The sequence below is a fragment of the Pavona decussata genome, unplaced genomic scaffold (genome assembly GCF_977016875.1).
Source record: "Pavona decussata unplaced genomic scaffold, jaPavDecu1.1 SCAFFOLD_175, whole genome shotgun sequence".
Classification (NCBI taxonomy): Eukaryota; Metazoa; Cnidaria; class Anthozoa; order Scleractinia; family Agariciidae; genus Pavona; species Pavona decussata.
The window spans coordinates 3,661,287-3,800,000 of NW_028145586.1; the positions used below are offsets into that span (position 1 = coordinate 3,661,287).

General features: G+C 37.6%; 7 protein-coding genes, 1 long non-coding RNA gene and 2 pseudogenes across 9 annotated transcripts; 5 read left to right on the forward strand and 5 right to left on the reverse strand.

The window, feature by feature from the left end:
* Positions 1–323: 323 nt before the first annotated feature.
* LOC146463726 (putative skeletal organic matrix protein 5) lies at positions 324–2,953 on the forward strand. Its single transcript, XM_085084279.1, has 3 exons — positions 324–756; positions 1,578–1,707; positions 2,192–2,953. The coding sequence occupies exons 1-3, from the start codon at positions 692–694 to the stop codon at positions 2,711–2,713; spliced, it is 717 nt and encodes a 238-aa protein (XP_084940405.1). The 5' UTR covers positions 324–691; the 3' UTR covers positions 2,714–2,953.
* Positions 2,954–12,549: 9,596 nt separating this feature from the next.
* LOC146463727 (putative skeletal organic matrix protein 5) lies at positions 12,550–14,156 on the forward strand. Its single transcript, XM_085084263.1, has 2 exons — positions 12,550–12,679; positions 13,412–14,156. The coding sequence occupies exons 1-2, from the start codon at positions 12,572–12,574 to the stop codon at positions 13,934–13,936; spliced, it is 633 nt and encodes a 210-aa protein (XP_084940389.1). The 5' UTR covers positions 12,550–12,571; the 3' UTR covers positions 13,937–14,156.
* A 12,469-nt stretch (positions 14,157–26,625) lies between these two features.
* Positions 26,626–99,891, reverse strand: LOC146463728 (uncharacterized). Its single transcript, XR_014856876.1, has 3 exons — positions 99,837–99,891; positions 27,440–27,488; positions 26,626–26,697 (listed from the first exon to the last, which is right to left on the reverse strand). It is a non-coding gene; the product is annotated as an uncharacterized LOC146463728 (long non-coding RNA).
* Positions 34,068–38,587, forward strand: LOC146463729 (uncharacterized). The gene is made up of 5 exons (XM_085084262.1): positions 34,068–34,762; positions 35,162–35,186; positions 36,401–36,446; positions 37,258–37,387; positions 37,898–38,587. Exons 1-5 carry the CDS (start codon positions 34,427–34,429, stop codon positions 38,417–38,419), a joined length of 1,059 nt encoding a protein of 352 aa, XP_084940388.1. The 5' UTR covers positions 34,068–34,426; the 3' UTR covers positions 38,420–38,587.
* On the forward strand, positions 44,479–49,474 carry LOC146463730 (uncharacterized). Its single transcript, XM_085084288.1, has 4 exons — positions 44,479–44,812; positions 47,214–47,241; positions 47,978–48,036; positions 48,662–49,474. The coding sequence occupies exons 1-4, from the start codon at positions 44,510–44,512 to the stop codon at positions 49,184–49,186; spliced, it is 915 nt and encodes a 304-aa protein (XP_084940414.1). The 5' UTR covers positions 44,479–44,509; the 3' UTR covers positions 49,187–49,474.
* Positions 49,978–70,958, reverse strand: LOC146463731 (uncharacterized; annotated as a pseudogene). The gene is made up of 11 exons (XR_014856872.1): positions 70,561–70,958; positions 70,012–70,096; positions 69,396–69,445; positions 68,738–68,892; positions 65,246–65,457; positions 63,773–64,010; positions 61,800–61,894; positions 60,368–60,490; positions 58,759–59,110; positions 52,027–52,147; positions 49,978–50,249 (listed from the first exon to the last, which is right to left on the reverse strand). The product of XR_014856872.1 is annotated as an uncharacterized LOC146463731 (transcript).
* LOC146463732 (uncharacterized) lies at positions 76,059–79,908 on the forward strand (annotated as a pseudogene).
* Positions 86,434–91,689, reverse strand: LOC146463733 (uncharacterized). Its single transcript, XM_085084369.1, has 5 exons — positions 91,387–91,689; positions 89,834–89,882; positions 88,936–88,981; positions 87,876–88,005; positions 86,434–86,952 (listed from the first exon to the last, which is right to left on the reverse strand). The coding sequence occupies exons 1-5, from the start codon at positions 91,687–91,689 to the stop codon at positions 86,434–86,436; spliced, it is 1,047 nt and encodes a 348-aa protein (XP_084940495.1).
* LOC146463734 (putative skeletal organic matrix protein 5) lies at positions 95,150–98,441 on the reverse strand. The gene is made up of 5 exons (XM_085084370.1): positions 98,415–98,441; positions 98,287–98,335; positions 97,356–97,401; positions 96,324–96,453; positions 95,150–95,668 (listed from the first exon to the last, which is right to left on the reverse strand). The coding sequence occupies exons 1-5, from the start codon at positions 98,439–98,441 to the stop codon at positions 95,150–95,152; spliced, it is 771 nt and encodes a 256-aa protein (XP_084940496.1).
* Positions 99,892–133,520: 33,629 nt separating the features above from the next.
* LOC146463735 (uncharacterized) lies at positions 133,521–137,158 on the reverse strand. The gene is made up of 5 exons (XM_085084371.1): positions 136,811–137,158; positions 136,386–136,410; positions 135,757–135,811; positions 135,084–135,213; positions 133,521–134,510 (listed from the first exon to the last, which is right to left on the reverse strand). The coding sequence occupies exons 1-5, from the start codon at positions 137,144–137,146 to the stop codon at positions 133,989–133,991; spliced, it is 1,068 nt and encodes a 355-aa protein (XP_084940497.1). The 5' UTR covers positions 137,147–137,158; the 3' UTR covers positions 133,521–133,988.
* Positions 137,159–138,714: the final 1,556 nt, after the last annotated feature.

The following is a 138,714-nucleotide window of genomic DNA, read 5'->3' on the forward strand; positions in this document are numbered from 1 at the left end:
AAATAAACATCAGATCATAATCATCACCATCATCATCATCATCATCATTATTATTATTATGATTATTATTTGTTGTTGTGAAAACGTACAGGAAGTGAGTGTCTGATACTAGTATTATTTGCAGGAAGAGCTATCCTGTTTTATGGGTTGAGTATCCAATTGCAGAACACCTGCTGCGAGCGGAAGCTAAGGTTGATATCCTTAGTAATTAACAATTAGATTATGAGCTCGATATTTCTATCGTGTGATAGCGCCCGAATCAGTTATCACGCATAGAAATCGACAGCGAATAATCTAATTGTTGTAGTATAAATTTACTAGTCGTTCAAAACTTAACAAGTAAATTATGCAAATCCTGCTCACAGACATTTCGAAAACGTGAAGAAGCGGGCTGAATTTTGTTGACAACCGCTTCTCACTAACTATCACAGAATAGATAGCGGGTAGCGTAGCCAATTAGAGAACGGCATTCGTAATAGAACGCCAGTAGATTTATACTAATACTGAATAGAACAGAGACCTTCGCATTTACTTAATCTTTCACCCAAAGTTCAAACATATGTTTCATATATTCATATTCACTTAGTAATACTGCTTTTTGTGAGTTTCTTTAGATATATTTATATATATTGGCCCGGTTTACGAGTCTCTGACTTAAGATATTCAAGCTAGGCTTGGATTTAATCATTGAATGTGTGATGTCTTCACAGGTGACGATTCTTTTGCATCGTGCAGAGATATTTATCGGAAGAATAAGTAAGTGACATGGCTTTTTATAGACCTCTGTTCGTAGACGTTTGAAGGGCAGTGGTCTTATGTATAGTTGTCGTCAGTTGTGATTTGCCATATTTTGATGTGAAACGTGAAATGGCTGTTGTCCTCGTAAAGCGCGGTGATCAGGGTAATTAACGATTAGCCGCGTAATGTTCCATTAATATTACCGGAGAAGCGAAAACTGATGTTTGCAAATTGTCACGAAAGAGGATGATCTCAAAATCTGCGTGAACTGTCTACGTTTCCATGACACGTGACCTCTCCCTGCCCCCCCCCCCCCCCCCCTCCCCAAACCGGCTTCCACACTAACACCATCACCTTTTTCAAGTGTAAAGCATAAATATTAAAAATTTTCTCGAAAAAGTCAGCTCTGAGGCAGGCAAATACTCTTGTCAAATGGTAAAAATTTCTGCCATAATTTGCTTACTACAATGGATGTAATGTTTACCATGAACGCCGATCGATAACCTCCTTGCTGAGCTTTCTCATTCTTATTTCTGCTTCTTTCGTATATTTTTGTCCATTTGTTATCTTTCAAAACGGACACGAAATAATGATAAGTAGAAAACAAAAATTACAAAGAGAAACCTCTGCTAGGAGACTAAGCAAGAATGAATTTTTGATCATTTCTTTATAGAAGAGTAATCAAACGTTAAAGAAATTAAAATAAGATAAATTTAAATAAAAGAAAACTAATGCAATGTTTAATAACTTATTCGTAGTTATCTTTATTCTCAATCAACCTTCGATTCAGATTTAAGAGGTAAATCTGTAGCTAACTTTCATTTCAATCTTCGATTCAGATCTCGAGAGAATAAAGCTTACATGCTGCAAACTGACATTGGAAGAATCCCTGTTTACTGTCACATGACCGGAATTGATGAATGCGGAGATGGAGGATGGACGCTGGTCATGAAAATTGATGGTCACAAGGTATACTCAACAACAGGTTGTGGTTTTCACGAATCCAGCCTTGGTCCGCAACTGTAAATCATGCAATTGATTGGTTCCAGGAGTGGAAAAAAGTTAAAATTGTACTCACCCCTAGATCGGCCCGTATTGGAAAATAACTGTGCTCTCTATTTTGAGGGCCGCCCAAGGCCGCACTCAAGACCTCAAGGTCCCAATATAGACCTCCCGGCCGGTGGATAACATTTATTTTTTGTACGTAAAAGGAACAACAACAATAAAACCACTGCGGATTATAAGGAACATGTACCATTGTACCACTGCCCTTTACTCCTACAGTGACCAATGCTTTAATTAACCCCAACTCAACACTTTCAAAAGAACTCCTTAACAAACTTAAACTGACGTTCAATTTAGCGCGAATGCTGCAACAGGTGACGGGATTTAGAAAATTAATGAGGTCTACGAGAACTTCTTTTAAGCGGTGAGTTCGTGTTTTCTTTTGTAGTCAACGTTTCACTACGATTCCAAACTCTGGAGCAACAAAACCGAGTTCAATCGTCCTGGAGGTGAGACGGGGTTTGACAACCAGGAAACCAAGTTACCGACTTACTGGAATATGAACTTCTCCAAGATCTGTCTCGGCATGAGAATCGGGAATCAACCTGTCAAGTTCCTGGTCATCAACAAGAATGGCACTTCACTGTACTCTCTGATCGCTGATGACCGCTATCGTCCAACCTATCTGGGTCGAGACAAGTGGAAGGCATTGATTGGCTCCGAAGGATCTTTGCAGTACAACTGTAACAAAGAAGGGTTCAACGCAGTTGGCAACAGCTACGATCATTCGAAAGCTCGAATCGGTATTATTGGAAACAACGAAAATGGCTGCCATTCCTGCGACTCGAGAATTGGTTTTGGTACCGGAGGACTCTATGGTGACACCAACACGTGTGGTAATGAGGCTAAACACGGAGGCGATAACGGAGAGAAGCACATTAAAACCATGGGATACATATTAGTGAAATAATAAGGAAACGATGAAGGTTCCTCCTAAAAAACTGAGGAGAGAAAAATAAACATTAATGTAGCAACTGTTGTAGTTAAATTTAGACTGAACAGGAAAAGGACTTTTGTTTGTTTGTTGTAGTATAAACATGGCATAAAAATAAAATGCAGAGATATGAATATACACTGTTTATGTTAAATTCGTGCTGTAAGTTTGTGCTCAGCCTGAAAGGAAGAGCCAACTCCAAGGAGAGAACCACCCCCCCCCCCCCCCCCTCTACCCCACGATATCGCCATTGACATCGCGTTGACGATGCTCACTTTCAGCTTTGCTATCAGCCTTTATTCAGGCTCGAATTTATCTGCTTGACTATGTTGTTCAAAACATCAAAACATCTCAACCCATTTATTTTTAAAGTTTTACTGACTGATCTTCATTATCAGAAATTTAGTTATCCCATCTAGAGAACAAAAGGTAAATGTTAAATACAGAACTAATTCCACGCGAGCTTTGCTTATATCCTTCCCATAAAAATAACATGCAGAGATAAGAATATGCACTAGTTTTGTTTATTAAATGTTCCTGCAAGTAACCGTGGACGACAATTCTTTTGTAAATTGTAAAAGTTATGTTAAATGTTTACAGTAAGTTTGTGCTCATCCAGAAAAGGAGAACAAACTCCAAGGCAAGCAACAACTCGGGATATACCCATTGAAAGCGCGGTGACAATGATGACTTTCAGCTTTGCCAAATATGTACCAGTGCTGTGCTCTACCAACTGAGCTATCAAGCCAACTGGTAGCCGGTCATTGTGTGAGTTCGTAACAATATACACTTGGATGGTGAATAAATCGCAAACGATTATCTCAACGGTTACTGCCAGGTCATAAGTTCAGCTTAAGTTTGAACTCCGTCTGTAGATCAAATAACGTACATACAAATCAGGTCTGACTATCCTGCAAGGAGGATTAACCAGCAATGAGGATTACTAATCCTGATTTCTTTAAATTTAACAAATTTAAAGTCGATTCAATTTCGACAAAAAGCATTAAATTTTCCCATAAAATGCCCTGCTCTGATCTCGCCTTTAGCCAATCAGAGCACGCTTTATACCGGCCACTAGCCTTAGCCATATAATAATAATAAATATTGCACGAATTCAGTCGAAGTGACGCCGTATACTGCCGAGTTTAATTTAATTTCATACCACGAAACGACTTGGAAAGAAGTAGAAGTTTTAAAACGACTAGTTCTTTGCACAAGGATTCTAAAACGAATTGAAAAGACTCCCTCCGTTCCCTGTGTAAATAACTACTGAAATAAATAATAATAAAAAATTATATGTGAAGCCACTGAAGAGCTTTTTGTGCAGTTTATTTTATCGGTTTGCAGTGGAATCGACATTTGCAGACCAGATCCTGGTTAGTAAATCATTTTATTTGGCTGGCACCAGTTGTCTAAAGAGCGGATAAACTTATCCAACGGATAAGTCGCTTCTCAGTGGATAAAATTATTAGTTGGAGCGTATCTTAACAGCTGGATAATAATTTACCCACTGGATGAAGGTTACTTATTTTTTTTTGAAAATTTTATCATGGCTTGCTTTGTGTAAATTTTTGTTTCTTTTGTCCTGGGAACGAGTGACGTCACGAGCCACAAGTCCCCTGTAGTTCAGTGGTAGAGCATCCTAACTAGTAATCGGAAGGTCTTTAATAGGTTCGACTCTCGTTGCGAGAACTCAATATGCCTGTGCCGATCACTGACTGACAAAATACATCCACCAGAACTTTTCAAAAGGCGCTAACAATGTTTGTTTATTAAAACTGCCGCAGCCGGCAGACACAAATTGAGAGGGCATGAATATTTTAAACTCAAGTCGTTGTTTGGTTCCTTCATCCCATTATTTTTGTCTTTAATTTTGCTGTGTGTTATTTAAAAGGTTAAAAAACGTTTTATGGCTGTTATTAATGTGCACAGAATAATAAACTTGGAACTTTTTCATTAGAAAATATTAAAGTTCATAATCACCAGCAAAATGATACTGTAATAAAGGTTTGTCAATCAGTACTAGCCTTCCGAGTCATGTCTTGCATATCCAGTGGTAATTTTTGCTAAATTTAAGAACATCTGTCACAGACACATAAGATCATACAAAGAAAAGAAGTTCGATGGGTAAGTAGAATCCTTGAACTCTTTTTTTCTTTATTGCTTCTTTTTCAGTCAAAACTTTGCAACTTCTCTTTCTCTAATGTAATTTATGCATGCCAGTGAAACACTTCCCGGCACAGTGGCCTAAAAAGAAGCAGTATTCGCGAGACAATTTTTGTTTGTGTGATAAACATCAAAATATCATGGGCTTTTTCTATCAAGTCTGGCCTGTTGCTTCAGTGTGGTTTGGATAATTACCGGAGTAGGTTAGGCGCAAAAATTCAGTTACGTTTTGAGCAAAGTTGTCAGTTTGTCAGTGACTGTGAAAACCTTTGACTTCCAAAGCAACTGTTACCCGCAACCTGTTCCTTCTTCTTAAGGTGGAAGAACGTTTGCGGTCGTCTGTTGACAAGTACAAGGTGAAGTTTGTACGCGACTATAGAGATTTGCCTTCATGCTAAGGATGTAACTAAACTAGGAAATAAAACGTTGCAGAAACATTGCTACAAATTTAAATATTAAACTTCCTGTTTAACCGCACGAGAAACAGAAGTTGCGCAGGCAACTCTGGCGTCTTGAAAGCAATGAATCATCTTTGAATCAAGTAAGAATATCATCGCGTCAAGGACAAAGATTTTGCTTCTGCGACATTCACTTTCTAGTGCTGCAACTTAAAAAAAAGCATTGTGTCGGCTAGAGCCTGAAAATGGCAAGCACAAACGTTAGAAATAGCCAAGTGAGTTCGATCTTTCCGCCATTTGCAACACTTGCGATTTGCCGTTTGCGATTTCACTTTATGAAGAATTTTCTTTTTTTAAGCTTACCGTAAACTAGCCTAAGTAGAAAATTTAAGGGAATACACAACAAACCCAAAAACGGAAGATGAACGTGCTACTGTTCGCCTTTAAAGTAAAACTTCCGCTAATCTCTTAAAAACGGTTTTGGCAGGTGTTCTGGTGACGCTCACACACGCCTCAATTTTTATTCGCTAAATAAACGAGTTTCCCACATCATAAAGCTGGTAAAGTCGCACAAGAGCCTAAGTGGCCCATACGGCCGGAGCTTAGCCCGGTTTCTGTAGCATGAAGCAACTAGGAGTATTGCTACTCCCCCCTGGATGGGATGCTAGTCCATCGCAGGGTTACCCCCAGCAGTATGTCGCCGGTACCCATTTATACACCTGGGTGAAGAGAGACAATGTGGAGCAAAGTTTCTTGTCTAAGGAAACAACACAGCAATGAAGAGACCAACCTGGCCTCGAACCAACGACCCTCAGATCCTCCGAAAGTCCGACGCGCTAACCACTACACCACCGCGCCTCCACTATCATAAAGCTGACTAGCTTAAAATTTTTTTCCTTTAACCTAAATATTGAAGCAGTTCAAGTTATGAACCATTGGAAAACTAGTGAAAAGAAAAATACAGGAAAAAAAAAAAAAAAAAAAAAAAAAAAAAAAAAAAAGAACGTGCATAATTAATAATTTTTAATTAATAAGCTTATCAGTGTAAAAAGTTTAACAGTCTGATATACATTGGCGCTACTCAGTAATTAGTCGAAGGACAAAACAAACAATATTTTAAAGAATAGATTTGTCCTCGATCTATATACTCATTTACTGATCTGGTTACAGCTCTCCATCTGCTGCGTGCGCTACCGGCACTGTCACTGTCTAGTAAATTTATAAACCTCAGAGAAAATGGATACACTAACCAAAAAACAGACTTCAAATATATCTTTGAGTAATAAATGAAAAAAAGAACTGTGATAATTCATAGCAATCAGTACTGAAATAAACTAAACAACGATCTTTGAAAAATTCACAAAAACAAGCGAATGAATGTTTTGCGTAAGCTTTGTTTAGATGAAAATGAAATCACACTTTTCGCTTTTAACGTTCTTTGAAAAGACTTTCAGTGAAAATTACTCACACATCTTAATCTTTGCCGCTATATCCTACTGTTTTAAGTATTTTTGTTTGTTCTCTGTCAAGATTGTCAGAAATAAATGCTAAAATTAGAAATATATGCGAGAAAAACTTGTCAGTAGTTTATGCCAACGATACAACGTTGGGAGACGTTCGTTTGACTGGCTATCATAGCTCAGAATCAAATTTTTTTAAATGAAGCAAAATGGGATGAGATTAGGAAATAAAACTCCAAGGGAAATAACGAACATGGACCGAAAAATGAGCTTAAAAGATTGCTCTGAAGTTTAACAAGTTGCAGTGTCAACACTACAAGAAAAAAAAATATCTTGCAAAACAGCAAAGTTTTGTCAACAAAATCACATGAATATACTCGCCTCTTTGGAGAATAGCAAGTCCTTTTACTCGATTGCTGATTTTTTCGTTCGTTTGCACCGTTATGTTTCACTTCAAGAGGAAAAATCCAACGTTTCATCGCGCCATATCAGAGTAAAATAATTTCTCTTCAAGATTCGGCCGCTGTTTATGAAGTGCCACCTCCAAAAGCTGCTAAAAGAGTCGATTTGTTTCTTCCGCCGCAAGTCACATTGCTCTTTCTCCCGCTGTTTGACGTCAAAATTGGACGTGATCAGAAAATAAAACTCCAAGGGAAATAATCAACATGGACCGAAAATATGAGCTCAAAATACTGCTCTGAAGCTAGCAGTATTTAGCTTAAGCTTAAGTTAAACGGCGTGTCAAAACTGGAAGAAAACAATATCTTGCAAAACAGCAAACTAGCAAAGTCTTGTCAAAAAAGTTGCATGAATATACTCGCCTCTTCTAAGAAAAACCAGTCCTTTTATTCCATGTCTGATTTTTCCGTTCGTTTTACAACGCTAAGTGAGCGAAACCTTTCACTTTCAGACGAAAAATCCGACGTTTCGTCTCGCCGGATCGGAGTAAAATGATTTCATTTCAAGATTCTGATGATGTGCCAGTCGATTTGGTTCTCCCGCCGCTAGTTGCCTTGCTCTTTCTTTTACTGTTGGTCACATACATTGACTTTGTACCTTGTGGTCTTCAAAATCATTTTTTGTTTTGTTTTTTTTCAAACGCAGTTGTCGATGCAACTTTCCGCCAAACAAACGCAGCCGGCAGCGCAGTTGGCCATGCATTTTCCCGCCGAAAAACAACTCGGGTTGCAGCACATACGCCCATCTATGTAAGCCAATGTGAAATGAGACACTCAAACCCTGTGCTGCAACACGGGTTTTTTTCGGTATCTATTCCTGTTCTTTCTCTCTTTGTTCGTCACTCATGTTTCGCCTGTTTGCTAGCGCTCTCAGTAGCTCTCTTTCACGTCGAACTTCGCTTCTTCGTCGCCTGTTTTCTCGATCTCTTTCTATCTCCCTTTCTTTGCTTTCCATGTTTGTAGACTTATTCATCAATTTACTTTGCGTTTTGTCGTAAACGTTGTCTTCAAAATTTTTTTTTTCTCAAACGCAGTTGGCGATGCAATTTCCAAACAAACGCGGCCGGCAGCGCAGTTGGCCATGCATTTTTCCGGCGAAAACAACCTGGTTTGCACCACAGGGCTTAAGTGTCTATTTTACATTGGCTCACATAGAGGAGCGTACGGACGGTCGGTCGGTCGGTCGGTAGGTCGGACGGACGGAAGTGACATCATAACCAAACCAAAATTTCTCGCACTGATGGGTTTACCAAAATCTCTTAGCTATGGGGCTCCGCGCGTTAAAATATCATTGATGTCTCCACATATTTCTTTCAAGTAGTAAAAAACAGCAGCTTTTACCAACTCACCTTCAAAGCTTAAAAAAACACTAAAAATGGGTGGAACAAAATACACGTAAACTAAAAATAAGACTTCCTACAGCCAATGTCCTTGGAATTGTGGAAAGACAAAGACCCTATAAAATTGCTTTAAAACGTTCTGGTCTGTAATCAGCGACAGCTTTATTAAACAGATTTACGAATGCTTCGAAAAAAGGAAGATGTCGTTCTCTCAAAGACAAGCTATCATTACACTTATTGAGAAAAAAAAGGAAAAGATCGTTCACTTCCAGAAAATTGGCGTCCAATCTCCCTTGTAAACGTAGACAAATACAAATAAATGTCTAAAGCAATTTCCGCAAGACCAGATATCATTCACCATAATCAGCCAGGATATGTTATAAGAGACTGTTCTATCGGAAAAACAGTTTGTTCTATTTTTGACATCACGGATTTCACTATCAAAGAAAACATTCCAGGTTCGTTGATATATATTAACTATAAAAAAGCGTTTGATTGTGTGGAATGCGGTTTACAATTGCCGGAAGGCGTTTAATCTTGGTTCAGATTTTATTTAATTTGGTTAAAACTTGCTACAAAAATGTACAGAGTTGCGTTATAAATAACAGTGTTTTCAGGTATGTGCGGCGCAAAGGGATATGGTTTTTGATCCATTTTACTTTGAAATAGGGTATATATGCTAACCATTTTGGTCCGAAAGTATGAAAATGGGTATGGCTTTCACATTGACGGGTACGAATTCTAGAAACCAAGTCTGTAAATGGGTATGAATTTTAGAGGCAACATCTGAAAAAGGGTGCTGGAAAATTACATATTTTGGTCTTAAATAGGGTCAGGGTTTAGAGAACCGAGCCGCACACTCCAACCAAAATTTCTGAGAAGCACCCACCCCCTCCCCCTACCCGAGAATCCCATCTAGGGGAATTTAAGTAATACGGTGCATCAACTCCCCGAGTCTCTCCTTATCTCGACAGAAACCAGCTCCCATGAACTAATTGGTTGAATCCTAACAGTTTAAGATGACTTCTGACTTTGCGCCCAAGTTGGTGGTGATTGGAGCACTACTGCTTTCAATGACAACCTGGTCAAACAGCACTGAAGTTAAAACATCACTCGTGTACACCTACAACATCTTCACCAAGGATATTGCCATAGTAAGGCATACTATTGCATCTGTCAATGTGCCCGGCCCAGTGGAGTGTTTCCGCCATTGCGCCAAAGTTTGTGGCTGCGTAGCGTTTCAGTTGACTGGGACGAGTTGTGAACTGTTGGATACAGACAAGGATGACGCGGGAGGGGATCTGGTGACTAGAAAAGGCACTTTTTTGTATACAATGCAAGGGGCTGGTATAAAGGTGAGATCGTGAACAATTGTTTCATGAAATCAAGTCATAGACTGATATTTTTATATGTAAAGACCTGTCCCGAGGGAAATGTCTAGATTGCAGTGACAGACTTGTCCTAAAGTGTGTGGCAGGTGATTTAGTTTACAAAACAAACTGTTAACGTGTATATTGAATTGCAAACTTGTATTTGATCATATGCCTAGAAATTGGCTCGAATTTTCATACAAAAACATCTTGCACTGCTGAAAATCTAATGCCCGATTCACGCCAAGTGTTAAAAACGTTTAAAAGCTATTTATTTAAACGCAGTTTAAAATATTTTTTCCTTCATAAAAGCTGCTTTCGGATTTTTGTCACCTACAGACTTAGCAAAAGTGAAAGCATAACTTAAAATCCTATTTCAAAGCAATGTTTTAAAACCTGGTTTAATTAAACATACTTTGTGAGTGTGATTGGGGCTTAAGTAATTCTATGAGGATTACACAACATCTGAATTTATCACGATTTGGAGACGGGGTCTTTACACGGGGAACCAACTTTTCAATTCGGGAGGTGGGCAGATGCAATTAAGTTGGCGTTTGTCAATGTCGCAATACAAACAGTTAACAAATTTGTTGGCAAAGCCGGTTGTTGGAAACAAATAAAACGTGATGATTACTTTGAACAACAAATAACGATTGTGGATTCAGAGAAATGTCTTAAAGTTCTCGGAGGTTTACCATGTGAAGACGACCTCAGGATCCCAAGACGATGTTGCCAAATTTAATTTTCGTTTGCTCCCTAAAGGTGCCTTAACAGTAGGTATTGCTATAAGAGCAGAGGCACAGAACATCCGAAAAGATGAAACTATATTAGTTTACACATGGGAACACAGGAGACAACATTTTAAGTATTTTGCTTAAATGTTCTTGTTGGTGCCCCTTTCAAATCCCTGTCTCCTCTCACTTTTTCATTCGTCTGATTTGCAGGAAAAGAAAAGGAAAAGAAAAGCTGGTGAAGGCTCAGATTGTAAAGAAAGTGAGTGTCTGACAACAGTATTATCTGAGGAAACCTTCCTTGCTGTAATTGTATGACCTAGTATTGCGGAACACTGGGTGGGAGCAAAAAGTTTCTAATCCTTAGTTAACCGTAATGATTTTACCTTTTTCAAATATATTTGCCAATATTTTCCCGATGGAATCAGTAGAAATCTCAGCGACTTGATCTCTTTTGCATGGATACAGCGAAGAGATACTAAGTGAAGCTGCATATCCGTGTAAGCTCTTGAAAAGATTCATGCTTTTGACGACTACAAATAATCTCACCAGAGTATAATAATTTCAAATCTAATTTTAAAGTTTGTTGGAAAACATGAAATAATATTTATGTGTCGGACAAAACAGAATTGATTATCGCCTTTTTTTTCGCTTTTAAATTTCCTGGACACGGCCAAGTTTGCAAAACGCGTATACCGAAATGATTTAGAAAAACGCCTTAACAATAACGTGATACTGACATTTGCAAACAAAGATATTTTTCTAAACTTTTTCCTACTTCCATTTTGTTTAATTGCCTAAGAAAGAGTTCGTGTTTCTCGACAAGTTTAACTATCTGTAATAAAGTGAGACGCTGAAAAGTAAATTAAAATTCAGTTTTAAATTTTTTACTACGACAACACTATAGTTGCAGACTATTGTTTAGAAAGTAACATATTTTTAGTTCTTTTTTTTTTTTTTTTCATTTTGGTAACAAAGGTATATATTTATTCACGTTTTCTAATCCCACAATAGATTTCAAAGAAACACGCCTTACTAAAGAAAGGATTCTCTTAAAATGATTTGTGGCAAAAATTCAATTGGCTCGGTCTATCAGTTTATCTAGATATTAAAGCTAGGCTTGGGTTTTATTCTTCAATACCTGATTTCTCTTTACAGGTCCCGATTCTTTTGCATCCTGCAGAGATATTTACAAGAAAAATAAGTAAGTTAGATGGCTTTTAGACGGCTGCTAATAGGACTTTGTAAGAGGATGATTATTTTTGCAAGCTGTGACTTGTCCACCCCACCAGTAAAGCCTCTTTTGACTCCCCAGAGAAGGAGAGAAAGAAATGCTCCCGTAATTCAAATTTTTGGTCTCGTCAATCCGAGTTTCTGTCTCAAACTGGTATTTTAAGCGCATGGATCAAGTTTGTTGACCATGACACTCCCTACCCCGTCATAACCCACCACCCTCACCCCCATGTCATCCTCTTAATTATTGTTTAAAAATAGAGACTAATAATTTCTCGAAAGGAAAAGGTGTTAAGGCAGACTCATGGAAGAGCTTTTTCTTGGTCGTTTCCGTTTGCCTCTGACATTTTTGTCGACGGAAAGAGAAACAAAATAAAAGAAGAAGACTTAAATGACAAGGAGAATCCTCAGCTAGCAGGCGTCAGGGTAGGCCAAGCATGTCATCCTGTCTAAGGATGACTTTGAGTTGGATATGAGATTATTAAGAGAGGATGGACAGATCAAGTTAACGATATCAGTCATCATCTAAAAATAAATTTAATTTATAACATAACAATAATAATAATAATAGTAATAATAATAATAATAATAATACTATTTAACATTTAAGAGATAAATCTGTACCTAACTTTCATTTCAATCAATTTTTGATTCAGAACTCGAGAGAATAAAGCTTACATGCTGCAAACTGACATTGGAAGAATCCCTGTTTACTGTCACATGACCGAAATTGATAAATGCGGAGATGGAGGATGGACGCTGCTCATGAAAATTGATGGCAACAAGGTAAAATCAACAACAGGTTGTGGTTTTCATCAATCCGCCCTTGGTCTGTAACTGATATTATTTCTTTCTCAGTGCGCGAGCGGACGAAATTCTGTAAATCATGCAGTTTTATTGGTTCCGGGGCCGGGAGGAATTTTTCGATCTTGCCTTGTTCCAAGACCTAAGCGTTGTTTTCTTGCAGAAAAAATATAGATTATATTCACCGGCCTAGCTAGGCCGCACCGTGTTGGGAAATAACTGTGCCCTCTACCGGACCGCCCGAAGCTGCACTCAAGACGTCGGGAACAGGTTTTTCCAGTACAGACCTTCCGGCTGGTGAATAACATATATTTAGTAACTGAAATAACTGCAAGGCTCATATGACTGCTTTTTGTAAGTCAAAGGAACAACAACAAAAAAACATTACCGTATGATAAGGAGCATGCTACAGCTCCACTGTAAGGAGAATAACCTGGGGCCATGGGGCAGCCAACATGTCGTTCCCACTACCCACGGTTTTCTTGGTCAGTGGTTTAATGAATAAACCGCCAGGGTTCTGGGAACTCATCAGCATGACATAGCCCCAGGCCCCAGATATGGTCACCACTACTCTAATAACCCCAACTCGACACTGTCAAAAGAACTCCTCAGCAAACTTAAACTGGCGATTGACGCAACAAGTAATGGGATTCAGCAAATTAATAAGGTTTTTTGAAACATTTCTAAGCGGAGACTTCGTGTTTTCTTTTGTAGTCAACGTTTCACTACGATTCCCAATTCTGGAGCAACAAAACCGAGTTCAATCGTCCTGGAGGTGTCACGGGGTTTGACAACCAGGAAACGAAGTTACCGACTTACTGGAACATGAACTTCTCCAAGATATGTCTCGGCATGAGGATTGGCAATCAATCTGTCAAGTTTTTGGTCATCAGCAAGAATGGCGCTTCACTGTACTCTCTGATCGCTGATGACCGCTATCGATCAACCTCTCTGGGTCGAGACAAGTGGAAGACATTGATTGGCTCTGAAGCATCTTTGCAGTACAACTGTAACAAAGAAGGGTTCAACGCAGTGAGTGACAGGAAGCAGTGTTCGAAAGCAAGAATCGGTATTATTGGCAACAATCAAAACGACTGCGTTTCCTGCAACTCCAGAATTGGTTTTGGTACCGGAGGAGACCCTGATAACACCAACTCGTGTGGTAATGAGGCTGTCATAAAAGGAGGCGATAACGGAGAGAAGCACATCAAAACCATGGGATACATATTAGTGAAATAAAAAGGAAAGCGATGGAGGTCCCTCCTAAAAAAACTGAGAAGAGAAAAAATAAACTATAAATCTAGAGACTGTTGTAGTTAAATTTAGACTAAACAGGAAAAGGACTTTTGTGTGTTTGTTGTAGTATTTATTTATTATTTATTTCTTTATTTATTCACCACGACATACAAACATAGAAAGTTACAATGAATAATAGACTAGGATCGTACATAAGTTTAGAGTAAATGACATGACATAGAAATAAAATGCAGAGATAGGAATATACAGTTTATGTCAAATGTTTACAGTAAGTTTGTGCTAAGCCAGAAGGGAAGAGCCAACTCCAACGAGAAGACCACCCCCCCCCCCCCCCCCAAGGAAATACCCATTAACATCGCGTTGACGATGATCATTTTCAGCTTTGCTATCAGCCTCTGATAAGGCTTGAATTATCTGCTTGATAATGTCGTTCTAAACATCAAAACATCTTAACCCATTTTTTTTTTAAAGTTTTATTAACCGATGTACATTATCAGAAATTTAGTTATCCCATCTAGAGAACAAAGGTAAATGTTAAATACAGAACTAATTCCACGCGAGTTTTGCTTATATCCTTCCCATAAAAAATAACATGTAGAGATAGGAATATACATTGTTTTTGTTTATTAAATGTTCCAGCAAGCAACCGTGGGCGACAATCCTGTTGTAAAAGTTATGTTAAATGTTTACAGTAAGTTTGTGCTCATCCAGAAAAGGAGAACCAACTCCAAGGCAGTCAACAACCTCGGGAAATCCATTAAAAGCGCGGTGACAAAGATCACTTTCAGCTTTGCCAAATATGTACCAGTGCTGTGCTCTACCAACTGAGCTATCAAGCCAACTGGTAGCCGGTCATCGTGTGAGTTCGTAATAATATACTCTTCGGATGGTGAATAAATCAAAACTTATTATCTCATCGGTTGCTGCCAGGTCATAAGTTCAGCTTAAGTTTGAACTTCGCCTGTAGATCTAATAACGTACATACAAATCAGGTCTGACTAACCTGCGATGAGGATTAGCCAGCAATGAGGATTACTAATCCTGATTTCTTTAAATTCAACAGATAAAAAGTCGATTCAATTTCATCAAAAAGCATTAAATGGTCCCAGAAAATGCCCTGCTATGATCTCGCCCTCAGCCAATCAGTCCCGCGTTATATCGGCCACTAGCCTTAGCCATATAATAATAATAATAATAATAATAATAATAATAATAATAATAATAATAATAATAACAAATAATAATAATAAAAAGAGTATCATGAAGCACAACAGAGCTATTTTAAGCGCTAATTTAAAAAAAAAAAAAACAATAATAATAAATTTAAAAAAAAAAGAATAAAAGTCATTCATGTGACCATACACTAAAATGAGAAAAATTCAGAAACCCCTTTTAATCAACCCATAATAATAATAATAATTTGTACAAAGTCTAAAGAGATTCGCTACTCCTACACGTAGTTTAGGCCACGTTTAACACCCCAGTCTATGTATAATCTTATAGCATACATAAGTTTTTACAACTGTCATAATAATAACAATAATAATAATAATAAATATTGCACGAATTCAGTCAAAGTGACGCCGTATACTGCCGAGTTTAATTTAATTTCATATCAGGAAGCGACTTGGAAAAGAAGTTGGAGTATTAAAACGGCTAGTTCTTTACACAAGGATTCTAAAACGAATTGAAAAGACTCCCTCTGTTCCCTGTGTAAATAACTAGTGAAATAAATAATAAAAAAATTTACATGTGGAGCCACTGAAGACCTTTTTGTGCAGTTTATTTTATCGGGTTGCAATGGAATCGACATTTGCAGACCAGACGCTGGTCAGTAAAGGATTCTATTTGGCTGGCATCAGTTGCGTAAAGGGCGGATAAATTTATCCAACGGATAAGTCGCTACTCAGTGGATAAAATTATTCGTTGGAGCGTATCTTGACAGCTGGATAATGATCTACCCACTGGATGAATGTAAGTTATTTTTTTGGAAAATTTTACCATGGCTTGCTTTGTGTAAATTTTTGTTTCTTTGTTTCTTTTGGGAACGAGTGACGTCACGAGCCACAAGTCCCCCTAGTAATCCAAAGGTCTTTAATAGGTTCGACTCTTGTTAGGAGAACTCAGATTTTTTTGCGAATCTGTCTGTGCCGATCAATGACTGACAAAATACATGACATACATCCACAAGAACGTTTTAAAAGGCGCTAACAATGTCTGTTAATTAAAACTGCTAAACGAATGATCAAAGCTGGCAGACAAAAATTAAGAGGCATTAATATTTTAAACTCAAGTCGTTGTTTGTTTCCCTCAATCCATTATTTTTGTCTTTAATTTTGCTGTGTGACATTTAGAAGGTTAAAAGCGTTTATGGTTGTTATCAACGTGCACAGAATAATAAACTGGGAACTTTTTTATAAGAAAATATTAAAGTTCATAATCACCAGTAAAATGATACTGTAACAAGGGTTTGTCAATCAGTACTAGCCTTCCGAGTCATGTCTTGTATATCCAGTGGTAATTTTTGCTAAACTTTAGAACATCTGTCACAGACACATAAGATCATACAAAGAAAAGAAGTTCAAGAGGTAAAATAGTAGAATCCTTGAACTCTTTTTTTCTTTATTGCTTGTTTCTCAGTGAAAACTTTGCAACTTCTCTTTCTTTAATGCAATTTATGCGTGCCAGTCAAACACTTCCCGGCTCAGTGACCTAAAGAGAAGCAGTATTCGAGAGACAATTTTTGTTTGTGTGATAAACATCAAAACATCATGGGCTTTTTCTATCAAGTTTGGCCGGTTGCTTCAGTGTGGTTTGGATAATTACCGGAGTAGGTTGGGCACAAAAATTAAGTTACGTTTTGAGCAGAGTTATCAGGTTGTCAGTGACTGTGAAAACCTTTGCCTTCCAAAGCAACTGTTACCCGCAACCTGTTCCTTCTTCTTAAGGTAGAAGAACGTTTGCGGTCGTCTGTTGACAAGTACAAGGTGAAGTTTGTACACGACTAAAGAGATTTGCCTTCATGCTTAGGATCTAACTAAACTAGGAAATAAAATGTTGCAGAAACATAGCTACAAATTTAAATATTAAACTTCCTGTTTAACCGCACGAGAAACAGAAGTTGCGCAGGCAACTCTGGCGTCTTGAAAGCAATGAATCATCTTTGAATCAAGTAAAAACATCATCGCGTCAAGGACAAAGATTTTGCTTCTGCGACATTCACTTTCTAGTGCTGCAACTTAAAAAAAAAACATTGTGTCGGCTTAGCCTGAAAATGGCAAGCACAAACGGTAGAAATAGCCAAGTGACCTCGATCTTTCCGCCATTTGCAACACTTGCGATTTGCCGTTTGCGATTTCACTTTATGAAGAATTTTCTTTTTTTAAGCTTACCGTAAACTAGCCTGAGTAGAAAATTTGAGGGAATACACAACAGACCCAAAAACAGAAGATAAACGTGCTACTGTTCGCCTTTAAAGTAAAACTTCCGCTAATCTCTCAAAAACAGTTTTGGCAGATGTTCTGGTGACGCTCTCACACGCCTCAATTTTTATTCGCTAAATAAACGAGTTTCCCACATCCTAAAGCTGACTCGTCTAAAATTTTCCTTTAACCTAAATATTGAAGCAGTTCAAGTTATGAACCAGGAAAAAAATTAAAGAACGTGCATAATTAATAATTTTTGAAGCTTATCAGTGTAAAAAGTTTAACAGTCTGATATACATTGGCGCTACTAAGTAATTAGTCTGAGGACTAAAAGAAACAATATTTTAAACAATAGACTTGTCGGCGATCTGTATACTCATTTACTGATCTGGTTACAGCTCTCCATCTGCTGCGCGCGCTACCGGCACTTTCACTGTCTAGTAAATTTTGCTCATCAAGAAGGCCGTACGTTTAAACCTCAGAGAAAATGGATACACTAACCAAAAAACAGACTTCAAATATATCTTTAAGTAATAAATGAAAAAAAAAGAACTGTGACAATTCATAGCAATCAGTACAGAAATAAACTAAACAACAATTTTTGAAAAATTCACAAAAACAAGCGAATGAATGTTTTGCGTAAGCTTTGTTTAGATGAAATTTAGTGTTCTGTGCTGCAACACGACTTTTTTTCGGCGCCCTTTCCCTTTTCTTTCTCTCTTTGTTCGTCACTCATGTTTCGCCTGTTTGCTGGCGCTCTCTGTCGCTCTCTTTCACGTCGAACTTCGCTTCTTCGTCGCCTGTTTTCTTGATCTCTTTCTATCTCCCTTTCTTTGCTTTACATGTTTGTAGACTTTTTCATAAATTTACTTTGTGTTTTGTCGTAAACGTCGTCTTCAAAATTATTATTATTATTATTATTTTTCTCAAACGCAGTTGGCGATGCAATTTCCCGCCAAACAAAAACGGCCGGAAGCGCAGTTGGCCATGCATTTTTCCTCCAAAAAAAAACTTGGTTTACAGCACAAGGCTTAAGAGTCTCATTTCACATTGGCTCACATAGATGAGCGTACGGACGGTCGGTCGGTCAGTCGGACGGAAGTGACGTCATAACCAACCCAAAATTTTTCGCACTGATGGGTTTATTAAAATCTCTTAGCTATGGGGCTCCGCGCATTAAAATATCATTGATGTCTCCACAGATTTCTTTCAAGTAGTAAAAAACAGCAGCTTTTACCAACCCACCTTCAAAGCTTAAAAGAAAACGGTAAAAATTGGTGTAACAAAATACACGTAAACTAAAAATAAAACTTCCTACAGCCAATGTCCTTGAAATTGTGGAAAGACAAAAATTCTATAAAATTGCTTTAAAACGTTCTGGTCTGTAATCAGTGACAGCTTTATTAAACATGTTTACCATGGAATGCTTCGAAAAAAGTGAGACGTCGTTCTCTCAAAGACAAGCTATCATTACACTTATTAAGAAAAAGGAAAAGAACTTTCACTTCCAGAAAATTGGGGTCCAATCTCCCTTGTAAACATAAGCAAATACACACAAATGTCTAAAGCAATTTCCGCAAGACCTGATATCATTCACCATGATCAGTCAGGACATGTTATAAGAGACCGTTCTATCGGAAAAACCGTTTTTTCTATTTTCGGCATAACGGATTTTAGTATCAAAGAAAACATTCCAGGTTTGTTGATAAATATTAACTATCAAAAAGCGTTTGGTAGTGTGGAATGTGGTTTACAATTGCCTAAAGGCGTTTAATTTCGGTTCAGATTTGATTTCTTTTGGTTAACACTATCTACAAAAATGTACAGAGCTGCGTAAAAAATAACATTGTTTCTCAGGTATGCGCGGCTGCAAAGGGATATGGTTTTTGATCTATTTTACTCTGTAAATGGGTATGAATTTTAGAGGCGACATCTGAAAAAGGGTACTGGAAAATTAAATTTTTTGGTCTGAAATAACGATCAGGGTTTGGAGAACCAAGCCAAACACTCTGATCAAAAATTCTGACCACACCCACTCACCCCCTCCTCCCACCTGAGAATCCCATTTAGGGGAATTTAAGTAATACGGTGCATAAACTCCCCAAGACGCTGGTTATCTCAACAGAAACAAGCTCCCATGAACTAATTGGTTGAATCTTTACAGTTTAAGATGACGTCTGACTTTGCGCCCAAGCGGGTGGTGATTGGTGTACTACTGCTTTCAATGGCAACCTCATAAAACAGCACCGAAGTTAAAACATCACTCGTGTACACCTACAACATCTTCACCAAGGATATTGCCATAGTAAGGCATACTATCGCCGCTGTGAACGTGCCCAGCCCAGTCGAGTGTTTTCGCCACTACGCCAAAGCTTGTGGCTGCGTAGCGTTTCAGTTGACTGGGACGAGTTGTGAACTGTTGGATACAGACAAGGATGACGCGGAAGGGGATCTGGTGACTAGAGAAGGCACTTTTCTGTATACAATGCAGGGGGCTGGTATTGAGGTGAGATAGTGAACAATTGTTTCATGAAATCAAGTCATAAACCAGTGTGTAAAGACCAGTCCCGAGGGAAATTCTTAGATTGCAGTGAGAGACTAGTGTAACGACACTGTCACGTGTATCACACGTGACACGTCAAGTTTGGTCTTGCGCAGTAGGTTAAGTTATACTTATCTTCCGGATGTGCTCGCATCTTGTAATGGCTGACATGTATCAAACCGGCGGTTCGTCTCCATAATCTCGTCTATAGTCGACTTCACTAAACGTTATATAGTGTCAGAAGTGGGATTTTAAAACAAGAGTTGGACAGACTATCAAACATTGGAATGATCCAGAAGGTTGATACAAAGTAAGACGGTGTATTGATCCCAAACCACTGAATGAGGCCCTACACAGGAATCACTACCCCTTGCCTACAATAGATGATGTGCTCCCGCTGCTATCCAAGGCCCGTGTGTTCACAGTGCTTGATGCGAAAAACGGGTTCTGGCACATACAACTAGATATGATCCAAGCAGTTATGCGACCACCTTTGGAACACCATGGGGTAGATACCGGTGGCTTCGAATGCCATTTGGACTTTCTCCTGCTCCAGAGGAGTTCCAGAGGAGAATTTATATCGCTCTTGAAGGTCTATCCGGCCAGAAGGCCATTGCTGATGACATACTGGTGTTTGGATCGGGAGACAGACGAAGAAGCTTTCAGAGATCATGCTCGTCACCCCTGAAGGGGGTGTTCAACCGGTACCAGCAGAAGGGCATCAAACTAAATGCTGAAAAGATGCAGTTCAGACAAAAGCAAGTGACCTACATGGGTCATGTGACATCATCAGAGGGTCTTGGAGTGGATCCAGACAAACTGAGGTCCATCATCGAAATGTCACCCCCCATTGAAAAGCATGGTGTCATGAGAATCCTACGAATGGTGAGCTGTGTACAAACCAAGCCTGGCAGATGTCGCTAAGCCACTTCGAGATCTTGTTAAGGAAGATAATGAGTTTCTTTGGGAGGAAGAAGTCCATGGAAAGTGCCTGAAGGATGTAAAACAGGTTCTAATGCAAGCGCCAGTAGTCAAGTTCTTTGATCCACAAAAGAAGACAGTACTGCAATGTGATCCTTCTTGAGCTGTCTTGGAGCATGTCATTTACAGGATGGACACCCTCTCGCGTACACATCCAGGGCCCTAACTCCAGGTGAGACTAACTATGCTCAGATAGAGAAAGAGTTGCTGTCTATTGTCTTTGGTGTAGAGCGGTTTGAGAGCTACGTCTATGATAGAAAGGTCTTCGTTGATACTGACCACAAACCTCTGGAATCTATTATGAAAAAAAGTTTGCTGGGTGCACCAAAGCTTCTGCAGAGAATGTTGTTGCATCTTCAGAAATTTCACCTCAAAGTCGCGTACAAAAAGGGCATTGAGATGCATATGGCAGATCCCCTTAGTCGGGCGTATCTCCCACTGGTCAAGCAAGAGGAAGATACCAAGGAAGACGTGTGGGGTGTTGCTTATAAAAGATCACCAACAGAGATCGAGACTGAGTATATGAACATGGCTGAGTTTGTGCCCATTCGACAAACGACCCTATGTGACATCAAGTCTGAAACTGAACTGGACGCTGACCTGAGTGCATTAGCCACTATGATCAAACAAGGCTGGCCAGATAGCAAGACAAATGTGTTCCCAAGTTGTAGAACTATTTTCCTTTTAGAGAAGAGTTGTCACTACAAAACGGAGTTGCATTCAAGGGTGAACGAATTGTGGTTCCACTTACCTTGCGGGATTGCATTATAGTCACCTGGGCATTCAGGGATGTCTTAGAAGAGCTCTGGACGCTTTTTTCTGGCCTGGCATGAGCAAGCAAATCAACGATTTTATCTTAAAGTGCAGTATCTGTAACAGTTATAAACCAGACCAACAGAAGGATCCCTTAGTGTGCTGTGAAATACCGTCAAGACCTTGGCAAAGCATCTCGGCTGACCTGTTTGAGCTCCATGGCCTTGATTACCTGGTTACCACTGACCGTTATTCCAACTTCTTCGAGGTGGATGTGCTTACGTCTAAGACTTCTAAAGGAGTTATTGATAAACTTAAGCCCTATCTAGCTAGATACGGGCTTCCAGACTGAATAACCGCAGACAATGGACCACAGTTTGACTGCAGAGAGTTCCAGCAGTTTGCAGAGCAGTACCAGTTTGAACACATTAGGACCTCACCGCGGTATCCCCCGGTCCAATGGCAAGGCAGAGAACAGTGTTAAAACAGCAAAGCAAATACTAAAGAAAGCTATTGACGCGGGACGTGACCCACAGTTGTCACTACTGGACTTTAGGAACACACCCTCTGCACTGCTGAAAATCTAATGCCCGATTCACACCAAGCCTTAAACACGTTTAAAAGCTGTTCAGATAGCACAGTTTAAAATATTGTTTCCTTCATAAAAGCTGATTTCGGATTTTAGTCACCTACAGACTTAGCACGAGGGAAAGCATAAAGATAAAATCCTATGTTAAAGCCATTTTTTTAAAACTTGGTTTAATTAAACATGCTTTGTTGGTGTGAATGGGGCTTTAAGTAATTCTATGAGGATTACGCAACATCTGCATTTATCACATTTTGGAGACGGGATCTTTACACGGGAAAGGAACTTTTCAATTCTGGAGTTAGGCAGATACAAGTTGGCTACAGCGATATAAACAGTTAACAAATTTGTTGGCAAAGCCGGTTGTTGGAAACAAATAAAACTTGATGATTAGCTTGAACAACAAATAACAATTGAGGATTCAGGGAAATGTCTTAAAGTTCTCGGAGATTTTCCGTGTGAAATAAAACTTTTCCTACCATTTTTTATTTGCCAAGACGAGTTTGCCAAATTCAATTTCTCGTTTGCTCCCTTAAGGTGCCTTAACAGTAGGTATTGCTGTAAAAGAAGAGGCACAGAACATCAGAAAAGATGAAATTATATTAGCTTACAAATGGGAACACATGAGACCACATTTTAAGTATTTTACTTTAATGTTCTTGTTGGTGCCCCTGTCAAATCCCTGTCTCCTCTTTTTTTTTCGTCTGATTCGCAGAAAAAAAAGGAAAAGAAAAGCTAGTGAAGGGTCAAATGGTAAAGAAAGTGAGTGTCTGGCAACAGTATTATCTGCAGAAACCTTTCCTGTCGTAATTGCATGACCTAGTATTGCGGAACACTGCTTGGGAGCAAAAAGTTTGTAATTCTTAGTATACCGTATTGATTTTACCTTTTTCTAATATATTTACCCATATTTTCCGATTGAATAGATATCTCAGCGACTTAATCTCTTTTGCGTGGACACATGCCCAGCGAAGAGGTGCTGAGTGAAGCTGCATATCCGTGTAAGCTCTTGAAAAGATTCATGCTTTTGACGACTACAAATAATCACCCCAGAGTATAATAATTTCAAATCTAATTTTAAAGTTTGTTGGAAAACATGAAATAATATTTATGTGACGGACAAAACAGAATTGATTATCGCCTTTTTTTCGCTTTTAAATTTCCCGGAAACGGCTATGTTTGCAAAACGCGTATACAGAAATGATTAAGAAAAAAGTCTTAACAATAACGTGACACTGACATTTGCAAACAAAGACATTTTTTAAACTCTTTCCTACTTCCATTTTGTTTAATTGACTGAGAAAGAGTTCGTGTTTCTCGACAAGTTTAACGCGCTGTAATAAAGGTAAACGCTGAAAAGGTAAATTAAAATTCAGTTTTAATTTTTTTTACTGTGGCAACGCTATAGTTGCTGACTAATGTTTAGAAAGTAATAATTTTTAGTTCTTTTTTTTTTTTTCAATTTGGTAACGAAGGTATAAATTTATTTACGTTTTCTAATCCCACAATAGATTTCAAGGAAACATCACTTACTGAAGAAAGGATTTTGTTGAAATGATTTGTGGCAAAAGTTCAATTGGCTCGGTCTATCAGTTTCCGGCTCTAGATATTAAAGCTAGGCTTGGATTTTTTTTCTTCAATATCTGATTTCTTTACAGGTCCCCATTCTTTTGCATCCTGCAGAGATATTTACCTGAAAAACAAGTAAGTTAGATGGCTTTTAGACGGCTGCTAATAAGACTCTGTAAGAGGATGATACATTGTTTATTTGGACTTGTCCACTCTGCCAACAACGCCTCCTTTGACTCCCCAAAAACGAGAGAAAGAGATGTCCCCGTAATTCCAATTTTTGACCTCGTCACTCCCGTTTTCAGTGTCAAACTAGTTTTTATAGTGCATGCGTCAATTTCTTTTTACATTGGCACTCCCTCCTTCTTGACAATCCGCCACTTCCATCCCTATAGCGCTTGATCAATTCTGTTGAACTTGACACTCCTTACCCCTTGACTGCTTGACAACCCGCCACTCAACTCGACGTGACGAACCTTGTTGGCTATCTATCATCTTCTATCCAAAGAGCGCTCATGGAATAATTGTTAATTGAACATAAATATGAAACGTCACTTTAACTATGGAGTTGATAAAGGACGTTACGTCAGGCTCAACAGTTTTTAAAGATGCAAATTTTAAGAGAAAGTGGAGGGATCGAGTTAACTATATCAGTCATCATCAAAGGAATTAAAATACTTAATCATTACTTTATCACTGAAGAATAATCAAAGTGAAAAATTAATAAAAAAAAATAATAATAACAATAATAATAATAATAATAATAATAATAATGACAATACCATAATTTAATATTTAAGAGGTAAATCTGTAACTAACTTTTATTTCAATCTTCGATTCAGAACTCAACAGAATAAAGCTTACATGCTGCAAACTGACATTGGAAGAATCCCTGTTTACTGTCACATGACCGAAATGATGGATGCGGAGATGGAGGATGGACGCTGGTCATGAAAATTGATGGTAACAAGGTAAAATCAACAACAGGTTGTGGTTTTCACCAATCCACCCTTGGTCCGTCACTGATATTATTTTTTGTAAGTTAAAGGAACAAAAACAACAACAACAAAAAAACACTACGGATGAAAAGGAGCATGCTACAGCTCCACGCTAAGGACAATAACCTGGGGCCATGGGGCAGACAACATCTTGCTTCTAGTTCCCACGGTTTTCTTGGTCAGTAGTTTGATGAACAAACGGCGAGGGTTCTCGGAACTCATCAGCATGGCATAGCCCCAGGCCCCAGGTATGGTGACCACTGCTTTAATAACCCCAACTCCACACTGTCAATAGAACTCCTTTAACTTAAGCTGACATTCAGTTTAGCGCGATTGATGTAACAAGTAACTGGATTCAGCAAATAAATTAATAAGATTTTTTGAAACATTTCTAAGCGGTGACTTTGTGTTTTCTTTTGTAGTCAACGTTTCACTACGATTCCCAATTCTGGACCAACAAAACCGAGTTCAATCGTCCTGGAGGTGAGACGGGGTTTGACAACCAGGAAACAAAGTTACCGACTTACTGGAACATGAACTTCTCCAAGATCTGTCTCGGCATGAGGATTGGCAATCAATCTGTCAAGTTTTTGGTCATCAGCAAGAATGGCGCTTCACTGTACTCTCTGATCGCTGACGGTCACTATCGAACAACCTCTCTGGGTAGAAAAACGTGGAATACATTGATTGGCCCTCGGCCTCAGGCATCTTTGCAGATCAACTGTAACAAAGAAGGGCTCAACGCAGTGGGTAACAGGTACGAGAATTCGAAAGCAAGAATCGGTATTATTGGCAACAATGAGAAAGGCTGCGGTAGCTGCAACTCCAGAATTGGTTTTGGTGCTGGAAGATACCCTGATAACACCAACACGTGTGGTAATGAGGCTTCACGCACCGCCGATAACGGAAACAAGGACATTAAAACCATGGGATACATATTAGTGAAATAAAACGGAAAACAATGGAGGTTCCTCCTAAAAAATCTGAGGAAGGAAAAATAAACCATAAATCTAGCAACTGTTGTATTTAGATTTAGACCAAGCAGGATAAGGACTTTTGTTTGATTTTTGTAGTATAATCATGACATTAAAAAAAATGCTGAGATCGGAATATAAACTGTTTATGTTTATATTAAGTTTGTAGGTCAGTCAACAAAGAAGGCCCAGCCCCAGAACAAGAGAGCCAACACCTCCCACACCTCCCCCAGGAAAAATCCTTTAGAATCATCGACGATGATCACCTTCAGCTCCGCCATTGGCCTTCGCTCAGGCTCGAACGGGATTCTAACTCACAACTCTGCGGTTTGCTCTACCCACTGAGCTATCAAGCCAACCGGAACTGGCCATGGTCGTTCCGCACCCGGAGATAGTGAATATATAAATGGCTGTGCCAAAAGGTCAAAAGTGAGAATCCCATAGCAATTCTTTTTTTTTTTTTCTTGCAATTGACTTGCGTTTTTTACCGCGTGATGTTGGATGAAGGCGAGAGTGAGTAGCGAAGCCCCGAAGGGAATGGGGAAAAGGCAAATTGCAGCTTACGTCCCTCTTTGTCACGGCGCACGCCGCTCACGGTGGTTCTCCCGCCAAAACTTTATATTCGCGCGCGGACAATATCGCCAGCTACGCAAGCTAGTTTTCTGAGTTAAATCAGTTAAATGCGAGAACCTTTCGCTCATAAGAAATTGCGTCACTCTAATTCGGAGGTGGTAAACACAACGTACCTTAATTAGCTTTTGCAGCTGGAAATGTCTTGGAAAAGCATCATAAGATAATAAACTTAAAAGTTACAGTAAATCCATTTACCTTGAACCATCTCGGCACACAGCAAGCGCTTGAACTACTGCAACTACAGCGTCCTAGGATGGATTTATTTGCAGCAGACAATCTGGTCTTGGATCGTAGAAACGCACCCCAGACTTCCTTAACTCATCCTCTTACGGAAAATTTACATTGCTTTGTATTCTCTCTTTTCCTCTTGGGAACAAAGCACCTTTGTACTCTACCATAATTAAAAAAAGAACAGCTCTCGTATTATTATACTCTGGTGTGATTATTCGTAGCAGTCAAGAGCATGAATCTTTTCAAGAGCTTACACAGTCATACAGACTCACTTAGAATCTCATATCTGTGTTCATACAAAAGAGATTAAGTTACTGAGATTTTTTTCATTAAATCAGAAAAATGTGGTCAGCTTTTTTTTGGCATAATATATATTAGAAAAAGGTAGAGTCAATGCGGTAACCTTAACAATTATTCCACGAGCGCGCGTTGGATATGAGATGATAGATAGTCAACTAGGCGCGTCGCACCGAGTTAGCTACAATCATGTCATATCCAACAACCGCGAGTGGAATAATTATTTTATTAAAAACACTCAAGAATTATTTCTTGTTCTTGCTGATTTCGCTTTGCAAGAACAACCAGAAGACAATTTGATGATCGCTATTTCATGGGCATGGTATAATGGCTCATATACCATGGCCGCTAAGCCAATCAAATCCCTTGAAATTGCATTATACAATGATCTCAGATTATAAACATTCTGCTGCCAGCAGGTATTCCGTAACGATAGTTCATATAGTTACTAGACGATGGCTTCAACCTGCAAATAATACTGTTGTTAGACACTCACTTCGTTTACCATTTGAACCTTTAGCAGCTTTTCTTTTCCTTTTCATTTCCTGCAAATCAAACGTATCAACAAGTGAAAGGAGACAGAAATATGACAGGGGCACCAACAAGAATATTTAAACAAACTTCTTTCAAAGTTGTCTCCTGTGTTGCCATGTGTAAGCTAATATTGTTCTATCTGTTAGGAAGTTTTAGCTGAAAATTTAATTTGCACAAAGTTGTAGGGAAGTGAATCTTATAACTGGTCAACAAACTACCCTACTAGCTCAGCTCACAGGTGCGGGGTAGCAAGCTACGCCATTCTTAGCAATTTAAATAATCTGCCACGGAAACCAGGAAGGGAAAACTTAAAGGAAAAAAGAAAAGAAAGAAAAAACAAAAGATCTTCCCGTACACCTATCATCTACCGGAAGATTTACAGGGAGATTTGCGGAGAGAATAATCATTTGTGACATCTGTCTTGGTAAGGGTAATTAATAATGGTAATTGAACTGAGTGGAGTGCAATTTGGTCTGAAATCATACGCGTGATATCAAAATCGAATGAGCGCGCAGCGCGAGTGCGATTTGAAGTCACAAGCATGATTTCAGACCAAAATTGCATGACACAAAGTTTAATTACCACTTATTACACCTATTTTGAAATCACAGAGTTTTATTGTCAATGTTACATTCTATTTTTTTTACTTCATTTCCATTTTGATGGGCTAAAGAAAGGATGCGATTTAGATAAAAAAAAATGGTGCAATTTGTTTTTTGTTTTTTCGTATTTTTCATAAAGAATGCAATCACTTATCTTAAAAAATGATAACCGATAGAAATCCCTTGAAATTTCCAAAAACGCAGAGACTTTTGTAATTTTAGCCTTTTTTCTGATAAGTCTCGTCATATCATCGAGTACAAGTTTGCAAATCAATATGCACGTTAACAGTTTGTTTTGTAAACTGAACCACCTGTCCTGTCAAACTCGTTCGTTGTTTAAGGCGATCGACTTCGGATTCAAGTCCGTTTACACTTCTCAGTGCACAAGGTCGGTCATCTTTCTCGTCGTGAAAAATGATTTGTTCTCATAAGTTTATCAACGCGGTATAGGTGGCAATTATTTCCCAAGAAAAACAAAGCAATACGCAGAACAGCGCTAGATTGCTATAAAAAACTAATTAAACATAAAACTGAATATTTAACAATTAGATTACGAGCTAAAGATTTCTATCGCGTGATAGCTGATGACGGCGCAGCCCTGATCAGTTATCACGCATAGAAATCGAGAGCGAATAATCTAATTGTTTTAGTATAAATCTACTAGTCGTTCAAAACTAAGCAAGTAAATTATCTATATCCTCATCGCAGATACTTCGAAAACGGGACAAAGCGGCCGCTTTTTTGTTGAAAACCGCTACTCACTATCTATCACAGAATAGATAGCGAGTAGCGTAGCCAATCAGAGAACGGCATTCCTGATAGAACACTAGTAAAATAAAAATATATAGACGAAATCCCAGTGGAATTCCCTCATGGTAGACTCACGTTAACAGAAGTATCCACACAAATTTCTGAAGAGATCTAACTGGAAGTTTCTCCCCGAAATTCTATGTTCAGAAGGCGTTAGTCGTGTCAAATATTCGGTTTTAAGTGTAATCAAAACCAGACTTAGAAATAAATCTTTTTTTTTTTCGGAGATACAAAATTGATGTCCTGAACGCGAAAAAAAAAACTAACAAATATTATTATTTTCAAAACGCCAAAAGTAGCTTGGAATATGGGAATAAAATCTCGTTCCTAAATTTGTTTTGTCCGTTTATTTAAAAGCATCCGAGCTAATAACGTATGAGCTTGTGTAAACAATCCTTTACTTCGTTTGAATACAATTAAGTGAAAACTAGAAAAAGATATTCGTTTTTTGCTTAACTTTTTTGTTGATTGCCCCGAATGTAAGGTATGATACTGTCTTTTCGCCCAATCGGCAATAAATGTCGATGGTAACACATGTTTGCATGGGTTTGTCGAATACATGGTGAATCCATCCAGTGGCTCTGATAAGATTGTTAACCTCCTCAAACTGGTTATCAAAGCTCCGATTTTTTCAGGAGGAAAATAGTTGTAGGAAATGCACTCGTCATGTTTGTGGCACTCCTCAACGCACTGAAGCCAGTCAATGGATTCAACAGTCTTAAACACATGGCCTGTGAGTAAGCTGTTATGAACAGTATAACCATCCGAAGACCAAATGATGGTGATCACGATGGATATTAAGGTCAACGTGAGAAATAAGCGAATCATTGTGCAGTGTGGTACAAATGAATCAATGAAAGTTTTATAAGATGCAAAACTGAGAACAAACACTTAACATGCGCTTCCAACAAACTTTAATAATGTCTAGCGCTTTGTAAGTTGCTTAAAAATAATTTAATAGCCCGGCTTCTTTTTTATTGGTTAGCTATTAGTCAGCAAGCTGCTCATCTGAAAGACTGTCATTAGGTTTTGTACAGCACAAACTACGAACTGTCAAGGATCATCACTTCGCCCTTACAATCAACTGTGGTCAAACACTTTGATAACTGTAAATGGAGACTGCGGACGAGTAAATGCTAAACTGAAGACCCTTACTATTATTATTATTATTATAATTATTATTATTATCATTATTATTATTGTTATTATTATAATTATTATTATTATTATTATTATTATTATTATTATTATTATTATTATTTATCTAATTCTTTCCATGAAAAGTTGGTAAGAAACGTAACCAACCGGTCAATTTTTCTTTTACGTACGGAATATTTCCTGAAACAATATTTGTCATTCTCGAAACTCATAAATTGTGCGAAAGTGTAAACGGTCTCGAGTCCGAATACGACGAACGAGTTTGACAGGACAGGTGGTTCAGTTTACAAAACAAACTGTTAACGTGCATATTGAATTGCAAACATGAACTTGATCGTATGACTAGACTTATCAGAAAAAGACTAAAATTGCGAATGTTTGCTTTTTTTGTGTGCGTTTTTTGAAATTTCAAGGGATTTCTATCGTTATCATTTTTTTGAGATTAGTGATTGTATTCTTTATGAAAAATACGAAAGAAAAAAAGGGAAAACTTAATCGCGACACGAGACGATCTAGGTATTGATTACCTTTTACCAAGACCGGATGTCACAAATGATTATTCACTCCGCAAATCTCCCTGCAAATATTCCGGTAGATGACAGGTGTGTGCGGAAGTTCCTTTGGTTTATCTTTCTTTCCTTTTTTCTTTTCATTTTTCCCTTCCTGGTTTCCGTGGTAGATTACTAAAACTACTAAGAATGGTGTAGTTTGCTACCCTGCACGTGCGAGCAGAGCTCTCAGTTGAGTAGTTTGCCGACTAGTGATATTCAGCGTCTTCATAATTAGTCACGATTTTATTTATGTCACGACAAGCAGGTAGTCTCTTCGACACGTTTTCGCGAATTTTCATACAAAAGAAAATCTTGCACTGCTGAAAATATATGTAATTCTATGAGGATTACACAACATCTCCATATATCACATTTTAATTGGAGACGGGGTCTTTACACGGGAAACGAACTTTTCAATTCGGGAGTTGGGCAAATACAAGTTGGCGCTTGTCAATGTCGCAATATAAACAGCCGGTTAGCAAATTTTTTGGCAAAGTGTTGTTGGAAAAATATAAAACGTGAGGGTTACTTTAAACAACAAATGACAATTGTGGATTTAGGGAAATGTCTTAAAGTTCTCGTAGGTTTGCCATGTGAAATTACACGTTTTTGACCATTTTTTGTTTGCCAAATGTAATTTCTCGTTTGCTCCCTGAAGGCGCCTTAACAGCAGGTATTGCTGTAAAAGCAGGGGCACAGAACAGTTTATTTCGGTGGATATATGTTCTGAAGGCCTTTATCGTCTCAGAATTTCGGATTTAGTTTTACAGAAAATGTTAAGTTTCTTCGGCAAAATGTCAGGTCAAAATTTCATAACACTCGAAAACTAATTCTTCGCTTTCGAAGGGCCAAACATGCGAAATAAGGTCAGCTGACATTTTTTTAAAGCCACAACAGCTCGCAAACTCAGGGAATAAGATTCCATTCCCCAAAACTTTCTGCAACTTACATTTCCAGCTAAAACAATCGAACAGATCAAACTATATCAGCTTACACATGGCAACACAGGAGACAACTTTTTAAGCGAGGCCCCTGTCAAATCCCTGTCTCCTCTCACTTTTTCATACGTCTGATTTACAAGAAAAGAAAAGCTGCCTATAGCCTGCAGAACAGGCGTTATTGGTTTTTTTGCGTTTTTCAGGCGAGCGGAGGCAAGCGCGAGACCCGTTCAAGCTTAAAATCGTTTCAGGCTTCAGTGCTTTCTTAACAACTGAGAGGGTCTTTCCTCTACACTCAGTTTTTTTACAAGAACGTCTAATTTTGGAGCTGAGGCTGAATGTTCTTATATTTTTTTGTGATTTGAGGCTGAAAACGTTCTTAAGATGTTCTTAAATTACATGGTATACACTACACTCTGTTTTTTTTTTGTAAGAACCCTTTTTATAAGAACGTCGAGGCTGAGGTTAACCAAAATTTTAACAACGTACTGAGAACATTCGTCAGGCTGAGAGTCGATTAAGAACTTTTTTATTTTGCCAATCTGTATAGAAAATCAAGGTAACAAATGAACCCGATCTCGGTTTGTCATAATCAGCAGGTCTTGATACCATATCTCAGCAGGCAATGCACTTTGATAAGTTTCCTGGTCACGTCCGCATCGATTTACTGAAATACATGTACACTTAATCTGCCATCTGCAGTTCAAATATATGCATATATTCATATTCAAAGTTAAGAGCATTAAGTCACTTCCACGTACGATCATACAGAGGAAAGAAATTTGTGAGGTAAGTAGAATCCTTGAGCTCTTTTTTCTTTAATGCTTATTTCTCAAGTTGCATTCCAGTGATACACTTCCCAGTTTAGCGACCTAAAAGAAGTAATGTTCGCGCGATAATATCTTCTAGTGTAGCTAAGTTTTAAAATATGGAGGTTATAGTGGGCTTTTCCTACCTAGTCCGGTTGCGTTAATGTAGTCTGAATAATTCTCGGAGTAAGCCGGGAACAAAAATTCAGTTATGTCGTTATCAGAGTTTACTGGTTTGTCAGTGATTGTGATAAACTTTTCAATCCCAAATTTAAAGTAACATTTGCCAGCGAACTTTATAAAGAATAAAGTTTACGAATGTCTGTTGGCAAAAACGTGTTGAGGTTTATGTGCGAATAGAGAGATTCGCCGCCATGCTTCGTGCCTAGCTAAACAAAGAAGTTAAACGTTGCGGGAACAACGTGTTGGCACAAACGGCAGAAATAACTAAAGGGTTTTGATCTATCCGCCATTTTCCACACTTGCGAGTTGCCGTTTGCTTACAAAGAAAATTTGAGCAAATACTCAACAGAACCACAAACGGAATGTAAACGTGCTTCCGTTCGCGTTTAAAGTAGAATGCCAGCTTATCTCTCAACAGTTGGCAGATGTTCTGGAGAAGCTCCCACACGTACCAACTTGTGTTTGCTAAATAAACTAGTTTCCCACATCATGGAAATTGAAAGGGAAAGCTAACGCGAAATATGTCCAGAAATGCACGTAATACCGAAGTGGTAAATTTGACGAAATTTCGCCAATTTCGATAGCATCAGTGACTAAGGGAATTCGGCAAAAATGGCAAATTTGAGCTCAAGAAAAGAGTACCAGTGAAATGGCGAATTCGACGAATACTGCGAATTTGGCGAAGATGGCAACTTTGATTCAAGCGAATGAGCTGAAGAGAAAGGTACAAGCGAAGTGGCGAATTCAACGAAGTTGGCGAAAATGGCGAAGTTGATAATATATTTCGCCAAAGGCCGAGATTCTGGCGTCATAGACTCTACGGCTGAAAAGGTTTAATGTTTTTTTTATTTTTTGTTTTATTTCTTTATTTTAAAATAACAATTGGCGTACTTAAGTTCTAGCTTGTTACTGTCGACTCACGTCTGGAAAACGAGGTATACATGCATTATTTTTTTGGGGGAAGTTTTCTCAACGTGATGAAACTTCCTCGAGGTTTTCAGAGTTGTCATATTCCCGAAAACTGTCATATCATTCCATCAACAAGGTAGGCTCTTATGTGACACTTATTTCATAAGCCAATTTGAATAAGTTGACTGTTCGACTAATTTGTCCAAAATTTATTCAGGTAAGCAGTTTGGTGAGTTTGACGGCTTCTATGCTTTTCTAGCTAATTTACATAAGTTTCACAAAGACCATTTCCGAGTTGCTTTGAACCTAGTTATGGAAGCGAAGATAAGTGAAAAGTTTTTATTATGAAAATTAGTTTTCATTCATATGCAAACAAAGTTAATTTTCGTATGAAAAGCTTTGCACTTTGCCTCGCTTTCATAATGAGGTTCACAGCAATTCGGAAATGGTCTATTTGACGAAATTTGCGAAACTCATCGTATTCCCCAAATTCGCCAAAATTATCAAATTCGTTACCATGGCTGACTTCTTGGTGCTTAGCTAATTTTCATAACTTTGGCAATTTGACCAAATTTTGCCAAAATCGTCAACATGGCTGGCTTTTATGTGTTGAACTATTTTTATAAGCTTGACAATTTGACAACACTTTGCGCAAAATCGTTACATTCACCTATTTCAGCGATATATCATGTCTGGTGCAGGGTACGGTTTTTGAGTCGTTAACCCTGAAATAGGGTATAGATTTTAACCATTTTGGTCCGAAAGTCTAAAAACGGGTGAGGGCTTCACAGAAACGGGTATGGATTCTAGAAACCTTGTCTGAAAATGGTTATGAATTTTAGAGGCCAGGTCTGAAAGAGAATACCGGAAAATTACATGGTTTGGTCTGGAAAACAGTCAGGAAGAACCATCTATCCAGAGGGAGCGTCTCCTTCTCTCAACAGAAACAAACTCCCCTGAACTAATTCTTTGAATCTTTACAGTTTAAGATGACTCCTCGCTTTACACCCAAGTTGATGGTGATTGGTGCACTACTGCTTTCAATGACAATCTCATCAAACGGCAACGAAGTTAAAACATCACTCGTGTACACCTACAACATCTTCACCAAGGATATTGCCATAGTAAGGCATACTATTGCCTCTGTGAACGTGCCCGGCCCAGTGGAGTGTTTCCGCCATTGCGCCAAAGTTTGTGGCTGCGTAGCGTTTCAGTTGACCGGGGCGAGTTGTGAACTGTTGGATACAGACAAGGCTGACGCGGAAGGGGATCTGGTGACTAGAGAAGGCACTTTTCTGTATTCAATGCAAGGGGCTGGTATTGAGGTGAGATCGTGAACAATTGTTTCATGAAATCAAGTCATAAACTGATATTTATATGTTAGACCAGTCCCGAGGGAAACGTGTAGATTGCAGTGAGAGATAAGTGTTTATGCGTTAGCCTGGTGTCCTTGTTCGGAGAGTAACACACACAGAAAAAGAGACTAATATTTTCGTAAACGGACCCAACAAGCTTTTTAGTTTTGGATTCATGGTTTCCGGGCTGAATTATTTAAATTGTTAGAATCTCTAAAATAAAACTGACTGGACCTTCGAGCAGAGGTGCTCTTCAATATGACGGAACATTGAAGGGAACTCTGCTCGGCTCTGAAGGCGACATCTTAAAATTAGACATTGTTGTTACATTCCTGTCTCCTTTCACTTTTTCATTCGTCTGATTTGCAGGAAATGAAAAGGAAAAGGAAGCCAGGTGAGTATATATTTATCATAATTACTTTAGTAATAAACTAACTATTTAGATTTCTGTAAGCCATCTAAGGTAGTAAATCGTATATTTGTAAAGCGCAATCGGACATTTTATTGGGTACAACCCTACACGAGTCTAGTAAATAAACATCAGATCATCATCATTACCATTATCATCATCATCATCATCATCATCATCATCATCATCATTACCATCATTATCATTATTATTATTATTATTATTATTATTATTATTATTTTTATTAGTTGTTGTGAAAACGTACAGGAAGTGAGTGTCCGATATTAGTATTATTTGCAGGAAGAGCTATCCTGTTTTATGGGTTGAGTATCCCATTGCAGAACACCTGCTGCGAGCGGATGGTTGATATCCTTAGTAATTAACAATTAGAGTATGAGGTCGAGATTTCTATCGTGTGAAAGCTGATGAGGGCGCAGCCCGAATCAGCTATTACGCATAGAAATCGAGAGCGAATAATCTAATTGTTTTTGTATAAATCTACTAGTCGTTCAAAACTTAACAAGTAAATTATGCTAATCCTCCTCACAGACACTTCGAAAACGTGACGAAGCGGGCTGAATTTTGTTGACAACCGCTTCTCACTATCTATCACAGAATAGATAGCGGGTAGCGTAGCCAATCAGAGAACGGCATTCGTAATAGAACGCTAGTAGATTTATACTAATACTGAATAGAACAGAGACCTTCGCATTTACTTAATCTTTCACCCAAAGTTCAAACACATGTTTCATATATTCATATTCACTTAGTAATACTGCTTTTGTGAGTTTCTTTACATATATTTAACAATTAGATTGTGAGCTCGAGATTTCTATCGCGTGATAGTTGATGAGGGCGAAGCCCGAATCAACTATCACGCATAGAAATCGAGAGCGAATAATCTAATTGCTTTAGTATAAATCTACTAGTCGTTCAATCCTAAACAAGTAAATTATCTATTTCCTCATCGCAGACACTTCAAAAACGTGAAGAAGCGGGCGCCATTTTGTTGAAAATCGCTACTCACTATCTATCACAGAATAGATAGTGAGTAGCGTAGCCAATCAGAGAACGGCATTCGTGATAGAACACTAGTAGATTTATACTAATTATATATATTGGCCCGGTTTAGGAGTCTCTGACTTAAGATATTCAAGCTAGGCTTGGATTTAATCATTGAATGTGTGATGTCTTCACAGATGACGATTCTTTTGCATCGTGCAGAGATATTTATCGGACGAATAAGTGAGTGACATGGCTTTTTATAGACCTCTGTTCGTAGACGTTTGAAGGACAGTGGTCTTGGGCATACTTGTCGTCAGTTCTGATTTGCCATATTTTGATATGAAACGTGAAATGGCTGTTGTCCTCGTAAAGCGCGGTGATCAGGGTAATTAGCGATTAGCCATTAATATTACCGGAGAAGCGAAAACGGATGTTTGAAACTTGTCATGAAAGAGGTTGATATCAAAATCTGCGTGAACTGTCTACGTTTCCGTGACACGTGGCCTCTCCCTCCCTTCTTTCCCCCCCCCCCCCCCCACACCAAACCGGCCCGGCTTCCACACTAACACCATCACCTTTCTAAAGTACAAGGTATAAAATTTTCCAAAAAGACAGCTCTGAGGCAGGCAAATACTCTTGTCAAATGATGAAAATTTCTGCCATAATCTGCTTAATGCAATGGATGTAATGTTTACCATGAACGCCAATCGATAACCTCCTTTCTGAGCTTTCTTATTCTTATTTCTGCTTCGTTCGTATATTTTTGTCGATTTGTTTTTTCTTCAAAACGGACACGAAAAAACAATAAGTAGAAAACAAAAATTACAAAGGGAAAACTCTGCTAGGAGACTAACCAAGAATGAATTTTCAATCATTTCTTTATAGAAGAGTAATCAAGCTTTAAAGAAATTAAAATAAGATAAATTTTAATAAAAGAAAACTAATGCAATGTTTAATAACTAATTCGTAGTTATCTTTGATCTCAACTAATCATCGATTCAGATTTAAGAGGTATATCTGTAGCTAACTTTCATTTCAATCTTCGATTCAGAACTCAAGAGAATAAAGCTTACATGCTGCAAACTGACATTGGAAGAATCCCTGTTTACTGTCACATGACCGGAATTGATGGATGCGGAGATGGAGGATGGACGCTGGTCATGAAAATTGATGGTCACAAGGTAAAATCAATAACAGGTTGTGGTTTTTACCAATCCACCCTTGGTCCGTAACTGATGTTATTTCTTTCTCAGTGCACGAGCGGGCGAAATTTTGTAAATCATGCAATTGATTGGTTCTGGGAGTGGAAAAAAGTTAAAATTGTACTTAGCCCTAGATCGGACCGTATTGGGAAATAACTGTGCTCTCTATTTTGAGGACCGCCCAAGGGCGCACTCACGACCTCAAGGTCCAATGTGGACCTCCCAACCGGTGAATAATATTTTTATTTGAAAGTCAAAGGAAGTAACAACAATAAAACCACTGCGGATTATAAGGAAGATGTACCACTGTACCACTGCCCTTTACTCCTACAGTGACCAATGCTTTAATAACCCCAACTCCACACTGTCAAAAGGATTTCTTAACAAACTTAAACTGACGTTCAATTTAGCGCGATTGATGAAACAAATGACGGGATTTAGCAAATTAATGAACTTTCCTAAGGGGTGAGTTCGTGTTTTCTTTTGTAGTCAACGTTTCACTACGATTCCAAACTCTGGAGCAACAAAACCGAGTTCAATCGTCCTGGAGGTAAGACGGGGTTTGACAACCAGGAAACTAAGTTACCGACTTACTGGAACACGAACTTCTCCAAGATCTGTCTCGGCATGAGGATCGGCAATCAACCTGTCAAGTTCTTGGTCATCAGCAAAAATGGCGCTTCACTGTACTCTCTGATCGCTGACGGCCGCTATCGAGCAACCTCTCTGGGTCGAGACAAGTGGAAGGTATTGATTGGCTCTGAAGGATCTTTGCAGATCAACTGTAACAAAGAAGGGTTTAACGCAGTGGGCGACAGGAACGATTTTTCGAAAGCAAGAATCGGTATTATTGGCAACAATGAAGAAGACTGCGGTAGCTGCAACTCCAGAATTGGTTTTGGTACCGGAGGACTCCCTAATGACACCAACACGTGTGGTAATGAGGCTAGACACAATCGCGATAACGGAGAAAAGCGCATTAAAACCATGGGATACATATTAGTGAAATAAAACGGAAAACGATGGAGGTTCCTCCTAAAAAAAAAAAGTGAGAAGAGAAAAATAAGCCATAAATGTAGCGACTGTTGAAGTTAAATTTAGACTGAACAGGATAAGGACTTTTGTTTGTTTGTTGTAGTACAAACATGACATAAAAATAAAATACAGAGATATGAATATACACTGTTTATGTTTACAGTATGTTCGTGGGTCAGTCAACGAAGACGGCCCAGCCCCAGAATAAGAGAGCCAAGCACCAGCCACCCCTCCCCCAGGAAATATCCTTTAGAATCATCGACGATGATCACCTTCAGCTCCACCATTGGCCTTTGTTCAGGCTCGAACGGGATTCTAACTCATAACTCTGCGGTTTGCTCTACCCACTGAGCTATCAAGCCAACCGGAACTGGCCATGGTCGTTCCGCACCCGTAGATGGTGAATATGTAAATGGCTGTGTCAAAAGGTCAAAAGTTTGAACCCCATAGCAATTCTTTTTTTTTTTTTTTTTTGCAATTGACTTGCGTATCTAACCGCGTGATGTTGGATGAAGGCGAGAGTGAGTAGCAAGGCCCCTAGGGGAATGCGGAAAAGGCAATTTGCGGCTTACGTCACTCTTTGTCACGGCGCACGCCGCTCATGGTGGTTCTCCCGCAAAACCTTTATATTCGCTCGCGGACTATATCGCCAGCTACCCAAGCTAATAGCTAATAGTTTTCTGAGTTAAATCAGTTCAAAGCGAGAACCTTTCGCTCATAAGAAATTGCGTCCCTCTAATTCGGTGGTGGTAAACAGAACGTACCTTAATTAGCTTTTGCAGCTGGAAATGTCTTAGAAAAGCATCATAAGATAATAAACTTAAAAGTTACAGTAAATCCATTTGCTTATGCCTCTGGATTCCTCGAGGAACATAGGGCCGCAACGACACTCCTCCAACGCACTCGGTTTTGGCTCGTCCTCTTCAGTTCGGCCCACGACATTCCGGTAGACTTCGTCTCGGCTTCAATGCTTCTCCGCCAGGTCTGCTTCGGGCGACCAACTTTGCGCTTCCCCTGTGGATTCCAGTCTAAAGCCTGTCTGGTGATGTTGGTTTCAGGCTTCCGCAAAGTATGGCCAATCCAGCTCCATTTTCTCTTCTTGATTTCAGTCTCCATTGGGGTCTGATTTGTTGTTGCCCACAGCTGTTCGTTGGAGATAGTCTCTGGCCATCTGATGTTGAGGATGTTTCTGAGGCATCTGTTGGTAAAAGTCTGAAGTTTGTGGGTGCTGGTCTTGGTCACTCTCCACGTTTCTGAGCCATAAAGCAGGACTGACTTCACGTTGGTGTTGAAAATGCGGATCTTGTTGCGGAGTGAGAGGGCTGTTGATCTCCAGATTGGTCTCAAGGTGTTGAAGGCGTGTCTGGCTTTGTTGATTCGGCACTTGATGTCTTCGTCTGTCCCCCCGTCTTTACTCACGACGCTGCCCAGGTAAACAAACTTGTCAACTTCTTTGATGTTCTCTTGGTTTAGCTGTAGTGGATCTTGCTGCTTGTTGTTCACTATCATGGCCTCAGTCTTTCCAATGTTGATTTGGAGTCCAGTCTTTACTGCTTCTTCTGCCACACGACAGAGCTTCTCTTGTGCGTCTTGATGCCTATGGGAGAGAAGGCTGATGTCGTCTGCGAAGTCCAAGTCCTCCAGCTTTCTAGTAAAAGTCCACTGGATACCTGTCCTCCGGCCTGCTGTAGACTGTCGCATAACCCAGTCAACCACCATCAGGAAAATCGTCGGTGAGAGTAGACAACCCTGACGTACGCCGGTATGCACGGTGAATGGTTCCGTCAGTTTCCCGTCGTGGATCACTTGACAGGTGGCGTCTTCGTACATCTGCTGTATGATGGTGACAAACTTTGGTGGAAATCCATAATGGTACATCAGTTTCCAGATGACGTCTCGATTAACACTGTCAAACGCCTTCTGGAAGTCCACGAAAACTGTGTACAGGGGGGTCTGCCACTCCAGGGACTGTTCGATGATGATCCGTAAGGTTGCGATGTGGTCCGTGCATGAGCGGTTTTGTCGAAATCCTGCCTGTTCGTCCCGGAGTTTCTTGTCTAAGGCGGTTTTCAGTCTCTCTAGGATGATTCTGCTCAGTACTTTGCCCGGTATAGAAAGCAGCATAATTCCCCTCCAGTTGTTGCATTGTGAGAGGTCCCCTTTCTTTGGTAGCTTCACTAGGTGTCCTCGTTTCCAGTCCTCTGGAACTTGTTCCTCTTCCCAGATCTTGGTGAGTAGGGGGTGCAGCATGTCGGTTGAGGTCTGGACGTCAGCCTTGAGGGCTTCAGGCGGTATTCCGTCCGGTCCTGCTGCCTTGCCTGACTTGAGGGACTTGATGGCCTTGGTGATCTCTGTCTTGCTGGGAGGGTTGGTGTTGATGTCTAGGAGCTCAGTTGCTGGTGGGATGTCTGGTGGGGTGGGTGGTGCTGGTCTGTTGAGTGTCTCCTTGAAATGCTCGGCCCACCTTGCTCTCTGCTCTTCCTCTGTCGCGATGGCATTCCCGTTCTTGTCTTTCACAGGACGACTTGGGTTGCTGTTCTTTCCAGAGAGTGTCCTGGTGATCTCGTACAGTCGCTTCATGTTGCGCTGATATGCTGCAGTCTCTGCCTCTTCAGTGAGCTCCTCTATGAACTTTCTCTTGTCGCTCCTTGCGCTGCGCTTCACCTCCTTGTTTGTCTCCCAGTATCGCCTCTGCAGTTCTTGTTTCTCTGCTTGGTCCTGCGTCTGGTTGATCAGGTCTTTCAGTTTCTTCCTCTCTGTGATGATGGCCCAGGTGTCTGTTGTCAGCCACTCCTTGTGTTGCCTTGTTTTCTTCCCCAGGACTGTCGTGCATGTTGCCTTCCAGGTCTCTCGGAGGCTGCTCCATTGCTCTTCTATTGTCTCTTCTTGTAGGTTTGTAAGTACACTGAACTTGTTTCTCAGTTCTATCTTGAACTCCTCTGTCTTTGCCTTTTCCTTCAGAGTGCGGACGTTGAACTTGAAGGCCGGTCTTCCTGCCTGATCTCTGTAGGCTTTCAGCTTTACTCTCACAACTGCTACAACCAGGTGATGGTCTGATGCTGCATCTGCGCCGCGCTTCACTCTCACGTCGTGTAGACTCCGTCTCCACTTTCGCCCGATGGTGATGTGGTCAATCTGGTTCTCTGTTCTGCCATCTGGGGAAATCCACGTGGTCTTGTGGATGGTCTTGTGTGGAAATCATGTCTGTATAGCGAACCAGCCGTGAACTGCTACTAAAAATAGATCGCGGGAAAAAATACAGGGAAATGTATAGAAATTTCAAAACACGACTGGACGCTTTCTGTCACAGCTACATCCGTCCAATATTTTTCTTAAAATCCTTTTCCTAGAGGCAAAAGTTTCCAATTCATGAATTTTTCAGAAGCAATGTTTTATGAAAATTATTTGACATCGGATTTCCATACAAACACTGTTATTTCAAGCCTGTTTGCCTATTAGATAAAAATTGAAAAATTAAAATCTTGTCCGATTAGGAATCGTTGAGGTTCATCTCCAGTGACGGAGCCAGGCCTTCAAGTAAGTGGCGTGAAACGGTTTTGGTCTAAAAAATGAGGGTGTGGGGGACGGGTGAATCCCCCAACTCCTAGTTCAGTCCTAGCCCCTTCTCTCTCAGTCACGCAACTCACTGCGTGATAGAGAGCGGAGAGGCCAGGGGCGGGTTGTTGGAAAGCCGATTAACGCTAATCTATGATTAAAAGTTAATCGAGGCTTTCATCTCGCCCTTTAAAAGTGATTTCAAAGCCTAATTTCAAGCTAAAGGTAAAGTAAAGTCTAAGTCAAAACTGAGGACCAAAACTATTTTGGAAGAATCTTTATTGATTAGTTATTATACTCGAATCAAAGTTCACGTTAATCCAGGATTAGCTTAATCGGGCTTCGAACAACTGGGCCCGGGACTGGACTAGTGTGAAGTACCCGTCTTTACTGACTCGGTGAAAAATAAGTGCAGATATTGCACCTAACTTTGGACAGAATGTTTGTTTGTTTGTTTTAGGTCGCTAACGGTTTGAAAACATCTCAATCGACGGTCCAATCAACTTAGGTGCTTTTTCTTTTTTAAGGAAAACGAGACTAGCGCCCAGAACCTCTAACTTCTAGAACCTCTAACTTCTCGAACAATACGCCAACGTTTTGCACGTTTTTCAGTTTTGCACTGTGATCAAACGGAAAACATGGGCAATGGCTCCAATTCCAGTCTCCAGCCTCCAAACGTTCCCAAGGAGAAAATAAAAGCAAAAGAGAAAAACGCACCAGATAAAAAAAGTCAGGTAAACGTAAGGTTTTCCTTGATTTGAGAGCTCAAATTTATAACGTTTTTTTGTGAATCCGTGACTTACTATATATACATCTTTTTTGAGTTTTAAATCCAAGTATGTGGAGACTGGTTAGCGCTGTGCATCTGTTTTGTGGTTGAATGCGTGATATCAGGGAAACCGGATTTACCAAATGGTTCTAACTTGACGCATGCGTAGAAGTTTTCGCGCGGTGAATCCAGGTTTTGATCTTATTTACTTTTTAGCGTTCTTTAATAGAACTAGTAGAATATGGAATGCTCTAGCCGCAGATCTTAGACTATCTATTGCTTGTTCTTTTATAGTTATCCTTTACCGTTACTATAAGCAGGCTCTCGTTGCCTCTTACAACCCCAGACTCCGTACCCAGTCGCTATTTACGTGTTTTGTGGGGTGAGAAGATTGGATACGAGGATACATTGAGGCGCGAGGGGTGTACAACCCCGATGATCCTCGCTCGTTTGAATCAATACGCTTGACCTGTAACGTGGCCTATAATTCAGGGAGGAACATTAGTTGTTGTTTTTAGACAATTGTAGTTTTCTTTTCATTTATTAAAGTGTTCTGTGTTCTGGGCCCGCAGTAATCGGAGTTCGCTGTTGCGGCGTCCCTGTACTGTTGTGATAAAATGTATTATTTTTTTCTTACTTTTTACCTTTGAATGTTTCATTCTTAATCTAGGTCGGTTTTAGTACTGTTATTTATTTTATTCTTGGCGAAGTAATAATAATAATAATAATAATAATAATAATAGTGTATTGAACTCTCTTGCAGTAACTTACTGAATTAACGAGTTATTTTACAATGGAAACTAAATAGACAGTCAGATAATACTAGATAAGGCAGGAGATCCAGCAAGCCTCTATTGAGCTTTTAGAAAGATCCCCGCAATAATATTTCTATTTATTTAATACAGGAGGCAAAAAATAATCATATTCACCAATATCAGAGACTGGTGGGATTAATTATATACACTGTTTCAAGTCTTATCTGTAAAAATACTTATTATAACACTCCTTGTGTACGTTGTATCGTTGTATGGTTGATTTTGAATTTATATGCTCACTGCTCATGGCATCACAATATGTTAAATATGAATAAATTCTAGTGTTGTTAATGTTTGAAGGCCTAAGAACGTTTGAGGTTATCTTTCGCTCTAGAAAACGCGGTTTGTTTTTCTTCGCAATTTAATGCGAAGTTTCCGAGGCGGGTAATGTCCTTCCGAACTGAAATTCTGCCGCAACGAACGGCTGCGTGTCACAAATAAATATTGCACGAATTCAGTCGAAGCGAAGCCGTATACTGCCGAGTTTAATTTAATTTCATACCAAGAAGCGACTCGGAAAGAAGTAGGAGTATTTAAACGACTTGTTCTTTACACAAGGATTCTATAAAAAGAATTGAAAAGACTCCCACTATTCCTTGTGTAAATAACCACCTGAAATAAATAATAAAAAAAATACATGTGGAGCCACTGAAGAGCTTTTTGTGCAGTCCATTTGATCAGAGCGCGGTGGAATCGAAATTTGCATGTGCGCTGTCATTCTGACGTGAAATAAGCTTTTTCCTTCAGAAGCAGCTTTTGACCAATGAAAACCCAACTGACTGACAGCATAATTGGGCTATTAAAATGATTTTCTAGCTACTTACATACAGTATTGCCAAACAAATATCTCATTAACACATCCTGCTGGAAGCGCATTCGTTTTAATCTTACAAAAATATCATTGATTCATTTTTACTCCACTACACAATGGTTCGCTTATTTTTTTCGTTGACCGTGATATCTAATGTGATCGCAAACCTTGGATCTTCGGATGGTTATACTGTTCATAACAGCTTACTCACAGGCCATGTGTTTAACACTGTTGAATCCATTGACTGGCTTCAGTGTGTTCAAGAGTGCCACAAAGATCATATGTGCATTTCCTACAACTATTTTCCACCTAGGAAAATCTGTGAGCTGAATAACTTTGGCTTTGATAACCGATGTGAAGCGGGTAACAATCTTATCACAGCCACTGGATGGATTCACCAAGTACTCGACATATCACAGGTAATTACACATGCAAACATGAGTTGCTATCGACATTTATTGCCGCACGATCGGGCTATAAAGACCGTATCGTGGTTTTCATTCAGGGGAATCAACAAACATATTCAAGAAAAAACAAACGAACGCCTTTCTCCAGATTACCTTGAATTTCTCTCTAACTCAGGCGAAGTTAAGGGTTGTTTACGCAAGTTCAAAAATTATCTGCTCGGATGTCAGTTCGGATGTTTAAGCTGAACATTTTGAATAAACGGGCAGAACAAATTTAATAAAAGGATTATATTCCCGGTCATTCCCTAACTACAGTCACCTCTTGCCTTGTGGACACCTCGCTATTACGGACGCCCCGATAATACGGACAGAAGCTAAGTCCTCGGCAAAAATAAATTAGACATTTGACTGAAATGAATTCTGGCTATTACGGACTCTCGGTATGAACACTAACTCGTGGTCCCGAGGGTGTCCGCAATAAAGGGAGTTGACTTGTATTGTTGGATTTTCGAAAATATTATGTTTTTTCATGCTTAGTACAGCATTTTTAAATCTCTGAAAAAGAAAAGAGGTTAATTTTCCCATATTACGAAATTTCGAGGTGATACTTCACAGAAGAAAACTCTTTTTCATAATCAAATTCGAACATTAGTGAAGATTACGATTTCCGAAGAAATATTACCAGAAACGAATTGTTATGTCCCCGTTTTTGAATTGCCAGTGTCTACCAAGTTGACCTAACTTCTTTGTCGTTTCGTTTGTATATATTCGTTGGGTTCATTTCTTCGTTTAGTTAAGTTAGGTTATTGAATTCTGGGGTTGTGTTATAAATGCCAGCTGTTTGTATTTATATGACTGTGGGAAAATTATTTTTCACAACAGAAAAGATACCAGGCAAATGTTGAATTTCTTGCAATATTTCCTGAAACACTGCTTTTTTTTTATCCTCGCGACTCATAAATCTTGCCAAACTGTAAACGCTCTCTTGTCCGAAGTCGTGTGCGAGAGCACACGATCAGATGATTTTCCAAAAAGTAAAGCAAAACAGAACGTGCATAATAATTGAACGGCAAAAATAATACGTGATTATGACAAGACGTTATCAGGAAGGACTCTGCAATATCTCTTTTAAGAGAGATTACATGAAAGAGATATTGCATCGTTGTGTTTCAAAGGACTCATCACAACAGCTGATGCTTGAGGCAATAATAACCTTTGTAGTTTCAGCAGTATGCAAAACCGCGTGTCAAGTATGATTTAAAATATTACTGACGACGCTCGCCTCTGCAGGCCTAGATGTTCACTTATTTCTTTTTTTTTTCTTTATTTCATTTTCTATGATAGTGATCAAGCATGTTAGTTTTAATTCAACAGGCTATCGAGAAAACTAAACTGAACTACATCACACGAAAGACACTCATCTTAAATATGAATTCGCTTGACGAGTACAGTCAACTCCCTTTATTGCGGACACCCTCGGGACCGCGAGTTAGTGTCCTTAATAGCGGGTCCGTAATATCGGGAATTTATTTCAGTCAAACGTCTGTAATTTACTTTTGCCGGAGGTTTAACTACTGTCCGTATTATCGGGGTGCCCGTAATAGCAAGGTGTCCGCAAGGCGAGAGTTGACTGTAGTGAACAATTTAAGCAATACAGAAATCGACAGGAAATATCTGAATGAAGTTGATTTTCATTATATGACGTTGTTTTATGATCTGCGAACAGAATTCACTTCGATTTTTCACAATTTTTCAAGGCAAGGAGGGGGTCCGTTCAAGTCGTTTCGAAATTGCTTCAAATTTCCATGCACAAGATAATTAATCCTGTACCACTCAGAAAATCTGAGTAATTTTACCACACAACATTTATTACGTTTTACACAGGAAACGAAATTTTCAAAAACAAATACTGACAAAAAAAAAAAGAGAAAAAAATGTGGGCAGTAACAGTTAGCAAATACTGTATGTGGGCAAACTGTTTGCGACAAATTCAAACTTGTTATTTATTTTTAAAACCAGATGGACAGTTATTGATTCATAGAATAATTTGAAATTCACGTAGGCTTTGCAATGTGAAATAACACTTTACAAAGGACACGACCTTTTCAAAAAATTAATAAGTAAATAAATAAATACATAAATAAATAGTGTACAAATGTCACAGTAACAGTTAGCAAATATCTTGGCACACTGTTGGCAACAAATTCAAACACTTGTTGTTTACTTTTAAAATCAGGTTTAAAACCAAATGGACCTGACTTATTGATTCAGAAAATAATTAAAAATTCTCGTAGGTTTGCCATGTAAAATCACCTGTTTCGTTCTTTTTCGCTTGCCCTGCTTGAAGTTAGGTATTGCAGTAAGATCTTGTAACGTTTCGCTTTTTTTTAAAAAAAATATTTCTGATTTGCAGGAGAAAAGGAAAAGAAATGCACTAAAAAGTGAGTATCTAATATAAGCATTATTTAAAATTATGTGCAGAACGGGGTATCCCGCTGTACGAACAGACTCTTTTATTGAGGAACACCTACTGAGTATGAGGGGAGGTAATTTGCCACGAAACACAAGCTTCTGTATTTATACAATATTGGCAAAGAAAAACGGGGGTTACTTCTCTCTAATGTCGATAACTTTGGTATCAAAATAATCTTTCAAAAGCCTATTCTCTATCCCAAAACTCTTTGAATGCCCTGATTGTCGAGTTTGTATGCTTCGATGGAACTGCCGCCAGCATACGATCTCGACAAACACGCGGGAAAATTGGGGACTACATACAGTTCTCAGCAAATATCGAGCATGCGCATTAACGTACAACCGCTTTCAAAACGATTGCGGGCGTGAAATGGTTGCCTGTTTCCCCCGCGAAACGAAGGCGAGCGAACATTCTTGGCATCCTTCATAACATGCTGTGGGAGGCGGAATGGCCAGGCCATTTTCGAGTTGCTGTGAACCTCATTATGAAAGCGAGGCTAAGTGCAAATTCTTTTATGCAAACAAAACTAATTTTAAGATGAAAAGCTTTTGCACTTAGCCTCACTTTCATAATGAGGTTTACAGCAACTCGGAAATGGCCTATTGAGCTAAACATTTAACTTCAGTTTATGCACGGCCAAAAACAGCCAACATTTAAAAGCTATAAGTTGCTAATCCCTAGAAATCTTTTAATTTAATCTCCAGTTCACGAAGCGTGCGGAAGTGAAGGATGGACACTGGTCATGAAAATTGACGGCCATAAGGTAGATATGGAATTTATACCAATCCAACCGAGGATATATAGAGAAGATATTACATGGAGGCGCGAAGATATGAATTTTATTTTTCAGTGGTAAAATATTGTTTTTAACACGAGAAAATAAAATTCATATCTTCAAGCCACCGCGTAATTTTCTTTTTGTTATATAGACAAATCTATCGCTCGCCATTTTCCAACAACTGTTTGCACAAACAACAGTGAAAAGGCGGGAAATGTCCTCACTAGTGAGGACATCAATATCCTCACTAGTGAGGGTATGAAAAATACACCACTCAGGTCTCGGGTGAAGTTTGACAAGTTTGACAAGTTTGACTAGTTTTTACTCACTGAATGCCTTTCGAACGGATCATGGAAACTAACCGGTGGGTGTCCTTGAAGTATGGACGACCTTTAATTTACAAAGTGCTAGAAATCCCATCTTCTTAGTAAATTCAATACCTCTTAGTAATTTCAATACCTCAATAAGTGTTAGAATTCAAAAGAACAGCTAACCAAAGGTAAGTTGAACGTTCGATTACGCGCACTTGACGCGGATGTATCAGCTTTCAGTAACTAAACCAAATCATTGTGAACTTTTGTAAATATGTTCTTTGCTTTCCCTTTTACAGTTGACTTTTCACTACGATTCCCAATTCTGGAGCAACAAAACCGAGTTCAATCTTCCTGGAGGTGAGACGGGGTTTGACAACCAGGAAACCAAGTTACCGAGTTATTGGAACAAGGAGTTCTCCGAGATCTGTGTCGGCATGAGGATCGGAAATCAACCCGTCAAGTTTTTGGTTATCGACCAAAATGGGACTTCACTATACTCTCTGATTGCTGACGGACAATATAGACCAACCTCTCTGGGTAGAGACAAGTGGAAGACATTGATTGGCTATGAAGCATCTTTGCAGAAGAAGTGTAACATGGAGGGGTTTAACGCAGCTCATAGCAACAGCCCTGCTCAATCGAAAGCAAGAATCGGTATTATTAGCAATAATCAAGACGACTGCGCTACCTGCGATTCCAGAATTGGTTTTGGTGGTGGAGGACTTCATGATCACAACAACACGTGTGGTAATGAGGCCTCACGCGGTGCCGATAAGGGAGACAGGCACATCAAAACCATGGGATACATATTAGTGAGGTAGAGATAAAAATAGCCAGGGTGTGTACTTAGTGACCTGGCCTTGGATTGGATACGACGCTGGGGGTGGCCTCGCTTAGCTACAAACCTCACTGCTTTTCATATGTAGATCATGCTGTTCCTAGTTTGCATTTACTTATGAATTTAATTTGAATTTAAATTGTCCTACTTAGAAAGTAAAAACTTAACTTAACAATTTAATAATTTAGCTCCTTGTTACATTAGTAACCTCCTGCACTTATACACTCCAGATAGGCGATTAAAGTTCCTCATTTAGTTTTCAACTTCAAGCTCCTCTATCAAATCTGAAAACTTACGGAGACCGAGCGTTCTCTGTCTGTGCCCCCAAGTTATGGAACCATCTTCCTAGTTATATTAAGCGTATAGAGTGTTTTCACATGACGTCACGGCGGCCATGTTGGTGCCCCAAAACAAAGAAATGGCGGCCATGTTGGTGTCCCAAACTAAACCTCTGGGAATTGAACTCTATTTTTATGTAAATACTTTCTTTTGTTTCAGTAAAGCAATATGGCCGGTAGTCACGTGAATGAAAACGCTCTATAGCTCCAGTGTCAGCACCTTTAAGTCATCTCTGAAAACTGATCTTTTTAAACGATATCTTACCTCTTAGGCAATTTAAGTTTTATAATTTTATTTCCTTCTGTTATTGTGAAGCGCCTTAGAACTTTTGTATAAGGCGCTATATAAATATTATTAATATTATAATTTAATCAATATTATTATTAATATTATTAGTATTAGTATCATTATTAGAAATATCACATTCCGTTAGAATAGATGTCCAACCTTTATTTACAGTTGTTCACAATTTTCAAGTATCCATGCTCAAATATTGAAACGAAAAACCTAAACAAGTACTAAACTTTCCCTTGAAAAAAAAAATACAACGTAGGACACCTCGATAAAAAAATACAGCAATAGAATTCTGTGTCTGTTGTTAGATAAAACAAGAAACAACCTTAAAAAGCCCTTGAACACGAACGACAAGCTTCATTCTTCTAAACTCCATCTCTCTGAGTCTGGGTCTGATCGTGTTGAGGAAGTCACTTCAGTTGTAATAAAGAAGAAAATAAACAGAAAAAAAATATATCAACCTTCCTTCGTTCTTACTTTCAGGGTTTATACACATTTTTGAATGCAAAACTTTTCCCACACTTTTTCCATTTTCCAGAATCAGTCACACTCCTAGATCAGAGGTTATTTTGGCAAAGACGAACTTAAGGTGAAATTCCACTAGCTAACAACGATTTCATTTCCCAAGACTGTATCTTTATTTTCCATACTTTTTCCAGGTCTGGAAAACTTGCTTACAGATTTCCATACTTTTTCAAGAATTACAGACTCTGTATGGACCCTGTATTTCCAGTTCAAACAGCTCTGATCCCTGTGATACAGCCGACCCCGGCTTGTTTGCAGAGCAATCGTTTTTCTCCTTGTTCGCGTTTTGACTGCGAGCGAGTTGGGACGAGGGATGTGGGGAGCTCTCGTCCCAACTTTCACGCGGTCAAAAAGCAGTGGCGGGTTGAACAATTTAAAAAATGGAGATCCCAACAACAACAAAGATCAAAATGAAGGAAGAAATGCATGGAAATCTTTACTTTTAGCATTAAAATTACTCTCACTCTTTCTCTCTCTCTCTCTCTCTCTCTCTTCTTCTTCCTTTTTTTTTTTTTACAAAGAACCTTTTTCTTAAAGGGAACCTCCACTCCGACAACAAATTGACGGTAAATTGTCGGAAATAGTGTCTAAATTCTAAATATAAGTTTACAAAAGTAGAAGTGACATTCAAGTGTGCTATAGATATGATTATCGCCTACTTTCGATTTTAAATTTCCCAGACGTACGCCGCCATGTTGGATTTCATGACGTCATACGGTTGCCGCTATTGTCAGTAAGCAGAAGTTCTTTTGTGTGAAACAATTGAGCAACCGTATTACGTCACGAAATCCAAGATGGCGGCGCCTGGGAAATTTAAAATGAAAATAGGCGATAATCAAATTCTGTTTTGTCCGACACAGAAATATCATTTCCATGTTTTCCAACGAAATTTGAAATTAGATTGTATTTTCAACAATTTAACGTTAATTTATTTCAAGAGTGGAGGTTTCCTTTAAGAAAGATGAAGCCAAGGCTGAGCCGACTAATAAGAAAAAACTTTTTAGGCTACTTGCTTGTTTTAGAGCTCATTTTCTCTAGTTTGGTGTCCTGATCATGTACACATGATCGACTCAAAATAACAGACCAATTTCGATAAATTCATTCAAATTCTAGGGGAATAAAACAAATACATTAATAATTCATCTCTGAACCTCGATGTAATCTCTGTTGTTGGGACGTTAAAGAACCCACACACTGTTCGCAAGAGTAGGGGACGTAGTTCCCGGTGTTGTGGTCTGGCCTTCTATCTTTCACACTCATGCTTGGGTTAAGTGGGTGGGTGGGTGAGATCGAATATGGACCGATAGCGGCTGTTTTAGAGCTCATTTTCTCTAGTTTGGTGTCCTGATCATGTACACATGATCTACTCAAAATAACAGACCAATTTCGATAAATTCATTCAAATTCTAGGGGAATAAAACAAATACATTAATAATTCATCTCTGAACCTCGATGTAATCTCTGTTGTCGTAGCCAAGTAAAAATTTTAACATCTCGAAACTGGTCTATTTACCGTGTAACAAAGACAGACGCCTTCAAGAACGCGAACAACTTCAAATCGCTAAAAATTAGTCTGTTCCATGAGCCTCAGCCAAGAAGTTTGACGTTCTTATAGAAATAAATAAATAAATGAAGTAAACACAAGTAAAATATTAGTCAACTTACCGACGGAATGACGTACAAAACTGAATTGAATTTAACTCTTTGTCGAATGGCCCTTCCGGTCCATTTTGTTCCTTTAAAAAATTCCAGCTTGCCTTTAGAGTCAGCAGCAGCGAGACGAATCCTGAAAATAACATTAATCGACGTTAGATAAAACATACCACTTTGAAGTATCCGTACTGGCTATTTGTTTGTCTACTCAATATATTATCTGCTCCGTTCCTTTATTATCGTCACGCCATAATTAGTTATAGTTTTACAATATCTTTTCTTTTCTTACCACGTTGTAATTAGTTGTATGCTATATATTTATTATCAAGTTGTATATATAGTATCCTTCTTGTATTCATATCACACCCTCTAGCGGGTTCTATTGCCTGTACCAAAGATGGACGAAGTTTCATCCGAAACATGTTTGTAAACTCAAAAAAAGTCTTAACCGCTTCATAAATATTACTTCCTGACTGATGGCTCCACGGAAATTTGTTAATTAACCGTACACCGTACACAGCCTATTTCACCCCTCCCCCATTTACAGTTTTGTGCTTAGTGACCTGGCCTTTGAGTGGAAGCGAGGCTGGTAGTGAGGACTGTATCAAAAACAAAGTGAACTTCAACCACGCTTCCAATCAAAGGTCAAGTCACTAAGCACAAAATTAAAAAAAGGGTTCGGGAATTCAGTGCGGTGAAACTAAAACCGCAACCATGCAATTGCCCCTTCCGAAGTTCATATAGAGACTGGCGACGATTTTTTAAATTTTCATTTAATAAGAAATTGGAGTTCATCACAGGAAAGATCCCATTAAAATTAGTCAGTTTTCCAAGTTTGAGGTTCTGTCGTTAGATTGCAACCATGTCGTAACAGCCGACCGGTTGGCTCAGTTGGTAGAACACCGGGCTCTCGTGCGGGAGGTCGCGGGTTCAAACCCCGGCCGGACCAACACTCAGGGTCTTTAAATAACTAAGGAGAAAGTGCTGCCTTTGTAATAACATCTGCAAACGGTTAGACTTTCTAGTCTTCTCGGATAAGGACGATAAATCGTAGGTCCCGTCTCACAACCCTTGTTCATGATTACTTTGTGGGACGTTAAAGAACCCACACACTGTTCGCAAGAGTAGGGGACGTAGTTCCCGGTGTTGTGGTCTGGCCTTCTATCTTTCACACTCATGCTTGGGTTAAGTGGGTGGGTGGGTGAGATCGAATATGGACCGATAGCGGCTGCCAGAGGCGCCTTTACATGCTGACGTCCGATCTCACCCCACAGAAATGTAAACCGCCCTGAGACTTGGTGATATGTGCGGTATATAAGAATTCATTCATTCATTCATGTAGACGGCTTTCAAATATCTAAAAAAAAAAAAAAAATAAAGAGTTTGTATGGATTTGGTGGACGCCATCCCAGAATAAGAGACCTTAATTTTGTGTGGAATTGGGTGACCTTTGACAGGTCACAGTCTGGTTACTACGCAATGAAACATAACCAAACTTGGTAAACTTACTAATGTTTATGTGCTCTTTCTGGCGATGGGGTTCATTTCTTCATACAACGCATTTTGAACAATATTTTAACTAGGGACTAGTCCCTTTATGAACTTCAGAATGTGCAAAAGGGCGAGACAGCCGATGTATACCGTTTGGAAAAACCCAATCCCCTTCCATCCAAACAAAAGGATCAACGATCGTAGGAGTCCGTTCGGAAATAAGTTCCCAATCCCACACTACCCCCAACCCCTCCCCCCAGGCGGTCGTCCAGTATTCATATTTAAACCTGGAACATTTTACACGCATGGAATCTCGTTCAAATTTAGGGGCGAAAGGTCGCCAGATTCCATCTGGCACCTCTACTCTTTTCTCCTGGCGGGGATTCAATAATGTATTAATATTTCTGAGACAAAAATCCTACAATGTCGATGTCAGAGGAGCAGGGATGGCGCAGTGGTGAGAGCAATCGCCTCCCACCAATGTGGCCCGGGTTCGATTCCCGGACTCGGCGTCAGGTGTGGCTTGAGTTTGTTGTTGGTTCCCGTCCCTGCTCCGAGGGTTTTTCCCCGGGTACTCCGGTTTTCCTCTCTCCACAAAACTAACATTTCCAAATTCCAATTCGAACTGGAAATAGTGGAGAGAAGAGCCACTCCGTGGATTCCTCTGAAACCCCCATTTATTTATTCATCTTTATTTACAATGTTGCAAAACTCGCTTTCGGTTTCTGTTAGCCTAAGTCATTCTTGTTTAACCCATGGCCGCAAAGCAATTCGTAACCCTCGAATAACATTATCCAGCCATGGTAGTTTTAAAAAGTTCTTGTACAACGCGAACCTAATAAAATCAAACACAGCTCCGCTAAAACTCTCAAATCCTTAAAAGATCATTGGACAAAAATCAGTCGAAACTGTTCGTTCCGTTACGGGAATGGAGTCAAGAAACTGATTGCAACATGTTGGAATTACCGTGAAAAGCCTAAAATTAGGTTGGTCAGAATTAATTACTGAAGTTGTTCGACTGTTCACACGCTAAATTATTAAAGTTGTTTGACTGTTCACACGGCTAAATTATTGAAATTATTTCACTGTTCACACGGCTAAATTATTGAAGTTGTTGTTGTTCGATTGTTCACACGGCTAAATTATTGAAGTTGTTGTTGTTCGATTGTTCACACGGCTAAATTATTGAAGTTGTTGTTGTTCGACTGTTCACACGGCTAAATTATTGAAGTTGTTGTTGTTTGATTGTTCACACGGCTAAATTATTGAAGTTGTTGTTGTTCGATTGTTCACACGGCTAAATTATTGAAGTTGTTGTTGTTCGATTGTTCACACGGCTAAATTATTGAAGTTGTTGTTGTTCGATTGTTCACATGGCTAAATTATTGAAGTTGTTGTTTTTCGACTGTTCACACGGCTAAATTATTGAAGTTGTTCGACTGTTCACACTCTAAAGTGTTCAACCTGCTCGGCTGTCCCCGGCAACACAACATTTTCATGTGGTGCAAAGCTGATATCGTTGTGATTTTCACTGTTGTTCCTGCTTGTTCGTTCCACAGTTTGGTGATTTTGTCCTTCATGTTCTTGTCCCTCAAGCGTGACAACAGTACTCCGCCCTCCAAACAATCGCACCTCGATTTCTTCAGCCTCCGCAATGTTCAGAGTTTTACAAGTTAACTCGATAAACGCGACACGAAACTGTCTCATTCTTACCGAGTAAATAATTGGATTGAGTAAGGAGTTCAACAACAACAATGACGGAGGTCCATAAAAAATTGCATACAGTGTTTCAGTGGAAATTTCACTCCGATACTTAGCCACAACTAATCTAGAAAGGTAAAAAGGTATGTAACACAACATTAGCACGCACACGATTATACTTGTGAGTTTAAGAGCTTTTTTATCTCTTTCAAACTGTTCTCTTTCCTCTTGAGTAACTTGCTGAGCTGCAAGTAGCTGTTTGTGTCGGCGGGTTACACGGTAAACTTCAACATGGCAGAAAACGATGAAGGCTATTGGTAGACCAATTAATAATCCAATATTAGGCAAAAAGATAGAAACGCCAGAACGTTGACGAGCAACGACAACCAGAATGTGTAGCATTACTGACAGGAGCCAAGCTAAGGCAGAAGCAACTAGCACACGAAACGCGGTGACGTGCTTGATGTAGGAGAAAGGGTACTTCATGGCAAGAAACCGTTCACCGCTTATCAAGGACAGATGTATTAGCGACGCAACAGATATACAGCTTGTTAAAAGTCTTGTGATGACTTGCAGTGCACACGAAACCCCTGAAGATTCGTCGAGTAGGGTGATTGTGGCCGTGGCGATGAAAACTGGCTGAACTATCAGCCCAACCACGAAGTCAGTTGATGCCAATGCAGCGAGTAAAATTGTTGACTTGTGGACTCGCAGTCGAGCCTTCACCTTCACCGCCATCATCACCAACGCGTTCAAGACAGTGGTCACAGGAAACGCAAGGGTGTTTATTATTACAATGAGGATCGCAAACCCTCGAGCTACAGGCAAAGGCTGGTTAAGTCTTCCCTCTATCAGAGCGCGTAAACCGCAGTCAGGGCTCACCCTTTCATGGCTTTGAAGACTCGAGTTCATTTTTGTAAATTTCTTCCGAACCTTTCTTGTTCGATGTTTATTTGAAACTAGTTTTGCCTGGTTAACAAACGCCTATATTTTTCACCTCTATCTTTTGTCTTTTGTTCACAAGCTTCTCTTAAGTAGGATTTAAATTTCATTTCAATTGAATATTTTCTGAATGAGTGGCGGGGAAAAGGCGTTATTGATTCTTTAAACCTACTCTCTCATAAGAAAATGCGCTGCTTTTCGTGAAAAGGCAATGTTCATATAAACACGACAAACAAAACAAGAAATTCTAGGTTCCAACATAAGTTTCGCGCAACGAACAGACAAAACAAAACGCGTATGAAACAAGTACATTGAGAATAAAAACAAAAGATGACAGTTTTCTTTCGGCCAAAATAGACCAACCAAAAATCAGTACCCTAATCCCTCAAAATAATCTTCACAAATCTGCCGACTGTTCTCTTGTGCGACAAATTAGTTGACCCTTTAGTCACAGTTATGAAACGTTCCCTCCTTCTTCGTTTATAATCCTAACAAATTACAATGACCCACTTCACTGTTGTGTTTAAGAGACAGCTAACACGTTCTTCGACATATTCCACCTAGAATTGGTAACTGGCGCTTTTTTTATTACGAATTATTTGCCTGACTTCCACGCAGCTGTTAGTTACATCTAATTATTTCTGACTTGTGTAATTAATGCACGAACAAAGAAAACTCTGTCTTACTCTACTTCATCCACGCCACAGCAACTGAAATAAGACGCCGGGAAAACGAAGTGATTCATCGCTGTCAATTCGAGGACAGAGAAAACGCTTGATTCTAAACATATATAAATCAAACGATCTCCAGAAAATTATCACGTACATTTGAGTTTTTTTTTTTATTTGTCTTTAAATAATCGTGTTGATTGGCAGGTATAAATCCATCGAGCTGATCTTTATTGCGAACGCTTTTACTGAGTATCTTTCTAAGAGGTCTTTTGTAATAGGAATTATTTGATATTAACCACCACATTCGCACATCTGTCAGCTGAAAGACCTTTCCCAGCACGTAAACACCAAAAGCTGAACATTTGCCTCACATTATGAACATGAGAAACAGGTATAATCTCATTTGAGCGTCTCAAAGCCAAAGCCAAAGCAGTTACTCTGACCAATCAAAACAGAGGTAAACAGGGCAATGAACCAATCAGAACACGAAACATGCAGGCGGCGCTAGGAGCGGGAAAACGCGTGCGACCAAGACAAGATTGGTTTTAGTTTTGTTTCTCATTGGTTGAAAACGTGGCGCGAGTTTTGTTAACCAATCACAGAGCGTAGTAAAGCAAAACCAAAGCAAATGCGAAATTACGTGCGACACTCAATTGAAAACCAGTTTATTCAAATCTAATAATAAGGTGTAAATATGCTCACTGATACGTCAAGTAAATGCTTTATCCTTCGATTCCAAACAAATTTTAATACCCTTTAAGCCCCGACAGTGACCAACATTTAATTTCTCCTTACATTACCACTGTTTAATCAAGCATAGAGGTTATGAGAATAAAATAAATGATCATCAAAGAAAATGTTATAAGTTAAGAAAGAAAATGAAAAGTTCACCGTCGTGTGTTCACGTTCTCCAGAAAAACTTGAATGTGGTCATTCCACGTTGTTGTTTTGCAGAGGGCGGCAAAGAAATGTACCAAAATTTAAAACGCACTTACAGAGCGATTGTTTTTCCTCTTAACCTATTGTTTTGCGGCGTTGTCGTTGCCGTCGTCGTCGTCGTTGCTTAAGCTCCCTATTCATTTTACATTTTTTTCCAAGAAATAGAAAAGACATTTAATTTTTTGCTTTTGTGGAGGGCGGCGAACGTGAGAGCTCGGAGAATAACAACCCGAAGAACGAAGAAAACTAACAAAAAACTCTACCAGCAAATGATATTAAAGGGGAAGTATCATGGGGCTTTTGACATCTTTTGTTAAAAATAGTGAAAAAAGAGCTTCACTTTGCTACAAAATAATTCTAGAACAACAAGAGGACAGAAGTCAACTCAATTCTTGACAGGAACAACTCGTGATCTTTTCTAGCACGTTTTGGAACAAAAATACGAAAACTTGAAAAACATTACCCTAACATTTTTTCAAGTTTCAATTCATTCCGACCTACTCTGTCTCTGGCCAGGGGCACTTATCGACAGTTTTATTGCACTGGGCCCAGTTGCTCGAAGCATGGTTAGCGCTAACCCGGGTTAAATACCATAACAACCAGTATAACAACCTATAGGTTTTAATACCTTTTAACCAATGGTTAGCGCTAACCAAGCTTCGAGCAACTCAGCCCTGGGGTGATAATTTATAACAAAACTGGACAATTATTTTTTTGGTTTCTGTTGTCAGACAAACATTTTTGGGTTTTGAAATGACATCAAATTTTCGTGATACTTCTCCTTTAAGGCGGCGGGGAATAAAACCAGGTAGCATCAAGGAAAGCCGGACCCATCAAGAGAGCGGCGGAAATAGAGCCTTGTGGGAGGCAAGTGCATTCGCCACTAAAACGTTCCTAAGCTGTTTAGGTAATTGAAACCAAGCAATTTTAACCAAGACTAGAGAAAATCGCACCAGAAAATGACAGAACTGACAGAATGACAGAATATATTAAAACATACCTTTTCTTTCCAAGGGTGATCAAGACTGTCCTCACCTTCTGAAGAACGTCCGCCGCGGTCATTTCATTTTCTAAATGAACAGTTCCTCTGTTAAGAGCGCAACTTCTTTTCATTTCAAACAATTCTCCCTGCCGTGGTAATCGTGCAGAGCGACTGGGAAGGAGAAATATTTTCCTGGTAAACTTGAGAGCATTGCGGCTCTGATAGGGCTTATTCTCTTTCTTGACGACCGACGACGAGGTGCTTTGTGTAACGCTTAACGAAGAGTCCCCAGTCGTACTGTCTTCAAAGCTCAAATGCCTTAATGCGATGTCAGATAGTAACATAAGGGAATTTGTCTTGGAAGGCAAATCTGAAAATAGATGGTAGGAAAGTGATCAAAATCTAATTTCTCCAAATAGAGATGCCAGTTATGAAAGATGTAGGTGTAGTTCAGGGGAGGGGAGGGGGGCAAGAAATGTGGGAGAAAAGATGGGGATACACGCGCCCATTTTATTCGCACTTTTCTCGCTCCCCCTGATATAACATTTTGTGTCAATTTTTCTTATAGTACCCATAAACTATTTGCCGGTTAGAGAGTGGATATTAAGGAGGGAATCAAAGTAGACAAAAGGTCCTCTGAAGGTTGATTTCAGGGAATAGCTGTGCTGAGTGAGCCAAAACGTATTGAATACCGTCATTCTAAACCTTCATCATCATCAAATCTCTGCGTGCCAGTAGGCGCATAAGGCCGACACATTCTCTGACCAACCCTCTCTGTTCCGTGCCGCCGCCTTGGCTACATTCCAACTCTTCCACGCTGCCTTGTTTCTCTCCCTCTCCGGCCTTTGGGCTTCCCGCTGGTTTTGGCCCAAGAGCGTCATTGCAGCCCCAGCCGCAAAACCTCCAGATTGTGTTGTATCATTGTCGATGGTTCCGGTTTCTGTAACATTAAGCTTTTTATGGAGCAGGGTCGTTAGCCCTGCGTCCAATCCCCAGCCTGGAGGACCAGGGGGTAACTCTCTGTCAGGTCTCTACTATTCTAAAACTTGGTGGGCAGTTTATTACTGTAGCCTGCGTAGCAGGCGTAATTGGGGAGGGGAAGCGAGAAAAAGTGAGGGAGGGAAGGAAGGGAGGGAAGTGATGGGGGGAGCAGGGATGGAGCAGTGGTGAGAGCACTTGTCCCGCATCAGTGTGGCCCAGGTTCAATTCCCGGTCTCGGCGTCATCTGTGGGTTGAGTTTGTCATTGGTTCTCGTCCTTGCTCCGAGAGGTTTTTCTCCGGGTACTCCTGTTTTCCCCTCTTCTCAAAAACCAACATTTCCAAATTCCAATTTGATCTGGATCGTTGTCAAGCATTTTATCATGAGCCTCTGACTTGGGAGATTGTGCAAGCACTCCCCGTGTTATTGACACTAAATTTGATTTGATTTAAGTACCCTCTTTGGTCCTCTTGCTCCCCTCCCTTTTCCTCCCTCCCCTCCCCAATTATGCCTGCTATGCAGCCTGGTACCTTATGTATGAGTCACATATTGTACTAAATTTACAGCCCAGTGATTGAGTCTCCCCAAATCCTTAAGCTTGTCTCATTTGCTTCACATAACAGTACAGGCTTACAAACGACAGCTTACCAGAACACTCAGAGAACAGAGTGTTACCACAGACTGGTTTCTTGTTTGAAGCCTGCTTAGTTTTACTGGGTTTCTTTGATGGTTTGGTCTTCCCTTGTTTTGGCTTTGGTATTTTCTCAACACCTGGTTGAACAAAAAAGAAAAAACAAAGTAACTTGATCAGGCATCTTAAGATCCTGGTGCCAGATTCATGGAACCTTCCAAAGCAAGCATGCAAGCAAAAGAGCAAGCAAGCAAGCAAACAAGAGAGCAAGCAAGCAAGCAGGCAAGAGAGCAAGCAAGCAAGCAAGCAAGAGAGCAAGCAAGCAGGCAAGCAAGAGAGCAAGCATGCAAGCAAGCAAGTAAGTAGGTAAGTATTAATAAGTAAGTCAGTCAGTCAGTCAGTCAGTAAGTAAATAAAACCTTTGTTAAAGTGTCGATGTATTTAGCTTACTGGTAGACTAATACATCGTTCCTTGGCAACAGGGTATTGTTGGACAAAAACAATAGGCTATTGTTAAGATACAATACTTGGGATACATCTTAACTTAGAAAGGCCTTGTGAATCCGGCCCCTGGTTGAGTGCATTCATTGATGGCCACATTCTAGACTCCAAAACCATAGTTTTTCCTTTAAAATTAAGCTTAGTAAGGCACAAAGCAAAGTGTAAGGACCCAGGACCCACCAAAACCAGAAAATAGATGGTGGTCTCTGCCAGCGCCCCACTTCCTCAACATTGGGGACTTTACACAAACATGACGGCAACGCCAACGAAAACATCACTTGAAAATACAAGTTCGTGTTACTTGTACTACTTTACGGTTATTCCAATTTGTTCAACTTCTACAATGTGGCCGAACTATCCAATAACAGAACTGGTGGCAACGGTCTTCAAGTTATCACAGATAATGAAAATTTATTGTGCTTGGGCATTTAACGTTGTTGGTTGGCTGAATATGGCACGGAAATGTATCAAAATTTATGATGCATCTGCACAGCATTGTTTAGCTCATCAATTGTTGCCGTTGGCGTCGTGTTTGTGTTAAGTCCCTATTAACAGATGGTGTCCTATTGCAAAGCCAACCCTCTATATATATCCAGCAGCAAAAAAATGGCAGCGAGATTAAAACCTCACTTTTCTTCAAGTTGTTTATGTGGCAATACTTTAATCACTCTTGCTAGCTGAATATTTCTATATCAAATTAAGTTGTAAAGCCAATAAAATTTTGTCGGTAATGTTCATAAATTAGGTGGTGTTTTTGATAGCCCCTCTACCCGAAACAAGGTGGGTCCTCTTTGAACAAACTAGTTATGATCAGTGCCCTAATATAAAGAGGCACACAACTGTAAAATTAAACCAACTTCATCAACCATAGCTGTCCATCAAATATCTGCTCCCCTTTAAAATTAATATTCATGAATTTCACTAAAAAAAAAAATGCTTTCTTCTTGCCTGCTTTTTTAGCTGTTTTTTGCTTCTTTTCCTCCTCAACTTTAACTTTTCTGAGGGCCTCCTTTGCCTTAAGCTCTTCTTCTTGAGCAGTTAATCTAAAGTCATCGGGAAACAGAAAGATATACAGTAACTGTTGTTTTCAGGCACCAGAAAAGGAAAGGGAAGACGGAAGTTGAACAAGCATGCATGCAATGCACATGGCAAGAGCAAGTAGCACCTGTACTGAGCTAGCGAAGTTGGTTTTTACAGTGTGACTACTGTTACCCGGCACACTTAAACAAAACTGGCCACTCAGATTGCAGGACAAGAACAATGAATTTTAACCAAAGCCAATTGAACCAATCACAAGTAGACCGAAAACAAAAGTTAAAACCCACAATTTTGGAATTATTCACAGTTCGTATCATACTGTGATCTGATTGGCCAGTAATAATACCTGGTAATAATAGAACTTTGCACTATGAACAGAGGCCCGTTTCTCAAAAGGTCCCAGTAACTTACCGGGCCCGATAAGTATATTTTAAATGAGTTTTTTTGTTGCCGAGTACCCATTGATTACAGACATGGTGCTTGGCCAATGTTTTCATAGAATTTATAAGATTTTAAAATTTAGTATTCAAAGCTAACAAAAATTGACTTCTGTTAAGAAACATTTACTGGGACTTTCGAGAAACAGGCCCCAGGTTGGGTAACTTGCAACATATTTGGCTAGTTTATGACCTTGTACCAATTGAAACTTCCTTACAAACTTTTCAACACTGTGGGGTACAGGTATCCAAAGATAACTGTAAGAGCTGTAAGCATTAGATTTTTTAGTTTTATTCAGATTATTTTGTCTCACAGTGGGGACATCCAATTAAAAATAATATTTTCTTTCCAAAACAATTTCCTGTCTTTCTAAATCCAACTACCATTTTTGTGAAAATACAATGTGACTTGAACTTCCTCGCTGCCTTTCACAAAAGGGTCCTGAGTGCCTTTTCCAAGGGATTTTTCTCCCGGGGGGGGGGGGGGGATTGGGTTCAGTTTTGCTGGGTATGTGTCGCTGGCCTCTCAGAGCCCCTGCCCCATTATAGTCTTTTTTGTGGCCAGTTATAGACCCCATCTTAGTCACTTTTCGCGATCCCGACTAAGTCACTTTCTATTTATGCATCTACTTTGTTCTGGACCGGTGGTTTTGTGCTATTGTGTAACTGGTTGATATTGAAGTTGTGGTTTCAAGGACGGAATGTAATGCGAGGTGATTGTTACATTTAATAAACAACAACTTTCTGACCTTTTTAACCGAGACCATTTTGAATCCCTATGTAATAGAATTTTCTTACCCCAAATATCCGAAAATGTGCGACCCCATTCTAGCATTAAGTAACTCTATTGAAAATGCAACCCCATTATAGTCAATCCAGTCGTGAAAATGCGACCTCATCCAGCGACACATCCCCATTAGCCTCTTATAAGGAAGTACTCCCCCCCCCCCCCCCCCCGGGATTTTTCTCAAAAATGGTGGACAAACAGGAAAAATGTATGCTTTTCTATTGAAAATCTAGATACGTTGAATGAAAAGATCAAAATGCTGAACTCTGGAGGTTGGAGAAGTATTCACTTATCTTCAAGCCCATTGACCTATCAAATGGTCGATAATACATCACGTGCAGTGACTTTATATTGATAAACCTCCTCATTAGTATGCGGTGTTTTATCAGTAGATAAAACACTCCTCGTTAGTATGCGGTGTTTTTCTCGTATGCTAATTTCCAACATTCACAAAAGCATAAAAATAGTTATGAACTCTTTTGACACACGCTTTTCCAGGAATGTTTTTGAAGCTGTTCAAAAAACTTGCAGCACATGTTTTATCGGTTTAAAACTACTCGGTTGTGCCTTGTGGTTTAAAACCCGATAAAACACTCCTGCTCGTTTTTTAAACATTACTTAAATATTACAGTGTCAAAGTGTTTTTGATAGAACTTTACCTTGTTGATATATTTTCAAGGTAGTTAGTAAGCCCTTTCTGCAGACTTGATTGAGAAATTGTTTCATCCTCATGTTGCTCCTTGCTGGTTAATGACTTCATCACTGTTTTTCCTGCCTTGGTTCCATAAAGATTCTCCACAAATTCAGATGCTTCATTCCTAGCTGCTACCTACAGCATAAGCCTCAGAATACTGGCCAGGGCGAGATTTGATCCTGATGAATGCATGGAAACTGGATCTGTGCCAAAAAGAAAGCTTAAAAGTTAAGGTTTAAGTCCAGGGAGGAGGGGGTAATCCCATAATTTTTAGTTGGGGGTGTGCCACTGGGACTCTGACAACCTTAACCTATACTTGACCATGTTAACCTTTATTTTGCAGCCCTATTCTTGAGTAAACACCGAAAATCCCTACCCTATCCTAGACCTATTTGCGATTTTCAAATGTCATTTACTGGGAAACTTTCTTAGACTAAATTCTTCAAACAATTGATTAGTTTCAGAGAAAATGATACCCTATTCTAGATCACAACTCTCTGATTTCTATACCCTATTCGAGAGTAAACTTGCTGAAAACCATACCCTTCACAGCGGCACATACCTAGTATATACATGTAGCTCATATATGGGAGTACCCCCCAGGGTTTAAGTGCCCACTTACAACAAGTAGTTAAGAAAGGATGGTGTTTTCTGTTTTGTATAATATATTATCTCTTGGTCCCAGAGATATTCAAGTTTTGTATTTAACTCAAATTAGAAAATTAATTAAAGTCATGACGTCATTAGTGGTGACAGGAAGGATAGGGCTCAAATCAAGAATATCTCTAGAATTACAGGACTGGTACTTCAGAGATATTCTTAGGGCACGTTCTTTTGGGACTATTCCAGAATAGGTATACTCAGAATAGATAGTATTTGTGTTCTTTGGGGAGCTGGTCTGTTCATTCTGCTCCTGATAGCAGAATGAACAGAATGGAAAGAATATGGTTAACTCGGAATAGACAGAATACACGTCCTTTTGGGAAATTTTTGGCGGGAAATCCTACGCGGCCGCTTGAGCACAGACATATTAGTTCTCAGGTCACCTCCACCATGGGCATTCCGTTTCCAAATTTTACGAGCGTTCTTTTCGAAACTGAAATTCTGTGTATTCTTTTATTCCTAAACCGGAATAAGAATAGCTAGAATAGCCCCAAAAGAATGCACCCTAAATTTCGGGATTTGCCTAAAAGCTGTGTCCACTTGTCATGTCATTAATTTTTTAATTTGCATATGCTAAAAAACTTGAATATCCATGAAATGAGAGAGAATATTACAAAAAGGAAAGCACAAGGCTGTCACTAACAGGGAACGATCATCGTAATCATCATATTTTTATGCCCCACTGGATGCAAACCCTTCATGCTCAAATGAAAAGGTTCCTTTTCGGTTTCTTCAATAAGTGGTTGCCTATAACAGTACTATAATGATTAATTACCTGACTGTGTTTCCTGTTGGTCATTGAAAGCTGAACTTTTTGTGGTTGCTTTATTTGAGAGTGCCTTGACTAATTTTCCTCCATAATTTACGCTGCAAACAGTCTTCTGTAACCCACTGCAGATCTCATCTTTGTAAATAAATTTTGTGCTTCCTAGAACTTGACCATCATTAGTTTCTAGTTGAACAGTTACTACACCTGAGATTTGCATTTATGTTTTCTTGAAATAGTAATATTATTAGAGTACAAAGATGAGAGTAGTGCAAACTAATACTGGCCTTTGATGCTAACGCAAAACTACTCGATTTGACAGAAAAAATGAAAACAGCAAGCGACAAATATATACCTGCCAACCCTCACGCATTATGCGTGAGTCTCACGCCTGTGGACTAAAGACAGCGATCTCACCCATCAAGGACAATTTCTCACGCCTGACTCACAAATCCGGACGAGTTGTTCTAAAAACACTTCATTTAATTTCAGATTTGTTATGTATTATTTCTTTGCTTTTTATAACAATCGCAAAAGCTTTCAAATGTCTACAATCCGTTCAAATCGTAAGTGTTCAAAGGTCGTCAAAACATCTTCGGACATTCTCGCAACGTTCGGAAGTCTTCGGAAAAACGTCGGAATCTTCGGAAGTGGCTTGGATGTTTTCGGAAATCCTGCTCATGACGAGGCAAAAATCTCACGCGTTTGACTCAGAAAAAGTTGGCAGGTATACAAATATAGGATAAACATGGTCACATGGTCATATCTCATGTTTGCCGTTTGCCGTAAACATCATTCTTAACCTGTCTAATGATAATAGACCCTTCTCCAAAATGGCGGCCGAAAATTCAAATAAGTTAAAAATTATTTAAAACGTATACCAGCACTAGAAAGAGCACTTTTACTTTAGTAACCCTGCAAAGGTTTAGCATATCAGGTGTAATATCAGCTGAGAAAATGCAAGTTGAATCAAAGGCTCTTGTGAGCCAACTCGTGAATGCAGATGACACATAGTAATTGAAATTTAGAAGGCTACGGAAACTTCCTTGAAAGCTAAAAGAAATTATATCTTTGCCCGATTATGAAACGAAAAATAACCATTCTTGTACTATAAAAATGATTGTCAAACTATTCTCTACAGATTGAATAAGATTATTCTGATGCTCCGATTAAAAAAAAAATCACGTGTTTTTTAATTCAAAGTTCATAGAAGCACGCCATGTGCAGCTAGGTCATGCAAAGTCCGGGGCTACTGGATTTTGCGATCGGGCTAGTGGATTCTGACCATCACTTGCCCGATGGGCAAGTGAAGTTTTTTTGGGAATTAAAATTACAAAATTACTGTAGGGCAAGCCAATCTTACAAAGGGAAATATGTTCAACAAAGTATCGCATTACATTTCATGCCCGACATAAATGCGTGAAATTTTTCCTTTGGAGTTCAGTCCACGCAATCCTCAAGTAAAAAAAATGAACTATGGCAAGCTCTTGCTAAATAAGAATTATTTATCGACCGCGTCCTTTTGCTTTCCCATAAATTACCAGTTGTAAATTTCGTAAATGAAACATTTTTTCCCTTTGAAACCTCTATGAAAGCTGACAAGATCTTTAAGTGTTCACTACACCATAAATTTGCATAATTTTGTTTACGACGTCAATGATGCGTGACATGTCACGTTCCACTTTCGCGTGAAAACTGACAAATTAAATTATTTTTAAATTAAATTATTTTTAATTCTTAAAAGAAACCGCACTTTGTAGAAAAAAACAAAAAAACCTATAACTTTGCTCAGATTCAACGAAAAATCTCCATTCTTACACTAAAATGATTGTCAAATTATTCTCTACAGAATGAATGAGAGAATTCTGACGCGTCGTGAAAAAAATTTTCATGGTTCTTTTTTTCACTAATTGAGTTTACGACCCTGGACTTTCTGAAAAACTGAAAAAACTTGTAACTTTGCTCAGATTGAACGAAAAATCTCCATTCTTAACTAAATGATCGTCAAATTATTCTCTACATATTGAATAAGAATTTCCTGATGCGCCGTGAACAATAAATGTTCGCATGTTTTTTCCGCTAATTGAATTTAAAACTCATTCACTGCACACGCCCAAAAGTTAACGACAAAACCGACCAACCAAGTCAACAGTCAGCTATCGCTATAACTCGTTCATTGCGCTACGCGCATTCACGAGTTAAAAATGAAACATTTACAGACGTTTGTATGACTGGGTGTATGACATATACCCCCAGACATACAAACGTCAGTCTGTAAATTTGTCAAATTTCATCTTACATTTCCTAAGCTGATATAACACCTATTATGCTGAAACTTTGCAAGGTTACCAAACTAAAGGTGCTGTTTCCAGTGCAGGTATCAGTTTTTCATTTAGTTCAATTTTAACTCATTCAAATCTGTTGCGGCCATTTTGGAGAAGGGTCTATTCACATACATCAACACACAAAGACAATGACGCATGGGAGAAATACAATGTTATTTTTTCTTTCAATCTTGTAAATGAATGATAGCGGTATTTTTTCATTCAGTGACACAGTCATACTTATACCTGTAAAGTGACATGTAAATTTCAAAACTTTGTTCAAATTTCAAAAACACCAGTCATGCGTGAGATAGGTTGAATGTAAAACTGTGACTAAGTATCCACTCAGGAGGTGTCTGACTAGCAGTGCTTTGAAATCTATGATTTGTACATAACTTTAGGTTACCCTATACCCTCAGAGGTGTCTTCAGAGGTGTCTCACGTCCAAGCAATGTAGCGCGCCCGGTTTAAACTGTAGATACCTGAACCCGCATATCAAATTAGAGCTTATAGACCTGGCTATCAAACTAAACCAAGAATTTTGAAATAAGATAAATTGCCGAATTTTTGGCACTGTTTTCTCAAATCAATTTTTTCACTTGGAGGAGCCACTTCAAAGAGCTAAAACTCAAAAGGAATTTGTTCGTTTGCCTTCAAATTTGGACAATAGCTAGTTTAACATATAAACAACAAAAACGTGTCTGCGAATTTTTTCTTTCCAAATATTTTTTCTGCAAGAGTGATTTTTGCACGATCACTCCACATTTTTTTCATCCTATTTTGAAAATGCCCTAACTTTTCATTGCAATTGAATATAGCAAAATACAGATACGTTTTTTTAGTGCTTTGGGTTCGGAAACTGACGAGCAAATTAAATTAGCGAAAAACAAAATTTGCTTTGACTTGTAGCTTTAAAAAGGTGATTCAGACGCTCACATTTAGAGGTCGTGAAAAATTCAAATCAAAAATTCATTTTATTTCAAAATTCTTGGTATAGTTTGATAGTCAGCTCTAAATGCTTTAATTTGATATAGGGGTCAAGGTATCTATAGTTTAAACTGGATGCACTACATCGCTTAAACGGGAGACACCTCTGAAGGTATAGGGTAACCTTAAGGATCACAACTTAACTCCTGTCTCAGAGAGAGTTATTATACATTGTGTAAAAATTGACTTACTTGGTATGTGTTCACCTCTTATCGTTTGCTCTTTCCATAAGGTAACAGGGACCATATGTCCACTACCAAAGCGAACACATAACAGAGACCTTTTTATTTCATCAATGTCCTCTGGCAATGACTTGTTAAGTAGCAGCACAAATTTATCACCACCCTAAACAAAATTTCCAAACAAAACTCTTAAAGTATGTGTAACAGTAGAAATTATAGCATGTGTATTTCATGGACCGGATTAGATCACCACTTTGTTTTTCATCATCATCATCATTAACATCAGGGTGGCATGACAGCTGAGCAACAGTTGCAGATGTCTGTCTGCCCAATCTTCTTGATTCTCTATTAGACGCAGCCAACTCCACAGTACTTTCTGTTTCTGTGTCCCTTTTTAACATGACAAAAAATCTTGACCAGGGGCATGGAGCTACATGTACGGCCTACATGTATGTCATAGTATACAAATTTCCACAGAATTTATGGTACATTCTTTTCATGATTTCATTGAAAATAACAACGTATGAAGCTACAAGGAATTTCCATAGGGTGGAGAGGTGGGGAATCCAAACACAAAAATCCTTTTTTGGGGGGGAGGGTGAGGGTAGGATATTTCTTTGGAATAACACAATGTTAAATTTAACAATGAAAGGTCAAATGGCCTACCTCACATGGTGAAGACCCAGGAATTATTTCATTCACCAGCTCATCAGACCCTGAAAAATATTGTGAAAAAAAGAAGTTGCCTTGGGGATATGAAAAAACTCGCTACCTGGGGTTCTTATTTGACATTTGTCAAATTAGGTCAAATTCTCCATTTTCAGGTGATTTGTACAGCTGTATCTTATTTAGGTAATGTAGTGGTTAGTGCATCAGACGTTCAATTGGACGGTTGGAAGGCCATTGAGGCTTGGTTGGTCTCTGCATTACTGCATTACTCTGCATTACCTTACATAGGAAACTTTCCTCCACATTGTCTCTCTTCATCCAGGGGTACACCCGGTAAATGGTTACTTGCGACATACAGCTGGGGTTAACCCTGAGATGGATTGGGATCCCACCCATGGAGAGTAGCAATTGATACACCTATTTTCTTAAATATGCTACAGAAACCAGGTTAATTACTCTGGCCTGCCATTTAGGCTCAAAGATTGACTTTACCTAAGTACTGATCACGAATTGACAGTCAAATAGCAGAAGATGGTGATGTAACAAATATAGAGCAAATACCCATGAAATCTGGTAAACTTGAGCTGACAAGTTTTTAACTGTTTGCAGTCACCTTTCTTGGCTTCAGAAGACTTTAATTCTTCCTCCGATTGTAGACCCTTTAAATAGTCATCAAGAAGAGAATTGAAGTCTATAACCTAAGTATAGAAGGGAATAAAAACCATTTTGGCTCAGCTAAATTATTCCCATAATACACTGTATTCCGCTATGCCCGACAAAATGATGACGTAGCTGAAGGAGGTACAAAGTCTTAACAAAAAAAATGGTTCTCCCAACAAGATAGAATTTTAGAAGCAAAAAGCTGTAGAAAACAAAACCTTTTCCTTTTGTCAGTAAGCTATAGATAACTTTTCGTCTTTTCACTCCCAACCAAAAATTAAAAAGACTTCGTGAAAACGTCACTGACGTTAGCTAACTGTACATGCCCACTTTCTCTAGACGCAAACAACTACGAGCTTTACTAAACTTGCCCAGTCCACAGTGGTAACAAGGAGTAAATAAATTAGAAACAAATCATATTATTTTGACGGCATAACACATTATAAGGCGTAAGAAATGCCACACAAATTAGCTTTCAAAGTATATACTCTGTATACCTAACCTCGAGAATCTTGCGTCCCTTCGAATTCCAAACCGAGGTCCTCTTCGGTTCGTCGTGCTTTCGTTTTCGCGAAATTCGGAATCACTATCAGATTTTGCTGTTCTGTCTTCATAATTGAAGATTGTTGGAATCGCATCGTGCTTCAGTACCACTTTTCTGGGTTTTGGAAGCCCCAACGACTCAAATAACTTCGGATCGTGAAGAAAACAGTGCGGTTCAAAGTGGGCTGAACACAACCTCGAGAACTTGTTAGGTTCCCAGTTCAACCGTCGGACCTTCTCTGACCAAATTTGCCGGTACTTTTCGTCAGTTGGAAACTGAAAAAAGCTAACTTTTTTCACCTTTTTCCCATCGTTGTTGCAATTGAAAGCGCTGCAGTAAACCATTTTGGATTACTGAAAAACCTCGTACAAACACCGTGCAAACCTTTGGTCAACCAAAACCACGAGAAGGCACGTTTGACGTCATCCTTGCTAATGTATGCAATTTTGTATGCGTTGGAAATGTCAAAGCACCGTTGATTGGACAGAAAGTAACCAATCAATTCAGTTGATATGTTTTGCAAAAAAATTTGCGCGGCATTTAAGAAGAACTAGAAGCGACAACATAAAGCAAGCGAAGAGAACGCCATAAGAATCACTGGTGATCGAAAGTTAAGATGAGGCATTTGCTGTGAAGGTAATGTCATTCATTGTAAAAGGTTTGCGGGGGTAAACTTTTGGTAATGCAATTTGCAGGGTTGCATTTCTCGTCCGTGTTGCCGGTAAGATTCAATTTGCAGTTGGGCGATTTGTTTTGGATTGGAGTCGGGAAAGATGGATCGAATTGAAACAAAAGTTGAAGAGCCATTTTAAACCGGGTTCAAGTAAAGGGGACAATGAGAGGTGAATATAGTTCAAACTGGTGTTATTCACTTTCGTTTTACTAGGGTTTGACTGCCGACTGTTGGAAAGCAGTTATGAAATGTCGTCAACAATTCCCAGTCTCTTAAAAAACAAATCTTGTTTCTTCTTTAAATTCATTCATTCGTGCTCAAAGTTATCACTCATGTCCAATACACTCGACTTGAGTCCGGTTGACTTCACTCCCAGGCGGATTGAGTCCGATCGCGACCGGAATCGGAAATGAGTGCAAGGCGTCGGTGGTACCGGAAGTAAGGGGTTAACAGGAGCGAGCGGGGGATTGAAAAGTTGGCAAACAGACTCCATCGGATCCGATGGAGACAGTTCGTCTTGACAAGAGTCAATCGGACTACCGGAAGTCTGTTCGCGCGAGACAGAGGAAATATCTCAATACAAGCGCGCTACACATGTAACATTAGTCGTTCTTTTAGCCATGAACCGAAACAAGCACGCTACACATTAATATATCTCGTTCTTTAATCCATGAACCGAAACAAGCACGCTACAAATGAATATACCTCGTTCTTTAATCCATGAACCGAAACAAGCACGCTACACATGAATATATCTCGTTCTTTAATCCATGAACCGAAACAAGCGCAATGGCATGAACTGTATATCTCGTTCTTTAATCCATGAACCGAAACGAGCACGCTACACATTAATATATCTCGTTCTTTAATCCATGAACCGAAAGAAGGACGCCACACATGAATATACCTCGTTCTTTAATCCATGAACCGAAACAAGCGTGCTACATACGGAAATATACGAGGCGAATTATAAAGTCAACGTCACGAAACAATACACTCGACTCTATGCTATATCTCGCTCTTTAAACCATTGGAGCTGAACAATATTTCCTCAAATCCCGCTCATTGAATTTCCGATTGCCACAGAATTGCCTGAGTATCTGGCTGAGTAATAAAGTACAATGTATGCATGTATTGATCGTATATATATATACACGGTGGCGATTGTTTAAAAACTGTCATCAACATAGAACAATCGCCGCACAGTAATTTTTAAATAATAGCCACAGGGCTGTCAATCACTATCCTGCGAGCAGAGTCTCTTCCACTGATCTAGTGAAGATCGAAGAGACGCTGCTCGCAGGGTAGTCACCTCGCACGTTTTGAAATATGGAGAAAATGACTTCCCGGCAAGCAATAACAAAGCGCTTTACAGAGGCGACGCATCAAGACCGAATTCACGGTTTCAGTGGAGGGGATGGGGGGAGGGATTAACCAGTAACAGAAACTTTTCTTGTCCGAAAGTCGAGTCTACGAGAAATAGCAAATTTCTTCAATTATCCAGGAGATTACAGACATAAATCTGGAGACCAGAAGATATGCCTCTCAATCTGGAAATTACGAACATAAATGTGAAGACCGGGAGATAGCGTTCAAAATCTGGAGAAACACGCTAGCGCTCTGATTAAACAAAAAGCAGTGGTTTTAATACTATTAATGATAATATAACACCGAACCAGAATTGGATTACTGAAAAAAGAAAGAATCGATAAACTGAGGTAGAATCGCACTGAAAACAAAATTTTAGATGGACTCCTTTGTACTATTCTCGTTAAGTGAAATAATCGGGAAAATCGTGAAAATATTTTGGAACAACAACTACTGGTATTTCCAAAGCCGGAAATAGTGGACCTGATAGACCGCAGCACCTATTTTAATACTATTTTCCGATTTACCACTGACTTAAGCGTAGAATCGTACAATCTGTTTTTCGGGAACTTACGATTCTGAAGTGAGTATTAGCAGATTCGTGACAACTCCTTTTAAATTTGATAGGACGTTCGATTACCAGATGTTAACAAACAATTGGTGTGGGTTTGGCTTCGTAATTGCGTACGTTGTAACACAAGTCGCGGTCATATTCACAATAATACAGAATTTTAAAGGCAACTGGCATACCACGCATTTCGCTCATGTCGAGTGAGCCAATTTTCTTTCGCGTTATCGCTTGACAAATTCAAAAAAAAGGTTATCAAAAAAAAAAAAAAAAAACAATTTCCACAAATGGCTCGCTTCACGTGTGATCAATTCAATGTCATCAATTATCACACTAGATTACGATCACATCTTCATCGCCGGGTTTTAATAGGCGGCACTTTATCAGAATATAACTATGCCCAAGAGAAAATGGAAACAAAAGAATATCATGTCCTTATTATCAATAACCCTTTATTAAATCGCGTTGTTACATAAATGCCCAAACCGCTCATTACACTTCTAGTGCCATTGTTACACCCGCCAGTAAGCAGTTAGTTGTTTTTCAATTCATTCCTTGTCGAACTTCGCGGAACACGCACCAGCCATGGCAACAAATCAACTCACACTATTAGACAAGAACTTGACTTTACTGCCGAAAAATATCAAACAAGTAAGTATTCTCTTAAAGGACCTTTAATGATCATAGTTTCCTTGCCTGAGTAGTACTGAATTCGCGAATGAAAAATCCATTGACATTTTCCTCATAAGAAGGGTTTGTAACCTCCTATAGAAAATAAGCATAGTTTCATCCTGAAACAATTCTCTATCCCAAGTTGCTACAAAACATTTCCTTCCTTTCTTCTGATTTACCTTATCAATGAAATGGGGTTCGTTATCTCGAATAATCGATCTAATCGTATCGTTTCATTTCAATAATAGGCTTGCAAACTGTTCGCCAAAGGCCTGAAGCAACAGGACACGTCGATCTTCCTTGGATTCCTGGTATTGGTGACGTTTTGTATGGGCCACGCCTGCATTAATGTTCAAAACTCGTTTTGGAAAGAACCCATGATTCTTTGGATTGCTGCTGTTATTAATAACAACAGGTTGGTACCCAAAGTTCTTAACACAATGTTGTCAGACTCAAACTTAAAGGCCCTAAAATGCTTCTCTTCCTTGCCCAAATTAAAGTTACATACTAATGCGGTAATACAATACCATGCCTCTTTAGTTTCACATATTAGCCAAAGGCAGAGGGAAATTGTTTGTGCAAGATATTTTCTTGTTGAAATAAGAAACGTTAATTGAAGTAATCAAAAACATTTTATGCAATTTCACGGCGGGAGCTCGCATCAAAACGACTGGTTTCTTCTCGCGAGAAATGACGGGAACCCCGTAACCTGACACGTCCATGCGCGGTTTTATGTGCTTTTCTAGCTTTCGAAACCACAGGTTCCCCAAGCTCTATTAAAAGGCCGTGAGCTTTGAAAATCACGGCGACCATTGCGTAACAGCGAAATTATCAGGATTTGTACGGGAAAAAACGAACACGAATTCCTGCTTTAATTTAAAAATACCGACGAATTTTCAAAAAACATAACCCTACCTGTAGTCCCCCTGTCTCCTATAGTTGTGGTTTTTCGAGCGATTTACACGAATTTCGTGATTTTTAGTACCATCGCTGTTCTCTCTCAATATCAAAACCGATAGAACTAAATATCACTGAAATTGCGCTTAATTGCTCCAAAAACCACATAGGACAAAGGACAACTGACAAGGGAGAAAGATTGGGTTATGTTTATTGAAAATTCGTTCGTGTTCTTGAATTGAATCAGGAATAGCTTCTTTCCCATACAAATCCTTATAATTTCGCCGTCACAGAGCTTGGGGAACCTGTTTTCTCCTCGTTTCTCGCCGCTGGGAACCTTTCGCAAAGAGGACATTCCGCAGCGGCGATAAGCGACAAGAAACGATTGTTTGGGCAGACACTAGCGCTTTTCTACTTTCTAGATCTGGTGGCAGATCGTGTATCTTTGCGCAACGTCAAAGCAAGACCCATGGTGTTGCCCCACTGCACATGGGATAAGTTTGGTGAATTGCTTGCCGAGAGTGGAGGGAGGACCTTGGGTCTTTTTGATGAGCTCCTGTCTTTTTTGCAACCATGAACATGTATTCATCCCACAAACTACAGATTTCAGACACTAGGGAGTACCAAGACTTCCTACAACTGTTTACTGGAAAATCAAAGACACGTGAAACAGGTATCCTATCGTAACAATAACTGCTTCATATAGGTCTTTAGCTGTATTTGCTCTCATTTCGCCCGTTGCGGCCTTGAGGCTTTTGGATAGATCAATTAGATCACTAGAAATAACCATTACAAAAACTGTCGACTATAGCCAACTGTTCCCGCATTGCTTAGAGCAAACGAAAGAGTATTAAAGCACTACTCCATAGAGTTTATCACGTATCCCCCATTGTCAAAACTATCAATAGAATATTACATGTACATCCACACAACTATGTATTTGACAATATTGTTTCTTTACCTTTCACACTTTGTGCTTAGACTAAATGATACCCCTGGCGACTTCAATAAATACATATTTTTCAGCAAGGCATATCCACTGCCACAGTGATCAGTGGTAGATCCAGACTTTTGAATAACGGGGTCAGTCTTCCCAACCCTGACATAAGGGTGGACTACTCTCAAAAACAGTTTTGGCCCTTGGGCCCCACATTGGTCTAAAAAAAAGGCCGACCCCAAGCCCCTCCCTGGATCCGCCTTTGATAACCTTCAATGACAATGATCATGCATATTCTCTCTATTTATCATTCTTAAGTCACAGGAAATGCAAACTTCAACATGGAACGTACATCGTTTTCACTCCTTGGATTTACACAGCCACTGTCAGCATTGCCAATTATCCAAGATTCTTCAAATAATGCCAAAGGATTCACTTCAAGAATCCTTTGGTATTTTCCCCAGCCTGTCTTTGCCAAATTTGAAGACACCATCCTCAATGACCATGAGACCAATAAAGTGGACACATTCAAAGAGCGTTTTGGTAATATGAATATAATTCTTATAATTCTATTTTTAATTTCACTACAAGAAATTGATTTTTCAACTGCATTACAAAACAATGTTACTGTCATTCCCAATATGAATGAAGCAGACTTACAATTGTGCCAACTTTTCATTTGGGAGGAGAGAGGATTACTTGTGCCTATTCCAAGAAATCCCTTTTAATACTTTCATTTCCTACTGTTTCCTTTTCTCAAAAGCAAAAGTTAAATTTACAAATCTCCTAGAATGTTAATTCACCAGTAAGTGAAAGAATAAAGCAACTAATCTACATCAATTTTCAACAAGGCCATCAAATCCATTTAGAATTAACTGATCCCCCCATGTAAAATCAGGCACTACGTGGAATCTATGCAAATGTTATGTCACAAACTATATATTTCAAAGTGAAGTCTCAAAATATAACATTATCAAAAATTGGCAAATAGGCACCTAAGTTTTGACTGAACCTTAAAATATGAAACAATAAAATATACACCTATCTCTAAAAAAAGGTGAAATTCAATGATGACAGATACTATGTTCCAGAATACCTGGTATGTTACAAATAACAATTTTACATAATTCACCAGTACGAACTCTCTCATTAGTTGACTTCCTTGCTGATTTGTATATAAGTGGCGAATCCACATTTGAAATTCAAGAACAAGGCAAGATGAAGACAGCGACTGTGGATCGAAGTGTGTACAAACATTCCAAACAAGCAACAGAAGCCTTTAAGAGCATCCATGATGAATGGGAATTACACATCTGTGAAAAAAATCCCTATGATAATTTGATTGGAGGCAAGAGCACGGTCCTTATATTCAACCACACACAACTTTCACAAGATTCAAACCAAAATCCCACACTACCATAGCAAAAATAATACTTAATTTAACAAAAAATTGCCTTTTTTATTTCCTTTAAAAAAAAAATTCTTAAAATTACAATGAATACCTTACAATATTATCACGACACCTTCTTTAAGTAAAGATCTAAGTTGTACCCTAAATAATAACCATATTATAATACCTTACTTTACGTCATGAATCACATGTATGTTGTTTCAATTTATTGCAGGGCTGTATTCACGAGGAAATTCACATGTGTTGCGATTGTCTGTCCCAATGCAGTTGCTTCTGACAGAATTTATGAACAGTAACCTGGTATGTTCAGAATTAATAACAAAAATAAATGCGAGGACCATAACCTAAATAATTTGATTATTTTACCGAAGTGCATCACATAAAAATACTTTATTCACACTGCAAAAAAAAAATCAGCTGAGTATAAAAAAAACAGCTACTATAGACAGGCTATATGTGCAGTAATGAAATATAAGGTTAAAAAAGGATAGTACATAGTAAAAAGGGGTTAAGACTAATATGTCTTGATTTAGACAATAAAATTAAAGGACTTCAATTTAAAATATATATTAATTAATTTACAACCTATATTTAAATGCAGTGTTTTGTTTTGCAAAATAAGCCAAAAAATATAAAATTTACCTTTATACAATTGTTTAATAAAACAGATTCCATCTCTGTAAAACAACCACCACACAACTCCTCATAAAAGGGTAGTACCAATAATATATACATACATTTATTAAGCCCTGATGAAGGCTGTTCCATACAGCTGAAATTAAATAGGCTTTAAAGAAAACAGGTTGTCTTCAATTGTGATCAATTATTATATATTTATATATGGGTAGACATAAACTATTATCATGCATTCTTTTAAATATTACTCTGCTATTACACTTCAAAATGCCTGATAACCTGTGCTGTTTTTTTTTTTTTTTAAAGATAGAAACATCTCATTCTCCATGCAGTGAAGAAGAATTTGATGAAGACACCAGTCTTCAAGAAAAGGACCAGGTAAACTATGAATAAGCATCTTTAAACTAAACGTTTTTGACTAGAGGTGTTACTTTCACAGAGAACATTAATTGTTACTCTACATACCAATATACTGAATCCCTCTTAGGAAAAAAAACTCTGTCCTTATCTCTTGTCTTTCTTATCTGTTTGCTTATGTTCCGTTCCCTGAAAAATTAAGACAGCGCCAGCTGGGGTAATAAAAGAGTCAATTTTTTTCACAATAATAATTATTGTGTCAGTCGCTGTATTAAGTAATAAGTAACTTGTGAGATACAAACAATAATCACTATAGACCTTAAGATTTTTTGCCTAGAATAAGTTTGGACCACTCTTAAGATACTTGTAGGTAAGAAAAGACAATACTATGGGTTTCGATAAACAGTGGCAAAAGGTTTACATCTCCCCAATTACCACATGTAAATTACCTGCAAGGAGGAGGGGGATTACCCAAAAGTAAGACCCCCGGTGGTCTGACCTCTGGTAAGCAACCACATTCCTTAACCGACAACATATCCTTGACATTATGAGAGGTCACTTACAAGAGGTTCAACTGTATAATAAATTTATGCATTTCTATATTACTTTTGCATGACAGGTACCCTTAAGGACAAAGAATATGTGCTCCACCAGCCACAAGAGGAAGACTCCACCAGCAGTGGACCAGACGAACAACAACCTTCACAACATCCAATGCACAAATTGTTCGCATCTGTATTGTGTTCACCTGAGCAAATTGTTAGTTTTTCACTGTTGTTAAAAAATGGCCTCTTCAAAAGGCACAACATAAATGATTGCACAAAAAAATCACTGATGATTAGAACAGCAGAGGAGATTGCTATGTTGGAAGTGGGAGATATAAACACCTACAAAATTCAAGGAAACAATACTAAGGTATGTTTGGATTAATTTGTATGCAAATTAAATCCCCAAGGTCAAAAAAAGAAACCCCTGTTTGTGTTGTTCTGTATGCTTTGTAATTATTACAAAGCATACAGAACAACACAAACTAGCAGTGTCAATAATTAATACTTTTTCCACTTAATTTGCCGCCTTACCATTTTTCTGATCCTCTAATTTATCATATCCACTCATAAACCCCCCCCATTTTCAATGCATACAGGTTTACTTCCTGTGTATGCGCCAGCCACCAGAGAATCAATAGGAAGCCATGGAATTTGCCAAAGTGCTAGCAAAGAATGCAGGGGTTTCTTTGCCAAGGTATCGAGAGGCATTTTTAAAGGAGAATGACGAAAGGTATATATATATTTTACTATATTCTTCCAAACCTGATATATTATTGATAGCAATGCCCACAACAGAAACATAAAAAGTTATTTTTGGATTATAAAAATTAGTTACATTGAAATACCAAATACAAAAGAACTAATTACCATACAAGTACTATTTCGTATGCTAACTGATCACTGGTCAACACACTTGAAGATTGCCTAGCAGTATTGGATAACAAAACTTCAAGACGCAATAATCCCTCAAGTCATTTAGCCAACAACTTATCCAGATAAACAACAAAACTAGAATTGCAACTTCTATGCAAAGGCATCTATTTTCTCCAATAAATATAATTTATTTCTATTCATCTCTACAGCAAGAAACATTATGATGACTTTCAGGCAAGAAAGAATGGAGCTGAAAGCCTTTCTCCTTCCCCAAGCAAAAGAGCACATGTGGACACCCAAGCATTAGACTGATACACGCGCTTTCTACATAAACATCCCTACAACTATAGGGGCATTAAACCAGCCTATAAGCCTGTACAACCAAGCTTATAATAATTATTGTTGGGTTTGACCACTTCCTCTTGTAAAAATTAAGGGTTGTTGCGAGGAACTTAAACTCGAAATGCTGGTGGAGACAGTGCCTACCAGTAATGCGTCGACATATGTGGAAATGAAGGTCATCCAGGCCTAAAATGAGTCAAAAGGCTGGCTATGCCCCAGCACTAGATACTAAATAACACCCCAAACAAAGAAATAAAACAAGTTCCAGTTCCCACAATTAAAAGAACATAACAGATTTAAGAAACCTAAATGAAAAAGAACAGTTGTCACTCAGTATATCTAAATTTTTCAAAGATAATTTTGGTTTCTATCATGACAACTATGTATTTTAACTTAAGTGTTCCTATTAGCAAATTAAACTTACTCTTTAACGACAACTATCAATCAACTATAGTTTGCTGTATATTGATTAAGTCTCTCGCAAACTGACAAGCGGCAGTCCGATGGACACTTGCCACGGCAACCCGTCTCCATCGGATCCGATGGAGTCCGTTTGCCGACATTTTCTAACCCCCTCTCAATTATAGTTTGTTGTATATTGACAAAGTCTCTCGCGAACTGACTTCCGGTGAGTCGGGTTGTCCATGGACCTCGTCCATCGGACTCAGTTTGGGTGTATTGGACAACCCTCAAAGGGAGACAGGGATTTGACAGGGGCACCAACAAGAACATTTAAGCAAAATACTTCAAATGTTGTCTCCTGCATGTGTTCCCATGTGTAAGCTAATATAGTTTGGTCTTTTCGGATATTTTAGCTGAAAATGTAAGTTGCAGAAAGTTGTAGAGAAGGGAATCTTGTTCCCTGATTTTAACTTATGCTTCCATTTGTGCTAAGTCTGTAAAGGACAAAAATCCGATACAAGCTTTAAACTGTGTTTAACTAAACAGCTTTTAAACGTGTTTAAGACTTGGTGTGAAGCGGGCATTAGATTTTCAGCAGTGTAAAATATTTTTGTATGAAAATTCGAGCTAATTTCGAAACGAGTCAAAGAGACTACCTTCTCGTCGTGATATTAATAAATTGTTGACTGATTGCGAAAACGCTGAATACTGATCACTGGTCAACAAACTACACTGCTAAGAGAGCTCTACTCGGAGGTGCAGGGTAGCAAACTACACCATTCTTAGCAATTTTAATAATCTACCACGGAAACCAGGGAGGGAAAAATGAAAAGAAAAAAGGAAAGAAAGAAAAAGCAAAGGAACGGGAGATCTGCGGAGTAAATAATCATTTGTGACATCCTTCTTGGTAAAAGGTAATTAATGCCTAGACCGTTTGTTGTAGCGATTAAGTTTTCTTTTTATTTTTCGTATATTTCAATGATACTCAACAATTATTCCACGAGCGCGCGTTGGATATGAGATGATAGATAGCCAACGAGGCGCGTAGCGCCGAGTTGGCTATAATCATTTCATATCCAACAAGCACGAGTGGAATAATTGTTTTATTAAAAACAATCAATTGCAATCAAAAACATTTTGCGGATTTCGCTTTGCAAGAACAATTAGAAGACAATTTAATGGTCTCTTTTTCTTGGGCATGGTATAATGGCTCATATACCATGGCCGTTAAGCCAATCAAATCGCTCGAATTGCATTATACAATGGTCCAGTTTTTAATAAAATCGCTTATCTCAAAAAAATGATAACGATAGAAATCCCTTGAAATTTCAAAAAACGCACAAACTTTCGAAAGTTTAGTCTTTTTCTGATAAGCCTAGTCATAGGATCAACTTTGCAATTCAATATGCACGTTTCCAGTTTGTTTTGTAAACTGAACCACCTGTCCTATTAAACTCGTTCGTTGTATTAGCTATCGACTTTGGACTCGAGACCGTTTACACTTTCGCACACTTTATGATTTACGAGAATGACAAATATTGTTTCAGGAAATATTTCGTATATAGAAAAAAAATTCACCGGTCGGTCATCTTTCTCGGAGATGTAACTGCAAGTGTATTACTGTAATTCTGCGTTCAGAAGGCCTGAGTCGTCTCAAATATTCGGTTTTAATTGTGATTAAAGACAGAGTTAGAACCTTTTTTTTCCGAGGTACAAAATCGATGCTCTGAGCGCGATAAATACTTTTAAAAAGCCAACAGTAGCTCGGTATATGGGAACGAAATCTCGTTCCTAAATTTGTTTTGCCCTTTTATTTAAAAGCATCTGAGCTTATGGTGTATGACCTTGCGTAACAATCCTTAACTTCGCTTGAATTTATTTCAGTGGCAACTAGAAAAAGAAAATCGTTTTTTGTTGAACTTTTTTTTGTTGATTCCTCCGAATGTAAGGCATGATACTGTCTTTTTCGCCTAATCGTGCAATAAATATTGATAACAACCCATATTTGCATGTGTAATTTACCTCTGATATGTCGAGTATATGGTGAATCCATCCAGTGGCTCTGATAAGATTGTTACCTGCATCACAGTGGTTATTATAGCCGAAGTTATTCAGCTCACAAACTTTTTCAGGAGGAAAATACTTGTAGGAAATGCATTCGTCATGTATGTGGCACTCCTCAACGCACTGAAGCCAGTCGATGGATTCAACAGTCTTAAACACATGGCCTGTGAGTAAGCTGTTATGAACAGTATAACCATTCGAAAACCAAATGCTGACGATCACGATGGATATTATGGTCAACGAGAGAAATAAGCGAATCATTGTGCAGTGCAGTACAAATGAATCAATGAAAGTTTTAGAAGATGCAAAAAACTGAGAACGAACACTTAACATGCGCTTCCAACAAACTTTAATAATGTCTAGTGCTTTGCAAGTGGCTTGAAAATAATTTAACAGGCTTCTTCTTTATTGGTCAGCTATTTAAGTCAGCAAGCTGCTCATCTGAAAGACTTTCATTAGTTTTTCTACAGCACAAACTACGAACTGTCAAGAATCATCACTCCGCCCTTGCAATCAACTGTGTACAAACACTTTGATAACTGTAAATGGAGACTGCAGACGAGTAATTCTAAAGGTGAACACCCTTAATATTATTATGTATTTTTATTATTATTATTATTATTATTATTATTATTATTATTATTATTATTATTATTATTATTATTACGTTAAACTATCCATGTTTCGAGGAAAATATGATTGTATTTTTGTGATGCTTTTATAAAGGTGATATTTGAATAAAGTTTTTATTACTTATTTTTATTATTTTTTTTACTTTATTAAGTTTATTTATTTTGCCACACCACAAATATAATGAAAACAAGAAATAATAGAAATAGATTTAACAATGGCGAGGAGACATAAAGGAAACTATGGAGCTTATATTAATTAGGTCTCCTCAGTTATTGTTTTATTATTCATGAAAAGTTGGGAAGGGTGGGCTTTCTTTCTTTCTCTCTTCGTTTATTTTAACGTTGTAATATAAATAATTATTGGTGAATTTTCGAGGGGAATATTCCCCAATATTTGCTGAGCCTCAGGCAAATAATTATTTTGGTATAATTACTCAGGTTATTATCAGAGAAAAACAAGAACCGTCCGAAAAATGTCAATTTTAATTAGATTTTCAAGTTTTCTTGTGTTAGCATAATATTATACTCAGGTGATTATAGAGATTCTATTGACCTCATTGGTTGAGGATTGTGTCATATCCTGCTTGAATCACCTGGCGTGAGGTGACTATAGCGCGAATGAGTAATTTTCAAAATGGTCGCCTTGCGATTTGTTGATCTTTCTGAGGAAGAAATAAATACGATGAAAGAAAATGCAATTCTGAAAGGCACTTAAGATGCAGCGAAGGCAAGATATGAAAGTTTTGCTAATTGTAATAAAAAACTCGTTTATGAGATTTGGATGTGTGCTCTTGTTAATGTCATCGACAGTTTCCTTCCATTCTGTCATTCTGACTCCTTCATGGCTAGAATAGATGTAATTTTTCCATTTGTGGTAGCCTTGAAACGAGCGAGGAAAGTTGATAACGAGAGCTTGGAGGGAGCTTATATTTCGGCGCCTTTTTTTCGCGGCTACCATTAGCGTACATGCAGTGGTTTCGCGGCATTTCGCTCTCCTTGTTTCTCGGAGAATTTAAGTGGTTTGCGACATTGTTTTGCTTGCTACGTTGTTCATTCTTCAACTGTAGAAAAGTTGTGAACAGCTTATTCGACAGTAGACAAGACATTTGAGGTTCGGTTCAAAACAGCCGGAAAAGAGAGACTGATTAAGTGTGAGCTTTTGAGATTAATTACATCCATTTTGAAATCACTGGTGATCCTTGGAATCTGATTGGTCCAAAATCTGGTCCAAAATGGTGCAATTTATTCCCAAATTGCACCATTTTTTGCTCTAAATCGCATCCTTTCTTTAGCCCATCAAAATGGAAATGAAATAACACAAGTAGAATATTAATATTGACAATGATACTCTGTGATTTCAAAATGGATGTAATTAAGTGGTAATCGAACTTCGTGTTGTGCAATTTTGGTCTGAAATCATACTTGTGATTTCAAATCAAACTCGCGCTGCCCGCTCGTTTGATTTTGAAATCACGCGTATGATTTCAGACCAAATTGCACTCCACTCAGTTCAATTACCAATATAAATTTGGTAAGTTATCACGTTATAAACAAACTAATTGTATTACTTACATGTATTGTTTTATGTACACCGCTTCAAACACTCGTTTTCTTCCAATTGTTGTGTAGTTTGTAGATAACACATGTTTACCAAACAGAGTTTGAGATCAGTTTGTAAGGGAAAACAACCGCGACCACGAAATGTTGATAAACTTATAAAGATTCATATGTCGTTCATGAAAACCTTTTTGCAGTAAATATCATGAATGTTTACGTCTGTGTTGCATATTTAGGCGAACATAAACTTGAAATGCATCGTTTTTTCAGAAAAAGTTCACAATTTCTTTGCTAAGCATTTTGAAGTTTCTCGACTTGATTATATCTCGAAATGGTTTTTAATTTCTCCTTTACTTTCTTTCTCGCGGTTGTTTAAAAGCTTTGTTAGCAAGTCGCGACTGCTTTCATGATATATTCTTTATCCATCGTTTGAATTAATTTTTCTTTGCCATGTGTTGATTAGAAAGAACAATTAAAGTTGAAATTGCGGATATCTTCACAGCAATTAGCATTATAAAGACAAACATAAGAAAATGGTGCGCAAAGGTGGGAGACAAGCTCATCTCTCGTTTTAACTGTGCTTACAATAAACTTAATTATGATAAGAAAGCAACTTGAAAAATTAGCAATCAAGAGAAAGAGTTAAAGGATTCCACTTCAGTACCTCTCGAACTTCTTTCCACCTTTGTATGATCGTATGTGCTTGTTGCAGTTTAAAGCAGTTGTTCTTATTAACTTAAGAAAAAAATTACCACTGGATTCAGCAGGTTAACAATGATGACCAAACCTTTATTATCATTTTAATTACGACCTTGAATATTTTTCTAATAAAAACGTCTCCAATATATTATTATGTGCACAGGACAACAATAAATTTTTTTTTTCTTCTTCATAGAAAACAGCAAAATTTAAGATAAAAATTGTGGGTTGTAATTGAAATGAGGTGCGAAATATTGAACCGAAAGAAGGAGAAAAGGCTATCATTAGAGCTAAAGACACAGGTTGTATGGGCATTATGCAATAAAGATCCACAAAAAGCCTAAAAATTAACCTTTAAGTAGTTTGATCTCTGTCAATTCGGCGATTGAAAAAGCTCGTTAGAAGAACTTCTTGAGCAACTGAAGCGATGAGAAGGGTAAAGTTGTTTGCTCAAAGCATCATGGGGCGCTTGGTTTCTCCTCCTTTCCAGTGACTCAGGACAACCCCTTTGAACACCTTGTATTGCCATGGCGGCTTGTTACCAAATAGAAGTCACGGGAAGGATATAAGCAAAGCTCGCGTGGAATTAGTTCTGTATTTAGTATTTACCTTTTATTCTCTAGATGGGTTAACTAAATTTCTGATCATGTACATCAGTCAGTAAAACTTAACAAATAAATGGGTTGAGATGTTTTGATGTTTCGAGCAACATTACCAAGCAGATAATTCGAGCCTGGATTAAGGCCGATAGGAAAGCTGAAAATGAGCATCCTCAACACGATTGTAATAAATATTCCCTGAGGGGTTGCCTGTCTTGGAGTTGGCTTTACTCATGATACTCGCTGTCCACAAACTTAGTATAAACATTAAACATAAATAGTGTATATTCCTATCTCCGCTTTTTTTGTGTCTTTCTTATACCACAACAAACAAACAAAAGTCCTTATCCTGTTCAGTCTAAATTTAACTACAACAGCTACCTTCAATATTTAAACATTATTTAATTTTACTCAGCTCGATTAGTTATTCTGAGTAAATGTTACCTTTTTTTGTTTTAATATATTTATGCTGTAAATTAAGTTTAACTTTGGTAATAAAGCCTGTTGTTGCTGTTTGTTTGTTAGTTGCTAGATTTATTATTAAGTTTTTCTCTTCTCAGTTCTTTTAGAACGAACCACCACCATCATTTTCCTTTTTATTTCACTAATATGTATCCCATGGTTTTAATGTGCTTGTCTCCGTTATCTGGTTTATAGGTAGCCTCATTACCACACGTGTTGGTGTCATCATGTTTTCCTCCGGTACCAAAACCAATTCTGGAATCGCAGCTACGGCAGTTGTATTGACCGTTGCTAATAATACCGATTCTTGCTTTCGAAAATTTATTCGAACCAACTGCGTTGAACCCTTCTTTGCTACAGTTGGGCTGCAAAGATGCTTCAGAGCCAATCAATGCCTTCCACTTGTCTCGACCCAGAGAGGTTGGTCGGTAGCGGTAATCAGCGATCAAAGAGTACAGTGAGGCGCCATTCTTTCTGATGACCAAGAACTTGACAGGTTTATTCCCAATCCTCATGCCGAGACAGATCCCGGAGAAGTTCGTGTTCCAGTAAGTCGGTAACTTGGTTTCCTGGTTGTCAAACCCCGTCTTACCTCCAGGACGATTGAACTCGGTTTCGTTGCTCCAGAATTTGGAATCGTAGTGAAACGTTGACTAAAAAGGAAAACACGAAGTCAACGCTCGGAAATGTTTCAAAAAACCTTATTAATTTTTTTGCTGAATTCCGTTACTTGATACATCAATCGTGCTAAACTGAGCGTCAGTTTAAGTTTAAGGAGTTCTTTTGACAGTGTGGAGTTTGGGTTTATTAAAGCAGTGGTCACCATACCTGGGGCCTGGGGCTATGCCATGCCGATGAGTTCCCAGAACCCTCGCGGTTCTCCTGTCGCGAGTTTCCTGTATTTTTTTTCCCGCGAACTATTTTTAGTAGCAGTTCACGGCTGGTTCGCTTTACAGACAAATGTATGGAAAGTTCAAAACACGACTGGACGCTTTCTGGCACAGTTACATCCCTCCAATTTTTTTTCCTTAAATCCTTTTCCTAGTGCTAAAAGTTACCAATTCATGAATTTTTTGGCAGCGATGTTTTAAAAAAATTATTTGACATCGGATTTCCATACAAACACTGTTATTTCAAGCCTGTTTCCCTACTCGTCAAAATGGCGTCGAAAACCGTGATAAGGACTATTTGCTGAATCCCATTACTTGTTGCGTCAATCGCACTAAATTGAACGTCAGTTTAAATTTGTTAAGGAGTTCTTTTGACAGTGTGTAGTGTGGAGTTTGGGTTTATTAAAGCAGTGGTCACCATACCTGGGGCCTGGGGCTGAGACATGCTGATGAATTCCCAGAACCGTCGCGGTTTATTCATTAAACCAATGACCAAGAAAACCGTGGGCACTGGGAACGAATGCAGTCTGCCCCATGGCCCCAGGTTATTGTTCTAACCGTGGAGATGTAGCATGCTCCATATCCTCTGTAGTGTTGTTGTTTTTGTTACTTTCACTTGCAAAAAATAATATCAGTTACGGTCCAAGGATGGATTGGCGAAAACCACAACCTGTTGTTGATTTTACCTTGTTACCATCAATTTTCATTACCAGCGTCCATCCTCCATCTCCGCACCCATCAATTACGGTCATGTGACAGTACACAGGGATTCTTCCAATGTCAGTTTGCAGCATGTAAGCTTTATTCTCTTGAGATCTGAATGGAAATTGAAATGAAAGTAAGCTACAGATTTACCTCTTAAATATCAAATTATTGTATTATTACTGTTATTATTATTATTATTGTTATTATTATTATTATTATTATTATTATTATTATTGTCGTTGTTATTATTATTATTATTATTATTATTATTTCATCAGTGGTAAAGTAATGATTAATTATTTCAATTCTTTGGATAATGACTGATATCCTTAACTCGATCTCTCCCCTTCTCTAAAAATTGCATCTTTAAACACTATTGAGCCTGACGTAACGTCCTTTATCAATTCCATAGTTAATGCAACATTGCATGTTTATAACTTTATGTCAGTTTCAATTAACAATTACTCCACGAGCGCGCGTTGGATATGAGATGATAGATAGCCAACAAGGCGCGTGACACCGAGTTTTCTAGAATCATCTCATATCCAACGCAAAGTCATCCTTAGACAGGATGCCATGCTTGTCCCTGACGCCTGCTAGCTGAACATTCTCCTTGTCATTTATGGCTCCTTCGTTTATTTGTATCCCTTTCCGTTGACAAAAATATCAAAGGGAAACAGAAACGACCAAGAAAAAGCTCTTCCATGAGTCTGCCTTAGAGCTTTTCCTTTCGAGAAATTTTTAGTCTATATTCATAAACTAAGAGGATGGCATGGGGGGTAAGGGTGGTGGGTTGTGAAGGGGTAGGGAGTGTCAAGGTCAACAAAATTGATCCATAAGCTATTAATACCAGTTTGACACAGACAACGGAAATGATGAGACCAAACATTTGAACTACGGGGTCATCTCTTTTTCTCCTTCTTTGGGGAGTCAAAAAAGGCGTTGTTGGCAGAGTGAATAAGTCGCGGCTTACGAAAATAAACACTGTATCATCCTCTTACAAAGTCCTATTAGCAGCCGTCTAAAAGTCATCTAACTTACTTGTTTTTCAGGTAAATATCTCTGCAGGATACAAAAAAATCGGGTCCTGTAAAGAAATCAGATATTGAAGAAAAAAGACCAAGCGTAGCTTTAATATCAAGAGCCGGAAACTGATAGACCGAGCCAATTTAATTTTTTCCACAAATCATTTTAAGAAAATCCTTTCTTCAAAAAAGCGTGTTTCTTTGAAATCTATTGTGGGATTAGAAAACGTAAATAAATATATACCTTCGTTATCAAAATGAAACTGAAAAAAGAACTAAAAATATATTCCTTTGTAAACATTAGTCTGCAACTATAGCGTTGTCGTAGTTAAATATTTAAAACTGAATTTTAAATTACTTTTACGCGTCTACCTTTATTACAGAGCGTTAAACTTGTCGAGAAACACGAACTCTTTCTTAGGCAAATGGAAGTAGGAAAGAGTTTAAAAAAATATATATATACTTTTTGCAAAGTGTCAGTCTCACGTTATTGTTAAGACGTTTTTTCTTAATCATTCCGTATACGCGTTTTACAAACATGGCCGAAAAAAAGGCGATAATCAAATTCTGTTTTGTCCGACACAGAAATATTATGTCATGTTTTCTAACAAACTTTAAAATTAGATTTGAAATTATTATACTCTGATGTGACTATTTGTAGTCGTCAAAAGCGTGAGTCTACACGGATATGCAGACTCACTAAGTATCTCTTCGCTGTGTCCATGCAAAAGAGATTAAGTCGCTGAGATTTCTATTCAGTCGGAAAAATATGGGTAAATATATTTGAAAAAGGTAACATCAATATGGTATACTAAGGATTATAAACGTTTTGCTCTCAGCAGTGTTTCGTAATAATAGGTCATACAATTGCAACAGGAAGGTTTCTGCAGATGATACTGTTGTCAGACACTCACTTTCTTTGCCATTTGACCCTTCATCAGCTTTTCTTTTCCTATCCTTTTCCTGCAAATCAGACGAATGAGAAAGTGAGAGGAGACAGGGATTAGACAGGGGCACCAACAAGAACATTTAATCAAAATACTTCAAATGTTGTCTCCTGTGTTCCCATGCGTAAGCTAATATAGTTTGATTTGTTCGGACGTTTTAGCTGAAAATGTAAGTTGTAGAAAGTTGTAGAGAACGGAATCTTGTTCCCTGATTTTAACTTATGCCTCCAAGTCTGTAAAGGACAAAAATCCGAAAGCAGCTTTTATGAAGGAAACAATTTTAAACTGTGTTTAACTAAACAGCTTTTAAACGTGTTTAAGACTTGGTGTGAATCGGGCATTAGATTTTCAGCAGTGTAAAATATTTTTGTACGAAAATTCGAGCTAATTTCGAAACGAGTCAAAGAGACTACCTCCTCGTCGTGATATTAATAAATTGTTGACTGATTGCGAAAACGCTGAATACTGATCACTGGTCAACAAACTACACTACTAATAGAGCTCTACTCGGAGGTGCAGGGTAGCAAACTACACCATTCTTAGCAATTTTAATAATCTACCACGGAAACCAGGAAGGGAAACATGAAAAGAAAAAAGGAAAGAAAGAAAAGGCAAAGGAACTTCCCGCACACACCTGTCATCTACCTTAACATCTACAGGGAGATTTGCGGAGTGAATAATCATTTGTGACATCCTTCTTGGTAAAAGGTAATTAATGCCTAGACCGTTTGTTGTCGCAATTAAGTTTTCTTTTTATTTTTCGTATATTTGGATAATACAATCACTAATCTCAAAAAAAAAATGATAACGATAGAAATCCCTTGAAATTTCAAAAAACGCACAAACTTTCGAAAGTTTAGTCTTTTTCTGATAAGCCTAGTCATAGGATCAACTTTGCAATTCAATATGCACGTTTCCAGTTTGTTTTGTAAACTGAACCACCTGTCCTGTTAAACTCGTTCGTTGTATTAGCGATCGCCTTTGGACTCGAGACCGTTTACACTTTCGCACACTTTATGAGTTACGAGAATGACAAATATTGTTTCAGGAAATATTCCGTATATGGAAAAAAAATTCACCGGTCGGAGATCTAACTGCAACTGTCTTACCGTAATTCTGGGTTCAGAAGGCCTGATTCGTCTCAAATATTCGGTTTTAATTGTGATTAAAGACAGAGTTAGAAATTAATATCTTTTGTTTTCTCCGAGGTACAAAATCGATGCCCTGAGCGCGATAAATACTTTCAAAAAGCCAACAGTAGCTCGGTATATGGGAACGAAATCTCGTTCCTAAATTTGTTTTGCCCTTTTATTTAAAAGCATGTGAGCTAATGGTGTATGACCTTGCGTAACAATCCATTACCTCGCTTGAATTTAATTCAGTGGCAACTAGAAAAAGAAAATCTTTTTTTGTTGAATTTTTTTTGTTGATTCCCCCGAATGTAAGGCATAATACTGTCTTTTTTTGCCTAACCGTGCAATAAATATCGATAACAACCCATATTTGCATGTGTAATTTACCTCCGATATGTCGAGTACATGGTGAATCCATCCAGTGGCTCTGATAAGATTGTTACCCGCATCGCACTGGTTATCATAGCCAAAGTTATTCAGCTCACAGACTTTTTCAGGTAAGAAATAGTTGTAGGAAATGCACTCGTCATGTTTGTGACACTCCTCAACGCACTGAAGCCAGTCGATGGATTCAACAGTCTTAAACACATGGCCTGTGAGTAAGCTGTTATGAGCGGTATAACCATCCGAACACCAAATGCTGACGATCACGATGGATATTATGGTCAACGAGAGAAATAAGCGAGTCATTGTGCAGTGCAGTACAAATGAATCAATGAAAGTTTTAGAAGATGCAAAACTGAGAACGAACACTTAACATGCGCTTCCAACAAACTTTAATAATGTCTAGTGCTTTGTAAGTGGCTTGCAATAATTTAACAGGCTTCTTTTTTATTGCTCAGCTATTTAAGTCAGCAAGCTGCTCATCTGAAAGACTTTCATTAGTTTTTCTACAGCACAAACTACGAACTGTCAAGGATCAGCACTCCGCCCTTACAATCAACAGTATACAAACACTTTGATAACTGTAAATGGAGACTGCGGACGAGTAACTCTAAAGGTGAACACCCTTACTATTATGATAATTATTATTATAATTGTTATTATTATTATTATTATTATTATTATTATTATTATTATTATTATTACTTTAAACCATCCATGTTTCGAGGAAAATATGATTGTATTTTAGTGATGCTTTTTATATAGGTGATATTTGAATAGAGTTTTATTACTTATTTTTATTATTTTTTTTACATTATTAAGTTTATTTATTTCGCCAAACCACAAATATAATGAAAACAAGAAATAACAGAAATAGATTTAACACTGAATGGCGAGGAGACATAAAGGAAACTATGAAGCTTGTATTAATTAGGTTTCCTCAGTTATTGTTTTATTATCCATGAAAAGTTGGGAAGGGTGGGCTTTCTTTCTTTCTCTCTTCGTTTATTTTAACGTTTTAATATAAATAATTATTGGTGAATTGTCGAGGGGAATATTCCCCAATATTTGCTGAGCCTCAGGCAAATAATTGTTTTGGTATAATTACTCAGGTTATTATCAGAGAAAAACAAGAACCGTCCGAAAAATGTCAATTTTAATTAGATCCTAAAGTTTTTTTCTGTTAGCATAATATTATACTCAGGTGATTATAGAGATTCTATTGACATCATTGGTCGAGGATTGTGTCATATCCTGCTTGAATCACCTGGCGTGAGGTGACTATAGCGCGAATGAGTAATTTTCAAAATGGTCGCCTTGCGATTTGTTGATCTTTCTGAGGAAGAAATAAATACGATGAATGAAAATGCAATTCTGAAAGGCATTTAAGATGCAGCGAAGGCAAGATATGAAAGTTTTGCTAATTGTAATAAAAAACTCGTTTGTGAGGTTTGGATGTGTGCTCTTGTTAATGTGATCGACAGTTTCCTTCCATTCTGTCATTCTGACTCCTTCGTGGCTAGAATAAATGTAATTTTTCCATTTGTGGTAGCCTGGAAACGGGCGAGGAAAGTTGATAACGAGAGCTTGGAGGGAGCTTATATTTTGGCGCCTTTTTTTCGCGGCTACCATTCGGCTAGCGTAGATGCAGTGGTGTTCGCGACATATCGCTTTCCTTGTTTCTCGGAGAATTTAAGCGGTTTGCCACTTTGTTCATTCTTCAACTGTATAAAAAATGTCAACAGCTTATTGGACAGTAGACATGACATTTGAGGTTCGGTTCAAAACAACCGGAAAACAGAGACTGATTAACTGTAAGCTTTTGAGTTAAATTTGGTAAGTTATCACGTTATAAACAAACTAATTGTATTACTGACATGTATTGTTTTATGTACACCGCTTCAAACACTCGTTTTCTTCCAATTGTTGTGTAGTTTGTAAATAACACATGTTTACCAAACAGAGCTTGAGATCAGTTTGTAAGGGAAAACAACCGCGACCACGAAATGTTGATAAAGTTATAAAGATTCATATGTCGTTCATAATAAACCTTTTTGTAGTAAATAACACGAAGGTTTACGTCTGTGATGCATGTTATATTTAGACGAATGTTAAGTTGAAATGAATCGTTTTTTCGGAAAAAGCTCACAATTTCTTTGCTAAGCATTTTGAAGTTTCCCGACTTGATTATATCTCGAAATTTTATTAAATTTCTCCTTTCCTTTCTTTCTCGCGGTTGTTTAAAAGCTTTGTTAGCAAGTCCCGGCTGCTTTCATGATATATCCTTTATACTTTGTTTGAATTAATTTTTCTTTGCCATGTGTTAATTAGAAAGAACAATTAAAGTTGAAATTGCGGATATCTTCAGAGCAATTAGCATTATAAAGACAAACATAAGAAAATGGTGCGCAAAGGTGGGAGAGAAGCTCATCTCTCGTTTTAACTGTGCTTACAATAAACTTAATTATGATAAGAAAGCGACTTGAAAAATTAGCAATCAAGAGAAAGAGTTAAAGGATTCCACTTCAGTACCTCTCGAACTTCTTTCCGCCTTTGTATGATCGTATGTGCTTGTTGCAGTTTAAAGCAGTTGTTCTTATTAACTTAAGAAAAAAATTACCACTGGACACGAGGCATGATTCAGCAGGTTAACAATGATGACCAAACCTTTATTATCATTTTAATTATGACCTTGAATATTTTTCTAATAAAAACGTCTCCAATATATTATTCTGTGCACAGGACAACAACAGTAAACGTTTTTTTTTTCTTCTTCATAGAAAACAGCAAAATTTAAGAAAAAAATTGTGGGTTGCAATTAAAATGAGGTGCGAAATATTGAACTTAAAGACGGACAAAAAGGCTATCATTAGAGCTAAAGACACAGGTTGCATGGGCATTATGCAATAAAGATCCACAGAAAGCCTAAAAATTAACCTTTAAGTAGTTTGATCTCTGTCAATTCGGCGATTGAAAGAGCTCGTTGGAAGATTTTCCTTTGCGACTGAAGCGATGGGAAGGGTAAAATTGTTTGCTCAAAGCATCATGGTGCGCTTAGTTTCTCCTCCTTTCCAGTGACTCAAAACAACCCCTTTGAACACCTTGTACTGCAATGGCGGCTTGTTACCAAATAGAAGTCACGGGAAGGATATAAGCAAAGCTCGCATGGAATTATTTCTGTAGTTAGTATTTACCTTTTATTCTCTAGATAGGTTAACTAAATTTCTGATCATGTACATCATGTACATGGGTTGAGATGTTTTGATGTTTCGAGCAACATTATCAAGCAGATAATTCGAGCCTGAATAAAGGCCGATAGCAAAGCTGAAAATGAGCATCGTCAACACGATTGTAATAAATATTTCCTGAGGAGTTGCCTGTCTTGAAGTTGGCTTTACTCATGATACTCGCTCTCCACAAACTTAGTATAAACATTAAACATGAAGAGTGTATATTCCTATCTCCGCATTTATTTTTATGTCTTTATTATACCACAACAAACAAACAAAAGTCCTTATCCTGTTCAGTCTAAATTTAACTACAACAGCTACCTTCTATATTTAAACATTATTTAATTTTACTCAGCTCGATTAGTTATTCTGAGTAAATGTTACCCTTTTTTGTATTAATATATTTATGCTGTAAATTAAGTTTAACTTTGGTAATAAAGCCTGTTGTTGCTGTTTGTTTGTTAGTTGCTAGATTTATTATCTAGTTTTTCTCTTCTCAGTTCTTTTAGACGGAACCACCACCATCGTTTTCCTCTTTATTTCACTAATATGTATCCCATGGTTTTAATGTGCTTGTCTCCGTTATCTGGTTTATAGGTAGCCTCATTACCACACGTGTTGGTGTCATCATGTTTTCCTCCGGTACCAAAACCAATTCTGGAATCGCAGCTACGACAGTGGTATTGAACGTTGCCAATAATACCGATTCTTGCTTTCGAAAATTCATTCGAACCAACTGCGTTGAACCCTTCTTTGTTACAATTGGGCTGCAAAGATGCTTCAGAGCCAATCAATGTCTTCCACTTATCTCTACCGAGAGAGGTTGGTCGATATTGCCCGTCAGCGATCAGAGAGTACAGTGAAGTGCCACTCTTGCTGATGACCAAGAACTTGACAGGTTGATTGTCGATCCTCATGCCGAGACAGATCCCGGAGAAGTTCGTGTTCCAGTAAGTTGGTAACTTGGTTTCCTGGTTGTCAAACCCCGTCTTACCTCCAGGACGATTGAGCTCGGTTTTGTTGCTCCAGAATTTGGAATCGTAGTGAAACGTTGACTACAAAAGAAAACACGAAGACACCGCTTAGAAATGTTTCAAAAAGCCTTATCAAAAACACGACTGGACGCTTTCTGGCACAGTTACATCCCTCCAATTTTTTTTTTAAAATCCTTTCCCTAGTGCTAAAAATTTCCAATTCATGTATTTTTCAGCATCGATGTTTAGTGAAAATTATTTGACATCGGATTTCCATAGAAACACTGTTATTTCAAGCCTGTTTGCCTACTCGTCAAAATGGTGTCGAAAACCGTGAGAAGGACTATTTTCTGAATCCCGTTACTTGTTGCGTCAATCGCACTAAATTGAACGTCAGTTTAAATTTGTTAAGGAGTTCTTTTGACAGTGTGTAGTGTGGAGTTTGGGTTTATTGAAGCAGTGGTCACCATACCTGGGGCCTGGGGCTGTGATATGCTGATGAATTCCCAGAACCGTCGCGGTTTTTTCATTAAACCAATGACCAAGAAAACCGTGGGAACTAGGAGCGAGATGTTCTCATCCCCATGGTCCCAGGTTATTGTCCTTACCGTGGAGCTGTAGCATGCTCCTTATCCTCTGTAGCGTTGTTGTTTTTGTTCCTTTCACTTACAAAAAATAATATCACTTACGGTCCAAGGATGGATTGGTGAAAACCACAACCTGTTGTTGATTTTACCTTGTTACCATCAATTTTCATGACCAGCGTCCATCCTCCATCTCCGCACCCATCAATTCCGGTCATGTGACAGTACACAGGGATTCTTCCAATGTCAGTTTGCAGCATGTAAGCTTTATTCTCTCGAGATCTGAATGGAGATTGAAATGAAAGTTAGCTACAGATTTACCTCTTAAATATTAAATTATGGTATTATTATATTTATTATTATTATTATTATTATTATTATTATTATTATAATTATTATTGTTGTTTTTGTTTTTGTTCTTCTTCTTCTTCTTCTTCTTCTTCTTATTATTATTATTATTAACTTAAATCGATCTCTCCCCTTCTCTAAAAATTGCATCTTTAAAAACTATTGAGCCTGACGTAACGTCCTTTATCAATTCCATAGTTAATGCAACATTGCATGTTTATAACTTAATGTCAGTTTCAATTAACAATTACTCCACGAGTGCGCGTTGGATATGAGATGATAGATGGCCAACAAGGCGCGTGACGCCGAGTTTTCTACAATCATCTGATATCCAACGCAAAGTCATCCTTGGAAAGGATGACAAGCTTGGCCTACCCTGACGCCTGCTAGCTGAGGAATCTCCTTGTCATTTATGGCTCCTTCGTATATTTTGTGTCCCTTTCCGTTGACAAAAATATCAGAGGCAAACAGAAACGACCATAAAAACTGAAGCTCTTCCATGAGTCTGCCTTAGAGCTTTTCTTTTCGAGAAATTATTAGTCTCTTTGCCTAAACTAAGAGGATGGCATGGGGGGTAGGGGTGGTTGGTTGTCAACGGGTAGGAAGTATTAAGGTCAACAAAATTGATCCATGCGCTATAAAAACCAGTTTGAAACAGACAACGGGAATAACGAGACCAAGCATTTGAATTACGGGGACATCTCTTTCTCTCCCTCTTTGGGGAGTCAAAAAAAGCGTTGTTGGCAGAGTGAACAAGTCGCTGCTTATGAAAATAAACACTGTATCATCCTCTTACAAAGTCCTATTAGCAGCCGTCTAAAAGTCATCTAACTTACTTGTTTTTCAGGTAAATATCTCTGCAGGATACAAAAAAATCAGGTCCTGTAAAGAAATCAGATATTGAAGAAAAACGTCCAAGCCTAGCTTTAATATCAAGAGCCGGAAACTGATAGACCGAGCCAATTTAATCTTTTCCACAAATCATTTTAATAAAATCCTTTCTTCAGTAAGGCGGGTTTCTTTGAAATCTATTGTGGGATTAGAAAACGTGAATAAATAAATAAATAAATACATATATACCTTCGTTACCAAAATGAAACTGAAAAAAGAACTAAAAATATATTACTTTGTAAACATTAGTCTGCAACTAAAGCGTTGTCGTAGTAAAAGATTTAAAACTGAATTTTAATTTACTTTTCAGGGTCTACCTTTATTACAGAGCGTTAAACTTGTCGAGAAACAGGAACTCTTATCTTGGCAATTAAACAAAATGAAAGTAGGAAAGAGTTTAGAAAAATATATATTTTTTGCAAATGTCAGTATCACGTTATTGTTAAGACGTTTTTCTTAATCATTCCGTATACGCGTTTTACAAACATGGCCGAATTAAAGGCGATAATCAAATTCTGTTTTGTCCGACACAGAAATATTATTTCATGTTTTCCAACAAACTTTAAAATTAGGTTTGAAATTATTATACTCTGGTGTGAGTATTTGAAGTCGTCAAAAGCGTGAGTCTTTTCAAGAGCTTACACGGATATGCAGTCTCACTTAGTATCTCTTCGCTGTGTCCATGCAAAAGAGATTAAGTCGCTGAGATTTCTATTCAGTCGGAAAAATATGGGTGAATATATTTGAAAAAGGTAAAATCAATACGGTATACTAAGGATTATAAACGTTTTGCTCCCAGCAGTGTTTCGTAATAAAAGGTCATACAATTACAACAGGATTAGGTTTCTGCAGATAATACTGTTATCAGGCACTCACTTTCTTTACCATTTGACCCTTCACCAGCTTTTCTTTTCCTTTCCTTTTCCTGCAAATGAGACGAATGAGAAAGTGAGAGGAGACAAGGATTTGACAGGGGCACCAACAAGAACTTTGAAGCAAAATACTTCAAATGTTGTCTCCTGTGTTCCCATGCGTAAGCTATTATAGTTTGATCTTTTCGGATGTTTTAGCTGAAAATATAAGTTGCAGAAAGTTGTAGGGAAGGGAGTCTTGTTCCCTGATTTTAACTTATGCTTCCATTTGTGCTAAGTCTGTAAAGGACAAAAATCCGAGAGCAATTTTAAACTGTGTTTAACTAAACAGCTTTTAAACGTGTTTAAGGTTTGGTGTGAATCGAGCATTAGATTTTCAGCAGCGCAAGATATTTTTGTATGAAAATTCGAGCGAATTTCGAAACGAGTCGAAGAGACTACCTCCTCGTCGTGATATCAATAAATTGTTGACTGATTGCGAAAACGCTTGGTACTGATCACTGGTCAACAAACTACACTGCTAAGAGAGCTCTGCTCACAGGTGCGGGGTACCAAGCTACACCATTCTTTGCAATTTTAGTAATCTACCACGGAAACCAGGAAGGGAAAAATGAAAAGAAAAAAGAAAAGAAAGAAAAAGCAAAGGAACTTCCGCGCACACCTGTCATCTACCTTAACATCTACAGGGAGATTTGCGGATAAATAATCATTTGTGACATCCTTCTTGGTAAAAGGTAATTAATGCCTAGACCGTTTGTTGTCGCGATTAAGTTTACTTTTTATTTTCGTATATTTGGATAATACAATCACTAATCTCAAGAAAATGATAACGATAGAAATCCCTTGAAATTTCAAAAAACGCACAAACTTTCGAAAGTTTAGTCTTTTTCTGATAAGCCTAGTCATAGGATCAACATTGCAATTCAATATGCACGTTTCCAGTTTGTTTTGTAAACTGAACCACCTGTCCTATTAAACTCGTTCGTTGCATTAGCGATCGACTTTGGACTCGAGACCGTTTACACTTTCGCACACTTTATGAGTTACGAGAATGACAAATATTGTTTCAGGAAATATTCCGTATAAAGAAAAAAATTCACAGGTCGGTCATCTTTCTCGGAGATCTAACTGCAAGTGTCTTACTGTAATTCTGTGTTCAGAAGGCCTGATTCGTCTCAAATATTCGGTTTTTATTGTGATTAAAGACAGAGTTAAAACTTAATATCTTTTTTTTTTTCCGAGGTACAAAATCGATGCCCTGAGCGCGATAAATACTTTTAAAAAGCCAACAGTAGCTCGGTATATGGGAACGAAATCTCGTTCCTAAATTGGTTTTGCCCTTTTATTTAGAAGCATCTGAGGTAATGGTGTATGACCTTGCGTAACAATCCTTTACTTCGCTTGAATTTAATTCAGTGGCAACTAGAAAAAGAAAATCGTGTTTTGTTGAACTTTTTTTTGTTGATTTCCCCGAATGTAAGGCATAATACTGTCTTTTGCGCCTAATCGTGCGATAAATATCGATAACAACCCATATTTGCATGTGTAATTTACCTCTGATATGTCGAGTACATGGTGAATCCATCCAGTGGCTCTGATAAGATTGTTACCCGCATCACAGTGGTGATTATAGCCAAAGTTATTCAGCTCACAGACTTTTTCAGGTAAGAAATAGTTGTAGGAAATGCATTTGTCATCTATGTGGCACTCCTCAACGCACTGAAGCAAGTCGATGGATTCAACAGTCTTAAACACATGGCCTGTGAGTAAGCTGTTGTGAACAGTATAACCATCCGAACACCAAATGCTGACGATCACGATAGATATTATGGTCAACGAGAGAAATAAGCGAGTCATTGTGCAGTGCAGTACAAATGAATCAATGAAAGTTTTAGAAGATGCAAAACTGAGAACAAACACTTAACATGCGCTTCCAACAAACTTTAATAATGTCTAGTGCTTTGTAAGTGGCTTGAAAATAATTTAACAGGCTTCTTTCTTATTGGTCAGCTATTTAAGTCAGCAAGCTGCTCATCTGAAAGACTTTCATTAGTTTTTCTACAGCACAAACTACGAACTGTCAAGGATCATCACTCCGCCCTTACAATCAACTGTGTACAAACACTTCAATAACTGTAAATGGAGACTGCCAACGAGTAATTCGAAAGGTTAACACCCTTAATATTATTATTATTATTATTATTATTATTATTATTATTATTATTATTTTTATTATTATTATTATTATTACGTTAAACTATCCATGTTTCGAGGAAAATATGATTGTATTTTTGTGATGCTTTTTATATAGGTGATATTTGAATAAAGTTTTTATTACTTATTTTTATTATTTTTTTTTATATTATTAAGTTTATTTATTTCGCCACACCACAAATATAATGAAAACAAGAAATAATAGAAATAGATTTAACACTGAATGGCGGGGAGACATAAAGGAAGCTATGAAGCTTATATTAATTAGGTCTCCTCAGTTATTGTTTTATTATCCATGAAAAGTTGGGAAGGGTGGGCTTTCTTTCTTTCCCTCTTTGTTTATTTTAACGTTTTAATATCAATAATTATTGGTGAATTGTCGAGGGGAATATTCCCCAATATTTGCTGAGCCTCAGGCAAATAATTGTTTTGGTATAATTACTCAGGTTATTATCAGAGAAAAACAAGAACCGTCCGAAAAATGTCAAATTTAATTAGATTTTAAAGTTTTCTTGTGTTAGCATAATATTATACTCAGGTGATTGTAGAGATTCTATTGACCTCATTGGTCGAGGATTGTGTCATATCCTGCTTGAATCACCTGGCGTGAGGTGACTATAGCGCGAATGAGTAATTTTCAAAATGGTCGCCTTGCGATTTGTTGATCTTTCTGAGGAAGAAATAAATACGATGAAAGAAAATGCAATTCTGAAAGGCACTTAAGATGCAGCGAAGGCAAGATATGAAAGTTTTAATTTGCTAATTGTAATAAAAAACTCGTTTATGAGATTTGGATGTGTGCTCTTGTTAACGTCATCGACAGTTTCTTTCCATTCTGTCATTCTGACTCCTTTATGGCTAGAATAGATGTAATTTTTCCATTTGTGGTAGCCTGGAAAGTTGATAACGAGAGCTTGGAGGGAGCTGATATTTCGGCGCCTTTTTTTCGCGGCTACCATTCGGCTAGCGTACATGCAGTGGTGTTCGCGACATCTCGCTCTCCTTGTTTCTCAGAGAATTTAAGCGGTTTGCGACATTGTTTTGCTTGCTACGTTGTCCATTCTTCAACTGTAGAAAAGTTGTGAACAGCTTATTCGACAGTAGACAAGACTACATTTGAGGTTCGGTTCAAAACAGCCGGAAAAGAGAGACTGATTAACTGTAAGCCTTTGAGCTAAATTTGGTAAGTTATCACGTTATAAACAAACTAATTGTATTACTCACATGTATTGTTTTATGAACACCGCTTCAAACACTCGTTTTCTTCCAATTGTTGTGTAGTTTGTAGATAACACATGTTTACCAAACAGAGTTTGAGATCAGTTTGTGAGGGAAAACAACCGCGACCACGAAATGTTGATAAAGTTATAAAGATTCAAATGTCGTTCATGATAAACCTTTTTGTAGTAAATAACACGAAGGTTTACGTCTGTGATGCATATTTAGACAAATATATACTTGAAATGCATCGTTTTTTCGGAAAAAGCTCACAATTTCTTTGCTAAGCATTTTGAAGTTTCCCGCCTTTATTATATCTCGACATTTTATTAAATTTCTTCTTTCCTTTCTTTCTCGCGGTTGTTTAAAGGCTTTGTTAGCAAGTCGCGACTGCTTTCATGATATATTCTTTATACTTTGTTTGAATTAATTTTTTTTTGCCATGTGTTAATTAGAAAGAATAATTAAAGTTGAATTTGCGGATATCTTCACAGCAATTAGCATTTATAAAGACAAACATAAGAAAATGGTGCGCAAAGGTGGGAGACAAGCTCATTTCTCCTTTTAACTGTGCTTACAATAAACTTAATTATGATAAGAAAGCAACTTAAAAAATTAGCAATCAAGAGAAAGAGTTAAAGGATTCCACTTCAGTACCTCTCGAACTTCTTTCCGCCTTTGTATGATCGTGTGTGCTTGTTTCAGTTTAAAGCAGTTGTTCTTAATATTAACTTTAGGAAAAATTACCACTGGATTCAAGGTATAACTCAGCAGGTTAACAATGATGTCCACACCTTTATTATTTTCTAATAAAAACGTCTCCAATATATTATTCTGTGCACAGGACAACAACTAGCAAAATTAAAGATAAAAATTGTGGGTTGCAATTAAAATGAGGTCCGAAATATTGAACTTAAAGAAGGACAAAAAGGACCCTAGTCAGCCTACACCATTTTTGTTGCCATCGAAATCATTGATATTGCATAGTGAAGCGAAATCTTATTGCTTTACTGTAAGTTGTGTTCCTGAAAATATGTTTCATTATCTTTAGTAGTTTCACATTGATTTCGTTCATTTCGATAAGCTCCGAAGAAAATATCTCAATAGCCAAAATCTTGCATTTAAACAAAAACAAAGGTGTGGCTAGCTAGCGTACTTAAGCAGTTTGATCTCTGTCAGTTTGGCGATTGAAAAAGCTCCTTGGAAGAACCTCTTGAGCGACTGAAGCGATGAGAAGGGTAAAATTTTAAGCGCAAAGCATCATGAGGCGATTAGTTTCTCCTCCTTTCCAGTGACTCAGAACAACCCCTTTGAACACCTTGTACTGTCATGGCGGCTTGTTACCAAGTAGAAGTCACGGAAAGGATAAAAGCAAAGCTCGCGTGGATCGAATTATTTCTGTATTTAGCATTTACCTTTTATTCTCTAGATGGGTTAACTAAATTTCTGATCATGTACATCAGTCAGTAAAACTTAGCAAATAAATGGGTTGAGATGTTTTGACGTTTCGAGCAACATTGTCAAGCAGATAATTCGAGCCTAAATAAAGGCCGACAGCAAAGCTGAAAGTGATCATCGTCAACACGATTGTTATGAATATTTCGTGAGAGGTTGCTTGCCTTGGAGTTGGCTTTCTCATGATACTTGCTGTCCACAAGCTTACTGTAAACATTTAACATAAACAGTGTATACACTCCTATCTCTGCATTATAATTTTATGTCATGATCATACTACAACAAATAAACAAACGTTCTTTTCCTGTTCAGTCTAAATTTAACTACGATAGTCTCTAAATGTATGGTATATTTTTCGCTACTCAGTTTTTTTTAGGAGGAGCCACTATCGTTTTCCGTTTTATTTCACTAATATGTATCCCATGGTTTTAATGTGCTTCTCTCCGTTATCTGGTTCATAGGTAACCTTATTACCACCCGGGTTGTTATCATCAAAAAGTCCCCCGGTACCAAAACCAATTCTGGAGTCGCAGCTACCGCAGTTGTCTTCATTGTTTCCAATAATACCGTTTCTTGCTTTCGAATTACCGTAGCTGTCACCAACTGGTCTGCAAAGATGCTTCACAGCCAATCAATGCCTTCCACTTTTCTCGACCCAGAGAGGTTGTTCTATTGCGGCCGTCAGCGATCAGAGAGTACAGTGAAGCGCCATTCTTGCTGATGACCAAAAACCTGACAGGTTGATTGCCAATCCTCATGCCGACACAGATCTTGGAGAAGTTTGTGTTCCAATAACTCGGTAACTTGGTTTTCTGGTTGTCAAACCCCGTTGCACCTCCAGGACGATTGAACTCGGTTTTGTTGCTCCAGAATTTGGAATCGTAGTGAAACGTTGACTACAAAAGAAAACACGAAGTCGCCGCTTAAAAATGTTTCAAAAAAACCTTTTTAATTTGCTGAATCCCGTTACCGTGTTGCGTCAATCGCGCTAAATTGAACGTCAATTTAAGTTTGTTAAGGAGTTTTTTTGACAGTGTCGAGTTGGTGTTATTAAAGTAGCGGTCACCATACCTGGGGCCTGGGGCTACGCCATGCTGATGAGTTCCCAGAACCCTCGCGGTTTATTTTTTAAACCACTGACTAAGAGAACCGTGGGCACTGGGAACGAGATGACGTCTGCCCCATGGCCCCAGGCTATTGTTCTTACCGTGGAGCTGTAGCATGCTCCTTATCATACGTAATGTTTTTTTTTTTTGGTGTTTGTTGTTGTTCCTTTGACTCAGAAAAAGCAGTCAGATCAGGCTTGCAGTTATTTTAGTTACTAAATATATGTAATTCACAGGCCGGAAGGTCCGCACTGAAAAAAAAAATGTGTCCGAGGTCTTGAGTGCGGCCTCGGGCGGTCCAGTAGAGGGCATGCACAGTTATTTCCCAACACCGTGCGGCTTAGCTAGGCCAGTGAATAACATTTATATTTCTTCTACAAGAAAACAACGCTTAGGTCTTGGAACAAGGCAAGATCGAAAAATTCCCTCCGACCCCGGAACCAATTAGACTGCATGATTTACAGAATTTTGTCCGCTAGCGCACTGAGAAAGAAATAATATCAGTTACGGACCAAGGGTGGATTGGTAAAAACCACAACCCGTTGTTGATTTTACCTTGTTACCATCAATTTTCATGACCAGCGTCCATCCTCCATCTCCGCACCCATCAATTCCGGTCATATGACAGTAAACAGGGATTCTTCCAATGTCAGTTTGCAAGTAGTTAGATATATGAGGGTATCAACTCACGTTTCAAAAAATGATAAAAAATTCCATACAAATCCTTATAAATCCAATATTTTTCCAAACCCCCATAAACCACACATTATCTCACCCCAATAACTACATAAAATACTATTTCAGCCTTTGAATTCAACCCTAACTCCTGCAACGGAGACGTCAAAAACCTAAAAACCTAAATCCTCGGTTTTTCAAAAACCTAAATCCTCACTTTCATAAATGACACCCAACTGACCCCCAACTCACAAACAATCATCGATTAAATCCAACCAACTCATCAATCGCTGATTTGAATGATGAAGAAAAAAACCGATTATAACCGGTTTCGAAAAATTATGTAATCTAATTTATATGAACAACCAATTTGATCATAATGATAAAACATATTTTATTCATCCAACATTTCAAAACTATGCAACATCTGCTGATGGTTATATAATCAATCGAAAAAGATTAGAACCTAGAAAAGGATACTTATCTGAAAATGGTTATTATATAATTTCTCCGGGGCCATACAATACATGCCCAGCACATCGGTTCGTCTATGAAGCCGTTAATCAAACAATAATTCCACCTGGAATGCAAGTTAATCATATTGATTCCAATCGTCAGAATAATTCTATTGAAAATCTGTCCTTAGTCACACCCTCAGAAAATATGAAACACATGCACAAAGCCAGAAAAGCCTTTTTTAACAGCTCATACTCTGAAGAAGAATTGCAAACAGTCAATAGATTAATGGAATTTCCACCAATGGAAGACAATGATTGTGAGTTTACACGCACAGAAAATAAAATAATCAATAAGATGTTTTACAGAATGTGTAACGATTTGGATGACATTAATTTTCCACTTTACAATGATTAATCATCAATGAATTCAAGGGTTGTTTGACTATGTTTTGAATTCAACAATGGTTGATGTCTTTTTGGAGGGTAATTTGGACATGAATTTGAAAACCAAAAGGGCTTAAAGACAAAACGAGTCCCATAGGGTGTCCGAGATGAGTGGAACAAAAAAATCAGACAACGCAAACATGAATTTTTCTGCCAGTGAAAATTCATCAACGCAAATTCTGGCAACAAACACTATTATTCATAATGAAAAAACATATTATGTTCATCCAATTTATACCAAATATGGATGTTCGAAAGATGGATATGTTATTAATCGCAAGAGATTGGTTCCAAGAAAAGGGAGATTAAATTCAACTGGATATTTGTTTACAACTGTTAGTTGTGATGGAAAACAAAAGACTTTTACAGCTCAAAGGTTTATCTGGGAATCAATAAATCAACAATTAATCCCAGATGGATATCAAATACATCACATCAATAATGATAAACAAGACAATTCAATTGATAATCTTGAGCTTGTTACTAGACAACAAAATATGATATATGCTAACAATGAAAGATGTGGTAAAAAAAATCAATCACCACAAAATCTTTCAATAAAATGTGAAAAATTTTATTATCATACTATTTATACCAACTTTGGTGCCAACAAATATGGTCAAATATATAATAAAAAAACTAATAGATGTTCAATTGGAAATTTACAATCAAGTGGTTATAGACTGATTAGATTATCACAAATTGGATTACCTAAAAACACTTTTATGTTCATCGTTTTGTTTATGAATGTATTAAAGGTGATATTCCATCAGGAATGCAAATTAATCACAAAGATTCAAATAAACAAAACAATTGCATTAAAAATATTGAATTAATGACTCATTCAGAAACTATGAAACATGCTCATGAAGCCAAGAAATATAAAACAAAGATTGAAATTAAAACTGAAAAACCAATTAAATCAATCAAAATGGACATTGAATTGGAGGAATCAGACGTTGAGTTTACTGAAAATGAGAAACAAAAAATTGATAAAAAATACAATGCAATGATGAAAAAAATCAATAATGGAGATTTTCCGTTTAAAAAACAACTTCAAGAACATTTACCAAACGTTGAATTTTGGTAAATATTGTGTAAATATTCCCTGAGTATTCAATACATTGAGTATTCAGGGCATGTCCCACAATAAAATAACACAAAAAAGGAGCCGACCAAGTACTCCGTCTACGCAAAATCTTGGTGTGAATGTTGCCTCCAGTCTTCATTCATCTATGCCAAACCTGGAATCGCAAAACAGACGCACACGAAAAAATAATATAACATATAATATTATGAACAAATCTAATTTAGCTAAATTATCAAAAAACCAATTGATAGAATTATTACTTGCTAAACAAAAACCGATTCCAAAACCAAGAAAATCAGTCAAACAAATGGTGCAAAATTATGAGAATACAATCATCAAACCACCTGTTCAATTTAGAGATGGACCTCAACCTTTGCCGAGAAACAACATAATTCCACCTCCGATTCAATTTGCTGATAAACCCAAAGCTGCACCCAGAGTGAAAAAAGTATCATTTGATAATCAATTAATACCCAGACGTCCAATTTCAATGCCTCGAAAAAAGAAAGTAACTCCGATTCCAACACAAAGAACCCAAATCACAGAAGTTGCAAGAGCATTCAAGGGATATACAAAATCTTATGAAGTTGGAATTAAAAATGAAACAGATCCTTTGATTCAAATGAGTTCAACCAGATTAGCGATTGCTCATTTTATGAAACAATTATTAACTCAAATGAAAGGAATTAAATTTATTGAAACTTTGACAATTTATTTTGAACAACAAAAAGGAAACCAAACTGTCTCCAGAATTGGATATTTTAATAGTAAACCAAAAACAATAACTAATGCCAATGATTTTCAAGAATCTTTGGATGTTAATGTTGAACAAATTATGAATGATATTCACAAATGGATTAGTGAAGGTTCAGCTTGGATAATTAAATCAATCAATGTACATTACATCAATATTATCAAATATGAGCCTCTTACTGGAAGTTCTTACATTAAACTTCCAACTGAACTACAACATAACAAAAGTGGATTGATTAATCTCAAGAATAAAGACAATGAATGCTTTCGATGGTGTCACGTTAGACATTTAAATCCACAAATTAAAGATCCACAAAGAATCAAAAAAACAGATAAAGCATTCATGCCACAATTGGATTACCAAGTAATTGAATTCCCTGTTTCAGTCAAACAATACAACAAAATTGAAACCCAAAACAATATTAACATCAACGTATTCGGTTATGAAAACAAACAAACTTATCCAATTTATGTTTCAAAAGAAAAGTTTGATGATGTATTGAATTTGCTGTTAATCTCAGATGATGAAAACAAACATTATGTTTATATTAAAAATTTTAATAGATTTATGTATCGAAAAACAAGAAATAAAAATAAGAAACATTTTTGTATGCATTGCCTTCAATGTTTCTCCAAGGAAGAAATATTGTTGAAACACAAGGAAGTATGTATTGAAATCAATGGTGAACAATCAATCAAAATGCCTGAAGTTGGCTCAAAAATAAAATTTACAAATTATAATAAACAAATGCAAGCGCCATTCGTGATATACGCAGATTTTGAAGCAATCACTGAACCAATTCATGGTTGTAATCAATCTAACCAACAATCTTTTACTGAAGCTTATCAAAAACACACTGATTGCGGTTATGGTTACAAAGTTGTTTGCTGCTATGATGACAAATATTCCAAACCAATAAAATATTATCGTGGAGAAAAAGCTGTTTACAAATTTATGCAAGCAATGCTTGATGAAGTCAAATATTGCAGACAAACTATTAAATACAAATTCAATAAACCATTAGTTATGTCTCCAGAAGATGAAGACAAATTCCAAAAAGCAACATCTTGTCATATTTGTGGTAAAAAATACCAGAAAACAGATAAACGTGTCAGAGATCATTGTCATATTAATGGCGAATTCCGTGGCTCAGCCCATAATCAATGTAACAGGGATTTTACAATAACTAACAAAATCCCTGTAATATTTCATAATTTGAAAGGATATGATAGTCATTTTATAATGCAAGAAATTGGTAAAAATTATTGAGACCAATACTTATGTGGATAGAAAAGGTGAAACCAGACAACACAAAATTAATGTAATCCCAAATAATATGGAGAAATACATGGCCTTCATGTTGGGTTATAATTTAGTATTTATCGACAGTCTTCAGTTTATGAATCAATCATTGGCTAATCTTGTAAAGAATCTACCAGAAGATGCATACAAATATACCAATGAAGTCTTCAAAGGTGAAAAACTGCAATTAATGAAACAAAAAGGAGTTTATCTGTATGATTATATGAGTAATTTTGATAAATTCAATGATACTCAATTACCAACCAAAGATGAATTTTACAGTCAAATGAATAATACACATATTTCTGATGAAGAATACAGTCATGCACAAAATGTTTGGAATACATTTCAATTGAAAACCATGGGTGAATACCATGATTTATATCTCCAATCTGATGTATTATTGCTGGCTGATGTATTTGAAAATTTCAGGAAAACATCTTTGGAATACTATAGATTGGATCCATGTCATTATTTTACATCACCGGGTTTATCATGGGTGCAATGTTGAAAATGACTGAAGTCCAACTTGAATTAATTAGTGATGTGGATATGTATCAATTCGTTGAAAAAGGAATGAGAGGCGGAATCAGTTATATTGCCAACAGATACGGCAAAGCAAACAACAAATACATGCAAAATTGGAATCCAAATGAACCTAGTAAACATATCATGTATTTGGATGCCAACAATCTATATGGATGGGCTATGTCACAACATCTTCCAACTGGGAATTTCAAATGGTTGAATAAACAGCAAATAAAAAACATTAATTGGAAAACGATTCCCAAAGATAATAAGACTGGATATTTGTTAGAAGTTGATTTGGATTACCCAAATGAATTACATGATTAACACAATGATTATCCATGTGCTGCTGAACAAATCAAAGTGACACCAAATATGCTGTCAGATTATTGTAAAAGAATTGCAGATAAATTTGGAATCAAAAGTGGACAAGTCAAAAAACTGATTCCAACATTGTCAAAGAAATCAAAATATGTATTACATTATCGTAATCTACAATTGTATCGTGAATTGGGTTTGAAATTGACTAAAATCTATCGTGTTCTATCATTTGACCAATCACCTTGGTTGAAAACATACATTGATTTCAATACACGTCAAAGAACTAATGCAAAGAATGCTTTTGAAAAAGATTTCTTCAAACTGATGAACAATAGTGTCTTTGGGAAAACAATGGAGAATATCAGAAAACGGGAAGACATTAAACTGGTGACTAATGAGAAACAATTGATGAAAATGACTTCCAAACCAACATTCATCAATAGCAAAATCTTTAATGAAAACTTGGTTGCAGTCCATAAAATAAAGGAATCGTTGACACTCAACAGACCAGCATATGTTGGAATGTGTATCCTTGATTTGAGCAAAACATTGATGTACGATTTCCATTACAATTTCGTTAAAAAGAAGTATGGTAACAAAGCTAAATTACTGTTTACGGATACTGATAGTTTGACATACGAAATTGAAGCCGAAGATGTGTATCAAGATTTTTGGAATAAAAAAGAAATGTTTGATAACTCGGTTTATCCATCAAATCATCAATATTTTGATGCAACTAACAAGAAAGTGATTGGTAAATTCAAAGATGAAGCTGCTGGTGTGCCAATTGTTGAATTCGTTGGATTGAGATCCAAAATGTATTCATATATCAAAGAAAACAATAACGGTGGAAAAACAGCCAAAGGTATCAAAAAGAATGTGATCAAAAATGAAATTCAACATTCTGATTACAAAGATGTGTTGTTTGATGAGAAACAATTATTTCACCAAATGAAAACAATCCGCAGCAACAATCATCAATTGGGTAGTTACACAATCAACAAGACATCGTTGTCATGTTTTGATGATAAACGATATTTGCATCCAGATGGAATTTACAGTTATGCTTATGGGCATTGGAATACACATCCATCCAGGATGGCATTCAAACATTGGTAAACAAAACTTTGTGATCAAAACATTGCAGCAAAAAATTGTGTTAATCTTTTTGGCAATCATTTAATTTCGATATTTTTATTTCGAGACTTTTATTCATATTTTGTGGTAAATATTTTATTTCAAGACTTTGACTCATCTTTTGTGATGAGGTATTTGGTTTATTTTTTGTCACATATTTGATTTCGAGACTTTGTATCATTCTTTTTGATTTCAATATTTTTGAAAACATTTTTGTGTAATTATATTATATACTATATTTATACAAAAATGGAAACAAATTTGAATGATACAAAAGATGTTTCTCCGCAGGTGGAATCATCTCTGTGTCAAAGCCTGTATTGCAAAGATGAATGTGAATTTTGTGGATATCATGATGAATCCAAAGTTGAAACACAACAATCAATGCCTGAATGTTGTGAATCACAAAATTTGAGAAACATGGAATGTCAAATAACGTGTGTTGCTTGTGGACAAGTTGTTGTTGAAGATTACAAAACAGAATACATCAATTTTCATGCTAATTTCTTCAAAATATGCAAGAAAACAGTGTATAATAGAAAATACCATTTGTCGCATACATTAGATCAAATTATTTTGAAAAACAAAATTGAAATCAGTTGTTCAACCAATTTCAAAATTCATAAAATATTCGTTGAAATAAACAAAATACTGCCACAAATCAATGGTAAAAGAAAGAGAATAATCAGTTTGAAATATCTTTTGCATAGAATATTGCAATTTATGAAAATTGATTCTTCCCAAATTGAGTTGACAAAATCCAAAAAAACAATCAAATTATACAATGTTTATTGGGATAAAATTATGGACATTATTGGCCCCAAAATCATGCACATTATTAATCATACATAAGTGAATATCTGATATTTTTTATCATATTTGTCACCCCATTTATCGACAATCGGCGAATTATCCAAAATGAAATCATCATTTTGAGTAAGCTTGTTTGTCAAATCATCTCTATCAAAATGTCCATTTCTCATTATTTCTTTTATTTCATTTAATAAATGTCCGTAAGTTTGAAAAGCATATTGACATTGATAAAGTTTGATTTCAACTTTTTTATGCTTCATATAAGCTTGAATTATGACAGACACCGATGATATTGCCAATAATGAAGCTCCACTGGTTGCAACCGATGATGCAATACCACCAGTTGCAAATACAATGGATGAAATATTACCAGCGAATTCCCATTTTTTGAATCTTTTGTATGCACTTTTGTACATCCACATCTTTTTGTGATATGACATGTAATAAGCTTTCAATTCATCAATTTCTTCTGTTGATAATAGATTTGAAATATGATTGAAATCAATTATTAATTTCTTCTTTTGCATATATTATATGGTTATCTTATTTTTGATGCAATAATAGAGACCAGTTATTTGACCCAAAAACATGCATTTTTTCATCCAATTGAATGTTTTTTCTCATTAATGGTGTACATGTATCCTTTGTCATGATGATATCTGTTGTAAAATTGGCCATAAGCATCATGTAGTATTCCATGAGACCTGATATATGGTTGCCAACCAAATAATTTATGGAGAATAGCTGTTAACCATCCATCTCCAGGTCCAATTAATCCGATTCCATCATGAATTAACTCTTTGTAAACTTCATCAGGTAAACCTGTGTTGTAATATTTTTCATGCAAATATGTGAATATTACGATACTTTTTATCTTGCATTCCTGTCTGGGCAATATTGGAAGACTCAATTTACGGTGAAAATCTATCATTGATGTTCGAATGTGTTCTTGCAATTCTGGCAATTCTTTCATTATACAATTTGATTACAATATTTTTATTTATCATTATTGCCAGGTAATTGTATCCTAATATATTCAACAAAATACTTCATTGTCCAATCAGATGGATGATTGTTGAAGTAGCAATAATAGTTTTCAAATGACACATCAAAGAAGAATTCCAATTGATCAAATGATGATGACACCAAACCGGATTTAGAATGATGATATCTGTCATTTCTCCTGATATATGTGTTTGTCACAATAATCTCTTGCAATGTATTGATTCCTTTAATGTCATCTTTACTCAATAATTTTATCCATTTGTAATTTGTTTTTGGTATTGTACCACTTTTTCTTCCTATTCTCATTGCAACTTGATTGTTGAGAAACGTTACAGCTTCCTGAGCTTGTTGAGCTTTAAACTGAGCCAGAGCTTGTTGTATTTGTGTTTCAACATATGGTTTGATGATGTCCTCATTGTTGTTAATTAATTGTTGGAGTGAAATTGCATGATTTGAATTAACTCCATCTTTTATCACCAAATGTCTGTTTTCTGTATCCAAATGACCATCATCATTCAGATGTATTGGCTCTCTATATTTGATTTCATCTGGTAAGTTGTCATAAGTTACTGTGTATTCTATTTTATCTCCATTTTCATCAAGAATATGGTTTCCATTTTCATCTTCAATGTATGGCATTATATTAATAGTGTTGATAAATAAATTTCAAAAGTTCCTGTGACTTGTCGGTTTATAACTGGATTATTAAACCCTGGATTTCTTTTAGCAATAGCCATTTGTAATAACATGGGTTTGATTGTTGTATTTGTAGTTACAAAATTTCTCCCATTTATCATATTAAATTGTATTAATTGGGAAAATAAAGTTCTATTGTAAGAAATGGCGATAAAAGAAACTTGGTATTGATTTTTTGTATTAATTACAATATTTTTTATTTTAACCGGGCCTAATGTTCCAAATTTGAAACCATGAACATTTTCAAAAACTCCATTTTTTATGTTTCCGTTAACAACACTTGAAGTTTCAATATTTGACAACCAACTTTTATTAACAGCATGATATCTTTCAAAAAAATCAGAGTATAATACTTTTAATTCAAAAGTTCCATTAACAGCAGTTCCTGGTCCAATATTATCCAATATTGACATAGAATCAATACTGACAAATTTTCTTGATTTGGGCAAATCAAATGTATTGCTTCCACTTATTATGTTTCCAATTCTGTGGTATGTGTCAGTGTTGGTTGTTTCACCTTGTTTTTTCCCATTTATCAAAATTTGTGCATTTGCAACTTGTTGATTGCTTTGGAAAACAATGGAGTATAGATTGAAAAAGTTATTTCCATCAGCAGCGATTTGAAAATTATTTGTTGGATTTGTTCTTTGGAAAACACCACTGGCAATAGTTCCAGTGTATTTCGTTTTGAATAAGTTGGTAAAATAACCCAAATTCATTGCTTCAGAATCATATAACGGATTTATTAAACCAGAAATAATCTTATTATTCATATCCAAATTGACTTTCATCTCCATATCTCCATTTTTATATTCAAACATGACATTGTCCAAGCCATCATACACTCCTGGATAAACGCTATCTGACCAATCTTTGACACCGTAAACAACCAGATGACATTGTACTGGAGTCGCTGTAGCTGTTCCATGCATCGTCAAATAGATGTAATTTGGAGTTTGTTTGCTGTTGTTATTGAATTGAACCAATAGCTTGCTATAAGCAGTGAAATCACGCTGTACAGCTTTGTGGATGTATGCTTCAGAAGTAGTACATGATAATTGAATATTAGTCATTTCTGGTGGGTAGAATTCAAACACAATTGTGTATGTTCCAATAGCAAGAGTATAAATATTGAAACCTATCCTTGATCTGTAATCATTACTTCCACTGTCTTTAATCAATGTGATATCATAAGCTTTTTTATTCTGATGTGGGGATTGATTGAAAGCAGCTATTCCATACACTGTGATATTATATTCTGAACTGCTTTCATCGGTATCTGTAAGATATTTGAATTCATTTGTTTTATGGCTGCTGACAAGATGACTTTGCTCCAATTTGTCATCAAAATATTTTTTGGTAGTAGCATCATTATCATCAGTTGGTTGAGCCATATCTTTGATTTGTTTATTATTCATATCAAGGTTTCCAGTCATTGCAACACTTCCATCTTTTTTCAAATATACACTCAAATCACTTCCAACAGATGGTATTTTAGCTATTTCTGTATCAACATATGCTTTAGTGGAAGCATCATTGGGATCGGAAGGATTCCCAAGAACGATTATTTTATGACCTCTCATATCTAATTCACCACCAAGAGCATTGGGTGTTAACCTGTTGAGAAAGTTATGATCAACGTAGTGTTTATTAACAGCATCGTTATCATCAGTTGGTTGAGCCATATCTTTGATTTTATGATTGTCCATATCGAGGTCACTATTGGAGACTTTTTGTAAATATTTAGTATCACAGAAACCTAAATTAACGACATCATATGTATTTTGTATATTGGCTCCAAGATTAGTAATTTGTTGATTACCCATATCCAGATTTCCAGTCATTTCAACAGTGCCATCTTTTTTCAAATATGTAGATAAATCAGGTGATGGTATTTTTTTAATCTCATCATCGACATATTTTTTATTCGCCGCTTGATCGTTATTATCGGGTTTTAAAACACTAATATCAAAAAATGTTTTCCGTCCAGTAATATGTTGTTCTGTTGATGTAACCATTATTTCACTTTTAGCTCGTCCACCATGGCCATCAAAGTTTTTCAAATCTGGTATATTAAGATGAATGTTTTCATAAGACTGATGCTCAGTCAATAATCGAACATCATTGGAGCTGCCAGCCCCGTATGGCGTGTCTTGTAGATAGATACTATTGGTATGAACACTTCCACTGTTGCTGTAAATTACTGCTTTATCAGCTTGTACATTACCAGGAGCATTATCCAACAATTGTATTTGGCTCTTTGTGACAACATCATTGGGATCAGCTCCTTGTTTAACATTAACAAGTTTTTTGTTTTGTATATCATAATTGCCATTTTGGGTCAATTTAAACCCTATTCCTTGAGGCCCAGCGGCTCCTTGAAGAGGAACCGTTGTGAAAGAAGACGATGAACTATGTTCGTTGAATATTCCCATTTATATCATTTGATTATATTGTTCCATAAAAATTCCTGTTAATTCTCTTCAGGGTCTTATCAACATATAGAAATGAAAATGGCTCTTTGGTTGCTTTAATGTATTTATCCTTGTCGACACCCAACTCACGGGATATCAGACCTCTTTCATTGCTGCTAGGAAAGTCATAGACACAGAAATGAGAGCAATTGAGTCGAATATCTTTTGGTGTTTTGTAGAACGATTGGCTCAGATAAATAACAGAGCAGTTTTTGTGTCTGCCACAAATGAAATAATCAATCAATGGTTTCTGGGTTTTTTCACAAATAAAGTCATCAAATATGACTATTTTCTGGGCATCATCATCCTTCAATTCCTCTACTGGAATTATATCATCATTGCTACAAACAAGGACATTATACCCGACACTATTTGATATATCAGTCAATGTTTGTAGCATATCCTTGTATTTTTGTTGCTCCAAATTTTTGGCATATAAATGTATTCTATCATAATACAAAAGTGGTTTCATCAGCATATGGTACAATAAATTTGTCTTTCCAGATCCTGAATTACCACATATTAACATCCGAAACGTGTCACTTGGCATGTAACCATACAATCTTTTCAAATTAGTGTTTTTATCACGTCTGTCATAATTTGGGATTTCCATGTATATCAATACATTAGATAAGCTAATATAAGTTAATATAAGTTAATAATATAATGGATCTACAACGATTAAAACAACTATCTGAAGCCAAGATTAAGGCTGGAACAATAACCAAACAAGTTAGAGATACATTGAAGGAATACAAGCATGATAAATAAGATTTACAACAAGGTTTATCAGAAACTTTCAAACCAATTATTAAAGCTCAAGAGGAAACAAAACAAACAATTGATGAAAAACAAGACAAACTGATTGAACAATTGGAGAAAAACCAAAAAGCGTTGACTTCAGGTTTGGAAGACATTGCTATGTTAACTTATCAACCAGAAACAAAACCACAACCACAATTACCAGAATCAAAGTTACCAATTGGCTATCAACCAGCAATGATGTCACCTGATGTTGAATCAAATTTGGATGCTGGTTTTGATGATGATGAGTTCCAAAAATTGATTCAATACGATCTTGCACCTCCGAGTTCTGTTCTCCAAGCTTCTATGCAAGGAGATATTGACATCAAGGATTACGATGCTAATATTGGCAAAATGTTGAAAAAACTTGGAATAAAGAAGGGTCCTTTATCCAAGGGCCAAGGAAAGACCAAGAATAAAGACAAAATTGATAAAATAGATGAAGATATAAAATTATTGCAAAAATACAGAGGGCGCATTAAAATAATCCCAGAAGGAATGAAAACCATCAAAAAAGGTTCTGGTTATACTCAACCAAAGAGAAATGCATACAAAATATCATCTTCTGGGAAATATGGTGGACTCATGATCGATATTCCAAAATTAATGGGACAACTCAGACTTGTGGCAACAAAAGATAAACGCAAAGTTATGGACAAAAAGGTTGATTTCGATACAATCGATTTATTGACCAAGAGATTTAATTCAAAGAAGAAATACAGTGATATTGCCAAAATGGTATTTGATGAATTGAACCAACTCAGTGAGATTCCAATCCATAAATCCAGCAAAAAATTCAAGAAATTGGGCTCTGGTGTTGTTTATTTCAATGATCCTAATGATTTGATTAACAGAATGGAATTGCTTGGTGGATCCATTTTGGCTGGCAATAATGGAGTCAAAGAGGAATTTTCACAAATAGCCCATAAATTGAATCAACTTGGCTTGATAAACAACAAACAACTCATTGATTTATTGCAACAATATATAATCAAATAATATATGCAAGAAAGGGCGATACATATTTCATCTGTTAACCGACAAAAAATAGGCAGAAGTCGGCCTGAAGACTTTATTATCAAATTTGATCCACCATTGAAGCTTGACACAACAATGAGACATGAGCTAGCTGTTGATCGAGTTTCAATGACATACTCGTGGCATAATATCAGTGGTTGTCAATACAGAAATACCATTGAATCGATACTCATTCTTTGAAGCATTGATGGATGAGTTATTACCATCAACAAGATTGGAATTAAATTTGCAGATTGAATCTGATACTATTCTAATATGGCGAGCTGGGGCTGATTGTCGTGTAATTATTACCAGAATGGAGTTGATTGTACCAAGAATAACTTTCAATTCAGAGGGGCAATCACTGTATATGAGTCAGTTTTTGAAGCCACATAAATGGGTTTATTTGCGTGAAAATGTGAAAAGAAGCGACTCATCAACACAAAGAAGTGGTAATTTTCAGATAACAAGTGGTATTTCAAAGCCAAGACATGTGTTTGTTTTCATTATCAATGATGCAAATCTTGGAGCACAAACAGCAAATCCATTTTTGTACAATACATTCAATGTAGCAAATGATATGAAAATGTCAAATTGTCATCTGACAGTTGGAAATGGCGATGAATATCCTGATGTTCATTATACACCGGAAGCTGAACCAACCAGAGTTTACAGAGATATTCTCAAATATGTGCATGCAAACAATGAGTACAGTCAAGGAACTTTATTGAATGTCAACAATTTCAAAACAATATTTCCATTCTTATATTTCGATTTAACAAAACAAAAAATGGATATCAAAGATGGTACCACAAAGTTGACATTTCATTATGAATTATCTGGTACAACAAACGCTGCATATTCAGTTTATGCATTGACATTATACGAGCAAGAAGCTGAACTCATCCAGAAGGATGGCAAACTATTGTTTCGATAAATGGAATAAATTTTTAATGTAACGTTAGTTATATAAAAGATATGACAACTTATCATTCACATGGAGTAAACCTATCAATTGGGCAAAAAGATAAACTAGCAAAAGCATTAAAAAACAATTCAGCAATAACAATAAGATTATCAAATTCTGAATTAACTGGACCGGATCAGCTGATGTTAACCAATACACAAATAAATAGGTTGAAAAAGGCAATGCAAAACAAAACTGGAGCAGATATTAAAATAAGCAAAACACAGATACGAAAAGCTGTACAACAAGGAGGCGGTCTTTGGTCATCATTATTCAAAATTGGCACAAAATTACTACCAATGGCAGCAAAAGCAGTTGGACCATTAGCTACTGGAGCACTTTCTGGGCTTGCAAATGTTGGAGTCAATAAAATATTTGGTAGAGGACAAGTTGGTGGTTTCCTCATTCCTCAAAATAAAATTGATCAATTAATAAAATACAAAGATTGGCCCACTGAAGCACAAAAGAAGCAAATTGTCAATGCAATACATACTGGTGGACAGATTGTAATTAAACCAACTAAGACACAATCAGGAGGTTTTTTGGGGACATTATTGGCTTCAATTGGCAATCCAATGGTTTTGAATGCATTAATGGGTAAAGGGTTGCAGGTGGATAGAAGTAGATCCAGAAGATCGGTCCCAGTTTTTGTTCCAAACACAACCAAAAAAGATGGTGGTTTGGTCCTACCAGTTAATTATAGGCCGCCTCCATTTTTCGGTACATGGGATCAATATGGTAAAGGTAAAAAAAAAACCAAAAAAGGAAAAGGTCTGTTGTTAGGCAAAAACAGTCCATTCAAGGGGATTCCATTAATCGGAGACATTCTGTGAAATTCATAAATAAACCACTCAGTAACTTTGAACTCATTGATTGGCTCAAAAAACTCAAAATAAAACACTTTAGAGGCATTTACAGCAGAGATAATCTACCACAAAAGATGAAAAAAGATGAAGTTGGTATCATTAACCTGGATTCACAGATTGGACCAGGTACACATTGGGTTGCGTATCGAAACGGAGACAAATATGTAGAATATTTTGATAGTTTTGGGTTAATTATGCCAAAAGAAATTATGCAATTTATGTCAACAAGTGGCAAACGATTAATGTATTCAGGTGATGAAATCCAGGAAAGAGATTCAGTATTATGTGGCTATTGGTGTTTGTATTATTTATTTGAGAGACAAAAGGGTACAAGTATATTGAAAACAATCCACAATGCACATTTTGACATGAACAATCAAAGTGTCAATCATAATTTTATAATCCAATATTTTAAAAAATTATCTAATTAATTTGTATAATGGTTGATATAAGATATTGTGAAGAGTGTGATGAATACACAGAATTTTCAGGAAAATTATGTTTATGGTGTACATTGGTAACAGATTCTGAGTCAGAGGATTATGAGACGGATTATGAGTCTGACTCTGATGATAATTATTCTAATATAGTGATATAAAATGGTCAAATCATATTGTGTTAAACAAAAGAAAGAAACTGAATGTGTTCAGCCTTCAGGTTACAAGCAAGCCAAAAATGGTCGGCTCATGTTCTTCTGTACATGTGCTGAATGTGGTATAACTAAAACCAAATTTGTTAAAAAACAGGGAAACTAAATAGCCCGTTCGAAGGGGCGGGCATAATGGATACTTTAGCATCAACTGGTGCTGATATGTTAATTCAACATGCATTACCATGGATGGGAAAGAAAGCAGTTGAAATGGGTCGATATTATGGGTCTGAAGTACTTAGAAACCCTAAATTGCAGAAGAAAGCTATTGATTATGCTATCTCTAAAGCAACACCTTTTGTTCAAAAGCCTGGATCAGAGATGTTTGATAAATTATCAACCAAAGTAAGCCAAAAAGAAGGTACAAAACTGACCGAAAAGAACTTGATGGTGGTAATTTGAATACAATTTTGGAACAACTCGGTACACCAGGTAAGGTTGCGTCGAAGTCAATGGATGTTGTTGGAACATTAATTCCATCAACAAATGAAGTCTTTGATAGATACAAATCTGGAGACATTGCCAAAAGTGCTTTTAGCACAGATACTGGCATATTATCGAGTCAATTTTGGTCTGGCAAGGCTGGGAAAAAGACATTAGAAAAATACAAAGATTATCCTTGTGAAAGCATGGTCAAGATTGGAAGCAAATATCACAACACACCGAAATGCTCAAGTTATGATGCAATTGGTTGGCACCCACCAAATTGGGATGAGTATGAAAAGGAAATCAAAGGACGACCCAAAAGCGGTGGTTCAATTGATATACACAAAATGATTGGTAAGCTCCCAAAACCCAAAGCTGGGTGGGTATTACCTGGTCATAAATACACTGGTCCATACAATGATTTGGAGAATCAAGTAAAATATAACCCCAAAACAGGGCAAATATTGGAAATATACGATAAACCAACAGGCAAAACAGATGCAATAGCCATGCAACATGATGTTGATTATTCAGTCTGCAAAATGACAAAAAATGTAAATTAAAAGCTGACAAAAAGATGGTAAAGTCATTGGATGCTGTTCCATATTCCGAACGACAATGGGGACATTGGTTGGCAAGAAATGCAATAAATACAAAACAGAAACTGGGTCTTGGGGTTTCAAAAAACGTCAAAAGCCGTCGGGTAAAGAGGAAAACTGGCAAGAAAAATTAGCTAATGAGCTGCATAAACCCATAAGACGTAACTTTACTCGGCGGCGTGTTATTGTAAATAATATTGATGAAATATGGGCTGCTGACCTTGTTGAAATGCAACAATTCAGTAAATGGAATAAAGGTAATAGGTATCTTCTCACGACTATAGATGTTTTCAGTAAATACGGTTGGATTGTTCCATTAAAAGATAAAAAAGGTGAGACTATAACTAAAGCATTTCAAAGCATATTCAAAGAGGGTCGAAAACCAAAGTATCTGTGGACTGATAAAGGCTCAGAGTTCTACAACAAACATTTCAAAGACTTGCTCAATAAACATAACATTACACTGTATTCGACTGAAAATGAAGAGAAGTCATCAGTTGTTGAGCGCTGGAATCGAACGATTAAAAATAAAATGTGGAAACGATTCACTGCTCAAGGCAATACAATGTATCTGGATATTTTGCCTAAAATATTGAAGCAGTATAATAACACTAAACACAGTTCAATAAAAATGACACCGACAGAAGCATCCAAGAAAAAGAATGAAGGGACTGTTTACTTCAATCTATTTGGCAATTTAACACAATCGTCATCCCAAGTAAAATTTCAAGTTGGTGAAAAGGTTAGAATATCAAAGTATAAAAGAAAGCTGTTTGATCGAGGGTATACAGAAAACTGGTCAGAAGAGGTCTTCATTATCGATAAAATACAATACACAAATCCAATCACTTATAAACTGAAAGATCTCAATAATGAAGAGATTAAAGGGAGTTTTTATGAACCAGAATTATTGAAAGCCAAACAGGAGATATTCAGAATCGATAAAGTTATCAGGAGAGATTACAAGAAGAAACAAGCTTTGGTAAAGTGGAAAGGATACAATGATACCTTTAATTCTTGGATCCCAATCAAGGATTTAGTCGATGTACAAAAATAAATAAGCTCATTTCACGGCCTCACGAATATTCGATAGCGAGTCGATCGAATAAAAAAATCTATTGTTGTGTGCAAGATAAATGATATTCTTACCTCAAAAAGCGTCTACAAACATCAGAACGATGAAAGTGGAGAAATAAATGTTTAAAAATCCCAAAACAGGAACCATAAACATGAAAACACAAGCTCTTCACAAAATGGCGAGAAAATGGCCGACACGTGTTTTAACAAACTAGTGTCCAGTCCCCTTTGGGTTGTGTCATCGTGAACATGCATGAAAGCGCATGCGTGTTAATCCAAATCAAGCAATATTACGCAATATACAGAAAAATAGCACCACAAGTGTAAAAATTTCAGAACTGAGTGTAATATATAGGTAATCGGGCCATTATTATATTAGTTCACAAACTCTGGTGAAGCTTTAGGGTGGTGTCAGTTGGCCCCTGACTGAAACCTGTTTAACGGCTTGTGCAGATGGTGAATTACTGAGTAGTGTGGGATGTCTTCCAGTAGACGGTACCTCCAGGGTGAGCCCGCACAGGCCCTACTGGTTTACAGCGGGGTGCTCAGAGTTCGTCCCAGGACTCAACCTCTATCCCAGAGGTAAACTGGGAAGGGACAGCCGCCTTGTCAGCGGCGGGAAAAAGACCTGGCTGGGGCCAGGCAAGTAAACAGCCAACCGAGCACCCCACGTTCAGGGTTTTGTCCATTTTCGTGACAAGTCACACAACGTCACGCGTGACAGTAACGGCATCCAGTCACACAACAACCATAAATTTGAATTATTTATGATTATTTTTTTCTTCATAACAGGTTAATTATATCCAAATTGGTGTTCAAAAATATTGTATTCATCATTCAAATCAGCGATTGATGAGTTGGTTGGATTTAATCGATGATTGTTTGTGAGTTGGGGGTCAGTTGGGTGTCATTTATGAAAGTGAGGATTTAGGTTTTTGAAAAACCGAGGATAAAAATTTAGGTTTTTGAAAAACCGAGGATTTAGGTTTTTAGGTTTTTGACGTCTCCGTTGCAGGAGTTAGGGTTGAATTCAAAGCCTGAAATAGTATTTTATGTAGTTATTGGGGTGAGATAATGTGTGGTTTATGGGGGTTTGGAAAAATATTGGATTTATAAGGATTTGTATGGGATTTTTTATCATTTTTTGAAACGTGAGTTGATACCCTCATATATCTAACTACTTTTGCAGCTTGTAATCTTTATTCACTCGACATCTGAATTGAAGATTGAAATGAAAGTTAACTACAGATTAACCTCTTAAATCTGAATCGATGATTCGTTGCATTGAGATCAAAGATAACTACGAATTAGTTATTAAACATTACATTAGTTTTCTTTTATTTACATTTATCTCATTTTAATTTCTTTAAAGCTTGATTAGACAGAATGACATGCTTGGCCCTAACACCTGCTAGCTGAGGACTTTCTTTGTCATTTATGTCTTCTTCTTTTATTTTGTTTCGCTTTCCGTTGACCAAAATATCAGGGGCTACCAGAAACTACCAAAAACTAGTCTCTAGTTTTAAACGATAATTAAGAGGATGGTTTGGGGGTGAGGGTGGTGGGTTGTGAAGGGGTAGGGAGTGTCATGGTCAACAAAATTGATCCATGCGCTTTAAATACCAGTTTGAGACAGAAACTCGGATTGACGAGACCAAAAATTTGAATTACGGGGACATCTCTTTCTCTCCTTCTTTCAAGTCACAGCTTACGAAAATAAACATCCTCTTACAAAGTCCTACACAGTTAATTTCAGAAAGTCATAATAACTCCCATAACAGAGTTAAAATAACTCCTCAAGATGGAGTTACTATTTTTGGAGTTAATATAACTCGTAAAAGGAGTTATTTTTTCTTGTGGTGGAGTTAAGTTAACTCCCTCTAGTGGAGTTATTTTGTTGGAGTTATTTTGACTCTAAAATGGAGTTAAATGCAGCCGTCTAAAAGTCATCTAACTTACTTGTTTTTCAGGTAAATATCTCTGCAGGATGCAAATGAATCGGGACCTGTAAAGAGAAATCAGGTATTGAAGAATAAAATCCAAGCCTAGCTTTAATATCTAGAGCCGGGAACTGATAGACCGAGCCAATTGAATTTTTTCCACAAATCATTATAAGAAAATCCTTTCTTCAGTGAGGCGTGTTTTTTTGAAATCAATTGTGGGATTAGAAAAAGGGAATAAATATATACCTACGTTACCAAAATGAAAAAAAAAAAAGAACTACAAATATATTACTTTCTTAACATTAGTCTGCAACAATAGCGTTGTCGTCGTAAAAAAATTAAAACTGAATTTTAATTTGCTCTCAGCGTTTACCTTTATTGCAGAGAGTTAAACTTGTCGAGAAACACGAACTCTTTCATAGGCAATTAAACAAAATAGAAGTAGGAAAGAGTTTAGAAAAATATCTTTGTTTGCAAATGTCAGTATCACGTTATTGTTAAGACTTTTTCCATTATCTTTTACGTTTACGCGTTTTACAAACATGGCCGAAGAAAGGGCGATAATCAAATTCTGTTTTGTCGGACATAGAAATATTATTTCATGTTTTCCAACAATCTTTTAAAATTAGTTTTGAAATTATTATATTCTGGTGGGACTGTTTGTAGCCGTCAAAAGCATGAATCTTTTCAAGAGCTTCCACGGATATATCAGTGCAGCTTCATTTAGTATCTCTCCGCTGTGTCCTTGCAAAAGAGATTAAGTCGCTGAGATTTTTTACTGATTCAATCGGAACATATGGGTAAATATGTTTGAAAAAGGTAAAATAAATACGGTAAACTAAGGATTATAAACGTTTTGCTCCCAGCCAGTGTTCTGCAATACTAGGTTATACAATTACAACAGGAAGGTTTCTGCAGATAATACTGTTGGCAGACACTCACGTTCTATACAATCTGACCCTTCACCAGCTTTTTTTTTCTTTTTCATTTCCTGCAAATCAGACGAATGAAAAAGTGAAAGGAGACAAGGATTTGACAGGGGCAGCAACAAGAACACTTAAGTAAAATAGTTAAAATGTTGCCTCCTGTGTTCCCATTTGTAAGCTAATATAATTTCATCTTTTCTAATGTTCTGTGCCTCTGCTTTTACAGCAATACCTACTGTTAAGGCACCTTCAGGGAGCAAACGAGAAATTAAATTTGGCAAACTCGTCTTGGCAAATAAAAAATGGTAGGAAAAGTGTTATTTCACATGGCAAACCTACGAGAACTTTACATTTCCCTGAATCCATAATTGTTATTTGTTGTTCAAAGTAATCATCACGTTTTATTTGTTTCCAACAACCGACTTTGCCAACAAATTTTTTAACTGTTTATTTTGCGGCATTGACAAGCGCCAACTTGTATCTGCCCAACTCATGAATTAAAAAGTTCCTTTCCCGTGTAAAGACCCCGTCTCCAAAATGTAATAAATGCAGATGTTGTGTAATCCTCATAGAATTACTTAAGCCCCATTCACACCAACAAAGCATGTTTAAAACATGGCTTTGACCGCCATAGGTTTTTAACTTATGCTTTCACTCGTGCTAAGTCTGTAGGTGATAAAATCCGAAAGCAGCTTTTATAAAGAGTGCAGGAAGCGATATTTTAAATTGATTTGTGTTTGACTAAACAGCTTTTAAACGTGTTTAAAAGTTTGTGTGAACCGGAAATTGGATTTTCAGCAGTGCAAGATATTTTTGTATGAAAATTTGAGCCAATTTCTAGTCATATGAGCAAGAACAGGTTTGCAATTCGGCAATATGCACATTTCCAGTTTGTTTTGTAAACTGAACCACCTGTCCACACACTTTAGGTCTAGTCTCTCACTGCAATCATCACTGCAAGACATTTCCCTCGGGACTGGTCTTTACATATAAATATTAGTTTATGACTTGATTTCATGACACATTTGTTCACGATCTCACCTCGATACCAGCCCCTTGCATTGTATACAGAAAAGTGCCTTCTCTAGTCACCGGATCCCCACCCGCGTTATCCTTGTCTGTATCCAACAGTTCACAACTCGTCCCAGTCAACTGAAACGCTACGCAGCCACAAACCTTGGCGCAAGGGCTGAAACACTCCACTGCGCTGGGCACGTTCACAGAGGCAATAGTATGCCTTACTATGGCAATATCCTTGGCAAAGATGTTGTAGGTGTACACGAGTGATATTTTAACTTCAGTGCTGTTTGACGAGGTTGTCATTGAAAGCAGTAGTGCACCAATCATCACCAACTTGGGGGCAAAGTCAGAAGTCATCTTAAACTGTAAAGATTCAACGAACGATTCTTTAATACATACATACATACATACATACATACATACATACATACATACATACATACTTTATTGTTACCTCCCCAATGGGGCTTTTCAGGAAGAATTATTTAAATACTTAAGTTACTAATAACCACACAATTAAAATTAATCAAATTTAAAAAACAATTACAACATTATCTAAACTTACTAATCGAAAAAAATACTAAAAATAAATGAAGTTCAGGAAGTATTTACAAAATTGTCTAAAAACAATTATTCCACTCGCGCTTGTTAGATATGAGATGATTGTAGTTAACTCGGGGTTACGCGCCTAGTTGACTATCTATCATGTCATATCCAACGCGCGCTCGTGGAACAATTGTTAAGATACCGCATTGACTCTACCTTTTTCTAATATGTATTATGCCACAAAAAAAAAAAAAAAAAGCTGACCACATTTTTCTGATTTAATAAAAAAATCTCAGTAACTTAATCTCTTTTGCATGAACACAGATATGAGATTCTAAGTGAGGCTGTATGACTGTGTAAGCTCTTGAAAAGATTCGTGCTTTTGACTGCTACGAACAATCACACCAGAGTATAATAATACGAGAGCTGTTCTTTTTTTAATTATGGTATAGTAAAAAGGTGCTTGGTTCCCAAGAGGAAAAAAGAATAAAAAGCAGTGTAAATTTTCCGTAAGAGGATGAGGTAAGGAAATCTGGGGTGCGTTTCATTTTTAAAGTCTAATTCCATTTTTCTTTCACGATCCAAGACCAGATTGTCTGCTGCAAATAAATCCATCCAAGGACACTGTAGTTGCAGTAGTTCAAGCACTTGCTGTATGTCGAGATGGTTCAAGGTAAATAGATTTATTATTACTTTTAAGTTAATTTTGTTATGATACTTTCCAAAGACATTTTCAGCTGCAAAGACCAATTAAGGTACGTTCTGTTTACCACCACCGAATTAGAGTGTTTTTTATATGCGAAAGGTTCTCGCATTTAACCGATTTAACTCCGAGAAAACTATTAGCTTGCGTAGCTGGCGATATAGTCCGCGCGCGAATATAAAGTTTTGGCGGGAGAACCACCATGAGCGGCGTACGCCGTGACAACGTGTGACGTAATCCGCAAAATGCCTTTTCCCCATTCCCTTCGGGACTTTGCTATCACTCTTCCCTTCATCCAACATCACGCGGTTAGATACGCAAGTCAATTGCAAAAAAAAAAAAAAAAAAAAAGAATTGCTATGGGGTTCAAACTTTTGACCTTTTGGCACAGCCATTTATATATTCATTATCTACGGGTGTGGAACGGCCATGGCCAGTTCCGGTTAGCTTGATACCTTAGTGGGTAGAGCAAACCGCAGAGTTATGAGTCAGAATCCCGTTCGAACCTGAACAAAGGCCAACAGCAGAGCTGAAGGTGATCATCGTGGATGATTCTAAAGGATATTTCCTGGGGGAGGGGTGGGAGGTGCTTGGCTCTCTAGCTCTCGGGCTAGGCCTTCTTTGTTGACTAACCCATGACTTACTAAACAGTTTATATTCATATCTCTGCATTTTATTTTTATGTCATTATTATATTACAACAAGCAAACAGAAGTGCCGATCCTGTCCAGTCTTACTAAATCTAACCTAAACCTAACTACAACAGTTGCAACATTTATGGTCTATTTTTCTCTTCTCACTTTTTTTTAGGAGGAACCTCCATCGTTTTCCTTTTATTTTACTAATATGTATCCCATGGTTTTAATGTGCTTCCCTCCATTATCAGAGTAAGATGTAGCCTCATTACCACACCTGTTGGTGTCATCAGGTTTTCCTCCGGTACCAAAACCAATTCTGGAGTTGCAGCTACCGCAGTGGTTTTGACCGTTGCTAAAACGCTACGCAGCCACAAACTTTGGCTGGGCTGGGCACGTTCACAGAGGCAATAGTATGCCTTACTATGGCAATATCCTTGGTGAAGATGTTGTAGGTGTACACGAGTGATGTTTTAACTTCGGTGCTGTTTGATGAGGTTGTCATTGAAAGCAGTAGTGCACCAATCATCACCAACTTGGGGGCAAAGTCAGAAGTCATCTTAAACTGTAAAGATTCAAAGAATTAGTTCAGAGGAGTGGGTTGCTGTTGAGATAACGAGGCGCTCTCCCTGGATGGGATTTGGGGTGGTGAAGGGGTGGGGTTGTTGCTGCTCAGAATGTTTGGCGTGGGTGTGTACCTTGGTTCTCCAAAACCTGACTGTTTTTCAGACCAAAACATGCCATTTTCCGGTACTCTCTTTTAGAGCTGGCCTCTAAAATTCATACCCTTTTCAGGCTTGGTTTTCCACAATCCATACCCGTTTCTGTGAAGCCCTTACCCGTTTTCAGACTTTCGGACCAAAATGGTTAAAATGTATAGCCTATTTCAGAGTAAAACGATTCAAAAACCATATCCTTTTGCACCAGACATACCTATATTTAGCTTATACAGGGATTTATATCTCCAGAGATGGGATAATTCTCCATTATTTCGTTGCCCACTTATGTTCAGAAATGCACACAATGGAAAATTTTGCAACTTTGACGAAATCTTGCTACAGAGCTGACAATTGTGGCAGATTTGGCAACTGCGACAAATTTGGTGAAGTTTTCTCAAATTAACAAACTTAAGTGAATTAACTAAACACATAGAAGTTAGCCGTGTAGACAAACTTGACTATTTGGCAATATTTCTTCAAAGTGCCAAACTTGTCCAAATTAGCTTAACATATAGAAGCCAACCATGTTAGCAAATGTGACGAATGTGAATGTGACGATTTCTTCAAAATTTCGTCAAATAGTCGAGGTTATACAAAATAGTTTAACACATGAAAGCCAGCCTTGCTGAGGTATTTGGCGAAAGGGACGAATTTGGCAATTTTTGTCAAATTATAAAAAAAAATCGGCTTAACACCAAGAAGCCAGCCATGGTGACGAATTTTCAAAATTTTCGCGAATTTTGGGATTACGATGAATCTCGCAAATTTCGTCAAAATGTGAAACTTATGCAAATTGGCTAATAATGCACAAAAGCCAGCCATGTTGACAAACTTGGCAACATTTCGTCATACTCATCAAACCGCTTGCCTGAATAAAGTTTGGGCAAATTAGTCAAACAGTCAACTTATTCAAATTATTCAAATTGGGGAATATGACAACTCTGAAAACTTGGAGGAAAATTCATCACGTTGACCAAACTTTCCCCGAATAAACTAAGAATGCGTGTATACCTCATTCTCTAAACGTGAGTCCACAGTAACATTCTAGTACTTAAGTGCGCCAATTATTACTTAAAAAAGAAAATATAAAAAAGTTATTAAAACCAAAAAATAAAAAACATTAACCATTTTAAACGCAGAGTGTATGACGCTAGAATCTCGGTCTTTGGCGAAATATAGTCAAATTCGCCATTTTCGCCGCTTGTACCCTTCTCTTGAGCTCATTTGCTTGAATGTTAACCTTTGGCAAAATGTTGTCGAATTTGCCATCTTCGCCGAATTCGCCACTTCACTGGTACCCTTCTCTTGAGCTCATTTGCTCATCTCTAGGCCTTTGGCAAAATAAAGGGGAGCAGGGATAGCGCAGTGGTGAGAGCACTCGCTTCCCACCAATGTGACCCGGGTTCGATTCCCGGATTCGGCGTCATATGTAGGTTGAGTTTGTTGTTGGTTCTTGTCCCTGCTCCGAGGGTTTTTCTCCGGATACTCCTGTTTAACTCCCTCCGCAAAAAATAAAAATTCCAAATAACAATTCGACCTGGAAAGGAAGGGCCAGCCTGTGGAATCCACTGAAATTCCCATTTATTTATTTTATTTCTATTTTTTATATCGTCAAATTTGCCAATTTTTGTTTAAGTCCCCTGGTTGTAATTTTATCGAAACTGAAATTTCGTTAAATTAGTTATTTCGTTATTACGTGCATTTCTGGAGATACTTCGCGTTAGCTTTCCTTTTCAACTTCCATGATGTGGGAAACTCGTTTGTTTAGCAAATACAAATTGATGCGTGAGAGAGCTTCTCCAGAACATATGCCAATTGTTGAGAGAAAAGTTGGCGTTCTACTTTAAACGCGAACGGGAGCACGTTTGCCTTCCGTTTGTGGTTCTGTTGTGTATTTGCTCAAATTTTCTTTGTAAGCAAACGGCAACTCGCAAGTGTGGAAAATGGCGGAAATATCAAGGCCATTTGATTAAGTTGTTTCTGCTGTTTGTGCTTGCCATTTTCAGGCTAAGCCGGCTAAGCCAACACGTTGGTCCCGCAACGTTTAACTTCTTTGTTTAGTTAGGCACGAAGCATGACGGCGAATCTCTCTGTTCGCACATAAACTTCAACATGTTTTTGCCAACAGACATTTGTGAACTTTATTTTTTATACAGTTCGCAGTAAACTCTGATAAAGACATAACTGAATTTTTGTTCCCGGCCTACTCCGAGAATTATTCAGACTACATTGACGCAACTGGACTAGGTAGGAAAAGCCCACTTCAATGATATTTTTGAAACTTAGCTACACTAGAAGAAAATGCGAAAATTACTTCTTTTAGGTCTCTAAACTGGGAAGTGTATCACTGGCATGCAAATTGAGAAATAGGCAATAAAGAAAAAAAGAGCTCAAAGATTCTACTTACTTTTCAAATTTCTTTTCTTCTGTATGATCGTGCGTGGAAGTGACTTGATGCTCTTAACTTTGAATATGAATATATCCATATATTAAAACTGCGGGTGACAGATTAAATAGAGGAAAGACGCTTGTTAAGAAAATACTGAATCCTGAAAAGATTTTAAGCTTGAACGGGTATCGTGCGTCCCTTCGCTCCCCTAAAAAACGCAAAAAATAAAAAACAACAACAACAATAACGCCTGCTCTGCAGGCTTTCGGTACCTTTTCTTTTCTTGTAAATCAGACGTGTGAAAAAGTGAGAGGAGACAGGGATTTGACAGTGTAAACGGTCTCGAATCCGAAGTCGATCGCCTTAAACAACAAAGGAGTTTAACAGAACAGGAGGTTCAGTTTACAAAACAAACTGTTAACGTGCATGTTGATTTGCAAACTTGTACTTGATGATATGACGAGACTTATCAGGAGAAAAGCTCAAATTGCGAAAGTCTGTGCGTTTTTGGAAATTTCAAGGGATCTCTATCGGTTATCATTTCTTTTAGATAATTGATTGTATTCTTTATGGAAAATACACAAATGATTATTTTCTCCGTAAACCTCCCTGTAAAACTTCCGGTAGATGACAGGTGTGTACGGGAAAAAAAAATTTTTTTCTGGTTTCCGTGGCAGATTATTTAAATTGCTAAGAATTGTGTAGCTTGCTACCCCACACCTGCGAGCAGAGCTAGCAGGGTAGTTTGTTGACCAGTAATAAGATGCCTTTCCCTACAACTTTCTGCAAATTGAATTTTCAGCTAAAACTTCCGAACAGATAGACCAATATTAGCTTACACATGGCAACACAGGAGACAACTTTGAAAGTAGTTTGTTCAAATATTCTTGTTGGTGCCCTTGTCATTTCTCTGTCTCCTTTCACTTGTTCATACGTCTGATTTGCAGGAAATGAAAAGGAAAGGAAAAGCTGCTAAAGGTTCAAATGGTAAGCGAAGTGAGTGTCTAACAACAGTATTATTTGCAGGTTGAAGCCATCGTTTTGTAACTACATGAACTATCGTTACGGAATACCTGGTGGGAGCAGAATGTTTATAATCTCGGATCATTGTATAATGCATTTCCAAGGGATTTGATTGGCTTAGAGGCCATGGTATATGAGCCATTTTATCATGCCCGAGAAATAGCGACCATCAAATTGTTTTCCGGTTGTTCTTGCAAAGCGAAATCAGCAAGAACGAGCAATAAATTTTGACTGTTTTTAATAAAACAATTATTCCACTCGCGTTCGTTGGATATGAGATGATTGTAGCTAACTCGGGGCTACGCGCCTAGCTGACTATCTATCATGTCATATCCAACGCACGCTCGTGGAATAATCGTTAAGTATAACACATCGATTCTACCTTTTTCTAATATATATTATGGCAAAAAAAAAAATGCTGACCACATTTTTCTGATTTAATAAAAAAAATCTCAGCGACTTAATCTCTTTTGCATGAACACAGCTATGAGATTCTAAGTGGGGCTGTATGACTGTGTAAGCTTTTGAAAAGATTCATGCTTTTGACTGCTACGAGTAATCACACCAGAGTATAATAATACGAGAGTTGTTCTTTTTTTTTTTTAATTCTGGTAGAGTACAAAGGTGCTTGGTTCCCAAGAGGAAAAAGAAGAATAAAAAGCAATGTGAATTTTCCGTAAGAGGATGAGTAAAGGAAATCTGGGGTGCGTTTCATTTTTAAAGTTTAATTCCATTTTTCTTTTAAATCAAAGACTAGATTGTCTGCTGCAAATAAATCCATCCAGGGACACTGTAGTTGCAGTAGTTCAAGCGCTTGCTGTGTAACGAGATGGTTCAAAGTAAATGGATGTATTATTACTTTTAAGTTTATTAACTTATGATGCTTTTCAAAGACATTTCCAGCTGCAAAGGCCAATTAAGGTACGTTCTGTTTACCACTACCGAATTAGAGTGACGAAATTTCTTATGAGCGAAAGGTTCTCGCATTTAACTGATTTAACTAGGAAAACTATTAGCTAGCGTAGCTGGCGATATGGTCCGCGAGCGAATATAAAGTTTTGGCAGGAGAACCACCATAAGCGGCGTGCGCCGCGACAACGAGTGACGTAAGCCGCAGATTGCCTTTTCCCCATTCCCCTCGGGGCCTTGCTACTACCTCTCGCCCTCGTCCAACATCACGTGGTTAGATACGCAAGTTAATTGCAAAAAAAAAAAAAAGAAAAAAGATTTGCTATGGGATTCAATTTTTTGACCTTTTGACACAGCCATTTATATATTCACTATCTACGGGTGCAGAACGACCATGGCCAGTTCCGGTTGGCTTGATAGCTTAGTAGGTAGAGCAAACCGCAGAGTTATGAGTAAGAATCCCATTCGAGCATGAACAAAGGCCAATGGCGGAGCTGAAGGTGATCATCGTCTATGATTCTAAAGGATATTTCCTGGGGGATGGGTGGGAGGTCCTCGCCTCTCTAGCTCTCGGGCTAGGCCTTCTTTGTTGACTGACCCATGACTTACTGAACAGTTTATATTCCTATCTCTGCATTTTATTTTTATGTCATTATTATACTATTACAAGCAAACAAAAGTCCCGATCCTGTCCAGTCTTACTAAATCTAATCTAAACCTAACTACAACAGTTGCAACATTTATGGATTATTTTTCTCTTCTCACTTGTTTTTAGGAGGAACCTCCATCGTTTTCCTTTTATTTTACTAATATGTATCCCATGGTTTTAATGTGCTTGTCTCCGTTATCGCCTTCGCGTGAAGCCTCATTACCACACGTGTTGGTATCATCAAAACGTCCCCCCGTACCAACACCAATTCTGGAGTTGCAGGTACCGCAACGGTTTTGATTGTTGCTTATAATACCGATTCTTGCTTTGGAATAGTCGTACCTGTCACTCACTGCGTTGAACCCTTCTTTGTTACAGTTGATCTGCAAAGATGCTTCAGAGTCAATCAATGTCTTCCACTTGTCTCTACCCAGAGAGGTTGATCGATAACGGCCATCAGCGATCAGAGAGTACAGTGAAGTGCCATTCTTGCTGATGACCAGGAACTTGACGGATTGATTGCCAATCCTCATGCCGAGACAGATCTTGGAGAAGTTCATGTTCCAGTAAATCGGTAACTTGGTTTCCTGGTTGTCAAACCCCGTCTCACCTCCGGGACGATTAAACTCGGTTTTGTTGCTCCAGAGTTTGGAATCGTAGTGAAATGTTGACTATAAAAGAAAACACGAACTCACCGCTTAAAAAAGTTCTCATACACCTCATTAATTTGCTGAATGCTGGTACTTGTTGCATCAGTCGCGCTAAATTGAACGTCAGTGAGTTTAAGTTTGTTAAGGAGTTCTGTTGACAGTCTGGAGTTGGGGTTAATTAAAGCATTGGTCACTGTAGGAATAAAGGGCAGTGGTACGTGTTCGTTATAATCCGCAGTGGTTTTATTGTTGTTATTCCTTTGATTTACAAAAAATAAATGTTATTAACTGGCGGGGAGGTCCATATTGGGACCTTGAGGTCTTGAGTGCGGCCTTGGGCGGCCCTCAAAATAGAGAGCACAGTTATTTCCCAATACAGTCCGATCTAAGGGTGAGTACAATTTTAACTTTTGTTCACTCCCGGAACCAATAAGACTACATGATTTACAAAATTTCACCCGCTCGCGCACTGAGAAAAAAATAATATCAGTTACGGACCAAGGGTCACTCACTCATGCCCATATGCCGGCTTGGCATGTAGGGCAGCGGACCAAGGGTAGATTAGTGAAAACCACAACCTGTTGTTGATTTTACCTTGTTACCATCAATTTTCATGACCAGCGTCCATCCTCCATCTCCGCATCCATCAATTCCGGTCATGTGACAGTAAACAGGGATTCTTCCAATGTCAGTTTGCAGCTTGTGAGCTTTATTCACTCGACATCTGAATTGAAGATTAAAATGAAAGTTAACTACAGATTAACCTCTTAAATCTGAATCGATGATTCGTTGCATTGAGATCAAAGATAACTACGAATTAGTTATTAAACATTGCATTAGTTTTCTTTTATTTACATTTATCTTATTTTAATTTTATTTTTTAAAACTTGATTACTCTTCTATAAAGAATTATTATATTTTCTTTTTTAAGAAGGTGATGGTGTTAGTGTGGAAGCCGGTTTGGGAGTGGGGGGGGGGGGGGGAGGGAGAGGTCACGTTGCACTGAAACGTAGACAGTTCACGCAGATTTTAGGATCAACCTCTTTCATAACAAGTTGCAGACATCAGTTTCGCTTCTCCGGCAATATCAATGGAACACTACGGCGTGGCTAATCGCTAATTACCCTGATCATCGCGTTTTAAGAGGACGACAGCCATTTCACGTTTCACATCAAAGTATGGCAAATCAACTGACGCCAAATATACCCAAGAGCACCCTCCTTCAAACGTCTACGAACAGCGGTCTATAAAAAGCCATGTCACTTACTTATCCTTCAGATAAATGTCTCTGCACGATGCAAAAGAATTGGCATCTGTACCAGCTGTGAAGACATGACACATTCGATGATTAAATCCAAGCCTAGCTTGAATGTGTTAAGTCAGAGACTCATAAACCGAGCCAATATGTATAAATATATCATAAAAAAGTCACATAAAGAAGTATTACTAAGTGAATATGATTATATGAAACATGTTTTAACTTTGGTTGAAAGATTTAAAGTAGATGCGAAGGTCTTTGTTCCATTCAGTTTTACTAAGGATATAAACCTTCCGCTCGCAGCAGTTCTGCAATGGGATACTCAACCCATAAAACAAGATAGCTTCTTCCTCAAATAGTACTAATATCAGACACTCACTTCCTGTACGTTTTGACAACTAATAATAATAATAATAATAATAATAATAATAATAATAACAATAATAATAATAATAATAATAATAATAATAATAATAATAATAATAATAATGATCTGATGTTATTTACTAGACTCGTGTAGGGTTGTATCCAAAAAAATGCCCTATTGCGCTTTACAAATATATGATTAATTAATATGGCTAACAGAAATCTAAATAGTTAATTTATTACTAAGGTAATTATGACAAATATATACTCACCTGGCTTCCTTTTCCTTTTCATTTCCTGCAAATCGGACGAATGAAAAAGTGAAAGGAGACAGGAATGTAACAACAATGTCTAATTTTAAGATGTCGCCTTCAGAGCCCAGCAGAGTTCCCTTCAACCTTCCGACATATTTTAAGGGACCTCTGCTCGCAGATTCAGTCAGTTTTATTTTAGAGATTTTAACAATTTTAATGATTCAGCACGGAAACCATAAATTCAAACCTAACAAGCTTGTTGGTTTCGTTTGCGAAAATATTTGTCTTGCTTTCTACGTGTGTTATTCTCCCAACAAGGACACCAAGCTAACGCATAAACACTTATCTCTCACTGCAATCTATACGTTTTCCTCGGGACTGGTCTTTACATATAAATATCAGTTTATGACTTGATTTCATGAAACACTTGTACACGATCTCACCTCAATACCAGCCCCTTGCATTGTATACAGAAAAGTGCCCTCTCTAGTCACCAGATCCCCATCCGCGTCATCCTTGTCTGTATCCAACAGTTCACAACTCGTCCCAGTCAACTGAAACGCTACGCAGCCACAAACTTTGGCGCAATGGCGGAAACACTCCACTGGGCTGGGCACGTTCACAGAGGCAATAGTATGCCTTACTATGGCAATATCCTTGGTGAAGATGTTGTAGGTGTACACGAGTGATGTTTTAACTTCGGTGCTGTTTGATGAGGTTGTCATAGAAAGCAGTAGTGCACCAATCATCACCAACTTGGGCGCAAAGTCAAAAGTCATCTTAAACTGTAAAGTTTCAGCCAATTAGTTCATGATAGCTGGTTTCTGTTAAGATAACGAGAGGCCTGGGGAGTTTTTGCACCGTATTACTTAAATTTTGTAGATGGGATTCCCGGGTGGGGGGTGGGGAGGGGGTGGGTGCTGCTCAGAAATTTCGATCGGAGTGTGTGGCTCGGTTCTCTAAACCCTGATCCTATTTAAGACCAAAATATTTAATTTTTCTATTACCCTTTCTCAGATGTTGCCTCTAAAACTCATATCCATTTACAGACTTGGTTTCTATAATCCATACCCGTCACTGTGAGATCCATTCCCATTTTCATACTTTCGGACCAAAATGGTTAGAATCTCCCCGACATACCTGAGAAACAATGTTATTTTTTACGCAGCTCTGTACATTTTGTAGAAAGTTTTAACCAAATTAAATAAAATCTGAACCGAAATTAAACGCCTTTAGGCAATGGTAAACCACATTCCACACTTTAAACACTTTTTGATAGTTAATACATGTGGTGTTGTCTGTTAAGGGAATGGGGACGAGCGTAGGACCACAAGGTCTAGTGAACCCAACAATATATATCAACGAACTTGGAATGTTTTCTTTGATAGTGAAATCCGTTATGTCGAAAATGGAACAAACTGTTTTTTCGATAGAACGGTCTCTTATAACATATCCTGGCTGATTATGGTGAATGATATCAGGTCTTGTTGAAATTGCTTTAGACATTTCATGTGTATTTGTCTACGTTTACAAGGGAGATTGGACGCCAATTTTCTGGAAGTGAACGATCTTTTCCTTTTTTTTTCTCAATAAGTGGATAGACTGTCTTTGAGAGAACGAAATCTCATTTTTCTCGAAGCATTCGTAAAAATATTTAATAAGGCTGTCGGTGATTACAGACAAGAATGTTTTAAAGCAATTTAACACAATCTTTGTCTTTCCACAATTACAAGGACATTGGCTGTAGGAAGTCTTATTTTTAGTTTAAGTGTATTTTGTTACACCCACTTTTACTGTTCTTTTTTTAAGCTTTGAAGGTGGGTTGGTAAAAAATGCTGTTTTTACTATTTGAAGGGAATATGTGGAGACATCGATAATATTTAGTATTGGAAGACTTGTGCTTCTCAACCCATCGTAGGTTTTAGCCTTGCATCAAAATTTAAATGTTGCGAGAAGTTACCAAAGTTGTTATAATTTTGTATTTTTCACCATAAAAAATCTATTTGGTCCACTAGGGTACCATCCTCCCTGGAAGCTGAGGAAGAAAACGTATAGGACCCATAGAAAGGTGTTTTCTATTAAGCAACTGGACAAATTGTAATTCATGTAAAAAATTTCAACCAAATTCACTTTGTGATCAATTCTGGTTATGACGATCTTAGGGAGACAACCACTTAACCTCTAGGCGTAGATTAAGAGCAGAAAATGTTAAGCTTTAATCTACAAGAACTTCAAAATGGGATCTCTCAGGACACTGAAGAATTAGCCTGTTTATTGCTGCAAGGGAAGATGAAGCTGTCAAAGAAAGATACTGAAGACATTAGATTTGAACGAGTTCACCGCATAC

Coding starts and splice junctions, on each gene's coding strand:
- LOC146463729 (XM_085084262.1), top strand. CDS start 34,427: ATGACTCCTCGCTTTACACCCAAGTTGATGGTGATTGGTGCACTACTG. Junction 36,447..37,257: donor GATATTTATCGGACGAATAA/GTGAGTGACATG, acceptor TCTTCGATTCAG/AACTCAAGAGAATAAAGCTT. Junction 37,388..37,897: donor TGAAAATTGATGGTCACAAG/GTAAAATCAATA, acceptor TTTCTTTTGTAG/TCAACGTTTCACTACGATTC.
- LOC146463730 (XM_085084288.1), top strand. CDS start 44,510: ATGGTTCGCTTATTTTTTTCGTTGACCGTGATATCTAATGTGATCGCA. Junction 44,813..47,213: donor AAGTACTCGACATATCACAG/GTAATTACACAT, acceptor TCTGATTTGCAG/GAGAAAAGGAAAAGAAATGC. Junction 48,037..48,661: donor TGAAAATTGACGGCCATAAG/GTAGATATGGAA, acceptor TCCCTTTTACAG/TTGACTTTTCACTACGATTC.
- LOC146463726 (XM_085084279.1), top strand. CDS start 692: ATGTGTGATGTCTTCACAGGTGACGATTCTTTTGCATCGTGCAGAGAT. Junction 757..1,577: donor GATATTTATCGGAAGAATAA/GTAAGTGACATG, acceptor TCTTCGATTCAG/ATCTCGAGAGAATAAAGCTT. Junction 1,708..2,191: donor TGAAAATTGATGGTCACAAG/GTATACTCAACA, acceptor TTTCTTTTGTAG/TCAACGTTTCACTACGATTC.
- LOC146463727 (XM_085084263.1), top strand. CDS start 12,572: ATGCTGCAAACTGACATTGGAAGAATCCCTGTTTACTGTCACATGACC. Junction 12,680..13,411: donor TGAAAATTGATGGCAACAAG/GTAAAATCAACA, acceptor TTTCTTTTGTAG/TCAACGTTTCACTACGATTC.
- LOC146463733 (XM_085084369.1), bottom strand. CDS start 91,689: ATGACTCGCTTATTTCTCTCGTTGACCATAATATCCATCGTGATCGTC. Junction 88,982..89,833: donor AGGGTCAAATGGCAAAGAAA/GTGAGTGTCTGA, acceptor ATTTCTTTACAG/GACCCGATTTTTTTGTATCC. Junction 86,953..87,875: donor TGAAAATTGATGGTAACAAG/GTAAAATCAACA, acceptor TTTCCTTTTTAG/TCAACGTTTCACTACGATTC.
- LOC146463734 (XM_085084370.1), bottom strand. CDS start 98,441: ATGGGAACACAGGAGACAACATTTGAA. Junction 96,454..97,355: donor GATATTTACCTGAAAAACAA/GTAAGTTAGATG, acceptor ATCTCCATTCAG/ATCTCGAGAGAATAAAGCTT. Junction 95,669..96,323: donor TGAAAATTGATGGTAACAAG/GTAAAATCAACA, acceptor TTTCTTTTGTAG/TCAACGTTTCACTACGATTC.
- LOC146463735 (XM_085084371.1), bottom strand. CDS start 137,146: ATGACTTTTGACTTTGCGCCCAAGTTGGTGATGATTGGTGCACTACTG. Junction 135,812..136,385: donor GAAAAGGAAAAGGAAGCCAG/GTGAGTATATAT, acceptor ATGTCTTCACAG/CTGGTACAGATGCCAATTCT. Junction 134,511..135,083: donor TGAAAATTGATGGTAACAAG/GTAAAATCAACA, acceptor TTTCTTTTATAG/TCAACATTTCACTACGATTC.